Genomic DNA, 144,179 nt, shown 5'->3' on the forward strand with positions numbered 1-144,179 from the left:
AAAAAAACCGAGGAAAATAAAGAATCCAAGGATGAGACTAATGAGCTATTAAAATTTATCCGACAGAGCGAGTACTCCATCGTGGATCAACTTCATAGGACGCCAGCAAAGATTACGCTGTTGTCGTTGATCCTAAGCTCCGAACCGCATCGGCAAGCTCTGTTGAAAGTTTTGAACGAGGCATATGTGTCGCATACCATCTCCCAAGACAAGTTTGAGGGGATTGTTAGTCACATCACGGCTAATGATCACCTCACTTTCACCGATGAAGAGATCCCCGCCGAGGGACCTAATCACAACAAGCCCTTGCACATCTCCGTAAAGTGCAAGGAGTATCACATCGCAAAAGTCTTGGTAGATAATGGATCTTCCTTGAATATGATGCCAAAAAGAACGCTCGATCAAGTGGCAATCAAGGGAGTCCAAATACGCCCGAGCAACATGATCGTTCGAGCTTTCGACGGTTCTAAAAGAGAAGTGGTGGGAGAGATCAATCTTCCAATCTAAATTGGACCCACCATCTTTAAATGTCGAATTCCAAGTGATGGACATTACTCCCGCATACAGCTGTCTCCTCGGCCAACCTTGGATTCATGATGCAAAAGCTGTTCCTTCTACGCTCCACCAGAAAGTCAAGTTCATAGTGGGTGACAAACTGGTGACCGTACAAGCTGAAGATGACATACTCATCAGCAAGCCATCCACCATACCTTATGTGGATGCAGCAGAGGAAGCTTTGGAAACCGCCTTCCAAGCATTGGAAATTGCCAATGTTGAGACGTTTCCCCGAGAAATGAAGAAGGTAGCCCATATGCTCACTAAGAACGGATACTTGCCAGGACAAGGATTAGGCAAGGACTCCCAAGGAATCCCGGAGCTACCCATTATCAAGGATAATCCGGGGAAACAAGGGTTAGGATACAACCCTTATAAAGATCAAAGGACGAAGAGAAACCAAGATCCTTCTCGACGTTCTTTAAGCCAGATCTTTAGGAAGGCCGGTTCACAAGCGTTAAGGCCGGTCGTCGTCGTCAAGTGTTTTTCTCCTTCCGATAGGGATGTATAGACCTGATGACTATTAGAGATTACTCCTCGGGGACAGTCCGACCCCCGAGCCTCGATAGGGCACATGTTTCCTCTATGATTATAATAAAATCATTCTTCATTATTTCTTATTGCTTCTTTTCTTGCTTGCAATAAAATTCTAAACCACATTATTTAACCCTGTTTGAATGAACATAAGTGAGGTTAAAATCGTCTTAATAATCAATAAACCCACATCATTTTTATGTGGAAGTGTGTGTGACAACTTGGAGCACCTTCCCTTGGCCTCGACAAGTGCCATCATGGATAAAAAGAAATCCATTCAGGACAAAAATCCTAAAAAACAAAAAGCTCGGCAGGAAACCCAAAAAGGGGACTGCGCAAAAATAAGAGCAAAAGACCCGCTAGGAATCCCACAAAAGGGTGACCTAGGCAAAAATTAGGGTTACAAAATAATGAACAAAAACAAAAGCCCGCTAAAACTCCACAAATGGGTGTTTTAGGCAAAAGTTAGGGCAATCGAAAAACAGAATAAATCCATGATGGTACCACCAACTGAATTCAACAAAGGGGCTCAAGAAAAGTTATCCAAGTTGTCAAATCACAAACGTTAATAACCAAGACTTGCTTAACTTCATAAGTGTTTAATCAAACAAGCCTAAACACTTAAGCCTACCATTGGCCAAGCCATTCTTACAAAATCCATTTTTCAAAAAATAAATAATCCCCTCTAAAACACAAACTTTCGAAAAAAAAATATATATATCCCTTCCTTCTTTTCTCTCTTGTCCCAAACGATTTTTGAATAATCTAGTGGAAACATGGAGATATAGTAGTCAATAGGAGGGTTGACACATCTTCTAAAGGAAAGGAAAATCATTTGGTTGATGACACCAAATCTCAATATAACATGCATCATTCCTCGGTTACAGAAATCGGCAGCACACAGCCCGTCTAGAGGAATGGCAAAAATCCAAACAGAGAAACGCATCGGTTAATTCTTTTGAAAAGTGAATCAAATAGAATTAGGTGCATCATACTGCATACATGCATACAGATGATAGGTGTAATGGAAGATCACTTATTCTCTGTTTATTGAAAAAAACAAAAAAATATAAACTTCAGAAAAAACAATGCGCCCGTATCATGTTCAGTACACCCGTACTAAAAACAGGGTTATGAACAAATTTTCAACTCAATACGGGCGTACTGAAATAGATATGGCCGTATTGGCCACAAAGAAATATTCAAAGACCTCATCATGAGGCAATTGCATAAAATAGAAAAAATAGAAAATTGCTTGTGTATGACAGCAGTCAACAAAAGCCGAAAACGAAAAAAGGCAAGGATACAAACGATACTCCTCAGTTTGTACAAAATAACTGAGCCTGGAGAGGCTTGTTGAAACAATACTCATACAGAATAACTGAGCCTGGAGAGGCTTGCCGAAATAATACTCCCACAGAATAATTGAGCCTGGAGAGGCTTGCCGAAATAATACTCCCACAGAATAATTGAGCCTGGAGAGGCTTGCCGAAATAATACTCTCTCAGAATAATTGAGCCTGGAGAGGCTTGCCGAAATAATACTCTCTCAGAATAATTGAGCCTGGAGAGGCTTGTCGAAATAATACTCTCTCAGAATAATTGAGCCTGGAGAGGCTCGCCGAAATAATACTCTCTCAGAATAACTGAGCCTGGAGAGGCTCGCCGAAATAATACTCTCTCAGAATAATTGAGCCTGGAGAGGCTCGCCGAAATAATACTCTCTCAGAATAACTGAGCCTGAAGAGGCTTGCCAAAATAATACTTCTCAGAGACATTTCTGTACAGAAAAAGCCAAAACCAACAAAAAAAGGCAAAAATACAGAAAAAGCCAAAATCAACAAAAAATACAGAAAAAGCCGAAATCAACAAAAAAGGCAAAAACACAGAAAAAGCCAAAATCAACAAAAAAGGCAAAAACACAGAAAAAGCCAAAATCAACAAAAAGGCAAAATACAGAAAATCCAACAAATTATACAGAATAACTGAGCCTGGAGAGGCTTGCCAAAATAATACTCTCCAAAAGACATCTCAGCTTGCATTCTTGGGCTGAACAAAAAACCAATTCATCATACAGAATAATTGAGCCTGGAGAGGCTTGCCGAAACAATACTCTCTCAGAATAATTGAGCCTGGAGAGGCTCGCCGAAATAATACTCTCTCAGAATAATTGAGCCTGGAGAGGCTTGCCGAAATAATACTCTCGCAGAATAACTGAGCCTGGAGAGGCTTGCCGAAATAATACTCTCATCGGAATAATTGAGCCTGGAGAGGCTCGCAGAAATAATACTCCCCAGAGAAACCCCAACTCAAGCTCACGGAACAAATCCCCAGCGAGAGCTATCAAAGCAAGATCGCCAAAATTCCCAATGGAAGCACGATCACCCAAGCAGTATATCTAGTCAAAGGACTTAAAACTTCCTCAGTGGAAGATAGCTCTCTAACTCAGGCGTTGAGTGAGTCTAAGCCTGTAGAGGCTTCCTAAATAATACTCTGAGATACATAAGATCCCCAAATCCCCAGTCGCCTACTCAAGAGGCATTCCTACAAAAAGGAAAAAAATCAAAAGATCAATAATCATTCCCCAAATGGAATCCGGCTCTTGGCCAAACATCAAGCGTCAAGATGATCTGCCTAACAGAAGAGGCTAATCACAATCAATGACAAAATCCCCCAGCGGATAACAGCCTACACAGAGGCGACAAAACCAGAAAAACAAAAAGAGTCACCCGAATAAGGATAATCGGGATACTCCACCATCGTCGAAAGGACGTCAGCCAATCATAAGGCACCGCTCATCTCAGAAAGAGCATCTTCGTGTCTACACCCCAGGGAAACAGAAATTCCTCAATGGGCACCAACTATGCAAAGGAAAGTTGGGACACAAGAACCTATGAGTAACTGCACATCCCCTAGACGGATCCCTGCGTTATCCAGCCCTCAGTGGCACAAAAATCAAAAAACAATCGTCAAAGCAGCATCGTGGACTGTGGAGACAAAATCAAAATCAACATCCAGAACCCCCAGTGGATAATAGCCTACACAGAGGCTACAAAATCAGAAAATCAAAGAGAGACACCCGAATAAGGATAACCGGGATACTCCACTTACGTCAAAAGGACGTCAGCCAAACATAAGGCATCGCTCAATTCAAGAAGAGCATCTGTGTCTACACCCCAAGGAGTCAGAAATTCCCCATGGGTACCAACTATGCAAATGCAAGTTGGGGCACAAGAACCTATGAATGACTGCACATCCCCTAGACGGATCCCTGCGTTATCCAGCCCTCAGTGGCACAAAATCAGAAAAACGTCGAAGCAGCATAGTGGACTGTGGAGACAAAAAATCATCTCAGATCCCTGGAGAGGGTAAACTCGCATTGCCGAAGTGATCAGAAGACACGGACGCAGACCCTGGACAGGGCAAACTCAGTTGCCTAGGTCGTCAGAGACAAAGCAAAGTCTGGAGAGACGGTACTCAAAGAAAGTCTGGAGAGACGGTACTCAAACAAAGTCTGGAGAGACGGTACTCAAAGTCTGGAGAGACGGTACTCAAACAAAGTCTGGAGAGACGGTACTCAAAGAAAGTCTGGAGAGACGGTACTCAAACAAAGTCTGGAGAGACGGTACTCAAACAAAGTCTGGAGAGACGGTACTCAAAGAAAGTCTGGAGAGACGGTACTCAAAGAAAGTCTGGAGAGACGGTACTCAAACAAAGTCTGGAGAGACGGTACTTAAAGAAAGTCTGGAGAGACGGTACTCAAAAAAAGTCTGGAGAGACGGTACTCAAAGAAAGTCTGGAGAGACGGTACTCAAAGAAAGTCTGGAGAGACGGTACTCAAAGAAAGTCTGGAGAGACGGTACTCAAAGTCTGGAGAGACGGTACTCAAAGTCTGGAGAGACGGTACTCAAAGTCTGGAGAGACGGTACTCAAAGTCTGGAGAGACGGTACTCAAAGTCTGGAGAGACGGTACTCAAAGTCTGGAGAGACGGTACTCAAAGTCTGGAGAGACGGTACTCAAAGTCTGGAGAGACGGTACTCAAAGTCTGGAGAGACGATACTCAAAATCTGGAGAGACGATACTCAAAGTCTGGAGAGACGATACTCAAAGTCTGGAGAGACGGTACTCAAAGTCCGGAGTGACGGTACTCAAAGTCTGGAGAGACGGTACTCAAGGTCTGGAGAGACGGTACTCAAGGTCTGGAGAGACAGTACTCAACCATCAGCGTCGTCAGAGGCACGTTGGTGTTCAACTTCCGGCTCCTGAGAAGGCTCGTTTTACCACGTATGGTCCTCCGTGATTTGGGGCACACTTTCCGATTTTGTCCTTTCGAGTTGGTAGCAATTTCTTCATTACCAACTCTCCCTCATGGTAGACTCGAGGGTGGACTTTCTTGTCAAAAGCCTTTTTGATCTTCCTCTGATAGGCTTGACCATGGCATATGGCGTTCAGCCGTTTCTCTTCAATAAGATTCAACTGGTCGTATCGGCTTTGAACCCACTCTGCCTCGGAAAGTTTTTCTTCCATGATTACCCTTAGAGAAGGTATTTCGACTTCGACGGGTAGAACTGCCTTTATCCCATAGACGAGGGAGAATGGAGTAGCTCCTGTAGACGTGCGTACTGAAGTCCTGTAACCATGAAGAGCGAAGGGTAGCATCTCGTGCCAGTCTTTGAATGAGACAACCATCTTTTGCACAATTTTCTTGATATTTTTGTTGGCTGCCTCGACTGCCCCATTCATCTTTGGCCGATATGGGGAAGAGCTGTGGTGTTGGATCTTGAATTTTTGGCACAGTTCTTCCACCATTTTATTATTCAGATTAGATCCATTTTCAGTGATGATTTATTTCTCCATGCTTCCACTAGATTATTCTAAAATCGTTTGGGACAAGAGAGTGTAGACCCCTAAAATTGTCCGGGTCGGAAATAAAGCTTGAAGACTCTCGAAGACCAAAGGAAAGTCAGCCGGAAGGACTCCTGGAAGACCCTGGAAGACCCTAGGATGACAATCTGTAGGTTTAGAGGTCTTAGAGTAGCAAAAAATAAGAAAGTGGAGGGAATGAAGCCCAATACGGCCTCCCAAGAGTTCAGTACGGCCGTATTGAACATTTTAAACTACAATACGGCCGCACTGAACTCAATACGGCCGTATTGAAGTTCAATACGGCTGCACTGAACTCAATACGGCTGCACTGAACTTCAATACGGCTGCACTGAACTCAATACGGCCGTATTCAGGTTTTTTGAACTTCAATACGGCCGTACTGAATTCAATACGGCCGTACTGAATTCAATACGGCCGTATTGTAGTTCAAAACTTCAATACGGACCGTATTGACCCCCAGAGGCCGTATTGCGCCTCATCCCTATAAATATGACGTCAATTGGACGTCATTTGACACTTTCACACTGAGTTTTAACCCTCTTCTTGAGTATTCTGGGTTTTTTTGAGCAGTGCTCTGCCTAGAAATCACTCGGAGAGTTGATCCGACGAAGTTCTTGAGTCACAAGCCATTTGCTTGAGTCTCGAACCTAGTCGAAGGGAAATCCTTCGGATTTCCATAGTTAAAATTTTATAGGAGGGAGCGAGCGGTCTTGTAGAGGGAGGGAACGCCAAAACGCTTCCCAATTTCTGTCAAGATATATAAGAAAGCACGCTTCAAAGGTTTATATCTTTAAAGTCCCTTCTTTTACCGCTTTCTGTGTGTACATATTTAAACTGTCATCATGTAGATAGTTAATTTATAATTGCTTAGAATAAATAGGGGTAATTTAGTAATTTCGCACTATTATTTTTAAATAATCTGTCATAGGGAACCCGAAAGGGGCGCTGTGGGGTGCTAACACCTTCCCCACGCGTAACCGACTCCCTTACCCGACTCTGGTTGTCATGGCCGAAGTCGATTTTTGAATCGATTGCCTTAAACTTCTTTTTCCAATGTTTTGAGTAAAACATTGGTGGCGACTCCAAGAACCCTTCCTTTTTATGAAAACCGCTAATCCATGGAGGGTCCCGCTTGGGATTAACATGGATTGGTGAGCCTTTTAATAAAATTGCTCGTTTGACAAGGTCTCAGTTTGAGAATAAGTCATTCTAGCAATCCATATTTTTAACAAATAAAAGAGTCCAACCATCCATCGCGAATGCCGAAAGCCCGTTTCGGGCCGGTGGCGACAGAGAGAAAAGAAAGGAAAGATGTTTTTGTTCTGAAGTTTGTGTTTTAGAGGGGATTTATTTTTCAAAAATGGTTTTTGTAAGAATGGTTGGCCAAGGTAGGCTTATGTGTTTAGGCTTGTTTGATTAAACACTTATGAAGTTAATAAAATCTTGTTTATTGACGTTGTGATTTTGACAACTTGGATAGCTTCTCTTGAACCTTTCTTTTTGAATTCGGTTTATGGTACCATCATGGATTTCTTTTGTTTTTTGATTGTCCTTATTTTTGCCTAAAACACCCTTCTGTGGCGTTTTAGAGGACTTTTGTTTTTATTTTTGCAACCCTAATTTTTGCCTAGGTCACCCTTTCGTGGGATTCCTAGCGGGTCTTTTGCTCTTATTTTTGCGCAGCCCCATTTTTGGGTTTCCTGCCGAGCTTCTTTTATTTTAAGGGATTTCTTTTTATCCATGATGGTACTTGTCGAGGCCAAGGGAAGGTGCTCCAAGTTGTCACACACACTTCCACATAAAAATGATGCGGGTTTATTGTTATTAAGATGATTTTAACCTCATTCATGTTTATTCAAACGGGGTTAAAAATAATGCGGTTTAGAATTTTATTGCAAGAAAAGAAGCAATGAGAAAGAATAAAGAATGATTTTATTATAATCATAGCGGAAACATGTGTCCTTATTTCATCACTGATATGGGTCCCAATGTTGACCTCTTTTATCTCTCGGCCCTGCCCCAAATTCACAGTCTCCAATTTCTCTTCATACGGTTGGAGTATACGAGCGTTTTGATCTAGCAGTCTTTGCAGATCCGGAGAGATGGCCTCCTCATCACTGTCCAGCTTAACCCATTCATCCTCAACTTCCGGATCCCGGTCAGAGCGAACAATTACAGACATAATTATTTCATTGGTTCTGTTTAGGTTTAGAATTATTAATGTTAATGAGGAAAGAGAGAAAAGAACAAAAGAGAGAATGATATGTGAAAAATGCCTCTTTATTGATATGTATTAAAACTGTACAAAAAAAAACCTTTATTTACATGAAAAGGTTCTCATGATCTCGGGTACTGATCATGAGTCCCTAAAAGAAGAATATGGAGGGGCCCTATCGTGGCTTGCCATTCTCTACTCCTGCTTTGGTAGAGGATTCTTGCTCACGTCGGGTGCTGTCGAATCAAAGGTGACCCACCCGGCATCGATGAGGTCTTGGACCTTGTATTTGAGAGCTTTACAGTTCTCCGTTGAATGCCCTGGTGCCCCCGAGTGGTATAGACATTTATCTTGTGGTTTGTACCACTCGGGGTAAGGTGGATCCATCTTCCTTGGCGGAACATAAGCTAGAAGATGGGCTTCTACTAGCTTCGGCAAGAGGTCGCTATATGTGGTCGGAAGTTTGTCAAGCTTCCTCACAGGGTTATATTGCGACTTTCCTGACTTCGAAGTGGAAGAAGATGAAGAAATGGTTATGGCGTTGACTCCTCCTTCTTTCTTCTTCCCTAAGGTCTTCTTAGCTTCAAATGGTTGGGAAGGCTTAGCTAGCTTCCCACTTTTCAGCCCTTGTTCCACCCTTTCTCCAATGGTGATGATGTCCGAGAAGAGCGTTGTCGTATTCCCTATCATTTTGTCATAATAGGGACCGGTCAACGAATTTATGAATAAGGACACCGTCTCCTTATCCGACAGCGGGGGCTCTATTTGTGCCGCCAACTCCCTCCACCGTTGGGCGTACGCCTTGAAAGATTCATCATTTGTTTTACTCAAGGCTTGAAGATCAGACCTATCAGGTGTTAGGTCGATGTTATATTTATAACGCTTTAGAAAGGCGTCGGCCAATTGCCTCCATGTGCACACTTGATTTCCATCCAGCTGCATATACCAATTGAGTGCGGTTTCAGCCAAGCTCTCTTGAAAGCAATGAATTAAGAGCTTTTCATTGGTAGCATATGCAGCCATTTTTCGGCAATACATGGTGAGATGACTTTTGGGGCAAGTCGATCCCACATACTTTGGGAAATCTGGAACTTTAAATTTGGGAGGGAATTGGATGTCCCTCACCAAGCACATATCGGCGGCATCTTTGATGTCAAAATCATGCCCCTCCATAGCCCTTAGCCGATCCTCAAGAGCATGGAATTGTTCCTTTGAAACCTCGGGCTCTTTAATCATGATCCCCGCCCCAAGGGGTACAGCTCGTGGAGGTTCTTCTTCGTGCTCCTCCTCCTCATGATGATGGGACTCATGGTCACTGTGGTGAGACCCATGTACATTATGGTGACGCATGAGTTCCATCATTTGCGCCATTTGTTCTTTGAGCTGTGAGAGCTCGGCTGTAAGCTTCTTATTTTGGTCCTCCAGCGCTTCCATCTTCTTGATTTTCTGCGCGCGTGTGAGGACAGAGAGATGACCAGCCACTTTCTAAAATGAATGCTTAATTAGTTTATTTTATGGAATGAATACGCTCTTGACATGAGCTTGATAACCCTCCATTTTTAAGGCGCTGCCTTTTTAAAACAGAGTGTTACCACCCTCCTTGACTTATGATCCCTCCCCAACGGAGAATCTCGATAATTATGGGTCTCTTTTACTCATGTCAAGAGGTATTGGTGAACCTAAAATGCATGGTTTATGAGGATGCATGATGTCTTATTGGTAATGATGTACATGCTCCTCACTTTTATTATATTTCCACACATGGTCTTTCCTCTCATGTCATGGTATTTTCATGCATGAGGAGTATTCTTTAGACCTTATCACGAGGTTTTATTAATGCACAAACAATATCACATAAACCTATACACAAACAATTCACTCATCCACGAACAGTCACGAGCGAATCACGAGGTAGAGGTATCCTGCAGAAAAGTGCATATTCAAGGTGGTTCTAACTGTTCTCACCGGTCTGAGGCCCCCAAGGTGCCCCCATTATAGGGACCCAATCCCTCTTGTCGTAAGTCGATGGAAAATTCCAACGCACTGTCGGACTCGAGTTCATGGTTATCACCTTGAGTGATGTTTTCCAACAACGGTCTACGGGCACCTATAGACCCATTCGACAACCGGCCGTACTAACATCCACTCCCTATGGCTTTCCACTCATGCCCCCGGGTATAGAGGGAACTGTTGTGTGCAAAGGTTTGTGTGCAGTTTTTATTTCAAACAATTGCAAAAATTTAAACATTCAACAGTTATTAAAAGCCACATAGATAAAACATATTATCACACAAGCGAGGGGTAATGAAGTAATTTTAAACTATTATTTTAGAAATAATCCATCACTAAATGGGAGTGACTCTCGAGGCTTCCCCAGTGGAGTCGCCATCTGTCGCCACCCGCCGAAACAGACCTTGGCAATCGCGACGATGGTCGGACTCCTTTTAATGTTTTGAAAAGTGGTGGATTGCTAGAACGACTTATTCTCAAACTGAGACCTTATCGAGCTAACAATTTTATTAAATGATTCACCAATCCATGTTAATCCCAAGCGGGACCCTCCATGGATTAGTGGTTTTCGTAAAAAGAAGGGTTCTTGGAGTCGCCACCAATGTTTTACTCAAAACATTGGAAAAAGGGATAAGGCAATTGATTTTATAAATCAACTTTGGCCATTACAACCAGAGTTGGGTAAGGGAGTCGGTTACGTGCGGGGAAGGTGTTAGCACCCCCACAACGCCCCATTAGGGTTCCCTATGACGGATTATTTATTAAATAATAGCGTAAAATTACTAAATTACCCCTATTTATTGTAAACGATTACAAACGAGATATCTACATTATGAAAACTTTAAACATGTAATGCAGCAATCAGAAAGCAATAAAGGAAAGCGATAAAAGAAAGGATTTGGAAAGGAAACCTTTGAAGCGTGCTTTTATATATATCAATGAAATCTAGGAGGCTTTTTGGCGCTCCCTCTCTCTACAAGCCCGCTCGTTCCTTCCTCCAAAATAATTTTTTACTATCGACTAGTTCGAATCTCCAAGCTAAATGCTCGGAATTCCAGAACTTCGTCGGATTGACTCCCAGAGAGATTTCTAGGGCAGAACACTGCTCAAAAACCCCAGAATACTCAAGGAGGGAGTCAAAACTGTGTGTGAAAGTGTCAAATGACGTCCAAATGACGTCCTATTTATAGGGATGAGGCGCAGTACGGCCCCTGGGATCAATACGGCCCGTATTGAGTTTTTGTACTTCAATACGGCCGTATTGAATTCAGTACGGCCGTATTGAAATACAGAAACTTCAATATGGCCGTATTGGTTTCAGTACGGCCGTATTGTAGTACAAAATGTGCAGTACGGCCGTACTGAACTCCAAGGAGGCCGTATTGAGCTCCAAACCTCCCACTTTCTTATTTTTGGCTACTCTAAGACCTCTAAACCTACAGATAGTCATCCTATGGTCTTCTGGGAGTCCTTCTGGCTGACTTTCCTTTGATCTTTGAGAGTCTTCGAGTCTTATTTCCGACCCGGACAATTTTAGGGGTCTACAGTAATCATTTTAATTTCGGAACAATTTTATTGCTTTCTATTGTTGAACAATTTGATTTCAGGTGAAATTTCAAGTTTAAATTCTGATATATTGTGGTTGAATGATTTTGGTCTAGTACATTGGTGGTATGATGTTCTGTTTTGAGCATCGATATATGGTTCTTTCAAATTTGGTTGGCATTTTTTATCATGATTTTGGACTCTGAATTGTGATAATATATGGTATCATGTGATTTTGGCTGACCAATTCATGTTTTAGTTGTTGATCTGATGATTATGACTTGGATATTATAATTCAAGTTCCCAAATTTTTTTTTGGCTGATCAATACCTATGATATGATAAATCAGTTTTTGGTATTATTCTGAGCATGTAAGGAAGTGTGCATAAGGCTTATACTTCTGGACATAACAATGTTGGTTTGTTTTTGATGATGTCCAAAGGGGGAGAAAGGTTTTGTGCTTGGTTTGTTTTGCAGGTCTTGAATGTGGAGAAAAAAGGGCAAAGAAAAATGGACAAAATGGCTTGACTTTGGCTTGACTTAACTGGGTTTGTCATCATTGTCGCCACCGGCCCAAACGGGCCTCGGCGGTCGCGAAGACGGTCGAGCTCGCTTTTATTTTAGTTTTGAAAATGTATTGGATTATTAGAACGACTTGTTCTCAAACTGAGACCTTGTCGATCTTATCCAATTTATTTATTAAATGTCTCACCAATCCATGTTAATCCCAAGCGGGACCCTCCATGGATTAGTGGTTTTCGTAGTAAAAGGGTTCGTGGAGTCGCCACCAATGTTTTACTCAAAACATTGGAAAAAGGGATAAGGCAATTGATTTTATAAATCAACTTTGGCCATTACAACCAGAGTTGGGTAAGGGAGTCGGTTACGCGTGGGGAAGGTGTTAGCACCCCACAGCGCCCCTTTCGGGTTCCCTATGACAGATTATTTTATAAATAACAATGTAAAATTACTAAATTACCCCTATTTATTCTAAACGATTATGAACAAGATATCTACATGGCGAATAAATTAGATATGCAATGCAACAATCAGAAAGCAGTAAAAGGAAGGATTTTAAAGAAGAAACCTTTGAAGCGTGCTTTCTATATATTTCGTAAAACTGGGAAGCTTTTTGGCGTTCCCTCGCTCTACAAGCCCGTTCGCTCCCTCCTATAAAATTTTGACTACGGAAATCCGGAGGATTTCCCTTCGACTAGGTTCGATCCTCAAGCAAAATGGCTCGGGGCTCAAGAACTTCGTCGGATCAACTCTCCGAGTGATTTCTAGGGCAGAACACTGCTCAAAAACCCCAGAATACTCAAGGAGAGGGTTGAAACTATGTGTGAAAGTGTGGAATGACGTCCAATTGACGTCATATTTATAGGGAACAGGCCCAATACGGGCTACAGAATCAATACGGCCGTATTGAAATTTTTGAACTTCAATACGGCCGTATTGAGTTCAATACGGCCGTATTGAAGCTCAGAAATTTCAATATTGCCGTATTTAGTTCACTGCGGCTGTATTGAAGCTTCAATACGGCCGTATTGATTTCAGTACGGCCGTATTGAAGTTTCAGAAACTTCAATACGCCGTATTGAGTTCACTACGGCCATATTGAAGCTTCAATACGGCCGTATTAAGTTTAGTACGGCCGTATTGGGCTTCATTCCCTCCACTTCCTTATTTTAAGCTACTCTAAGACCTCTAAATCTACAGATAGCCATCCTATGGTCTTCTAGGAGTCCTTCTGGCTGACTTTCCTTCGATCTTTGAGGGTCTTCGAGTTTTATTTCCGACCCGGACAATTTTAGGGGTCTACAGCTGCCCCCCCTTTACTTAGTCAGACGGCCTTTTGGTGTACCGGCTGACAAGTAAAGGAGTTGACCCAATTGTCCGGGTGATGTGCCGACCTTCTGACTTGTAATGTCTTCCGGTGGAAAATTGTTGAGTAGCCTCTCCAGGTGGGTGCATACCTCGGCGCTTCTGACATCCTCGGTAGCTGAGTTTAACACCAACGTGCCTCTGACGACGCTGATGGCTGAGTATTGTCTCTCCAGACCTTGAGTATTGTCTCTCCAGACCTTGAGTACTGTCTCTCCAGACTTTGTTTGAGTATTGTCTCTCCAGACTTTGTCTGAGTACCGTCTCTCCAGACTTTGTTTGAGTATCGTCTCTCCAGACTTTGTTTGAGTATCGTCTCTCCAGACTTTGTTTGAGTATCGTCTCTCCAGACTTTGTTTGAGTATCGTCTCTCCAGACCTTGTTTGAGTACCGTCTCTCCAGACCTTGTTTGAGTATCGTCTCTCCAGACCTTGTTTGAGTACCGTCTCTCCAGACCTTGTTTGAGTACCGTCTCTCCAGACTTGTGCATACCTCGGTGCTCTCGACAACTGGGTAGCTGAGTATTGCCTTTTAGGCTTTGAGATGATTTTGTCTCCACAGTCCACGATGCTGCTTCGACGGTTTTTTCTGATTTTGTGCCACTGAGGGCTGGATAACGCAGGGATCCGTCTAGGGGATGTGCAGTCATTCACAGGTTCCTGTGCCCCAACTTGCATTGCATTGTTGGTACCCATGGGGAATTTCTGACTCCTTGGGGTGTAGACACAGATGCTCTTTCTCTCTGAGTTGAGCGATGCCTTATGTTTGGCTGACGTCCTTTGACGTTGGTGGAGTATCCCGGTTCATCCTTATTCGGGTATCTCTTTTTGATTTTCTGATTTTTGCTGCCTCTGTGTAGGCTGTTATCCGCTGGGGATTCTGGATGTTGATTTTGTCTCCACAGTCCACGATGCTGTTTCGACGATTGTTTTTGATTTTTGTGCCACTGAGGGCTGGATAACGCAGGGATCCGTCTAGGGGATGTGCAGTTACTCATAGGTTCTTGTGTCCCAACTTTCCATTGAGTAGTTGGCGCCCATTGAGGAATTTCTGTTTCCTTGGGGTGTAGACACGAAGATGCTCTTTCTGAGATGAGCAGTGCCTTATGATTGGCTGACGTCCTTTGGACGTTGGTGGAGTATCCCGGTTATCCTTATTCGGGTAACTCTTTTTAATTTTTGGATTTTGTTGCCTCTGTGTAGGCTGTTATCCGCCAGGGGATTTTGTCATTGGTTGTGATTGGCCTCTTCTGTTAGGCAGATCATCTTGATGTTCAATGATAGGCTGAGAGCCGGATTCCGCTTGGGGAATGATTATTGATCTTTCCGATTTTTTTCTCTTTTTTGAAAGAGTGCCTCTGAATAGGCGAATTATCTTGATGTTTGATGATTGGCTGAATGCCGAATTCCTCTTGGGGAACGGTTATTGATCTTTTTGATTTTTTCTCTTTTTGAAGGGGTGCCTCTTGAGTAGGCGACTGGGGATTTGAAGTTCAGTGTTCGGCTGAGTGCCGGATTCCGCTTGGGGAATATTTATTGATTTTTTTTTATTTTTCTCCTTTTGCAGGGATGCCTCTGAGTAGGCGATTGGGGAATGAGGGATCTTATGTATCCCAGAGTATTATTTAGGAAGCCTCTGCAGGCTTAGCCTCACTCAGCGCTTTGAGTCGGAGAGCTATCTTCCACTGAGGAAGTGTTAAGTCCTTTGACTTGTATATACTGTTTGGATGATCGCACTTCCATTGGGGATTGCGTCGATTTTGCTTTGATAGCTCTCGCTGGGGATTCGTTCCGTGAGCTTGAGTTGAGGTTTCTCTGGGGAGTATTATTTCTGCGAGCCTCTCCAGGCTCAATTATTCTTTGATGTGGAGTATTATTTTGGCGAGCCTCTCCAGGCTCGGTTATTCTGAATGAGTATTGTTTCGGCAAGCCTCTCCAGGCTCAGTTATTTCTGAGAGAGTATTATTTCAGTAAGCCTCTCCAGGCTCAGTTATTCTGATGAGAGTATTATTTCAGCAAGCCTCTCCAGGCTCAATTATTCTGTACAGTTGGGGGAGTATTATTTCTGCAAGCCTCTCCAGGCTTTAGTTATTCTGAGGAAGTATTATTTCTGCAAGCCTCTCCAGGCTCAATTATTCTGAAAGAGTATTATTTCAGCAAGCCTCTCCAGGCTCAGTTATTCTGTATGATTTGTTGGATTTTCTGTATTTTGCCTTTTTTTCGATTTTGGCTTTTTCTGTGTTTTTGCCTTTTTTGTTGATTTTGGCTTTTTCTGTGTTTTTGCCTTTTTTGTTGAGTTCGGCTTTTTCTGTATTTTTGTTGATTTCTGTATTTTTGCCTTTTTTGTTGGTTTTGGCTTTTTCTGTATAGAAATGTCTCAGTTATTCTGAGAGAGTATTATTTCGGCGAGCCTCTCCAGGCTCAATTATTCTGAGAGAGTATTATTTCGGCGAGCCTCTCCAGGCTCAGTTATTTTGAGAGTATTCTTTCGGCAAGCCTCTCCAGGCTCAGTTATTCTGAGAGTATTCTTTCGGCAAGCCTCTCCAGGCTCAGTTATTCTGAGAGTATTCTTTCGGCAAGCCTCTCCAGGCTCAGTTATTCTGTATGACGCTGTTGATTTTCTGAATCTTTGCATTTTGTTTGCTGCTGTCATACACAAGCAATTTTTTCTATTTTTTCTATTTTATGCAATTGCCTCATGATAAGGTCTTTGAATGTGCAGCTAATGTGTGTGTGATGCACAAATGCAATACAATTTTTTTTTATTTTTGTTCATTTATTTAGAAAAGTGAGTGGCTCTCCCTATCCTCTTCTTCTTGGAGGACTTTCTGTCATTGACGCGAGGGAGTATTTTTGTGAGCCTTTATGCAGGAGATTATGGATTTTATAGGAACCCCTCCAATTTTCTTTATTTGACCGATTATTAAAAGAGTTTCGTACAATTTTTGAAACATCAATTTAGAGGCATAATCACATGGTCAAGAGAGAAAAGAAACAAATGGATATTTTATTTGATATTCACAAGTGTTTTTTTTTTTTTTTTTTTTACAGAAAGATATACAGAAGGAAATTTCTGAAGAATGGCTGGCCAGGGTAGGCTATATACATTGGGCTTAACAATTATATCTGTAATTGTTGCTCTTTACGTTCCCCTAATTGCTTCGGCCTGAGCCAGGAGTGTAGATGCTGCAAGACGCTTGCTTCTAGAAGATAATCACTTGAACCGCCTTTCGGTTTTCGATTTAAGCGATCGTTGCTTGCTTTGCTTTTACATCTTATTCTTTTGCCCCTAACTTTTGCCTAGGACGTATCCTAGCGGGGATAATTTTGCCTTTGTTTTGCCTAGTACCCTTGTACTGGCGGGCTTTTATTTCTCCCTAATTTTTGCCTAGGACGCCCTTTTCGGGTTTTCATCCTAGCGGGCTTATGCAAGCAACGTCTTCAAGCATAATACTTCTTTACCACGTCAGTGTTGACTGGGTATCGAAGTTATTCTCCATTCGTGTCTGTGAGGATTAATGCTCCTGCTGAGAAGACTCGTTTTATCACTTATGGTCCTCCGTGATTGTCGCCACCGGCCCAAAACGGGCTTTCGGCATTCGCGAAGGATGGTTGGACTCATTTATTTGTTTGAAAAATGTGGATTGCTAGAATGACTTATTCTCAAACTGAGACCTCGTCAAACGAGCAATTTTATTAAAAGGCTCACTAATCCATATTAATCCCAAGCGGGACCCTCCATGGATTAGAGGTTTTCATAAAAGGAGGGTTCGTGGAGTCGCCACCAATGTTTTACTCAAAACATTGGAAAAAGGGATAAGGCAATTGATTTAAAAATCAACTTTGGCCACTACAACCAGAGTTGGATAAGGGAGTCGGTTACGCGTGGGGAAGGTGTTAGCACCCCACAGCGCCCCTTTCGGGTTCCCTATGACAGATTATTTTCTAAAATAACAGCGTAAAATTACTAAATTACCCCTATTTATTCTAAACAATTATGAATTGACTATCTACATGATGACAGTTTAAATATGCACACAGAAAGCAGTAAAAGGAAGGATTGAAGGGAAACCTCTTGAAGCGTGCTTTTTATAAAAAATGAACTGGGAAGCGTTTTGGCGTTCCCACGCTCTACAAGCCCGCTCCTCGCTCTCCTAGAACAAAATTTTAACTAAGGGAATCAAAAAGATTTCCCCTCGACTAGGTTCGATCCTCAAGCAAAATGGCTCGGGGCTCAAGAACTTCGTCGGATCAACTCTCCGAGTGATTTCTAGGGCAGAACACTGCTCAAAAACCCCAGAATACTCAAGGAGAGGGTTCAAACTATGTTGAAAAGTGTGGAATGACGTCCAATTGACGTCATATTTATAGGGAATAGGCGCAATACGGCCTACAGGAGCAATACGGCCGTATTGAAATTTTTGAACTTCAATACGGTCGTATTGAGTTCAATACGGCCGTATTGAAATTCAGAAATTTCAATACGCCCGTATTGGTTTCAGTACGGCCGTATTGAAGTTTCAGAAACTTCAATACGCCGTATTGAGTTCACTGCGGCCGTATTGAAGCTTCAATACGGCCGTATTAAGTTCAGTACGGCCGTATTGGGCTTCATTCCCTCCACTTCCTTATTTTGAGCTATTCTAAGACCTCTAGACCTACAGAGAACCCTCCTAGGGCCTTCCGGGAGTCCTTCTGGCTGATCTTCCTTCAGTCTTCGAGAGTCTTCAAGCTTTATTTCCGACCCGGACAATTTCAGGGGTCTACAGCTGCCCCCCCTTTACTTAGTCGGACGGCCTTTTGGTATACCTGCCGACAAGTAAAGGAGTTGACCCAATTGTCCGGGTGATGCGCCGACCTTCTGACTTGTAGCGTCTTCCGGTGGAAAATTGTCGAGTAGCCTCTCCAGGTTTTGCTATGCTTGCTGCCCAAGCTGGAAGCTGTGAGTACCGCTTCTCCAGGCTTAGCTTCACTCTTTGTTCGAGCCGGAAGCTATGTACCCTTGTGACGACGGTAGCAGTGTGAGTTTCGCCTCTCCAGGCTTAGTCTCGCTCTTCGTTCGAGCCGGAAACTAAGCACCTTTGTGACGACGGTGAGCAGTGTGAGTTTTGCCTCTCCAGGCCTTGCTTTGCTTGTTGCCCAAGCTGGAAGCTGTAAGTACCGCCTCTCCAGGCTTAGCTTCACTCTTTGTTCGAGCCGGAAGCTAAGTACCTTTGTGACAACGGTGAACGGTGAGTACCCCCTTTCCAGAGATAGCTTCGCTCATTGCCCGAGCCGGAAGCTGCATACCTCCGTGTTTGTGACGACGGGGTAGCGTGAATATCTCCTTTCCAGGGATTTGTGATGATTTTGTCTCCACAGTCCACGATGCTGCTTCGACGGTTGTTTCTGATTTTGTGCCACTAGGGGCTGGATAACGCAGGGATCCGTCTAGGGGATGTGCAGTTACTCATAGGTTCTTGTGTCCCAACTTTCCATTGCGTAGTTGGTGCCCACTGGGGAATTTCTGATTCCTTTGGGGTGCAGACACAAAGATGCTCTTTCTGATGTGAGCGGTGCCTTATGATTGGCTGACGTCCTTTCGACGTTGGTGGAGTATCCCGGTTATCCTTGTTCGGGTGTCTCTTTTGGTTTTCTGATTTTGCTGCCTCTGTGTAGGCTGTTATCCACTGGGGGATTTTGTCGTTGATTTTGATTAGCCTCTTCTGTTAGGCATATCAGCTTGACGTTCAATGATTGGCTGAGAGCCAGATTCCACTTGGGGAATGATTATTGATTTTTTTTATTTTTCTCCTTTTGCAGGGATGCCTCTTGAGTAGGCGACTGGGGATTTGGGGATCTTATGTATCCCAGAGTATTATTTAGGAAGCCTCTACAGGCTTAGCCTCACTCGACACTTGAGTTGGAGAGCTATCTTCACTGAGGAAGTTTAAGTCCTTTGACTTGGATATTCTGCTTGGGAGATCGTACTTCCATTGGGGATTTTGACGATCTTGCTTTGATAGCTCTTGCTGGGGATTTTGAGTCCAAGAGCGTGAGTTGAGGTTTCTCTGGGGAGTATTATTTCTGCGAGCCTCTCCAGGCTCAGTTATTTTTGAGAGAGTATTATTTCGGCGAGCCTCTCCAGGCTCAGTTATTTTGTATGATGCTGCTGATTTTCTGAATCTTTGTATTTTGCTTGCTGCTGTCATACACAAGCAATTTTCTATTTTTCTATTTTATGCAGTTGCCTCATGATAAGGTCTTTGAATGTGCAACTCATGTGTGTGATGCACAAATGTAATACAATTTTTATTTTTGTTCATTTATTTAGAAAAGTGAGTGGCTCTCCCTATCCTCTTCTTCTTGGAGGACTTTCTGTCATTGACGCGAGGGAGTATTTTTGTGAGCCTTTATGCAGGAGATTATGGATTTTACAGGAACCCCTCCAATTTTCTTTTATTGACCGATGTACAATTTTTAGAAACATCAATTTAAAGGCATAATCACAAGGTCAAGAAAGAAAAGAAACAAATGGATATTTTATTGATATTCACAAATGTTTATACAGAAAGATTTACAAAGGGAATTTCTGAAGAATGGCTGGCCAAGGTTGGCTATACATTTTTGGCTTAAACAATTATATCTGTAATTGTCGCTTTTCTCGTTCCCCTAATCGTTTTGGGTGAGATGCCTGAGCCAGGAGTGTAGATACTGCAAGACGCTTGCTTCTAGAAGATTATCACTTGAACCGCCTTTCGGTTTTCGGTTCAAGTGATCGTTGCTTGCTTTGTTTTTATATCTTATTCTTTTGCCCCTAATTTTTGCCTAGGACATGTCCTAGCGGGGATAATTTTGCCTTTGTTTTGCCTAGTACCCTTGTACTGGCGGGCTTTTTGTCTTGCCCTAACTTTTGCCTAGGATGCCCTTTTTGGGTTTTCATCCTAGCGGGCTGATGCAAGCAACGTCTTCAAGCATAATACTTCTTTACCACGTCAGCGTTGACTGGGTATCGAAGTTCTTCTCCGTCCATGTCTGTGAGAATCAATGCTCCTCCGGAGAAAGCTCGCTTCACCACATATGGTCCTTCGTAATTTGGGGCCCACTTTCCGATTTTGTCCTTTTGAGCTGGTAGCAATTTCTTCATCACCAGCTCTCCCTCATGGTAGATCCGAGGATGGACTTTTTTGTCGAAAGCCTTTTTGATCTTCCTTTGGTAGGCTTGACCATGGCATATGGCGTTCAGTCGTTTTTCTTCGATAAGGTTCAATTGGTTGTATCGACTTTGAACCCATTCTGCCTCGGAAAGTTTTGCTTCCATGATTACTCTCAGAGACGGTATCTCGACTTCAATCGGCAGAACTGCCTCCATTCCATAAACCAGGGAGAATGGAGTAGCTCCTGTGGATGTACGTACTGAAGTCCTATAACCATGGAGAGCGAAGGGTAGCATCTCATGCCAGTCTCTGAATGAGACAACCATCTTTTGTACTATCTTCTTGATATTCTTATTGGCTGCCTCAACTGCCCCATTCATCTTAGGTCGATATGGGGAAGAGTTATGGTGCTGAATTTTGAACTCTTTGCACAATTCTTCCACCATCTTATTGTTCAAATTGGATCCATTATCAGTGATGATCTTATCGGGAATACCGTATCTGCATATGATGTTCTTCCTTATGAAGGATGTTACCACCTTTCGGGTCACATGAGCATACGATGCCGCTTCTACCCATTTAGTGAAATAGTCAATGGCCACAAGGATGAACCTATGTCCATTGGATGCCTTTGGCTCGATGGGTCCAATAACATCCATGCCCCACATTGCGAATGGCCATGGTGAAGCCAAAACATTGAGTGGCGTTGGTGGGACATGAATGTTGTCGGCATATGCTTGACACTTGTGGCATTTCCGGACGTATTGGTAACAATCCCTTTCAATGGTCGACCAATAATATCCTGCTCTAAGGATTTTCTTAGCCATTGCAGGCCCGGGAATATGGGTACCAAAAACCCCCTCATGTATTTCTTTGATCACGTTTTGAGCTTCGACTTGGTCTATACACCTCAACAAGACCGAGTCATAATTCTTTTTGTAGAGGGTTTCTCCTATTAGCAGAAATCCCATGGCCCTTTTTCGGATATGCTTTTTATCATTATTGTTGGCCATATCAGGATATTCCCCTTTTGACAGATATTGTTTGATGTCATGGAACCATGGATGATCGTCGACAGCTTCATCTATCAGTAGGCAGAACGCTTGCTTATCGTGCCGCCGGATATTGATGATGGGCATTTCATGCTCCTTATCCAAGGCGAACATCGATGATAGTGTAGCAAGGGCGTCAGCGAACTGATTCTCCTCCCTTGGAATGTATTCAAAGATGACACTTTGGAAGAATTGTGTCAAATCTTTGATATGCTCAACATATGGTATTAGTTTAGGATTTCGGACCTCCCAGTCACCTCGTAGCTGATGGATGACTAAAGCCGAATCTCCAAATACTTTGAGTTTGAGGATACCATTGTTGATAGCTGCTTGGATTCCTAACGCGCAAGCCTCGTATTCGGCCATATTATTTGTACAGTCGAAATTGAGTCTTGCTGTTAGAGGGATATGCTTTCCTTGTGGGGAGATTAACACTGTCCCAATCCCCTGTCCAAGCATGTTGGAGGCTCCATCAAAATACATGGTCCACGCATCGTCCTTAGGATCTTCATGTTGTATACTCATTATATGTTCATCGGGGAAATCATCCTGAAGGGATTGATAATCATTGGTCGGCCCATGTGCTAGGTAATCAGCTAGGGTACTGCCTTTGATGGCCTTTTGTGTGACATGTATGATGTCGAATTCTGATAATTGTACTTGCCATCGGGCGATCTTCCCAGTGATTATTGGCTTATCGAACACGTACTTAATTGGGTCCATTTTGGAGACCAACCAAGTAGTATGCCTTATCATGTACTGCCTGAGCCTTTGTGTTGCCCACGCTAACGCACAGCAAGTCTTTTCTAATGGCGTGTAGCGGGTTTCATAATCAAGGAACTTTTTGCTCAGGTAGTAGATGGCTTGTTCTTTCTTTCCAGTTTCGTCCTGTTGCCCTAGCACGGCTCCCATGGACTCATCAAGTACTGTCAGATAGAGGATTAATGGCCTTCCCTCGACAGGTGGCACCAGTACTGGTGGATTGGCCAAGCACTGTTTGACCTTGTCAAAAGCTCGTTGACAATTCTCATCCCAAGTTTCGGAATGATTCTTGCGCAACAGCTTGAATATTGGTTTGCACGTGTCAGTCAACTGTGCGATGAACCTTGCGACGTAGTTCACCCTGCCGAGGAATCCTCTAATTTCTTTCTCAGTTTTAGGAGGAGGCATTTCCATTATTGCCTTTACTTTATCGGGGTCCACCTCTATGCCTTTTTCACTGACGATGAACCCGAGAAGCTTACCCGACCGAACTCCGAAAGTACACTTAGCCGGGTTTAGCTTAAGCTGATATTTACGAAGCCGATTGAATAATTTTCTCAAATATTGGATGTGGTCCATCTCGTCTTTTGACTTTGCGATCATGTCATCCACGTATATTTCAATTTCTTTGTGGATCATATCGTGGAATAATGTCACCATCGCTCGTTGGTAGGTGGCACCCGCATTCTTGAGTCCAAAAGGCATTACCCTGTAGCAAAACGTGCCCCAAGGTGTAATGAAGGAAGTCTTCTCGCGGTCTTCCATGTTCATCTTGATTTGGTTATACCCCGAGTATCCATCCATAAAGGAATAGAGTGTGTTTGTGGCTGTGTGGTCCACGAGTGTATCAATATGTGGCAAGGGAAAATCGTCCTTTGGACTGGCACGATTCAAATCCCTATAATCAACACACACTCTAACCTTCCCATTCTTTTTGACGACTGGCACAATGTTAGTCAGCCATTCGGGATACTGGGATACAACCAAGAATCCCGCGTCCAATTGTTTTTCTACCTCCTCCTTAATTTTTAAGGACCATTCGGGCTTGATTCGTCGAAGCTTTTGCTTAATAGGTCGAAACCCCTCTTTTAAGGGCAACTTGTGTTCGACAATGTTGGAGTCCAACCCGGGCATATCATGGTACGACCATGCAAATACGTCCTTGTATTCCCTCAATAATTGAATTAATTGCGTTTTTATTCCATTACTGATACGGGTCCCAATGTTGACCTCTTTCAATTCTTGACCTTGCCCCAAATTCACGGTCTCCAATTCTTCTTGATTCGGTTGGAGTAGACGAGCTTCTTGATCTAGCAGTCTTTGCAGATCCGGAGAGATGGTCTCCTCATCACTGTCCAACTCAACCCATTCACCCTCGGCTTTCGGATCCCGATCAGAGCGAGCAATCACAGACATAATTATTTATTGGTTCTGTTTAGGTTTAGAGCCTATTAATATTAATGAGAGAGAGAGAATAGAACAAAATGAGAGAATAATTGTGTGAAAAATGCCTTTTTATTGATATATGAATGTAAAACTGTACAAAACCCTTTATTTACATGAAAAAGGTCCTCATGATCTCGGGTACTGATCATGAGTCCCTAAAAGAAAAATGTGGAGGGGCCCTATCATGGCTTGCCCTTCTCTCTACTCCTGCTGCGGTAGAGGATTCTTGCTCACGTCGGGCGCCGTCGAATCGAAAGTGACCCACCCAGCGTCGATAAGGTCTTGGACCTTGTACTTGAGAGCTCGGCAGTTCTCCGTTGAGTGCCCCTGTGCCCCCGAATGGTATAGACATTTGTCTTGTGGATTGTACCAATCGGGGTAGGGTGGATTCACCTTCTTTGGTGGAATGTAAGCTATAAGGCGCGCCTCCACTAGCTTCGGCAGGAGATCGCTGTAAGTGGTCGGAAGTCTATCAAACTTCTTCACAGAGTTGTTTTGCGATTTGCCTGACTTCGAAGCGGAAGAAGACGGAGCAATGGTTACAGCGTTGACTCCTCCTTCTTTCTTCTTCCCAAAGGCCTTCTTAGCTTCATATGATTGGGAAGGCTTAGCCAGCTTCCCACTTTTAAGTCCTTGTTCCACCCTTTCTCCAATGGTGATGATGTCCGAGAAGAGTGTCGTTGTGTTCCCTATCATTTTATCGTAATAGGGACCAGTCAACGAGTTGATGAATAAGGACACCGTCTCCTTATCCGACAGCGGGGGCTCTATCTGTGCCGCCAACTCCCTCCAACGTTGGGCGTACGCCTTGAAAGATTCATCGTTCTTTTTACTCAAGGCTTGAAGATCAGACCTATCGGGTGTTAGGTCAATGTTGTATTTGTAGCGCTTGAGGAAGGCGTCGGCCAACTGCCTCCATGTGTGTACTAGATTTCCATCTAGCTGCATATACCAGTTGAGTGCAGTTTCAGCTAAGCTCTCTTGAAAGCAGTGGATCAAGAGCTTTTCATTTGTGGCATATGCAGCCATCTTGCGACAGTACATGGTGAGATGACTTTTAGGGCAAGTCGATCCCACGTACTTTGGGAAATCTGGCACTTTAAATTTAGGAGGGAATTGAATGTCCCTCACCAAACACATGTCGGCGGCATCCTTAATGTCAAAGTCATGCCCCTCCATAGCCCTTAGCCGATCCTCGAGGGCATGGAATTGTTCCTTTGAGACCTCGGGCTCTTTTATTATAATTCCTGCCCCAAGGGGTACGGCGTTTGGAGGATCTTTTTCATGCTCTTCCTCCTCTCCCTCATGATGGGACCCATGATCACTATGATGAGAATCATGGATGTTGTGATGACGCATGAGTTCCATCATTTGCGCCATCTGCTCTTTAAGCTGTGAAAGCTCGGTTGTGAGCTTCTTGTTTTGCTCCTCCAATGCTTCCATTTTCTTGATTTTCCGTGCGCGCGTAAGGATAGAGAGATGACCAGCCACTTTCTAAAATGAATGTTTAGTTAGTTTATTTTATGGAATGAATACACTCTTTAACACGAGCTTGATAAACCTCCATCTTTAAGGCGCTGCCTTTTTAAGACGGAAGTTTACCACCCTTCTTTATCTATGATTTCTCCCCAACGGAGAATCTCTATAGTCATGGGTCTCTTTCGCTCATGTCAAGAGGTATTGGTGATCCTAAAATGTATGTTTTCATGAGGATGCATGATGTCTTATTGGTAATGATGTACATGCTCCTCACTTTTATTATATTTTCACACATGGTCTTTCCTCTCATGTCATGGTTTTTTATGCATGGGGATTATTTTTTAGACCTTATCACGAGGTTATTTATTAATGCACAAACAATGTCACATAACGAATGCACAAACAATTCACTCATCCACGAACAGTCACGAGCGAATTACGAGGTAGGGGTCTCCTGCAGAAAAGTGCATATTCAAGGAGGATCTAACTGTTCTCACTTGGTCAAAGGCCCCCAAGGTGCCCCCATTATAGGGACCCAATTCCTCTTGTCGTAGGTCGATGGAAAGCTCCAACGCACCGTCGGACTCAAGTTCATGGTTATCACCTTGAGTGATGCTTTTCGACAACGGTCTCATAGGCTCCTATAAACCCATCAACCGGCCGTACTAACATCCACTCCCTATGGATTACCACTCATGCCCCCGGGTATAGAGGGAACTGTTGTGTGCAAAGGTTTGTGTGCAATTTATTCCAAACAATTTGCGGAATTTTAAACAAACAACAGTTATTTAAAGCCAAATAGATAAACATATTATAATACAAGCAAGGGGTAATGAAGTAATTTTAACTATTATTTGTTAAAAATAATCTGTCACTAAATGGGACTGACTCTCGAAGCTTCCCCAGTGGAGTCGCCATCTGTCGCCACCGGCCCAAAACGGGCTTTCGGCATTCGCGAAGGATGGTTGGACTCATTTATTTGTTTGAAAAATGTGGATTGCTAGAATGACTTATTCTCAAACTGAGACCTCGTCAAACGAGCAATTTTATTAAAAGGCTCACTAATCCATATTAATCCCAAGCGGGACCCTCCATGGATTAGAGGTTTTCATAAAAGGAGGGTTCGTGGAGTCGCCACCAATGTTTTACTCAAAACATTGGAAAAAGGGATAAGGCAATTGATTTAAAAATCAACTTTGGCCACTACAACCAGAGTTGGATAAGGGAGTCGGTTACGCGTGGGGAAGGTGTTAGCACCCCACAGCGCCCCTTTCGGGTTCCCTATGACAGATTATTTTCTAAAATAACAGCGTAAAATTACTAAATTACCCCTATTTATTCTAAACAATTATGAATTGACTATCTACATGATGACAGTTTAAATATGCACACAGAAAGCAGTAAAAGGAAGGATTGAAGGGAAACCTCTTGAAGCGTGCTTTTTATAAAAAATGAACTGGGAAGCGTTTTGGCGTTCCCACGCTCTACAAGCCCGCTCCTCGCTCTCCTAGAACAAAATTTTAACTAAGGGAATCAAAAAGATTTCCCCTCGACTAGGTTCGATCCTCAAGCAAAATGGCTCGGGGCTCAAGAACTTCGTCGGATCAACTCTCCGAGTGATTTCTAGGGCAGAACACTGCTCAAAAACCCCAGAATACTCAAGGAGAGGGTTCAAACTATGTTGAAAAGTGTGGAATGACGTCCAATTGACGTCATATTTATAGGGAATAGGCGCAATACGGCCTACAGGAGCAATACGGCCGTATTGAAATTTTTGAACTTCAATACGGTCGTATTGAGTTCAATACGGCCGTATTGAAATTCAGAAATTTCAATACGCCCGTATTGGTTTCAGTACGGCCGTATTGAAGTTTCAGAAACTTCAATACGCCGTATTGAGTTCACTGCGGCCGTATTGAAGCTTCAATACGGCCGTATTAAGTTCAGTACGGCCGTATTGGGCTTCATTCCCTCCACTTCCTTATTTTGAGCTATTCTAAGACCTCTAGACCTACAGAGAACCCTCCTAGGGCCTTCCGGGAGTCCTTCTGGCTGATCTTCCTTCAGTCTTCGAGAGTCTTCAAGCTTTATTTCCGACCCGGACAATTTCAGGGGTCTACAGTGATTTGGGGCACACTTTCCGATTTTGTCCTTTTGAGTTGGTAGTAATTTCTTCATTACCAACTCTCCCTCATGGTAGACTCGAGGGTGGACTTTCTTGTCAAGAGCCTTTTTGATCTTCCTTTGATAGGCTTGACCATGGCATATGGCGTTCAGCCGTTTCTCTTGGATAAGGTTCAACCGGTCGTATCGGCTTTGAACCCTTTCTGCCTCGGAAAGTTTTGCTTCCATGATCACCCTTATATAAGGTTTTTCGACTTCGACGGGTAGAACTGCCTCCTGAAGTCCTATAACCATGAAGAGCAAAGGGTAATATCTCGTGTCAGTCTTTAAATGAGACAACCATCTTTTGCACTATTTTCTTGATGTTCTTTTTGGTTGCCTCGACTGCCCCATTCATCTTTGGCCGATATGGGGAAGAGTTGCGGTGTTGGATCTTGAACTCTTGGCACAGTTCTTCCACCATTTTGTTGTTCAGATTAGATCCATTATCAGTGATGATTTATTTCTCCATGCTTCCACTAGATTATTCTAAAATCTTTTGGGACAAGAGAGAAAAGAAGGGAAAAATATTTTTTATTCTGAAGTTTGTGTTTTAGAGGGGATTTATTTTTCAAAATAGTTTTTGTAAGAATGGATGGCCAAGGTAGGCTTATGTGTTTAGGCTTGTTTGATTAAACACTTATGAAGTTAAAAAGTCGTGTTGTGATTCGACAACTTGGATAGCTTCCCTTGAACCTTTCTTGAATTCGGCTCGTGGTACCATCATGGATTTCTTTTGTTTTTTGATTGTCCTTATTTTTGCCTAAAACACCCTTTTGTGGTGTTTTAGCGGACCTTTGTTTTTGTTTATTTTTGTAACCCTAACTTTTGCCTAGGTCACCCTTTCGTGGGATTCCTAGCGGGTCTTTTGCTCTTATTTTTGCGCAGTCCCCTTTTTGGGTTTCCTGCCGAGCTTCTTTTATTTTGAAAGATTTCTTTTTACCCATGATGGCACTTGTCGAGGCCAAGGGAAGGTGCTCCAAGTTGTCACACACACCTCCACATAAAAATGATGTGGGTTTATTATTATTAAGATGATTTTAACCTCATTCATGTTTATTCAAACAGGGCTAAAAATAATGTGGTTTAGAATTTTATTATAAGCAAGAAAAGAAGCAATGAAGAATGATTTTATTATAATCATAGTGGAAACATGTGTCCTTATTTCATCACCGATATGGGTCCCAATATTGACCTCTTCTATCTCTCGGCCTTGCCCCAAATTCACGGTCTCTAATTTCTCTTGACACGGTTGGAGTAGACGAGTTTCTTGATCTAGCAGTCTTTGCAGATCCGGAGAGATGGTCTCCTCATCACTGTCCAACTCAACCCGTTTATCCTCAACTTTCGGATCCCGGTCAGAGCGAACAATTACAGACATAATTATTTTATTGGTTCTGTTTAGGTTTAGAATTTATTAATGTTAATGAGAGAGAGAGAAAAGAACAAAATAAGAGAATAATGTGTGAAATATGCCTCTTTATTGATATATGTATGTAGAACTGTACAAAACCCTTATTTACATGAAAAAGGTTCTCATGATCTTGGGTACAGATCATGAGTCCCTAAAAGAGAAAATGGAGGGGCCCTATCGTGGCTTGTTCTTCTCTCTACTCCTGCTTTGGCAGAGGATTCTTGCTCACGTCGGGCGCTGTCGAGTCGAAGGTGACCCACCCGGCATCAATAAGGTTTTGGACCTTGTATTTGAGAGCTAGGCATCTCTCTGTTGAATGCCCTGGTGCCCCCGAATGGTATAAACATTTGTCTTGTGGCTTGTACCAATCGGGGTAAGGTGGGTCGATCTTCCTTGGTGGAACATGAGCTAGAAGTTTGGCTTCTACTAGCTTCGGCAGGAGATCGCTATAAGTGGTCGGAAGTTTATCAAACTTCTTCACAGGGATGAATTGCGATCTTCCTGACTTCGAAGTGGAAGAAGATGAAGAAATGGTTATGGCGTTGACTCCTTCCTCCTTCTTCTTCCCAAAGGTCTTCTTAGCTTCGAATGATTGGGAGGGCTTTGCTAGCTTCCCACTTTTAAGTCCTTGTTCCACTCTCTCCCCAATGGTGATGATGTCCGAGAAGAGTGTCGTTGTGTTCCCTATCATTTTATCGTAATAGGGACCAGTCAACGAGTTGATGAATAAGGACACCGTCTCCTTATCCGACAGCGGGGGCTCTATCTGTGCCGCCAACTCCCTCCATCGTTGGGCGTACGCCTTGAAAGATTCATCATTCTTTTTACTCAAGGCTTGAAGATCTGACCTATCGGGTGTTAGGTCGATGTTGTATTTGTAGCGCTTGAGAAAGGCGTCGGCCAACTGCCTCCATGTACATACTTGATTTCCATCTAGCTGCATATACCAGTTGAGCGCGGTATCAGCCAAGCTCTCTTGGAAGCAGTGGATCAAGAGCTTTTCGTTTGTGGCATATGCAGCCATCTTTCGGCAGTACATGGTGAGATGACTCTTGGGGCAAGTCGATCCCACGTATCTCGGGAAATCTGGCACTTTAAATTTGGGAGGGAATTGAATATCCCTCACTAAGCACATGTCGGCGGCATCTTTGATGTCAAAATCATGCCCCTCCATAGCCCTTAGCCGATCCTCTAGGGCGTGGAATTGTTCTTTTGAAACTTCGGGCTCTTTAATCATGATTCCAGCCCCAATAGGTATGGCATGTGGAGGATCTTCTTCATGCTCTTCCTCCTCTCCCTCATGATGGGACCCATGGTCACTGTGATGAGATCCATGAATGTTATGGTGACGCATGAGTTCCAACATTTGCGCCATCTGCTTTTTGAGCTGTGAAAGCTCGGTCGTGAGCTTCTTGTTTTGTTCCTCTAGCGCTTCCATTTTCTTGATTTTCTTTGCGCGTGTGAGGACAGAGAGATGACCAACCACTTTCTAAAATGAATGTTTATTCTAATTAGCTTATTTATGATATGAATACACTCTTGATGTGAGCTTGATAATCTTTCATCTTTGAGGCGCTGCCTTTTTAAGATGAAAGTTTATCACCCTCCCTAGGCTATTATCTCTCCACAACGGAGAATCTCAATAGTCACGGGTCTCTTTCACTCACATCGAGAGGGTATTAGTGAACCTATAAATGATGATGAGGATGCATGAGGTATTATTGATAATGATGCCTATGCTCCTTTTATTATATTTTCACACATTGGTTTTTCCTCTCATGTCATGACATTTTCATGCATGGGGATTATTCTTTAGACCTTATCACGAGGTTATTTATTAATGCACAAACAATTGCACATAAGCATTTACACAAACAATTCACTCATCCACGAACAGTCACGAGCGAATCACGAGGTAGGGGTATCCTGCAGAAAAGTGCATATTCAAGGTGGATCTAACTGTTCTCACCGGTCTGAGGCCCCCAAGGTGCCCCCATTATAGGGACCCAATTCCTCTCATCGTAGGTCGATGGAAAGCTCCAACGCACCGTCGGACTCAAGTTCATGGTTATCACCTTGAGTGATGTTTTCCGACAACGGTCTACGGGCACCTATAGACCCATTCGACAACCGGCCGTACTAACATCCACTCCCTATGGTTAATCACTCATGCCCCCGGGTATAGAGGGAACTGTTGTGTGCAAAGGTTTGTGTACAGTTTGTATTTCAAACAATTGCGTAAATTTAAAAATACAACAGTTATTAAAGCCAAATAGATAAACATGTTATCATACAAGTGAGGGGTAATGAAGTAATTTTAACTATTATTTGTTTAAAATAATCTGTCACTAAATGGGACTGACTCTCGAGGCTTCCCCAGTGGAGTCGCCATCTGTCGCCACCGGCCCAAACGGGCCTCGGCGGTCGCGAAGACGGTCGAGCTCGCTTTTATTTTAGTTTTGAAAATGTATTGGATTATTAGAACGACTTGTTCTCAAACTGAGACCTTGTCGATCTTATCCAATTTATTTATTAAATGTCTCACCAATCCATGTTAATCCCAAGCGGGACCCTCCATGGATTAGTGGTTTTCATAGTAAAAGGGTTCGTGGAGTCGCCACCAATGTTTTACTCAAAACATTGGAAAAAGGGATAAGGCAATTGATTTTATAAATCAACTTTGGCCATTACAACCAGAGTTGGGTAAGGGAGTCGGTTACGCGTGGGGAAGGTGTTAGCACCCCACAGCGCCCCTTTCGGGTTCCCTATGACAGATTATTTTATAAATAACAATGTAAAATTACTAAATTACCCCTATTTATTCTAAACGATTATGAACAAGATATCTACATGGCGAATAAATTAGATATGCAATGCAACAATCAGAAAGCAGTAAAAGGAAGGATTTTAAAGAAGAAACCTTTGAAGCGTGCTTTCTATATATTTCGTAAAACTGGGAAGCTTTTTGGCGTTCCCTCGCTCTACAAGCCCGCTCGCTCCCTCCTATAAAATTTTGACTACGGAAATCCGGAGGATTTCCCTTCGACTAGGTTCGATCCTCAAGCAAAATGGCTCGGGGCTCAAGAACTTCGTCGGATCAACTCTTCGAGTGATTTCTAGGGCAGAACACTGCTCAAAAACCCCAGAATACTCAAGGAGAGGGTTGAAACTATGTGTGAAAGTGTGGAATGACGTCCAATTGACGTCATATTTATAGGGAACAGGCCCAATACGGGCTACAGAATCAATACGGCCGTATTGAAATTTTTGAACTTCAATACGGCCGTATTGAGTTCAATACGGCCGTATTGAAGCTCAGAAATTTCAATATTGCCGTATTGAGTTCACTGCGGCTGTATTGAAGCTTCAATACGGCCGTATTGATTTCAGTACGGCCGTATTGAAGTTTCAGAAACTTCAATACGCCGTATTGAGTTCACTGCGGCCATATTGAAGCTTCAATACGGCCGTATTAAGTTTAGTACGGCCGTATTGGGCTTCATTCCCTCCACTTCCTTATTTTAAGCTACTCTAAGACCTCTAAATCTACAGATAGCCATCCTATGGTCTTCTAGGAGTCCTTCTGGCTGACTTTCCTTCGATCTTTGAGGGTCTTCGAGTTTTATTTCCGACCCGGACAATTTTAGGGGTCTACAATCATCAAAAAGGGGGAGATTGTTGAGATTGGAGGAGATTGAGATTGTTGAGATCACCTCTAAAGATTAAAGGTTTTGATGATAAAAAAGTGTGGAACAAAGCTGACCAAGGACATCAACAACTTAGAAGTCAAAAACAAAGTCAAAGAAAAATGTTATGTAATAAGAGCAGTTTATAGATTGCTTTGTTTGAGCTTATTTGTTTTGTGTGTGTGCTTTGTGCTTTGGCTAATCTGTATCTAATCTGATTAGGAGTGTATGATGATGAGTTTAAAAGGTTAAGAAGTTATTTTGATAATTAAAATAAAGTTTTGAAAACTAACTCGAAATAATCGATTATCATTAAATATAATCGATTATTCCAGCAACAGGAAAAAAGGATGCCTTGCTGCAATAATCGATTATTAGTGAAATAATCGATTAACCCAGAAATGAATCTCTGGAATAATCGATTATCCAACAAAATAATCGATTAAATTGTTCTTGGTTGATTTCCAAAAATCATGAAGAACAAAATAATCGATTATTCTTTAAAATAATCGATTATCTGGTTCTGAAAAACTTATAAATAGTTTGACCATTTTGAAACTTCATAACAGAGTTAGAATTGAGAATCAAAATTAGAAAAATGTGTTTGTGAAGTATTTGTGACAATCTTGGAGAGTTTTCTTTGTGAATCCAAGAAGAAAAACGTTTTTGAAAAGATTTGAGAAAAGATCATCATCATCACATTCTTGAAAGGAAGGAGATTAAGATTTGCTTCTGAATTCCAGGTGAATTCGTTCCTTAATTCTTTGTGAATACTTGTAAATCTTGAGTAGGTTTTTCAAGTGGTAAGGAATTCTTGTAGTGGGATTCTACAAGGGGTGCTTTCTTGAGGTCAAGAAAGTGGTTATCTTGAATGTAAGAGTGTATACATGTGTGGTATGCTTGTAAACCTTCTTCATTAAGATAGTGGAACAAATCTTGATCTGGTTATGATTGAGGACTAGATGTAGGTCACATGGGGAGTGGTTAAACCAGGATAAAAGACTTGTGCAATCTTCTTTTACCCTTATCTTTTACTTTGTGTAATATCTTGATTGTATATTGAAAAGATTGTTCTTGATTAACATGTTTGCATGAGCAGCATTGGTTTGAACTGAGCATTACATATTGTTCTATTGGTTAATCAAGAAAGCATATAGGATTCATTCTTCATTAACAAGTCTTTAAGAAACTTCATTGAAAATTCATTTTTAGAAAAGTTTAAATTGAAATAAAGATCCTAAAAACTCTAAAAAAATTTAAAGTGTCATAGAATCCAATTCACCCCCCCCCCTCTTGGATTGAGCCATTCTTTTCTAATAGTACTCAGCCTCGCCTGCCAGCATGTAAACTGCATAGGCCAACTTCCTCTCCTCAGAAGATCACAAAACACTGAAGATCTCCTGAACTCTACTAAATCTCTCCCATCTTGAGAGACCACCGGTCTAGCTGCCTCATCCGCAGCTCTACCCGCCTCCATCTGAGCAAAGTGAGCACTCTGCTGCTGCATCGCCATGGCCATCATCTCCATGGCCTTAGCGATATAATCATACTGAGGCTTCACCATACTAAAAGAATTCAAACATTCTTTTACTAACACTTCACCACTACAACTCACCAAAATTAACACATAACAGAGATATGACACAACAGAAACCTAGAAGGATCACTCCCCACAGAGTATCCCAAAAGACTCGACCAGCTCAGATACCATAAAAGTGTAACGACCCGCCATGATCTCTACACTTAGTAAAATCGCACTACTGCTAGTGAAACTAAGAGAAATATTAAGCTGAATAACTCATACATACATGTACAAATAAAATGAAAATAACTAAGTTTCTGTTTATAAAATAAAACTCCATATATGTACAGTCATCCCAAAAATAATATTCTCTAGTGCCAGTCAAGCACAGACAAAACCGTTACCCAAAATGGTAACTCTAACACGAGGATCAAAACTCCCCGTCTCGCAGCGGACACCTCAACTCCAAGCTAGTCATGACCTGCTCCCACACCAAGTATGATCATCGCAGTTCCACCACATGGAAACAGAAGGGTAAGCTAAAGTTCAAAAATTAATCATACAAGTACAGACAATAGTCTATACCACATAATCATCATATTAACAATCATGCAATAAATGTATCTCCTGACAGATATTAATGCATATCAGACATCAGCACAAACGACCATACAGTTCAACATAAAAACCCAACTCATTCATACAACTTAGAAGCAACTTTAATACAACAACAACAACAATATACAACTTAATATTTAATGCGTCGTCACGCATGTACAACTAGGAGATCTCCAACAATTGAGGTTGAGCAGTCTAGGTGGCATAAACCCTACCGAATCCAGCATTTGACCTATCTCAACCAGGTCAGGTATAGAATAGCGTTAGGAACTCCGAAGAGAACCAGGTATAGACAACAATAGGCGATTGCTCAAGTGTGCCGCTTAGACTTAGAGTCCAGTACTACTGTCAGGACAGAAGGGTTTGGGTATGAGCCTACCATGGCCTTGGCTAGCATCACCAATCCATATGTGAAGTTAGCCCACCCACTGTCCTCCAAGTACCACGCACCCTCCAGTACCTAGTCAAAGACTACATCTCTAACTAGATACCTTACTCAAATTGGTCATTCAACCATGACATGGATCGACTATTTCCATGTCGCCCACACAGTACTAAGGGATTCAACTTTAAAAAAACTTTCAACTTATCACCTTAGTACTATGTATCTCAACATAGGACACATATCTTCACCATATGTCCCCAACTTTTCAACTTTATAACAATAAACATCTGGCCGCTTATAATCGGTATAGCTCGGTCTGGCCCCTATACCGTGGTCGCTTTGTACACGTGTGCCTCAACCTTGCCCACACACGGGATCAACTACGTCCTAGAGGAGAACAACACAACATCCACTCCAAGGGACAACTTCCCAAGGAGGGTTTTTCAACAAATTGGGCTCTCAGAGCACCACAACTATCTCAATCCACACAATGGGATGAGTAACTTCGAAAACATCTCCCCTAGTCCTAGTGATCAACAACTCATCATCAAAGCTTAATTAGTTTAACAACTTAAACAACATACAACTTTTCAGCAATAGACATCTTAACAACTTTATAGCAATAGAAATCTTAACAACAATAGACAACTTACAACAATACAACAATAGCCATTATATACCAGCTTGACAACTTCTTATTCAATCATACAACTATGCAACTTTAATAATTTTAACAACATGCAAACAACTTAATTAAACAACTATAGTCATTACAATATCAACTTAATGCAACTTAACAACTTTATAAACAACTTCAGCAATATACAACATATTTAAAATTCATCTATCATGTCAACTTACACATAAACAACATAAATCAACTTAAGCACTCAACAACTCAACTATTTCAACAAAAGAACACCATGCATAAAGCTTCCCTAACTCTCCTAAAATTAAACAACTTACATTCTAGCTTCCCTCACCTGAAGATTGGCTCAAAATAGCCGATAACTGAGAAGAAGTAGAATTCCCTTCCGAAGCTCAACCCGGAACTTCAATCCTCCCAAAGCAAGCTTCCTAATCTGAATTTCAAGAAAAGATAGAAGGCATTAGTGATCTAGAGGAGAAAAGGAATCATACAGAGAAATTTGGGAGAGAAAGGAGCTCTCAGACCCAGAGTCCTTCTCTCTAAAACTTCTCTCTAAAATCTTCACTTTCTCCTCAACCACTAACCCCTATTTATAGAAGTTCCGGAGTGGCCAGAACAGCCTGTTCCGAAACCAGAACGGCCCGTTCTGCACCCCTTCATCACATACAAAAATCACATGCAGAACGGCCCGTTCTGGGATTCATGCAAAATGGCCCGTTCTCCAACCAGAACGGCCCGTACTCCCTTCGGAACGGCCTGTTTTGGGGTTTGGAACGGCTTGTTCTCCCTCCAGAACGACCTGTTCTCAACTACAATTTATAGGCCAATTCAGTAATTTGGAGCGGCATGTTCCAGTTTGGGAACGGCCCGTTCTGGGCTACTGAATCACCTTACCTTCTACGTTACACAATCAATCTATAACCTAGCTTCCCTCACCTGGAGATTGGCTCAAAATGGCCAAGAATAGGAAGAAGAAGAAGATTTTCCTCCAAGCTCAACTCACGGACTTCAATCTTCTAGAACAAGCTTCTTCACCTAAATTTCAAGAAAAAGGTAGAAGGAATTAGTGATCTAGAGAAGAAGAAGAATCCAACAGAGATGTTTGGGAGAGAAAGGAGCTCACAGACTAGAGTCCTTCTCTCTAAAACCTCTCTCTAGATTTCTTTGAGAATGAGCTTATGAGGCTCTATTCTTAGAGAAAGCCTTAAATACTCTTTCCTCTAGCATCCACTAACCTTAGACCAACTACGTCACAAATTAAATCAAGACAAAGTTTATTAGGATACTTTAAATTGATAAGATATAAAATAAATTATTTAATCAAAATATATTAAATTTATGGAAAAGGTATGAAAATTAAATTTTGAAAAATTAATTTTAAATTAAATTTAAATAATCTTAAAACTCAAGTTATCTATGATAAAAAGATATTAATATCTTTTAATGACAGTAAATTAATATTATAATAAATATTTAAAATAATAAAAATATCTTTAAAATGATAATAAATGTTGATTAATGTTTTAAATAATAATAATGATATATTATAATTTTAAACTTAATTTAAAGTTAAAAAAAAAATAGTGTGACACCCTCTACCCCAACATAATATACAATAGTTGTAAGTTAAAATAAGAATGAATTAATAAAAACTTTCCCAATTAGATAAGTCTCAATTAACAAAGAGGTAAAGGACTCACATTCGCATATATAATCATAATTCACTTACGGAAATTACAAAAGAAATAAAGTTAAAGGTTTTCCAAAATCAAAGAAAGAAATTAAAGTCCTAAACTAGTTCTAACTATGCTTCGATGTCACATATCCTATCAAAGCACGCCCAACTGAAGCTTAAGCCTCATCACCAACATCCTCATGCTGATGATCACCTGCAACATAATTTAAACACGTACCAAGAGCAACAAGGGAGTGAGAAACATCTCACTCGGGTTCAGGTGTAAAAATAACAGTCACGCAACACACACAAATCATAACAAGCACAACCATAGCTACACATTAATTAGGTGCAAATTCAAATTATACATACAATAGTAACACATACACAGTCATTCATCATGCAACGATGTCATGGACTCAACTCATAAATGCATGCATGTGGCACTAGTCACATCTCACATATCACTGGTGTGCTGCCTAAACATCACACCTAAGGTAGTCTAGGAGTACATGTAGGGAGCTACTTATGCACTCTCAACTAGAAGGATGTACTGTCAGGGTCTGGTCGGGATAGTGAAGCTGCGCAAGTTACGTCTTGTGCTCACAAACGGGTGAAATCGAGACATCCATACCATACTATCCCCTAGGACTCCCCCAAGCTGTTACATAAGACCTTCCCAAACGGTGCACTCCACATCGATCGTATCTGTCACATAGATGTACATGATGCATGTCACACATTCACACTTCATTGACTCATCATTTCACTTGTCATAGTTTCTCATATATGATGTCTCATTGTCACATATCATCATGTCTCATTGTCGCATATCATCATGTCTCGTGTCTCATATTCACTTTTCACTGTCGCCACCGGCCCGAAACGGGCTTTCGGCATTCGCGAAGGATGGTTGGACTCGTTTATTTGTTTAAAAATAGTGGATTGCTAGAATGACTTATTCTCAAACTGAGACCTCGTCAAACGAGCAATTTTATTAAAAGGCTCACTAATCCATATTAATCCCAAGCGGGACCCTCCATGGATTAGAGGTTTTCATAAAAGGAGGGTTCGTGGAGTCGCCACCAATGTTTTACTCAAAACATTGGAAAAAGGGATAAGGCAATTGATTTAAAAATCAACTTTGGCCACTACAACCAGAGTTGGGTAAGGGAGTCGGTTACGCGTGGGGAAGGTGTTAGCACCCCACAGCGCCCCTTTCGGGTTCCCTATGACAGATTATTTTCTAAAATAACAGCGTAAAATTACTAAATTACCCCTATTTATTCTAAACAATTATGAATTGACTATCTACATGATGACAGTTTAAATATGCACACAGAAAGCAGTAAAAGGAAGGATTGAAGGGAAACCTCTTGAAGCGTGCTTTTTATAAAAAATGAACTGGGAAGCGTTTTGGCGTTCCCTCGCTCTACAAGCCCGCTCCTCGCTCTCCTAGAACAAAATTTTAACTAAGGGAATCAAAGAGATTTCCCCTCGACTAGGTTCGATCCTCAAGCAAAATGGCTCGGGGCTCAAGAACTTCGTCGGATCAACTCTCCGAGTGATTTCTAGGGCAGAACACTGCTCAAAAACCCCAGAATACTCAAGGAGAGGGTTCAAACTATGTTGAAAAGTGTGGAATGACGTCCAATTGACGTCATATTTATAGGGAATAGGCGCAGTACGGCCTACAGGGCCAATACGGCCGTATTGAAATTTTTGAACTTCAATACGGTCGTATTGGGGTTCAATACGGTCGTATTGAAAGTCAGAAATTTCAATACGCCCGTATTGAGTTCGCAGCGGTCGTATTGAAGTGTCAATACGGTCGTACTGACTTCAGTATGGCCGTATTGAAGCTTCAATACGGCCGTATTGAGTTCAGTACGGCCGTATTGGGCTTTTTCCCTCCACTTCTTTATTTTAAGCTATTCTAAGACCTCTGGACCTACAGAGAACCCTCCTAGGGCCTTCGAGGAGTCCTTCTGGCTGATTATCCTTCAGTCTTCGAGAGTCTTCAAGCTTTATTTCTGACCCGGACAATTTTAGGGGTCTACAGCTGCCCCCCCTTTACTTAGTCGGACGGCCTCTTGGTGTATCGGCTGACAAGTAAAGGAGTTGACCCAATTGTCCGGGTATTGTGCCGACCTTCTGACTTGTAGCGTCTTCCGGTGGGAAAATGTTGAGTAGCCTCTCCAGGTGGGTGCATACCTCGGCGCTTCTGACATCCTCGGTAGCTGAGTTTACCTTCTCCAAGGCCAACTTCACTCGACGCCCGAGCCGGAAGTTGGACATCAACGCGCCTCTGATGACGCTGATGGTTGAGTACCGCCTTTCTAGGCTTAGCTTCACTCTTTGTTCGAGCCGGAAACCAAGCACCTTTGCGACGACGGTGAGCAGTGTGAGTTTTGCCTCTCCAGGCCTTGCTTTGCTTGTTGCCCAAGCTGGAAGCTGTGAGTACCGTCTCTCCAGGCTTAACTTCACTCTTTGTTCGAGCCGGAAGCTAAGTACCCTTGTGACAACGGTAAGCAGTGTGAGTTTTGCCTCTCCAGGCCTCGAGTACTGTCTCTCTAGACTTTGTTTGAGTATTGTCTCTCCAGACTTTATTTGAGTATCGTCTCTCCAGACTCTGAGTACTGTCTCTCCAGACTTCGAGTACTGTCTCTCCAGACTTCGAGTACTGTCTCTCCAGACTTTGTTTGAGTACTGTCTCTCCAGACCTTGTTTGAGTATTGTCTCTCCAGACCTTGTTTGAGTATTGTCTCTCCAGACCTTGTTTGAGTATTGTCTCTCCAGACTTTGTTTGAGTATTGTCTCTCCAGACCTTGTTTGAGTATTGTCTCTCCAGACCTTGTTTGAGTATTGTCTCTCCAGACTTTGTTTGAGTATTGTCTCTCCAGACCTTGTTTGAGTATTGTCTCTCCAGACCTTGTTTGAGTATTGTCTCTCCAGACCTTGTTTGAGTACCGTCTCTCCAGACTTCGTTTGAGTATCGTCTCTCCAGACTTTGCCTCTCAAAGATGAGGTAGTTGAGTATAGTTTGTCTCCACAGTCCATAATGCTGCTTCGACGGTTTGTTTTTCTGATTTTGTGCCGCTGAGGGCTGGATAACGCAGGGATCCGTCTAGGGGATGTGCAGTCATTCATATGTTCTTGTGTCCCAACTTGCATTGCTTAGTTGGTACCCATGGGAATTTTTGACTCCTTGGGGTGTAGACACAGATGCTCTCTGAGTTGAGCGATGCCTTATGTTTGGCTAACGTCCTTTTGACGTGAGTGGAGTATCCCGGTTATCCTTATTCGGGTGTCTCTCTTTGATTTTCTGATTGTGTTGCCTCTGTGTAGGCTGTTATCCACTGGGGGATTTTGTCGTTGATTTTGATTAGCCTCTTCTGTTAGGCGTATCGGCTTGACGTTCGATGTTTGGCTAAGAGCCGGATTCCACTTGGGGAATACTTATTGATATTTTTGATTTTCTTCTCCTTTTTGCAGGGATGCCTCTTGAGTAGGCGATTGGGGATTTGGGGATCTTATTGTATCCCAGAGTATTATTTAGGAAGCCTCTACAGGCTTAGCCTCGCTCAGTGCTTTGAGTCGGAGAGCTATCTTCCACTGAGGAAGTGTTAAGTCCTTTGACTTGTATATACTGTTTGGATGATCGCACTTCCATTGGGGATTGCGTCGATTTTGCTTTGATAGCTCTCGCTGGGGATTTTTCCGTGAGCTTGAGCTGAGGTTCCCTCTGGGGAGTATTATTTCTGCGAGCCTCTCCAGGCTCAGTTATTCTGCATACTGTGGAGGATGTGGAGTATTATTTTGGTAAGCCTCTCCAGGCTTAGTTATTTGGTACAAATTGTTTGTTGGATTTTCTATATCCTTGCCTTTTTTATTTTCGGCTTTTTCTGTATTTTGCCTTTTCTTCTGATTTGGCTTTTTCTGTATTTTGCCTTTTTTTATGTTTTTGGCTTTTGCTGTACAGAAATTAAAAGTGCTAAAGAAATTAAATTTATGAGAGAGTATTATTTCGGCAAGCCTCTCCAGGCTCAGTTATTTTGTAGGAGTATTATTTCGGCAAGCCTCTCCAGGCTCAATTATTCTGTGGGAGTATTGTTTCGGCAAGCCTCTCCAGGCTCAATTATTCTGTATGAGTATTATTTCGGCAAGCCTCTCCAGGCTCAATTATTCTGAGAGTATTATTTCGGTGAGCCTCTCCAGGCTCAGTTATTCTGTATGACGTTGTTGATTTTCTGAATCTTTGCATTTTGTTTGCTGTTGTCATACACAAGCAATTTTTCTATTTTTTCTATTTTATGCAGTTGCCTCATGATAAGGTCTTTGAATGTGCAACTAATGTGTGTGTGATGCACAAATGCAATACAATTTTTTACTTTTGTTCATTTATTTAGAAAAGTGAGTGGCTCTCCCTATCCTCTTCTTCTTGGAGGACTTTCTGTCATTGACGCGAGGGAGTATTTTTTGTGAGCCTTTATGCAGGAGATTATGGATTTTATAGGGACCCCTCCAATTTTCTTTTATTGACCGATTATTAATGGAATTTCGTACAATTTTATGAAAAACCAATTCAGAGGCATAATCACATGGTCAAGAAAGAAAAGAAACAAATGGATATTTTTATTGATATTCACAAGTGTTTTTACAGAAAGATATACAGAAGGAAATTTCTGAAGAATGGCTGGCCAGGGTAGGCTATATACATTGGGCTTAACAATTATATCTGTAATTGTTGCTCTTTACGTTCCCCTAATTGCTTCGGCCTGAGCCAGGAGTGTAGATGCTGCAAGATGCTTGCTTCTAGAAGATAATCACTTGAACCGCCTTTCGGTTTTCGATTTAAGCGATCGTTGCTTGCTTTGCTTTTACATCTTATTCTTTTGCCCCTAACTTTTGCTTAGGACGTATCCTAACGGGGTAAATTTGCCTTTGTTTTGCCTAGTACCCTTGTACTGGCAGGCTTTTTATTTTGCCCTAACTTTTGCCTAGGACGCCCTTTTTGGGTTTTCATCCTAGCGGGCCTATGCAAGCAACGTCTTCAAGCATAGTACTTCTTTACCACGTCAGTGTTGACTAAGTATCGAAGTTCTTCTCCATCCATGTTTGTGAGGATCAATGCTCCTCCTGAGAAGGCTCGTTTTCCCACGTATGGTCCTCCGTGATTTGGGGCATACTTTCCGATTTTGTCCTTTTGAGTTGGTAGTAATTTCTTCATTACCAACTCTCCCTCATGGTAGACTCGAGGGTGGACTTTCTTGTTAAAAGCCTTTTTGATCTTCCTCTGATAGGCTTGACCATGGCATATGGCGTTCAGCCGTTTCTTTTTGATAGGGTTCAACTGGTCATATTGGCTTTGAACCCATTCTGCCTCGGAAAGTTTTGTTTCCATGATTACCCTTAGATAGAATATCTCGACTTCGATGGGTAGAACTGCCTCCACCCCATAAACGAGTGAGAATGGAGTAGCTCCTGTAAATGGACGTACTGAAGTCCTATAGCCATGAGGAGCGAAGGGTAACATCTCGTGTCAGTCTTTAAATGAGACAACCGTCTTTTGCACTATTTTTGATGTTCTTATTGGTTTCCTCGACTGCCCCATTCATCTTTGGCCGATATGGGGAAGAGTTGTGGTGTTGGATCTTGAATTCTTGGCACAGTTCTTCCACCATTTTGTTGTTCAGATTAGATCCATTATCAGTGATGATTTATTTCTCCATGCTTCCACTAGATTATTCTAAAATCTTTTGGGACAGGAGAGAAAAGAAGGGAAAGATATTTTTGTTTTGAAGTTTGTATTTTAGAGGGGATTATTTTTCAAAAATGGTTTTTGTAAGAATGGATGGCCAAGGTAGGCTTATGTGTTTAGGCTTGCTTGATTAAACACTTTATGAAGTTAAGCACATCTTTGTTATTAATGATTGTGCTTTGACAACTTAGATAGCTTTTCTTGAGCCCCTTGTTGAATTCAATTGATGGTACCATCATGGATTTATTTTGTTTTTCTTTTTTTGATGGCCCTAACTTTTGCCTAAAACACCCATTTGTGATGTCTTAGCGGGCTTTTGTTTTTGTTCATTATTTTGTAACCCTAACTTTTGCCTAGGTCACCCTTTTGTGGGATTCCTAGCGGGTCTTTTTATCTTTAGGATTTCCTTATCCATGATGGCACTTATTGAGGCCAAGAAAAGGTGCTCCAAGTTGACACACACACTTCCACATAAAAATGATGTGGGTTTATTATTATTAAGATGATTTTAACCTCATTCATGTTTATTCAAACAGGGTTAAAAAAAATGTGGTTTAGAATTTTATTATAAGCAAGAAAAGAAGCAATGAGAAAGAATGATTTTATTATAATCATAGTGGAAGCATGTGTCCTTATTTCATCACTGATATGGGTCCCAATGTTGACCTCTTTTATCTCTCGGCCATGCCCCAAATTTATAGTCTCCAATTTCTCTTGACGAGCTTCTTGATCTAGCAATCTTTGCAGATCCGGAGAAATGGTCTCCTCATCACTGTCCAACTCAACCCTTTCACCTTCGGATCCCGGTTAGAGCGAACAATTACAGACACAATTATTTTATTGGTTCTGTTTAGGTTTAGAATTTATTAATATTGATGAGGAAAGAGAGAAAAGAACAAAAGAGAGTGATGTGTGAAATGCCTCTTTATTGATATATGTAAAATGTACAAAAACCCTTATTTACATGAAAAGGTTCTCATGATCTCGGGTACTGATCATGAGTCCCTAAAAGAGAAGAAAAATATGAAGGGGCCCTATCGTGGCTTGTTCTTCTCTCTATTCCTGCTTTGGCCGAAGATTCTTGCTCACGTCGGGCGCTGTTGAATCAAAAGTGATCCACCCGGCATCAATAAGGTTTTGGACCTTGTATTTGAGAGCTAGGCATCTCTCTGTTGAATGCCCCGGTGCCCCCGAATGGTATAAACATTTGTCTTGTGGCTTGTACCAATCGGGGTAAGGTGGGTCGATCTTCCTTGGTGGAACATGAGCTAGAAGTTTGGCTTCTACTAGCTTCGGCAGGAGATCGCTATAAGTGGTCGGAAGTTTATCAAACTTCTTCACAGGGATGAATTGCGATCTTCCTGACTTCGAAGTGGAAGAAGATGAAGAAATGGTTATGGCGTTGACTCCTTCCTCCTTCTTCTTCCCAAAGGTCTTCTTAGCTTCGAATGATTGGGAGGGCTTTGCTAGCTTCCCACTTTTAAGTCCTTGTTCCACTCTCTCCCCAATGGTGATGATGTCCGAGAAGAGTGTCGTTGTGTTCCCTATCATTTTATCGTAATAGGGACCAGTCAACGAGTTGATGAATAAGGACACCGTCTCCTTATCCGACAGCGGGGGCTCTATCTGTGCCGCCAACTCCCTCCATCGTTGGGCGTACGCCTTGAAAGATTCATCATTTTTCTTACTCAAGGCTTGAAGATCTGACCTATCGGGTGTTAGGTCGATGTTGTATTTGTAGCGCTTGAGAAAGGCGTCGGCCAACTGCCTCCATGTACATACTTGATTTCCATCTAGCTGCATATACCAGTTGAGTGCGGTATCAGCCAAGCTCTCTTGGAAGCAGTGGATCAAGAGCTTTTCATTTGTGGCATATGCAGCCATCTTGCGACAGTACATGGTGAGATGACTTTTAGGGCAAGTCGATCCCACGTACTTTGGGAAATCCGGCACTTTAAATTTAAGAGGGAATTGAATGTCCCTCACTAAACACATGTCGGCGGCATCCTTAATGTCAAAGTCATGCCCCTCCATAGCCCTTAGCCGATCCTCGAGGGCATGGAATTGTTCCTTTGATACCTCGGGCTCTTTTATTATAATTCCTGCCCCAAGGGGTACGGCGTTTGGAGGATCTTTTTCATGCTCTTCCTCCTCTTCCTCATGATGGGACCCATGCTCACTGTGATGAGATCCATGGACGTTGTGGTGACGCATGAGTTCCATCATTTGCGCCACTTGCTCTTTAAGTTGTGAAAGCTCGGTTGTGAGCTTTTTGTTTTGCTCTTCCAATGCTTCCATTTTCTTGATTTTCTGTGCGCGCGTAAGGACAGAGAGATGACCAGCCACTTTCTAAAATGAATATTTAGTTAGTTTATTTTACGGAATGAATACACTCTTTAACATGAGCTTGATAAACCTCCATCTTTAAGGCGCTGCCTTTTTAAGACGGAAGTTTACCACCCTTCTTTGTCTATGATTTCTCCCCAACGGAGAATCTCTATAGTCATGGGTCTCTTTCACTCATGTCAAGAGGTATTAGTGATCCTAAAATGTATGTTTTTATGAGGATGCATGATGTCTTATTGGTAATGATGTACATGCTTCTCACTTTTATTATATTTTCACACATGGTCTTTCCTCTCATGTCATGGTTTTTTATGCATGGGGATTATTTTTAGACCTTATCACGAGGTTATTTATTAATGCACAAACAATTGCACATAAGCATTTACACAAACAATTCACTCATCCACGAACAGTCATGAGCGAATCACGAGGTAGGGGTCTCCTGCAGAAAAGTGCATATTCAAGGAGGATCTAACTGTTCTCACTTGGTCAAAGGCCCCCAAGGTGCCCCCATTATAGGGACCCAATTCCTCTTGTCGTAGGTCGATGGAAAGCTCCAACGCACCGTCGGACTCAAGTTCATGGTTATCACCTTGAGTGATGCTTTTCGACAACGGTCTCATAGGCTCCTATAAACCCATCAACCGGCCGTACTAACATCCACTCCCTATGGATTACCACTCATGCCCCCGGGTATAGAGGGAACTGTTGTGTGCAAAGGTTTGTGTGCAATTTTATTTCAAACATTTGCGGAAAATAAACAAACAACAGTTATTAAAGCCATATAATAAATCATGTTATCATACAAATAAGGGGTAGTGAAGTAATTTTAGACTATTATTTTGAAAATAATCCATCACTAAATGGGATTGACTCTCAAGGCTTCCCCAGTGGAGTCGCCATCTGTCGCCACCGGCCCGAAACGGGCTTTCGGCATTCGCGAAGGATGGTTGGACTCGTTTATTTGTTTAAAAATAGTGGATTGCTAGAATGACTTATTCTCAAACTGAGACCTCGTCAAACGAGCAATTTTATTAAAAGGCTCACTAATCCATATTAATCCCAAGCGGGACCCTCCATGGATTAGAGGTTTTCATAAAAGGAGGGTTCGTGGAGTCGCCACCAATGTTTTACTCAAAACATTGGAAAAAGGGATAAGGCAATTGATTTAAAAATCAACTTTGGCCACTACAACCAGAGTTGGGTAAGGGAGTCGGTTACGCGTGGGGAAGGTGTTAGCACCCCACAGCGCCCCTTTCGGGTTCCCTATGACAGATTATTTTCTAAAATAACAGCGTAAAATTACTAAATTACCCCTATTTATTCTAAACAATTATGAATTGACTATCTACATGATGACAGTTTAAATATGCACACAGAAAGCAGTAAAAGGAAGGATTGAAGGGAAACCTCTTGAAGCGTGCTTTTTATAAAAAATGAACTGGGAAGCGTTTTGGCGTTCCCTCGCTCTACAAGCCCGCTCCTCGCTCTCCTAGAACAAAATTTTAACTAAGGGAATCAAAGAGATTTCCCCTCGACTAGGTTCGATCCTCAAGCAAAATGGCTCGGGGCTCAAGAACTTCGTCGGATCAACTCTCCGAGTGATTTCTAGGGCAGAACACTGCTCAAAAACCCCAGAATACTCAAGGAGAGGGTTCAAACTATGTTGAAAAGTGTGGAATGACGTCCAATTGACGTCATATTTATAGGGAATAGGCGCAGTACGGCCTACAGGGCCAATACGGCCGTATTGAAATTTTTGAACTTCAATACGGTCGTATTGGGGTTCAATACGGTCGTATTGAAAGTCAGAAATTTCAATACGCCCGTATTGAGTTCGCAGCGGTCGTATTGAAGTGTCAATACGGTCGTACTGACTTCAGTATGGCCGTATTGAAGCTTCAATACGGCCGTATTGAGTTCAGTACGGCCGTATTGGGCTTTTTCCCTCCACTTCTTTATTTTAAGCTATTCTAAGACCTCTGGACCTACAGAGAACCCTCCTAGGGCCTTCGAGGAGTCCTTCTGGCTGATTATCCTTCAGTCTTCGAGAGTCTTCAAGCTTTATTTCTGACCCGGACAATTTTAGGGGTCTACATTCACATTGTCTCATCATATTTACAGTCTTATACAAGAAACTTCTCATAGGCATATACATCAGAATAGCACATAAACCATACCAAGAAATTATTCAACATCATACACATTCAATTCGCAATTCATAACATAGGAAACATAAAGGTCATAAACCCAACTTCATGAGTTCACGCATTTTTTTACAACTAGCCAATTAATATAACATTTCAATCGGTCAAAACACTCTAAATATTATCTAAAACACGAATCCATAATCAATTTTACATATAATGCCTCAAAACTCATCCGAAGATCATATCCCTAATTTCACTTCATAGGGTTTCCCACAGAAACCCACAGAGCACTCTAATTTATATCAAAACTTATCTATTTTCAAAATCAAACACATATTCACACTCAGCAAACATTAAGGAACACAACAGAAAAATTAGAAGCCAAAACAAAAAATATTTAGAATTTGCCTACTTCTCATAGAGTTATACAAATATTAATTAAAAATCATTTTTATAATAAAATATAGTTCACATAAAATAGATAAATAATATAAAATATATTTCTCCCTTTTAGTAAAAATAGAATATGTTTTATATAAAAATAAATTTCATATCAAATAACTAAATAATATTAAAAAATGCTTCTAATAAACACATTAAAAAATTAAAATAAATACTATGTGTTCTTACCAGAATTTGGTCGTAGGGGTGGACCGTCCAGTAAGATCGATGAGCCTCCTTTGCTGATGCGTTGGTGCTCCAAGATGGGGGAGGTACCTGCAAAAGATACTCTGATGCCAAAGTTAGTGTTTGTGGGAGTATGAGTCTCGTATAAATAATGCACATACCTTTGTGTGAATTAGGGTTGTCTTGGGCCTTGGGCTTGAGATAAGATATGATATGATAAGATATCATATGATATGATATGATAAGATATCATATGATATGGTATGATATGATATGATGAGATATGATATGATATAATTGGAGGGCGGTTCTGATCTGGGACGAGATCCCCGGGTTCGGGAATGATCTACCCAAATACCGGGTTGACGTCACTCAGCGTGTGCCCGGGGTTGCTTTGTATCGCTAATCCGGGCTCGGAGCCCGGGTGCGAAGTACAGTCAGTACACTAGACCCCCGAGCTCTGAAGGCCGTAGGTCGAGGAGTTAAGACCGGGCTCGTCAAGGAGGACGACGTGGAGGATAGCTCCAACAAGAATGCCTCTACGTAGGCTAATTTTGTTATGACCTAGTTTAGTTTTCCCTTTTCTTTGATTTTCTGTTTTGAATTCAAGCGTTGAACTCTGGGAACTTTGTTTGTATATGCATATTTTTCTTCTGCCTTTATGTGTTTGCGCACATTTTGAGACACACGTTCGATGTCTGTTATACACTCTCATTTTTGGTGAAAGCTCACGCTGAGATCCGAATTCGGCCTTAATTTTAAGTATTTTCTCGTGAAGGTTCGAACTTGATCTTAGGTAGTAGTGTCGAGGTTCAGATTTGACCTCGATCATTCCGAGGTTCGGGCTCGACCTCAAGTTCGCGTGTTTAAGGTTCGTATTCAACCTTAAACAAATACGTTAAGGTTCGTATTCAACCTCGAATAAACGTGTTAAGGTTCGTATTCGACCTCAAATGAATGTGTTAAGGTTCGTATTCGACCTTAAATGGGCGTGTTAGGGTTCGTACTCGACCTCAAATTTTGAGTAAAATGATTTAATTAAGGTTCGAACTCGACCTTAGGCGAGGGCATCGAGGTTCGTATTCGACCTCAGATGATGAGGTTTAGACTTGACCTTAACAAGAGTGTCGGGGTTCGTATTCGACCTCGAATTTGGTTCGTACTCGACCTCAGATTTGGTTGAAACGATTTTATTAAGGTTCAGACTCAACCTTAAATAAGGATGTTGAGGTCCGTATTTGACCTCGACCTTTAACGAGGTTCGGGTTTGAATTCTGCTGAACGAACTTAAGGTTCGTACTCGACTTTAAATAAGGGTGCTGAGGTCCGTGTTTGACCTCAAACTTGGACGAGGTTCGGGCTCGTATTCGACCTTGAGGTAGGGTTAGGTAATCCTTCACAAGGTTCATTCTCGACCTCGGATGAGAATGTTTAGGGTTCGTATTCGAACCTCAAATAAACGCGTTTAGGGTTTGAACTCGATCCTCAAGTGAGCCTGTCAAGGTTCGTACTCGACCTCGGAATTTTAACGAGGTTCGTACTCGACCTCAAATTTTGAGTAAAATGATTTAATATTAGGGTTTTTACTGTCTACCGGCACATTGGCATTGTTAGGGTTTTACCTTGTGATTGCAGCGCGGTGACAAAATTGTATTTTTATCCGTTTGATGACGTGGCATCTTTGGGCCGATGTGGTATTTCGATATCCATGTTTCATGGTCGAGCTGAGGAACTCGACAATAATGAGTTTGCTGCTTGGTCAGGCTAGTAAACCTTTGACCGGGTCAATAGATTGGTGAGGGACAAGTTGGAAACTCTGCTGGCCAGTACACTTGCCCCCCAGCACCGAGTGATGTAAGAGCAAAGGGGCTTCTGAAGAGCTCCCGAATTTGATGTTTGAATGTTCTAATTCGATCTTGTTAAGTAGATGTGATTTTTTAAGGGTCGAGCTCGACCTTGGCATGTCAAGTTCGAACTCGACCTTGGTTACTAAAATGTGATCTCAAGGTTCGGACTCGACCTTGGCATATCAAGGTTCGAACTCGACCTTGGTTGATAAAATGTGATCTCGAGGTTCGGACTCGACCTCGGCATAACAAGGTTCGAACTCGACCTTGGTTAAGAGAATGTGATCTCGAGGTTTGGATTCGACCTCGGATGAGAGTATTGTGGTTCATATTCGACCTCAAACCAAAGTTGGATGAATTTTTAACGAGGTTCGGATTCGACCTCGGATGAGAGTATTGAGGTGGAGCCCCAAGTTGCTGAGCAGGTCGCTCCAGCTACTGATGTGAGTGGTGTGGCCTGTGGCTTTTTCTATTTGATGTCTGTTTTCTCTGTTTGATCTTTGTCTGAATTTTAACAAGGTTCGGATTCGACCTCGGATGAGAGTATTGAGGTTCATATTCGCCCTCAAACTAAAGATGGCTAAACTTTAAGCGAGGTTCGGATTCGACCTCGGATGAGAGTATTGAGGTTCGTATCCGACCTCAACTTCGAGTGAAACGATTGAACTAAGGTTCGAATTCGACCTTAGGTGAGAGTATCGAGGTTCGTATCCGACCTCAAATTCGAATGAAACGTTTGAACTAAGGTTCGAACTTGAACCTTGGTTAAGAAAATATAGTCTCAAGGTTCGGACTCGACCTTGGCATAATAAGGTTCGAACTCGACCTTGGAATTTTAACGAGGTTCGTTCTCGACCTCGGGTAAGAATATTTAAGGTTCGTGCTCGACCTTATAATTTTAACGAGGTTCGGACTTGACCTCGGATTATGGGTTAGACGGTTTGGCGAAGTGATGAGCAAAGCGATTTGATTAAGGTTCGAAGTCGATCTTGTGAGGGCATCGAAGTTCGCATTCGACCTCGAATTTGTGATAAACTGGCTAATGAAGGTTCGAATTCGACCTTTAAGTGAGAATGTTGAGGTTCGTACCCGACCTCAAATTGAGATGAACGAAGGTTCAGACTTGACCTTAGGTGAGAACATTGAGGTTCGTACTCAACCTCAGATTTATGTGTTTGAGGTTCGTACTCGACCTCAAATTGGGATAAACGATGGAGGTTCGGATTCGACCTTTAAGTGAAAATATTGAGGTTATGAAGGTTCGAATTCGACCTTTGAGTAAGAGTACCGGGGTTCGTGCTCGACCTCGGATTTACGTGAATGATTTGATTAAGGTTCGTATTCGACCTTTAAGGACAGTACCGGGGTTCGTGCTCAACCTCGGGTTTACATGAATGATTTGATTAAGGTTCGTATTTGACCTTTAACGACAGTACCGGGGTTCGTGCTCGGCCTCGGGTTTACGTGAATGATTTGATTAAGGTTCGTATTTGACCTTTAACAACAGTACCGGGGTTTGTGCTCGACCTCGGATATTAATATTAAGGTTCGTATGCGACTTAAATAGAGCTTGGTGGACTTTCATAAGGTTTAAATTCTTCTGAATAAGCGTATTAAGGTTCGTATTCGACGTTAGAATAGAGTTAGGTAAGCCTTCACGAGGTTCGTTTTCGACCTCGGGTAAGAATGTTTAAGGTCGACCTCAAAATTTTAACGAGGTTCGTTCCTCGGGTAAGAATGTTTAAGGTTCGTACTCGACCTCAGACTTTTAACGAGGTTCGTTCTCGACCTCGGGTAAGAATGTTTAAGGTTCGTACTCGACCTCAGAATTTTAACGAGGTTCGTTCTCGACCTTGGGTAAGAATGTTTAAGGTTCGTACTCGACCTCAGAATTTTAAGGAGGTTCGTTCTCGACCTCGGATGGGAATGTTTAAGGTTCGTACTCGACCTCATAATTTTAAGGAGGTTCGTTCTCGACCTCGGGTAAGAATGTTTAAGGTTCGTACTCGACCTCAGAATTTTAACGAGGTTCGTTCTCGACCTTGGGTAAGAATGTTTAAGGTTCGTACTCGACCTCAGAATTTTAAGGAGGTTCGTTCTCGACCTCGGATGGGAATGTTTAAGGTTCGTACTCTACCTCATAATTTTAAGGAGGTTCGTTCTCGACCTCGAGTAAGAATGTTTAAGGTTCGTACTCGACCTCAGAATTTTAACGAGGTTCGTTCTCGACCTCGGGTAGGAATGTTTAAGGTTCGTACTCGACCTCAGAATTTTAAATGTTTAAATGTTTGTGGCCTGACCTTGGTCTTGCTTTCCTTGTGGTTTTCTGCGAACCTGGTCACGGAAGGCGGAGTGTTCTCCCCTCTGGATGTATCCAGCAGCACGGGCACGTAGCTCGTCCATGTCGCGAGGAGCTTCGCGACATAGGCTGTCGACAAACGGTCCGGGCTTGAGTGCCATGAGCATGGCGTGTAGGGCGACCTCAGGATTCAAATTTCGAAATTTCACCGAGATGCTGACAAAATGTTGCATGAACGTCCGTAGTGGTTCATCATCGCTCTGTCCACTACAAAAAAATCAAGTTTTAGCGACCACCAAAATCGGTCGCTATTTAGGTAAATTCAGTCGCTGTTACATTCAGTGACCGAAAAAATCCGTCGCTAAAACCCTGGTCGCTATTTTAAATAGCGACCGAAATTTTTTCCGTCGCAATTTAGCGACCGAAAAATCAGTCGCTAGACATTAAAAATTCGTCACTAATATTTTGGTCTCCTAACTTCTGGAGACCAATTTTGCGACCGATTTTTTTGGTAGCAATTTCCGTCGCTAAATTTTTTAATTTATTTAATAAAAATAGTTTAAAAATCAGTCTCTAAATCGGTCGCTAAAAACCTGAAATAGCTACGAATAAATTCGGTCGCTATTTCGGTCGCTAAAAATTTGAAATAGCTACAAATTATTTTGGTCACTATTTCGGTCGCTAATAACTTGAAATAGCTACAAATTATTTCGGTCGTTATTTCGATCGCTAAAAACTTGAATTATTCGGTCGCTATTTCGGTCGCTAAAAACTTGAATTAGCTACAAATTCTTTTGGTCGCTATTTAGGTCGCTAATGTTAACCAGTATTTTTAAATACTTTTTAAATTATAAATTTATACCTGTGAACGAATATGAAATTAACAATATATTTATTACACAATTTAATAATAAATTAGAACATACTAAAAGACATAATCTCATCGATGTAAATTTACATTATAGTGAAAACTAAATAAAATATAAGCATGTCAATGTAGCTAAAAACACAATAATAACATAAAACGTTTAAACTTCAACAAAGTAATAGTGAAATATAATAAAATATCCTGAAACAAGTAAAATAAAGAAGCTTAATTAAGGGTCTTCTGCTATGTCATCAAGAGCATCATCAACAGCATGGTCTATACAAGTATATAACAAACCATAATGATACACAGATTAATAACTATATTTTGAACACCCTGCTCTATCCATCCGTGTCTGCTGCAGCTTAACCTTGCTTCAGTTACTAAGTGAACTGGGCATCATTGACGATGGAGTATCCAATCTGTATATATATCACTTCTAAACAAGACGAGAATAAGCTCTTGTATAAAAATTTGCTGGATTACTTGGCACTTAGTAGTCAATGTTAAGCCATCAAATATTGACTTAACAAAAGACTACCCAAAATAAATTTAGTTTCTCAATAGTAATTACTACACCACATATATTGCTGAGAAACAAAAATAATGAAAATTAAAAGGCAGTACATAATTTTATATTCTCAACTGATTAGAAAAAACTTACCTTGTGATACATACCATCTTGACATAGTGTGTACTTCTCTATACAAGTACACCAATCCCCATGTCCTGGTTCAAACCACCATTCACTAGACACCTGAAACAGGTAAACAGAAAGAAATCTGATCAGGTCACTTAAAATTTAAAATACAAAGCCAAGAAAAAGATGACACAGCAGCAAGGGCTGTCACTCTAAGAGGGCAATATAGCATGTAGCTAGTTGGTACACATAACTACCACATACAGTGATTCATCCAGAGGCATTGTCTTTTCATCAAGTATAATAAGTTAATCCGTGCCCTTTCCACAAATTGTTCATCACGAGCCATTTATACTCGAGCCATATATCAATATATGTTAATTTAAGAAGCAAACCTTTTTATATAGTTGTGCATAAGCTTCCTACCGCTTAATCTGGAAAGAAGATCTTCTGTCAGCAACTGCTTCAAAAGCTGCTAGCCCAAAGCTCACAGCAACTAGCAATTCTCTTTCATCATTTTCTACACTGAAATGATAATAAAGATGAGAAACAATCAGTTAGCATAGTTTTGAACATAAGATCCATAGAAATGAAAGTGTTACATACCTAATGATAACGGCAGCAAGTAAGTGACTTCCTTCTGCTCCACGTATGGATGCCTCGAGTTTACCAATAGACGGAGGCTGTTTGTAGTCATATGCATCTGTTTAGCTATAAAAACAAGAAAATAAAAATTAAGTTGTCATGTTACAACCAAATTGCTACAGAGATAAGAAAATTCATAAGTTTTGTTTACCAATTTCAAGAAGAGATTTATTTGGTAATATATATCCAGTACTCTCATCCTCTATACGGGCAATAAAGTCACGCCATTCAAACAGACCCTGGAAGCCAGGTAAATAGAATTAAATATATGAATAGTAACATATAACAAATTCAGAACTGAGAGCAAGGAATCCAAATTGAATGCAATATAAACATGCAACAAAGTTTATATCAAAGGATTTCTAATTCAAAAGTTTTTTAATCACTACAAAATAGCGGTGGACAGAAAATAAAGCAACCCTTTGTTCCTAATCATATAATGCAATGTTAGTGCTACAAATTCGAAATTAAAGAGAAACTTACCAAAACAACAGCAAGTTGTTGAGCATTGAAACCAGCCCCCTGCAACCTGTACCAAAAGCATGGAACACTTGTCACTTATAATCTTTCATAAGTGTTGGATATAAGTTTCAAAAAAATATATAAATTTCCCTCGATTTTTTATCCTAAACAAGCATAGCACTACAAATAACCTTAAAAAAAGTAGAACTAGAAAATAACTTTGTTGAGGTGAAACTAGAAAATAGCTAATTTGCAACTAAATCAATTTTATTATAAACTTAATAACATTGAGGTGAAAATAAATACCTCCATCAGTGGCGTATCAATACTTTCAGACTCCTTAGGCCTAGAAAATAACTCAATCCTCATTAAATCATATATGTATAGCAGATAATGTGTATCTTCTCTAGCATATCTGTAATCAAAAGAACAGTTTAACAAACTGGAGTAATTAGTTTGTCCATGACATTGTATTAGTAATTATCAAGCTAAAACCAAACTCAGAACAAATTGAAAAAAATCATGGAAAGCTTCACAAAGGATCAAAATAGTGAAGTTTCAAAATAGATATATACCTTAACATCTCGTAAGGAAGGGGCCGTAGTCTCCAACTCAGTGAAGAGATTCTAATGAAGATTATCGTCTCATTCACCAAATGCTTCGCCATTCAGTGAATAAAAGAAAGCTACACGCAACATTAGAATTCAAAGAAAAATAACAAGTAAACGCCGATAAAAAAGAAATTCAAAATTAACCTTGCCGCCGTATTAGATAAAACAAACAGTTTGATAGCTGAAAAACGTTTTGATTCGAGGATCGACACTGAGGGGAATCTGGTGAGATTGGTTATGAATTTGGAGACCGTCAGAGTCGAAGCGAGCAATTCCCGGCGAAGCGGAAGAAGGAGGTGAAGAGAGGTCGGAAACTGAGGCCAAAGCGAACTCTCGGTGCTTCCACTTTTGCCCTAACGAATCCTCCATTATCTTATGCTTCTCTCTTTCGTTCTCCACCAAACCACAACTCTCTTTGTGCAACTATGTGAGTGAGAGTAATTAGTTATATAGCTAGGGTTTGGGGGTTCCAAAAATTGAGAGCCGCCAGAGGAGCGGAGAAGAGAGCTTTGTTCTATGCTTTGGTGAGTTATTGTGTCAGCTATATGGGGTTTTTATTCTGCCCAGGAGAAGGGTTTATTTTTTTTATTACATTAATTAATTAATTAGTTATTCTGAATTATTTTATTTTATTAATTATTCTGAGTCATGAATGCATTTTTAAACTCTATCGTAACTTACTAAAATGAATGATAAATAAGATTAAATTGAAAGTTTTCTAACGTAAGTTACTAAAATAATGCACGCTTTCTCTTCATTTTTTAAAATAATATTCTATTTTATTCAACACGTCCAATTAAATATCCAATTGAAAGAGTCAGACAACAAAAGGTCAAAAGATAATAAAATATTCTAATTAAGTAAATTAAATAAATTAAATTAAATTAATTAAATTAAATAAATTAAATCTTATAATAGTTATTTTTTTAATGATACTAAATTAAATATTCTAATTATTTTACAATAAATTAAAATAAAAAATAATAAAATATTTTAATTGATATTTCAAATAAAACACATTAAAATATTATAATCAAAACAAATTCAGTATTAAATTAAAAGATTATAAAAATCATAACTAAAATTATAATAAATATTCTGATATTAAATATTTGTATAAAAAAATTGCTACAGATTTTAGAATTTATTTATTATATTTTATAATCAAAACATATATAATATTAAATCAAAAGATTATAAAAATTATAATTCAAATCATAATAAATAATTTGATATTAAATTTATTATATATTAAAATTAATTAAATATTTTTATCAAAGATACTGATACAGATTTTAGATTTTATTTACTATGTTTTATAATCAAAAGAAATCCAATATTAAATCAAAAGATAATAAAAATTATAACTAAAATCTTAATAAATTTTCTAATATTAAATTTAGTATATATTAAAATTAATTAAATATTTGTATTTAAGAAATTATTAAATATATATTTTAAAGTTTCTATTTTATTAAATAAATTGCAATCTAAATTATATTTTATCACTTTTTAATAAAGTAAGTGAATGATAATGAATTAATTAAAATTTTAAAATATATTTTAATTAAAATATTTTTTTATTAATACAGTAACTAAAAGTATTATAATAAATAATGAAATTAAATAAATTAAATCTTATAATGGTTATTTTTTTAATGATACTAAATTAAATATTCTAATTATTTTACAATAAATTAAAATGAAAAGATAAAAAAATATTTTAACTGATATTTCAAATAAAACACATTAAAATATTATAATCAAAACAAATCCAATATTAAATCAAAAGATTATAATTAAATATTTTTTCAAAATTTAATTAAATATTTTAATCAAAGAAACTGATACAGATTTTAGATTTTATTTACTATATTTTATAATTAAAAGAAATCTGGCTATGTAATTTTAATGAAAAGTTTAATTTAAATTTAATAAAAAATTTTAGCGACCGATTCTAATTCGGTCGCTAAGTTTGTTTGTATTGTTTAGCTACCGAAATTTAATCGGTCGCTAAAAATTTCAAAAGTTTAGTATTAGCGACCGAATTAAATTCGGTCCCAATTTTTTGATAATTTTTTCAAAATTGGTCGCTAATTCCGTCGCAAATTATGTGTTCATCAAACAAAATTAAACAGCGACTGATTTAGCGACCGATTTTCTTGCTACCACTGTAATCCGTCGCTAATTCGGTCGCAAAACAGCGACTGATAAAATTCGGTCGCTAAATCGGTCGCTAAATTAATCGGTCGCTAATTCGGTTGCAAAATAGCAACCGAAAAATTTCGGTCGCTAATTTCGGTCGCTATTTTGTATTTTTCTTGTAGTGGTCTGAGGCTGGCCAGAGCAGCTGACGTTATGTGATGAGGCCGACTTGTCGCATACTGCGTTGTGAACCGTCTGACCAGGGTGCCGAAGCTGTCAATTGACTCGGCGGGTAGCTGGGTATACCAGTTGAGTGCAGCCCCCTTGAGCGAGGTTGGAAAAACCCTGCACAGTATAGCATCCTCATTAGTATAGAGGTTTACCTAGGTGGTGTATAGATTGATATACTCGTCCGAGTCGGTTGTGCCGTCGTAGCGGTCGAGGTGGAAAGGCTTCCGCCCAAAGGGGAGAGGTGTCTCTATGATACCGTCCATGAAAGGATGGCGGCGGAAGGTCGTCTAATTCCCTGTGCCGTGGGCAGGGGCGTTGCTGACGTCGTGCGTCGACCTGTTCGTCGGTGCGTGAGACCGATGTGTGGGAGGCTTGGGAGTCGGTGGTTGGCGATTGTGAAAACGAGTGCCCTTCATCCTTATTCAGGTTACTTTGCGGAGGAGGTTGATCTGAGGGACGCCGAGGGAGTTGGGTGTGAATGCGCTCGTTCTCGGCGCGTAGTGCCGCTAGGTCGGCTTCATTAGCGGTACGCGTTGCTGCTAGATCAGTTTCGTGCTTGGCACGCATGCTTTGTAGGTTGGCGGCATGTTGTTTCCGCATCTGCTCGACCTGGTCGATCAGCCTCCTCAATGTTGCTGTATCACTATCCATGGTAGTTGAGCGATCTAGGTCGTCTGTTGCGCGTCTGTTATGGCTTCTAGTGAAAACCATAAGAATGGCCGATAAGAGCTGGTCTTGATCGGTCCCATGGTGGGCGCCAAATGTTCTTACCAGAATTTGGTCGTAGGGGTGGACCGTCTAGTAAGATCGATGAGCCTCCTTTGCTGATGCGTTGGTGCTCCAAGATGGGGGAGGTACCTGCAAAAGAGACTCCGATGCCAAAGTTAGTGTTTGTGGGAGTATGAGTCTCGTATAAATAATGCACATACCTTTGTGTGAATTAGGGTTGTCTTGGGCCTTGGGCCTGACATAAGATATGATATGATAATATATCATATGATATGGTATGATATGATATGATGAGATATGATATGATATAATTGGAGGGCGGTTCTGATCTGGGACGAGATCCCCAAGTTCAGGAATGATCTACCCAAATACCGGGCCCTAAATACCGGGTTGACGTCACTCAGCGTGTGCCCGGGGTTGCTTTGTATCGCTAAGTACAGTCAGTACACTATGTATTATTAATATAATTTTATAAAAATCAGGGTGTTACAAATAACATCTACTCTTATATATTAAACAAGAATTTTTATCTTACTCAAGAATGTTTTTGAGATCTTTTCTTCAATGAAAGAATTTCTAAATATTTTTTTTTTAACTAATTTAATTTTTATTTACATAATTATTTATGAAATAAATTTTAATATTTTAAAATAAATTATCAATAAAAAAAATAATGTTACAATATAAATTATTTATTATAAATTTAAAATAAAATTTAAATGTTTAAAAGTATCTATTTATATATTTAAACATAATAATATTTATTTATATACATAACTCATTGTGAATTTTAGTCACATAATAATTATTTGGCCCATGCGTTGCAGCTAAAATACTAGTTAATATCAAATATAAATATCATAAGTAAAAAAATAAATAAAATAATAATAGAATGATACTGTAATTTTAAGAAATAAAAAATATTATTATAATGATAATATATTAATAATCTAAAATAACGTAATATAATATAAAAAATAAATATAATGAAAAATGTATATATATTTAAAAATTATTATAATAATGAATATATGTGTGTTTGCTATAATTTCAGTGAGAAATTTTTTGTTTTCAAACTATTATAAATAGAGACCATCTTAAATTTTCTACTCATTTACCTTGTTTTGCTTGCACGAGAATCTTAGGTTATTAGATGATTTTTATGTTTTTTGTTACTAAGTTATTGTCCTATAACAAGTTTATAGATCTACCGGATCATTATATAAGAAAGGAGAACAATGTAATATATTTGTATATCATAAGAGGGAGAAAAATGTAACATCTCTCAAATTTGACATTTTAGTAGTTTCACTTCATAACATTTCATCCGGTCATTTAATTCCAAAACGTTTTTTTAAATTTTCGACCATCTTTAATATAAACAGCTAACCAAAACAAATCCAAAACTTTTTAGCGTGCTTTATGTTATTCACACTTTTTAAAATAAAATTACTGAAAATTATTCATCTATAAATTGTTCTAAGTTACCCTTAATTGTATAATTTTTATGTATTGGTTTAGGATTACGTAGGATTTTAAAAGACTTTTTTGGAGTAAAAAAATTCATTGGTATTCAATCAGGATTCTATGTCACTTAAAAATAATCTAGTGGTATTCAATCTGGATTTTCAAGATTTTTTAAAGAGTCCATTAAAATCCATTGGTATTCATTTGAGATTTTTTACAACTTAAAAACAATTCATTGGTATTCAAAAATATAAGGATTTTAAAAGATTGTTGTGTGAGAGAGATTTTGAAGGACTTTCTAGTGTTATCTATAAATACCAAATTCATAAAATAATTTCATCCAAACCCATCGGATTTTAAAGGATTGTTTGAAGTGACTTTTCAAGAATTTCAAGTGAGTTTTTCATCTTTTTATTTTCTATGTTCCTATCTTCTTCATTTTTTCTCTGCTAATAATATTGCACTATTTTTCATTGTTCATATATAATATTATAGTATTGTTCTCATCCCATTCCCCTATTTTGTGAAGCTCCGATATGTAAATGATAGTTTCATTAATTTGCTCTATTTTTCTGTTCGTTCTCTTTAATTGACTTGCTTTATTTTATTCTATGTAGTTGAATTTGTTCCTTTATATAACACAAAAAAATGCTTTAAATTTCAACTTTTAGGTGGTAATTTTTTTTATAACACACGTCAAGAAAAGAAAAAGGTGAAAGATGAAATTGATATCATAATCTCTACAATATATATATATATAAAAGATGAATTTGTTAGGGTTTCTATGAGTAGAATGAGATGAAAATGGATCCTAGTTGGGGGAAGAACCATCAGCATAAAAACTGCGATTTCTCTCCTTCTTTTAAATTTGTTACTCTTATCCCCCTCCTTTTACGACCCAACAATTATTTTATTTTTTTTACTATAAATTTTTCTTTTTATTTTTATATTATGAAATTAGGACTTTTTTATATTTGAAAAAAAGAAAATTAACATAAGACATTGCAGTATCTAATTTTTTAGGGTTTAAGATTTATGTCTTCATTAGCTTATTTTTTAAAAGAGGAAATATTGCTAAAATATTTGTTATAATAATTTACATTTATAAATATCATTAAAAATTATCATATAATATATAACTAAAATAATATATATATATATACATACATATATATATATTCTATATATCTAAATATCTAAATGCTTATTCTTTGAATAATAATAATAATTATAATGATTATTATTATTATACTAATATTATATATATTGCATATGTAATTAGGTAAACATTTTTTTGGTGGATTGTGGATTTCCTAATCGACGCCAATTTTTAGCTCCATTTCGAGGTGTAAGATATCATCTACAAGATTTTGCAGGTCAGGGTAATGACCCTGAAAATGAGAAAGAATTGTTCAATCTTCGTCATGCGCCTTTAAGAAATGTGATCGAGAAAATATTTGGTATTTTTTAATCAAGGTTCACAATTTTTAAGTCAGCACCTCCATTTTTATTTAAGACACAAGTAGAACTTGTGTTAGTATGTGCAACACTACATAACTTTCTATGTAAAGAATGTCGTTCTAATGAATTTCCAATTGAAGCGGTGAATGAATCTTCGTCTTCAACGTTATCGATTAATGAAGATCATACTTTTAAACCTATTATTCAAACCCAGGAGCAAGAGCGAAAAGACGCTAATGTTTGGAGGACTAGTATAACTATGAATATGTGGGTGAATGTTATTTAAAAGGATAAGATATTATGGAGAATTATTATTATTATTATTTATCTAGACATTGTTATTTTTTATTATTTTTGTCTTTTACTCTTTTTAAATTTGAATGTATGAAATTTTGTTTTTGAAATCTTATCAAGTGTCAAAAATCCACGAAAATTTTACAAAATCCCACAGAATCCATTAAAATCCTGACTTAAAAGTCTTGCAGAATCTATTAAAATCCTGATTTTAAGTTTTGTAGAATCCTGCAAAATCTTAAAAGTCATGAAAATCCTGCAAAGTCTTTTAAAATCCGCAGAATTTTTTTTTAACTAAAAAAATCCTTTAAAATCCTAATCCAATACACCCCCTAAGTAATGAATTACTAAAAAATAGATATATATCAACCAATATAATGATATGTGACATAATTTACTCAATTAATTAATCAATAATTTATTCATAGACGTTTTATATTAAAAAAGGTAAATGCGCGCTGTTAGGTATTTTTTAACAAGATATTTGCATTTTCTATGATTTTTTTTTATGGAAAAAAAATTTATTTTCATAACATTAAAAGCATATCTTGGATTACAAAATAAAATAAATAAATAACAGATTATTTTAATGATTATGATATGTTTCATATATTTACATTTTTATTCCGATTCGTTAATTACTCATTTCCAATTACTGTAAAGCAGTCTTAATGTATTTAAACCCCACACACCAATCTTCCTTCATAGATTAGCAAATGAAAATTCTTCTTTAATTTGCGAGTTCTCTATTGTTAAAAATGAAATGGCTAATAATCTCTTATATTTTGATTCATTTTTTGGTTTCACCTACTTTGTGTATAATGACATATGTTAATGTGATGGATCAAGGAGCTCGTGGCAACGGCATAACCGATGATTCAAAGGTATATGTTGCTTTCTCTGTGTTACCATTTTTCTTAAAAAATAATTTATACATCTGATAAATTAAATTCCACTCTTTTATGTAATGGGAAGTCTATCTCCAAGTATACTTTACTAAAAAAAAAATTCATATTAGGCAAAAATGAAGATCCAAAATATATTAATATTATATATTCTAAGTGATTGCAGGTATTTTAAGTGCATGGCAACATGTGTGTGGAATGACAGGGCCAGCAACTCTACTCATACCTTCAGGAAAAGTATTCTTCGTGAGGAGATTAGAACTGAGTGGTCCTTGTAAGGCCAAAAATGTTTTCATTAAGGTATAGTTCCTTAATCAACTTTCGATCAAATTACCATAATTTATTATTTGATGGAGGATATATATATATATATATATATATATATATATATATATATATATATATATATATATATATATATATATATATATATTGCATAAATTACTCAACATATACATAATTTGCGGGGTCTTTCACCATACAGTGTACAATATTCATATTAATAGTGTAAATTATGGTAACAAAAGTATGTATGCACGCCTAATGTTTAAATATTTTTATCATTGAAAATATGCCCCTTTTATGTATTAAATAAAATCTAGCTAGCATTAAATTAATACTTTTATAGAAATTTGTAATAGCTAGATGAAAAAGATAAAAATCAAATCAAATAAGAAAATATTTAACTATTATTTTTTTTATCAAATATGAAAAGGTGGAAATATTTAATAGAGGAAGAAAATATGGAAATATATTTATTGATTGATTGATTGATTTTTATTTTGTTTCCGTTTGTTGCAGCTTGCAGGGAAAATAATTCCTCCTACGATGAATGCATGGGTTGGTGATAAGGGAAGTTGGTTGAGGATCTCATATGTAAACGGTCTAACAATTGATGCGCAAGGAGGATCTATCGATGGCCAAGGTTCTTCTTGGTGGGAGAAATGCGAAAACTGTCAACGCCCAATAGTATGAAATATAAAATTCTAAACTTTGTGCTCTCACTATACATATATTTTGACACCCCATAAAATTTAAATCATTATTATTTTCATATTTACTAATTAATTATTTTGAAATTTCTACGACCACTATTCACCTATAGGCAGTGGCAATAATTTTTGTAATTATTTATATTTTTTTCTTTAAAGATAAAATTTCATGTTAAAAAAAATTTAAGTCTCATCAACTAAATATAAAATAAGAAAAAAGAATATAAGTTGAAGTCAACCTGACCTCTCCTTATAAGTAAGTTGTATAATGTTAGTTTAGACTTAAATTTACATTCTAAAATAATATTAGAGTTATTATTGATCAATTAGATGGATCACCTTTTAATATTTATGAATGCATCAACCTCAAATTATATTAGACATAAGAAGTGTATTGAGGACAACTTAAGTATTATAATTGTTATTAGGCATAAAATCATGTAGGATTAGCTTTATTTATTATGATTTACTAATATATATATAGTTTTCTAATTTGTTAGGATAATATGTTATTTTTAATAATTTACAAAAAAAAAAATCTTATTAAATGACTTTATAAAGGAGAAATAAAGCTAACATTTCCAATATCAAGAAACAAAATTTTATCCTATCACTCAGAAACTAAATAATATCATAATTAGGAACAAATAAAGGTAATTATATTTTGATTATGTCTTATAATATCATCGACTAATAATAAAATAAATAAAAATTATATAAATAAAATAATTTTTACTTTATAAATTGATTTTGTAAAATTGAATTAAACATAAACTTATTTTTTGAGATTCCAATTTATTTATTTTTTAAAAATTTTATTTGATTTTACACTATTATTCTAAAGTTTTACCTTAAACTAATTCATGAATTGGGGATTAATAAAATCTTATCAAAAATTGTTTCCATTTTATTATAAATATTTACTCACATTATCTATGTATATTTTTCTTTTCCTTTCTTATCTCATCACTAGTAAATTACATTCATTACTTTTGTTTCTCTATTTTTTTGATCATTATTTTTCTCTATCCTTTAGCAATCAGCCAAAAAATGAGGCAGTGTTATTTTTCTTGGCACAATATTTTGATATCTTTCAAGATGAATCAAATTATAAATTTTTATTCTTAATACCTTGTAACTAGAATTTTCATGTTTTTATATGTAATACAGGCCTTGAGTTTCCATTCTTGTAATGGTCTTATTGTGAATTCTCTGACAATCACTAACAGTCCTGGAGCTCACATAGCTATAGATGGTTGCAACGGTGCAAGATTCACTCATATGCATGTTATTGCTCCTGAGCACAGTCCTAACACTGATGGCTTTGATATTGCTAGTTCCAAATATATATCGATAGAAGATTCTACTATAGCGACCGGTAATTTAAACTAAAAAATACACAATTTTCAATATAAATTGTACAAATTAATTACATGTGAAACTTTAATTTACCTTATTACCTTTTGAAACAGGTGATGATTGTATTGCGATCAATGGTGGTTGCTCCAACATCAATGCCACTAGGCTTTTCTGTGGACCAGGCCATGGGATAAGGTTTATATAATTTAAATATATCTTAGTTTATCTAATATTATATTTTAGTTTATTTATACAAGTATGACATCTTCGTTAATTTTATTTTAGTTTATTTTCAGCTTAATTTTGTTGTTCTTATTCGTATGAATCAATCAGCATTGGTAGTCTGGGTAGAAATGGAGGTCATGAGATCGTTGAAGAGGTTTATGTATATAACTGCAGCTTCACTGGAACTACAAATGGAGCAAGAATTAAAACAGTGCCGGTAAGTAATAATGAATAAACTATATATAAGGTTGGATTAGTAAATACAATTTTCTTTAAATATTTTCATCTTTTGAATAAATAAAAATTAAATATATTTAATTAATGTTAAATACATATGATTTTTTTGACATATTCATTATTCATGGATGTAATTTAGAATAAATAATATATATTGATATATAGTGTAAACATTTTTTATATTGTGGTAAAATCATATATCATTATGTATAAAAAAATTTATTAACTTTTATAAGGACTATTTTATAAGTTATATCCCGTAAATTCAAGTGTAAAATAACTCATAAAATTTATCTCATTTACTTTTTTCAACAACTAATTTTAACTTATTGAAATTTGATTTATTTTTATTTTATTTTTTGTAACTGTTTTATTGAGAATTTTATTCAAATACGTTACACAGATAATTTTTTGGTTAATTGAATGCATAAAATAAATCTTCTGGTTATATATATTACATGTCCATTAAACTCTAAACTTTATTTGAATCCTAGTAATTAATAAATTAATCTACACAAACAAACTGAAAATCGATACAATAAATTACAAGTCAATAAAAAACTACAAACTAGCAGTCTTGCTTGAATTTTAATTTTTATAATTAAAAAATGTGGTTCAGTTCGATCTATAAATTGAAATATGAAACCAACACAAGCTAAATGGAACCGCATTATCTCTAATAAGTAAAACCTTGCTAAGTAAGAAATAAAATTACATTATTTAGCCGTTTGTATATCAATATCTCAATCAATAATTAAGAGTTTGTTTTAATTGCATTTTATTTCTTGATTAACAATGTTTCATTTATTATCTAAGAATCAAAATAAAAAATTGTTAACTGAGGTGGTCCAATACTTTTCTTAAGCACATAGGGTTCAATTGTAAGCTTAAGCGTGCTAGATGTACTTTATTCTAATTGGAGCCAACATGAAAAGGAGTTATAATCTCATTAATAAAAAAAAAATCATTATTTAAGAATGTTGCTACGTTTTCTCTCCATGTGTGTAGAACAAAAAGAATTTTTTTTTTTGTTCACTATTTAATTGTTTGTCTAATACTGTTCAATTTTACACAGGGTGGATCAGGTTTTGCAAGAAAAATCACATTCGACCATATCATACTAAACAATGCTCAAAATCCAATAATTATAGATCAAAACTATGGGGTTAAAAGATCAAATCCAGTGGTAAAAACTTAAATGTACATGTGTATATTCATATTATTTATTGTGATTTTACCTTGTTTGATATTTATTACTGACTGCAATTATGTTTTGAATTTGGCAAAATATAGGGTACAGCAGTGATGGTGAGTGAAGTGACTTATCGTGGATTTCGTGGAACCTCTGCTAGTGACAAGGCTATAGACATAACATGTAGCACATTGGGTTGTTTTGGTATTACATTCGATGATGTTTACATTGCCTCTTCGATACCAAGAAAACCAGTCTATGCTTCTTCCAACAATGCTCATGGAACAGTTACTAATACTGTTCCAAAAGTTTCCTTCCAGAAATGAATTCAGAAACTTTTCGGACTAAAAGAGTACTTGAAATGACATGAAATATATATATATATATATATATATATATATATACTAGTTAATCAACTAATTATGTACTTTTTCTTTCTTTTTCCTAAATTATAATGAAGCCACCTAGATTGCCCTGGTCTAATGATACTACCAAATTATATATGCTTTTTGTAGTAGCATTTGCATCGTAAGAAGGAAGAAGGAATTGTTTTGAATCAAAATTTAATTTAGATTTTGTCTACGTTTAATCAAAAATCGTTTGGTTTTAATCTCTCGTTAGTCATTGGGAACTACATATTTATAACTTTATGGTTTCGATTATTACCAACTTAATTATTTAATATAACCACTGTCCTTTAACACACTAAATGATTTCAAATAATTAAAATAGTAAATATTAGATCGATTTTATAACTTACATATTTTTTAAATTATTAAAATATATTGAATTTAATTAATTTTTTAAAATATTGAAATATATAATTATTTAATTTGTATAATATATATACTTAAATACTAATTAATATAATGACTAATATATATATATATATATATATATATATATATATATATATATATGTATGTATATTCTTAATCATGATGTTATAAAGTTAATTTTGATATAATTATTTAATGGATACAATTCAGGGTATTATAGTAATACTAATATTTACTATATGCTATAAATTCCTTATCGTTTATAGATATTTTCATAGTAAATCTATTATGATAATGTTGATCACGGATTCACTCATGTATATTAAGAACTCTTTTCACCAAAGTTCTCGCTATCACCACTGTTAATTGAATAATAATAAAATTAAAAAAAAAAAAAAAAAAGACAGTTACAAAACTCATAAGAGGATAGTGAGATCCTCTCTTTTCTAATTTTGACACCGAAACTCAATATCCATTCATTAGATATATTAATTAATATTAAATTAATTAGTACCTCATAAAACATAATACACTTATTTATTGGGCTTAACCCAATAATTAAATATATATTTCTAATTAACATTAAATTAGATTAATTAATTGTAGTGATGTTCATGTGACTTCAATACTTGAACTTTGTTTATTCTACTACTTGCGATAATTGATATGTTTGTCAAAAGTCTAATACGCAATTTTCCAATTCACCTTGTGCAGAACAATCTATGGACATGAGTGTCACTCATAACATAGATGCCAAACTATTTGAATAGTGTAGAAGATAAACGCAAGTCTAACAATGTAACATGCCAAGGTTGAGAGAAAATGGTGGTGCCACCCACAAGCCTTGCAACAGCCAAGTCACTAACAATCCGACAAAGAAACAATAAGACAAAAAAGAAAGTTTAATATACCTATGAGATCATATATATATATAGCTTGTTATTCATTGGGGTTCTATAACACATATCTCCACATTCGTAAGATATTGTTTACTTTAAACCTAAGCCTTCATAGTTTTGCTTTAGGTTATCTTCCAAAAGGCCTCTTACCAATGGAGACTTTGTGTATGTTTATAAACTCATTTCCATCCTTCTGTTCTAATGATGTGGTGTAACGACCCGCCATGGTCTCTACACTTAGTGGAATCGCACTACTACTAGTGAACTAAGAGAAACATTGGACAATTCATACATATAGACATATATATATAAGAATAAAATAATTAAGTTCTATGTACCAAAAATATAACATCATATATGTACAGTCATCCAAAATAACATCACCCTAGTGCCAATCAAGCACAACCAACAGCTACCTAAGAAGGTAGCTCTAACACTAGGACAAAACTCCTCAACACGCAGCGGTCAGCTCAACTCGAAGCTAGCCCTGACCTGCTCCCATACCAAGTATGAACATCGTAGTTCCACCACATGGAAACAAAAGGGTAAGCTAGAGTTCAAAAATCAATCATACAAGTACAAAACAATAATTTATACTACACAATCATCCAACTATCAATCATGTTCATAGAGTCACACCATACACTCTATCCAATACTACTCATGCATAAAATACAATCTACCAATCATGAAGCCAAACACCACACACTTCATCATATTAACAATCATGCAATAAATGCATCTCATGACAGATATCAATGCATATCAATAATCTAATGCGTCGTCACGCATACACCTAGGAGATCTCCCTAACAACAAAGCAGTATAAGTGACATTCCATGCTACCGAAACCACCCCAACCGTTTTCACGCCCAATATGCCCGCTCGGTCACATCTAAATAGGATATAAGCCTCACTCGGGTTTACTCGGATGATGTCACTTACACAATTAGAAGTCTAGATCCATCGTCAGGTCACTACTACAAAAACACTGTTTATCATCGTCAGATTTACATCGGTTCTAGTAGAACTGATGTAAATCATAAACGCAGTGGCAAACTTGTAAATAAATAGAAAATACAAACATATTTACATCGGTTGGGAGGAGAAACGATGTAAATATGAGAAATTCTACATCAGGTTTATGATTGACCGATGTAGAAATGAAATCCGGGAGTTGTTCTACATCGGTTTTGCTTAGGACCGATGTAGAAATGAGACCCTAATATTCACCCTGCGCGAAGGCACACTACCCTTTCAATGTCGTCCGCCTCCAACCACACCCAAACCCTTCCCACGCCGTCAGCCTCCAACCACACCCAAACCCTTCCGCTGGCAACCATGTTATTCGCTCACTGCCTCTGCTCTTCCGGTATTCATCTTCGCCTCCAATAGATCCGCCTCGAAGACGACAAAAACATCACCATAGCCGTGGCCCAGGGCATCGTTCCCGTGCTCGTCGCCTACTCGATTCCCCTCCGAAATGAAGGAAAAAACCATTGCCGCCATTTCTAGAGTTTCCACCGTCAAAACTGCCAAAAACATTCTCCTCGCGGAAGGCCTCCTCCTCCTCAACCACCTCCTCCAGTAGTTGAGGGTTTCAGTAGTGAAGGAAGGTGGTGTGAAGTGCTTGAAGAATTACTGGGACTCCGGTGTTCCTATTGCGAGTCTAGAAGTTGCGATGGAGATGGTGCGACATTTGGCGGAAGGGTTTGTGCAGAGGGTGGTGGGGGTGTTGAGTTGCGAGGTGCTGGCAGTTAGGGTTTCGGCGGCGAGGGCGGTTCACGCGTTGGGGATGAACAGTAACAAAGTGCGGAAGAAGATGAGGGAATTGGGATGCGTTTCGGGTTTGAACAAGATGTTGGATGGGAAGGGCATGAAGGAGAAAGAAGGTTCCACGATGGCATTGTCGGTGCTATTGATGCACCCAACGAAACAGAGGGTGTTTCGGAAGGACAAAAGAGGGGTTGTGAGCGCAGTTCATCTCTTGAAAGAGGGCTTCTGATTGTGCCTGTTCAAATGGTTCTTATTCTACTTTGTATGTAGGCCAAATTGGGTGAGAAAAACAAGTTCTATTATGATGAGAAGCTGAAGACATGGGTGGAAGAAGGTGCTGAACTTCCAGTTGAAGAAGCTGCTTTGACTATTGATTTTGGAAACAGATAGTAAGTTCAACAACAACAGCAAACCATCCTACACCATCAACGAACAAGAAGACACAGATGCATCTCAAGAAAACAATATTGCAGACTCCCCTCCTTCTTCCATTGTGCTCAACATCGATGGCTTAGTCACCTCCCCCACTTCTTCATCTAAGAGAAGGTTCGTACCTAAAATAACTATACCTTTCGTTTAAAATTGAAACTTTACTAGGAATCAATTAACAATGATATTTCTATGTATGTAACATCACCCTGAATTTACATCACTTTTTATCTCTTAGAACATATTTGAATTAAAGTTTATAAATTTAATTTACGATGAGACTCAGCTAAGAATTAGACAAAAGAGTTTGAATTTGAATGGAAAAGCAAAGACATCCTTAGTATAGGTATGGTTGTTGAAAGAGCAATTGATTAATTATGTGATTGGGAGAAAATGGGAATTGGTTATGTTGAATTGCGCAGGAGGCCAATACAGAAAAGGGTAGTGCAAATCCCAATCAAGGAGACAGAAAGGTGTAGGCTAAAAGGAGAAAGCAACACCCCACCCTCGGATTCATGGGCATGGAGAAAGTATGGGCAGAAACCCATCAAAGGTTCCCCTTATCCCAGGTTAATTGAATTCCATTCCAACAACATGCTATTCATGTTTGGGCTTTTTAAGGTTTGTTGCAATTGTAAGACCTTGTTTTGTGAAGATAATAATTGAGGAGAAGAAAGATAAGTAGTGTAAGTGTATGTTGGAATTGGATAGTGAAATGGGTGTTGTTATTATGACTTGAATAATTCCCTTATTAATGTTGTTGTGGGTTTCAGGTGTGACTTTGGAGGATCCCCACACTGAAGATCTTAGCCAAGAAGTCAGAGGATTCATATTCTCTAAAATTCTGGTTTGTACAGCCTCACCTATTATTTGTTTTAGGCATGTTGAAGTATGCATGGGGTTTGTTTATTCCTGTTAATTTGGTTTGCAAAATTGAAGAATTCATCGACTATTTATTCCCAGAGGAAACCCAGACAACAAATCTCAAGATCTTGGAAGCTTCTTACAAATGGAAAAGGAAAAAAATTGTCTTCTGATGATGATTAACAATATCTTGTAGCTGCTATACCTTTAGCATGTGTATATATCGGCAAGGTTTTATTGTTGTATAACCGGAAAAAATAGTAGCTTCTACAACCATGTCAATCACGGGCTTTTATAGTTTATGACAGACACATTTGAGGAACATTTGTCATGCAACCGAGATGGCCAAAATTTTTATTGGGAGAATGTTGGAAAACATATTTAAAACAAAAATGATAATTGAAACTCTTAAATTAACTATTTTTTTTTTGTTAGTAACAAAAAAAAAATAATGAAGTTATTTGTTTTAAAATGTACAGTAAGCCATAGTGCTTATCTAATTTGTTAGGGTAGTGATTCTTCTGTCATGCTGTCGAGTGAGATGGATCAAGCATGGAATGGTATCCCATACTTTTAGCATGCTGTCAGGGTAGTGATTCTTTTGAGCTTGCAATTTCCCAACCAGCATTGGACATGCCTGAACTGTTGTGGAAGGTACACACATTTATTTCTTGTGCAAGAAACATGCCTGGACAAACTTAAACTGCTTGATTCATTCTTGATGCAGCACAGGAATTTACTTAATTTGTGGGTTTTAATGGAAAGGGAAATTATGGAAATAGGTTGGGTAGATTTTTTCTTAAATATAAAGATCAATTTATGGAGCCTTATCCTAAAACCAATGGAAAAATAGGTGATGAAGGAAAAAAAATTGATTTTACAAAACTACAAGTGATTAAGGCATTTGATGAATATAATCTTGTGTTTTGACGTTTACATTCTTGTTGTTTTTGGGCTCAGAATTTGTGCTCAAAACACATTGACTAAGTATATGCACATTATTTTCTATTTTTATAATGTATTAACACAAAAGAAGTTGAATAAAAATGGGGAGAATTGTCGCCACCCGGCCCTAAACGGGCTTTCGGCATTCGCGAAGGATGGTTGGACTCGTTTATTTGTTTAAAAATGTGGATTGCTAGAATGACTTATTCTCAAACTGAGACCTCGTCAAACGAGCAATTTTATTAAAAGGCTCACCAATCCATGTTAATCCCAAGCGGGACCCTCCATGGATTAGCGATTTTCGTAAAAGGAGGGTTCTTTGGAGTCGCCACCAATGTTTTACTCAAAACATTGGAAAAAGGGATAAGGCAATCGATTCAAAAATCGACTTCGGCCATTACAACCAGAGTCGGGTAAGGGAGTCGGTTACGCGTGAGGAAGGTGTTAGCACCCCACAGCGCCCCTTTCGGGTTCCCTATGACAGATTATTCTAAAATAACAATATAAAATTACTAAATTACCCCTATTTATTATAAGCGATTATACTTTAGATATCTACATGATGACAATTTTTAATATGCACACAGAAAGCAGTAAAAGGAAGGATTTAAGAAGAAACCTTTGAAGCGTGCTTTTATATATTTCGAGTAAAACTGGGAAGCTTTTTGGCGTTCCCTCGCTCTACAAGCCCGCTCGCTCCCTCCTATAAAATTTTAACTATGGAAATCCGGAGGATTTCCCTTCGACTAGGTTCGAACCTCAAGCAAAATGGCTCGTGGCTCAAGAACTTCGTCGGATCAACTCTCCGAGTGATTTCTAGGGCAGAACACTGCTCAAAAACCCCAGAATACTCAAGGAGAGGGTTGAAACTATGTTCCAAAGTGTGTAATGACTTCCAATTGACGTCATATTTATAGGGAATAGGCGCAATACGGGCTACAGAATCAATACGGCCGTATTGAAATTTTTGAACTTCAATACGGCCGTATTGAGTTCAATACGGCCGTATTGAAATTCAGAAATTTCAATACGCCCGTATTGAGTTCACTGCGGCTGTATTGAAGCTTCAATACGGCCGTATTGATTTCAGTACGGCCGTATTGAAGTTTCAGAAACTTCAATACGCCGTATTGAGTTCACTGCGGCCGTTTTGAAGCTTCAATACGGCCGTATTAAGTTTAGTACGGCCGTATTGGGCTTCATTCCCTCCACTTCCTTATTTTAAGCTACTCTAAGACCTCTAAACCTACAGATAGCCATCCTATGGTCTTCTAGGAGTCCTTCTGGCTGACTTTCCTTCGATCTTTGAGGGTCTTCGAGTTTTATTTCCGACCCGGACAATTTTAGGGGTCTACAGCTGCCCCCCCTTTACTTAGTCAAACGGCCTTTTGGTGTACCGGCTGACAAGTAAAGGAGTTGACCCAATTGTCCGGGTGATGTGCCAACCTTCTGACTTGTAGCGTCTTCCGGCGGAAAATTGTTGAGTAGCCTCTCCAGGTTGAGTTTGCCCTCTCCAGGGTGAGTATTAGTCGTCGCCTCTCCAGGCTCATGCATACCTCGGTGCTCTCGACAACTGGGTAGCAGAGTATTGCCTCTCAGGCTTGTGTATACCTCGGTGCTCTCGACAACTGGGTATCTGAGTATTGCCTCTCAGGCTTGTGCATACCTCGGTGCTCTCGACAACTGGGTAGCTGGGTATTGCCTCTCAGGCTTGTGCATACCTCGGTGCTCTCGACAACTGGGCAGCTGAGTATTGCCTCTCAGGCTTGTGCATACCTCGGTGCTCTCGACAATTGGGTAGCTGAGTATTGCCTCTCCAGGCTTGTGCATACCTCGGTGCTCTCGACAACTGGGTAGCTGAGTATTGCCTCTCCAGGCTTGTGCATACCTCGGTGCTCTCGACAACTGGGTAGCTGGGTATTGCCTCTCAGGCTTGTGCATACCTCGGTGCTCTCGACAACTGGGTAGCTGAGTATTGCCTTTTAGGCTTTGAGATGATTTTGTCTCCACAGTCCACGATGCTGCTTCGACGGTTTTTCTGATTTTGTGCCGCTGAGGGCTGGATAACGCAGGGATCCGTCTAGGGGATGTGCAGTCATTCATAGGTTCCTGTGCCCCAACTTGCATTGCGTTGTTGGTACCCATTGAGGAATTTCTGTTTCCTTGGGGTGTAGACACAGATGCTCTTCTTGAATTGAGCGATGCCTTATGTTTGGCTGACGTCCTTTGACGTTGGTGGAGTATCCCGGTTATCTTTATTCGGGTATCTCTTTTGGGTTTTCTGATTTTTGTCGCCTCTGTGTAGGCTGTTATCCGCTGGGGATTCTGTCGTTGATTTTGATTAGCCTCTTCTGTTAGGCGTATCAGCTTGACGTTCAATGATTGGCTAAAAAGCCAGATTCCGCTTGGGGAATGATTATTGATCTTTTCGATTTTTTCTCTTTTTTGAAAGAGTGCCTCTGAATAGGCGAATTATCTTGATGTTTGATGATTGGCTGAATGCCGAATTCCTCTTGGGGAATGGTTATTGATCTTTTTGATTTTTTCTCTTTTTGAAGGGGTGCCTCTTGAGTAGGCGACTGGGGATTTGAAGTTCAGTGTTCGGCTGAGTGCCAAATTCCGCTTGGGGAATGGTTATTGATGTTTTTTTTGATTTTTCTCCTTTTGCAGGGATGCCTCTGAGTAGGCGACTGGGGAATGTGGGATCTTATGTATCCCAGAGTATTATTTAGGAAGCCTCTGCAGGCTTAGCCTCACTCAGCGCTTGAGTCAGAGAGCTATCTTCCACTGAGGAAGTTTTAAGTCCTTTGACTAGATATACTGCTTGGGTGATCGTGCTTCCATTGGGAATGTCGTCGATCTTGCTTTGATAGCTCTCGCTGGGGATTCGTTCCGTGAGCTTGAGTTGAGGTTTCTCTGGGGAGTATTATTTCTGCGAGCCTCTCCAGGCTCAATTATTCTGTACAGTTGGGGAGTATTATTTCTGCAAGCCTCTCCAGGCTTTAGTTATTCTGAGGAAGTATTATTTCTGCAAGCCTCTCCAGGCTCAGTTATTCTGAGAGAGTATTATTTCGGCGAGCCTCTCCAGGCTCAGTTATTCTGAAGGAGTATTATTTCGGCGAGCCTCTCCAGGCTCAATTATTTTGTATGAGGCGATTGATTTTCTAAATTTTTTTGCCTTTTTTGTCGTTTTTGGCTTTTTCTGTATTTTTTTTTTTTGCCTTTTTTTGTCATTTTTTGGCTTTTTCTGTATTTTTGCCTTTTCTGTTGTTTTTCGGCTTTTTCTGTACAGAAATGTCTCAGTTATTCTGAGAGAGTATTATTTCGGCGAGCCTCTCCAGGCTCAATTATTCTGAGAGAGTATTATTTCGGCGAGCCTCTCCAGGCTCAGTTATTTTGAGAGAGTATTATTTCGGCAAGCCTCTCCAGGCTCAGTTATTTTGAGAGAGTATTGTTTTGGCAAGCCTCTCCAGGCTCAGTTATTCTGAGAGTATTCTTTCGGCAAGCCTCTCCAGGCTCAGTTATTCTGAGAGTATTCTTTCGGCAAGCCTCTCCAGGCTCAGTTATTCTGTATGACGCTGTTGATTTTCTAAATCTTTGCATTTTGCTTGCTGCTGTCATACACAAGCAATTTTTCTATTTTTTCTATTTTATGTGGTTGCCTCATGACGAGGTCTTTGAAAATTTCTTTATGGCCAATACGGCCGCATCCATTTCAGTACGCCCGTATTGAGTTGAAAATTTGTTCATAACCCTAATTTTGGTACGGGCGTACTGAACATGATACGGGCGTATTGTTTTTCTGAAGTTTATATTTTTTGTTTTTTCAATAAACAGAGAATAAGTGATCTTCCAGTACACCTATCATCTGTATGCATGTATGCAGTATGATGCACCTAATTCTATTTGATTCATTTTTCAAAAGAATTAACCGATGCATTTTTCTATTTGGATTTTTGCCATTCCTCCAGACGGACTGTGCGCTGCCGACTTCTGTAACCGAGGAATGATGTGTATTATATTTGAGATTTGGTGTCATCAACCAAATGATCCTTCCCTTTCTTTAGAAGATGTGTCAACCCTCCTATTGACCACTATATCTCCATGTTTCCACTAGATTATTCAAAAATCGTTGGGACAAGAGAGAAAAGAAGGAAAGGGTATATTTTTCAAAAGTTTGTGTTTTAGAGGGGATTATTTTATTTTTTGAAAAATGGATTTTGTAAGAATGGCTGGCCAATGGTAGGCTTAAATGTTTAGGTTTGTTCGATTAAACACTTATGAGGTTAAGCACATCTTTGTTATTAATGATTGTGCTTTGACAACTTGGATAGCTTTTCTTGAGCCCCTTGTTGAATTCAATTGATGGTACCATCATGGATTTATTTTGTTTTTCTTTTTTGACGGCCCTAACTTTTGCCTAAAACACCCATTTGTGATGTCTTAGCGGGCTTTTGTCTTTGTTCATTTTTTCAACCCTAACTTTTGCCTAGGTCCCCTTTTCGTGGGATTCCTAGCGGGTTTTTGTCTTCATTTTGTAACCCTAACTTTTGCCTAGGTCACCCTTTTGTGGGATTCCTAGCGGGTCTTTTGCTCTTATTTTTGCGCAGTCCCCTTTTTGGGTTTCCTGTCGAGCTTATTATCTTTAGGATTTCTTTATCCATGATGGCACTTATTGAGGCCAAGAAAAAGGTGCTCCAAGCTGTCACACACACTTCCACATAAAAATGATGTGGGTTTATTATTATTAAGATGATTTTAACCTCATTCATGTTTATTCAAACAGGGTTAAAATAATGTGGTCTAGAATTTTATTGCAAGCGAGAAAAGAAGCAATAAAGAATTAATGAAGAATGATTTTATTATAATCATAATGGAAACATGTGCCCTATCGAGGCTCGGGGGTCGGGCTGTCCCCGAGGAGTGATCTCTAATAGTCACTGAGTCTATACATCCCTATCGGAAGGAGAAAAACATTTTGACGACGACGACCGGCCTTGACGCTTGTGAACCGGCCTTCCTAAAGATCTGGCTTAAAGAACGTCGAGAAGGATCTTGATTCCTCTTCGTTCTTTGATCTTTAACAGGGTTGTATCCTAACCCTTGTTTTCCCGGATTGTCCTTGATAATGGGTAGCTCCGGGATTCCTTGGGAGTCCTTGCCTAATCCTTGTTCTGGCAAGTATCCGTTCTTTGTGAGCATATGAGCTACCTTCTTCATTTCTCGGGGAAACGCTTCAACATTGGCAATTTCCAATGCTTGGAAGGCGGTTTCCAAAGCTTCCTCTGCTGCATCCACATAAGGTATGGTGGATGGCTTGCTGATGAGTATGTCATCTTCAGCTTGCACGGTCACCAGCTTGTCACCCATTATGAACTTGACTTTCTGGTGGAGCGTAGAAGGAACAGCTTTCGCATCATGAATCCAAGGTCGGCCGAGGAGACAGCTGTATGCGGGAGTGATGTCCATCACTTGAAATTCGACGTTGAAGATAGTGGGTCCAATTTGGATTGGAAGATTGATCTCTCCCACCACTTCTCTTTTAGATCCATCGAAGGCTCGAACGATCATGTTGCTCGGGCGCATTTGGATTCCCTTGATTGCCACTTGCTCGAGCGCTCTTTTTGGCATTACGTTCAAGGAAGATCCATTATCTACCAAGACTTTAGCGATGTGATACTCCTTGCACTTTATAGAGATGTGCAAGGGCTTGTTGTGGTTTGATCCCTCGGCGGGGATTTCTTCATCGATGAAGGTGAGGTGATCATTAGCCTTGATGTGACTAACAATCCCCTCAAACTCGTCTTGGGAGATAGTGTGCGACATGTATGCCTCGTTCAAGACTTTCAACAGAGCTTGCCGATACGGTTCGGAGCATAGGATCAACGACAACAGCGTAATCTTTGCTGGCGTCCTATGAAGTTGATCCACGATGGAGTACTCGCTCTGTCGGATAAATTTTAACAGCTTGTCAGTCTCCTCCTCGGATTCTTTTTCCTCGGTTTTCTTTTCTTCTTTTTCTTTATTCTTGGGGGCTTTGTTATGAAGATCATCGGGAGTGTAGATCCTACCACTCCTAGTCATGCCCCCAAGTCCAGCGATGTTGGAGATATCGCTGTCGGCAGAAGAGTGGATGTCGTATATCCACGGCACAGCCTTATTCAATTCGTAGGGGAAAGGTCTTGGAGCAGTGATCCTTAATGGTGTTGGACCTTCCCCTTTATTCGTCTTGATTACCAACAACGGAGTTGATGTGCGCTCGCTTGGCGCGGTTGTTGGCTTACAGTTAATAACAAATGGCGTGCGATCCATCTTGAACATACGCATCGATTATTTCTTTCTTTTTTATTAACGTTTATTAATGAATTACTAGGAGGGATGTATGAAATGCAAACCTAGATCCCTCCATGATCTTTGATAAGAATGCATGATATGAGATGATGGCGATGAATATGCATGCATTGTGTTTATTCAACTAAGCATTATCATGTTTGATGTTCCTAAGATGATGCATGATATTGCTTGGTTTGGATAAATAACCCTTTTTTTCTTTTTTTGGGTATTTTTTTATTTTATATATTTTTTGTATTTTTTGGGTGAAAAGGGAAACTACCTACATGAATGTGATGAAGGTAGATGTTAACACCATGCAATGGAAGATTCTTATTCCTATTTATTTTTATTTTAAAAGAATAGGAATGTTGTATGTTTAAAGAAATGCAATGTATGCTCAAACAATTTCACATAAACAATGCACAAACAATTCACTCATCCATGAACAGTCACGAGCGAATCACGAGGTAGGGGTCTCCTGCAGAAAAGTGCATATTCAAGGTGGTTCTAACTGTTCTCACCGGTCTGAGGCCCCCAAGGTGCCCCCATTATAGGGACCCAATTCCTCTCGTCGTAAGTCGATGGAAAGCTCCAATGCACTGTCGGACTCGAGTTCATGGTTATCACCTTGAGTGATGTTTTCCGACAACGGTCTACGGGCACCTATAGACCCATTCGACAACCGGCCGTACTAACATCCACTCCCTATGGTTAATCACTCATGCCCCCGGGTATAGAGGGAACTGTTGTGTGCAAAGGTTTGTGTACAGTTTGTATTTCAAACAATTGCAAAAATTTAAACATACAACAGTTATTTAAAGCCAAATAGATAAAACATGTTATCATACAAACAAGGGGTAATGAAGTAATTTTAACTATTATTTGTTAAAAACAATCTGTCACTAAATGGGACTGACTCTCGAGGCTTCCCCAGTGGAGTCGCCATCTGTCGCCACCGGCCCTAAACGGGCTTTCGGCATTCGCGAAGGATGGTTGGACTCGTTTATTTGTTTAAAAATGTGGATTGCTAGAATGACTTATTCTCAAACTGAGACCTCGTCAAACGAGCAATTTTATTAAAAGGCTCACCAATCCATGTTAATCCCAAGCGGGACCCTCCATGGATTAGCGGTTTTCGTAAAAGGAGGGTTCTTTGGAGTCGCCACCAATGTTTTACTCAAAACATTGGAAAAAGGGATAAGGCAATCGATTCAAAAATCGACTTCGGCCATTAGAACCAGAGTCGGGTAAGGGAGTCGGTTACGCGTGAGGAAGGTGTTAGCACCCCACAGCGCCCCTTTCGGGTTCCCTATGACAGATTATTTCTAAAATAACAATATAAAATTACTAAATTACCCCTATTTATTATAAGCGATTATACTTTAGATATCTACATGATGACAATTTTTAATATGCACACAGAAAGCAGTAAAAGGAAGGATTTAAGAAGAAACCTTTGAAGCGTGCTTTTATATATTTCGAGTAAAACTGGGAAGCTTTTTGGCGTTCCCTCGCTCTACAAGCCCGCTCGCTCCCTCCTATAAAATTTTAACTATGGAAATCCGGAGGATTTCCCTTCGACTAGGTTCGAACCTCAAGCAAAATGGCTCGTGGCTCAAGAACTTCGTCGGATCAACTCTCCGAGTGATTTCTAGGGCAGAACACTGCTCAAAAACCCCAGAATACTCAAGGAGAGGGTTGAAACTATGTTCCAAAGTGTGTAATGACGTCCAATTGACGTCATATTTATAGGGAATAGGCGCAATACGGGCTACAGAATCAATACGGCCGTATTGAAATTTTTGAACTTCAATACGGCCGTATTGAGTTCAATACGGCCGTATTGAAATTCAGAAATTTCAATACGCCCGTATTGTGTTCACTGCGGCTGTATTGAAGCTTCAATACAGCCGTATTGATTTCAGTACGGCCGTATTGAAGTTTCAGAAACTTCAATACGCCGTATTGAGTTCACTGCGGCCGTTTTGAAGCTTCAATACGGCCGTATTAAGTTTAGTACGGCCGTATTGGGCTTCATTCCCTCCACTTCCTTATTTTAAGCTACTCTAAGACCTCTAAACCTACAGATAGCCATCCTATGGTCTTCTAGGAGTCCTTCTGGCTGACTTTCCTTCGATCTTTGAGGGTCTTCGAGTTTTATTTCCGACCCGGACAATTTTAGGGGTATACAAGAATTACTGTCAAAGTATTGTTAATAGATATTTCTAGTAGATGATCAGGTGGAAGTTTCTATATTTTCTCTTTTGTATTGCATGTGTTTGGAACTACGTTGTTACTTTGTTAGCAACGAAATCTTTGATATTATTAATCAACACTTAAAAAATTAACTGAGTGGATGTATATTAGCAACTCCCACATATATCGTGACTTAGTTTAAGGGGCCAATTGCCACATAAAAATCTAAATATGGTGTGTGATAGTCTCCATTTTTCATCATTCTGATTTATCATTCCTTCTGTGACTTTTATTGTTGTTTTGTACTACATACCTTGATAACTAAAAATATTGGTCATAATATATCTAACTTTGTGAATACAAAACAGGCATAATTGACTTTGAGACTGCTGAGGGAGAATTTGAGAGAGCAAGAGCACTTTATGAAAGGCTTATTGATCGAACAAAGCACTTGAAGGTATGGATAAGCTATGCAGAATTTAAGGCAACGACTATGGATATGGACAGTGCAAACTTAGACGAAGATGAACAAAAGAAGCAATGTATTCAGCATGCTAGAAGTTTGGGATCCCAGTGCAACACACAAGCTGTTAATTTTAATTGTTTGTTTTCAGTTTGAACATTAGTCAGCCATTTTTTTCTGTTGCTTTTGAAATATTTCTTCTGGATTCAATCTTCTGGGTTCTAAAATAAGCATGATTTTTTTAAAAAAAAATGCAATCTACATCGGTTCTCAAGAAAACCGATGTAGATTTAAGCATAAATCTACATTGGTTGTCCAGAGAACCAATGTAGATTTATGCTTAAATCTACATCAGTTTTAGAATCGATGTAAAAATGTATACATTTTCTATGTCGCTTTATTCTACATCAGTTTTAGAACCGATGTAGATGACTTTAGAGAACTGATGTAGAATATGCATCTTGTAGTAGTGGGTATAGCACAGCTGGGTACAGACTTACCACGACCTTGGCATGCATTACCAAGTCAATTGTGGAGTTCACCCACCAACTATCCGCAAGGATCCACGCACCTTCCCGAGTACTTGGTTAAAGGAATAACCCTCGACCTCATACCCCGCTCCAACACTAGTTAAGGACTTAGAGGAGACTCACCTAAAATAGTGGCCTACCTGACCACCACTCTCACCCAAAACTAGTGGCTTATCTGAGCACCACTCTCATAATCAATGGCCTATCCAAGCACCACTCTCAAGAGACTCTATGTGAGCTCTTCCAGTTCAAAAATATTTCCCCCTCCTCAAGTCCTAGGCTAGAAACATGCCATAAGGCATCACATGCAATAATGCATCATACATCATACATGGTCTACCCACCATCATGATCAACAATCACACTCATGCCATAAAGCATCACATGCAATAATGCATCATACATCATACATGGTCTACCCACCATTATGATCAATAATCATACTCATATGAACATATACTCATGCCATATCATATTTAAACATTCATATATATCATTACCGAGCATACATATGAATCACACCTCACCATACATCATATATCATACATACATGATCTAAAACTTCAACTTTAAACCTGCATAATCATCAATTTCAATCCAAAAACATCAAACCCACTCATGCCCGGTGCAACCAAATCATGCCCGACCTAACATCCAACCCGAGAGCCCTAAGCTCTTCCACGCCCAGTGTGCTTAACCTGGGCCTGGCCTAATCTCAGTCAGAGAGTTCAAAAACTCTCATCCAAACCAACAAATCCAGCCACATGCAAACACAAAAACACAATGCATAGGCTCCATACAACACAAAAACAAACTCAAAATCAACATGCACCCATCCGATGCATCAAATTCACCAAAAACCCCATTTTTCCCAAAACCCCAAAAAAATGAGCGAATTCTCCGATCCAGCCATGGATCCTCGACTTTCATGCATCAATTGAGTCACTAAACTCACATGAAACTAAACGACAAACATTCTAGCTTCCCTCACCTGAAGATTGGCTCAGAATAGCCAATAACTAAGAAGAAGTAGAATTCCCTTCCGAAGCTCAACCCGGAACTTCAATCCTCCCAAAGCAAGCTTTCTAGCCTAAATTTCAAGATGAGACAGAAGACATTAGTGATCTAGAGGAGAAAAAGAATCATACAGAGAAATTTTTGAGAGAAAGAAGCTCACAGACCTAGAGTCCTTCTCTCTAAAACTTCTCTCTAAAAACTTCACTTTCTCCTCAACCAAACAACCCCTATTTATAGAAGTTTAGGAGTGGCCATAACGACCCGTTTCGAATCCGGAACGGCCCATTCTGCATCCCTTCATCATGTGCAAAAATCACATGCAGAACGACCCATTCTAAAACTAGAATAGCCCGTTCTGGGATTCATCCAGAACGACCCGTTCTCCATCTAAAACGACCCTTTCTCAACTATGATTTACAGGTCAATTTAGTAGTTTGGAACGGCTCGTTCTAGTTTGGGAACGACCCGTTATGGGCTACTAAATCACCCATATTGGGCTTTTGGACCTTCTGAAATAACTTACTACGTTACATGTGGGACTTTGATTGTATCCCAACAATCTTTTTCCTTAAACAAAGGATCATAATTTAACCTTCTTGGCAGTAAAAGCTAGTTTATGAGTACATTCAATGGTAGACCATAGAGATCATTCGTGCTCTAGGTATTTGTCACTCTATCATTAACCAACAATGACGACACACCTAGTCCAAACCCTCCATGTTACTAAGAAGACTCACCTCTATTCATAGGCTCACCGTTAGAAATACCTTCGATACAAGGGATTTTATGCTTGTATCGACATGCTAACCCCATCATACTCGTCTAAGACATCAATCACCTGATTGACCATCAACTTTGATATCACTTATCGCAAATGAACCCTTCATGTTACTAGGAAGACTCTCCTCTATACATGAACTCATTGTTAGGAAGTCTTTTGATATAAGGAATCTTATGCCTAAATCCACTTGCCAACTCCATCATACTCATCTAAGATTCTAAGTTGGTTACCTAGTCGACCATTGACTTTGATACCAATTATTGTGCATCGGGGGATTAACACATACACATACACACACATCTACACATAGGTAACATATTGTTCACTTTAGGCCTAAACTCTTATGATTTTGTGTTTGATTATCTCCCAAAAGGTGTATACCTAGAAGGAGACTTTGTTTGTGATTATAAACCCATGTTTGTCCTTTATTCTAATGATATGAGACTTTGATTGCATCCCAACATGGCTCTTAGTGAGAGATGTAAGAGAGAAAATTATCACCTTATGTGACACATTATATGTCACATATGAGTAGTTATGCTTATGTGTGACAAAGTCGGTACAGATGTTATAAAGTCGGCATAAACATGATTAAGTAAACATGAATGTGACTTGGTGTTGGTTTTTTGCATGCTTAGGTTAGTATATGATTATTAAAGTCGGTTTGAGATTTTATGATCTCGATTAAGGACTTCCCATAATAGTAGCCTCCAAGTTAGTATTATGTGTAAACATAATATAGCCTTTTGTATAAGCCAAAAGTTTTATTTAAGATTTATTTTTTTTAATATCTGAAAGGACCATAATGAACTTGTCTTTGCATTGTACTTTAATGATTATGGTGGTAATATCACTATCATTTTTCAATAATATCAAAAAATGGTATTTTAAGAACATTTCGACCAAATGCTGAAAAATAATATTTTAGTATATTACTTCTACTAAGTGCAAAAATACTATCTTTTGATCAATCTCAATATGTTAAGGCTATGATAAAAATTCTAAGACATGAATAATCAAGACTATAGATATCATCAACGATGGAAATGAAGATGAAAGCCATCAATGGTGAAGATTAATGTAAGGGTAGTTAGGATTTGTACTCTATAAATAATAGTTTGCACCATGTCATAAGGGCTGTTGGAACTTGTAAATAACCCACATATTTTAAGTCCCAATAATCCTCATTGTAGACACCAGTTTTTGTTTGGGGAAAAGAATTAAAGACCAGGAGCTCCTGAGTCATAGAGGAGTAACCCTTGAAGACCCTAGGACGGCCCAAGAAGGAGCAACATGTGTAACGACCCACCATAGTCCATATACTTAGAGGTATCGTGCTAACTACACTAGTCATCTAATATAAAATATTAATCTGGATAACAGAACATACACGTAAAGGAAGTGATAAAAAAATCAAATATTTATATACAAACTATAGTACTATGTATATACAGTCATCTAAAATAATGTTTACTCCAACAGTAACTCTGACACTGGGACAAAACATCCAACACCTCAGCAGCAGTCACATCGACTACAAATTAACCCTGACCTACTCTCATTACCTACAGAATTTTTTTCGTAGATAATGTTTAGTTATCTACGGAATATTACCTACAAAATTTTTTCTTTAGATAATTTTTAGTTATCTATGGAATATTACATGCAAAATTTTTTTCTATAGATAATGTTTAGTTATCTAGGGATAAAATTCATAGATAACAACTTTCATGAGTTATTTATGGAAAACTTTCCGTAGATAACAACTTTCATGGGTTATTTACGAAAAACTATCCATAGATAATAGATAACGTTATCTACGGATAAAATCCGTAGATAAAAACTCGTGGGTTATCTACGAAAAACTTTCCGTACTCTACGAAAAACTTTCTGTAGATAACGTTATATAGGATAAAATTTTGTAGATAACAACTTTCGTGGGTTATCTACGGGAAACTTTCCGTAGATAACATTATCTAGGATAAACTTTTCGTAGATAACGATATCTACAGATTTTCCGTAGATAACCTTGGCGGGATGTAGGGCAAAATTTTTTTTGCTCTAAGACATGTAAAGAATATTTGGTAAAAAATAAATATTATTAAAAATTGTCATTTTAGATTTTTTGTTTTTATAAATTAATGATGATAAAAAATAACATACTAATATATGGTTTTAAAGTTGATATGAAAATATTATGATATAATTAGATAAGATTTTAAATTAGTATTTTATAAATGGTTGATAATTAGAAAATAAAACAAGAATAAATACATATTTTGAATTTTATATCTTAGATTTAAGATGAATAAATATATTAAGTTAATTAATAATTTATTTAAAATGTTAAAATTTAATTTATAAAAATAATATTTTAAAAGAGAAGGGTTATAATAACACCGGTGTAACTTTTACTAAATATTACACCGCTCAATAACATAATATTAAATGTGAATTTTATAAATTCAACTATTAGATTGAAAGTTTTTTACTCTTAGATTATATATAAAAAATTTTACATTAATTTAAGATGATTTAATACTTCATTCTTGTAAAACAAAATTGACGTAATATATACAATTTAAAATATACTAAAATATGAACACTTTTATTACCTTCAAGTTGTTGTTCAATTTTAACAAAATTTGATATAAATATATAAAGTGATATGAACTTTCAATCTAATGGTTGGATTTACAAAATTCACATTTAATATAAAATTATTGAGCGGTGTAATACTTAGTAAAAGTTACACTAATATTTTTATAACCCTTATATTTTAAAATATATAAATTATTATTTAAACTTTTAAATTTATAATAAATAATTTAAATTGTATCATAATATTAATTTTAAATAGAAATAAGTAGATTGTTAATTATACAAGTAAGTATATATATAAATAAAGATTAATTAAATATAATATGTCGCAACCCGAAAATTTCTGATCTTGTGACCTATGGTTTAGACATCCTTTTGAAAAATGTCATTAATTAAGGAATGCCCGGACACCAGACTAATCCTTAATTAATGGTTTTGAAAAATAGGTTCTTAGGAGTCGCCACCAATGTTTTACTCAAAACATTAAAAAAAGAAAAGGTTTTTGAAAGTCCAATAATGGCCTTGATAACCAAAATTGGGTTCAGGCCGGGGTCGGTTACGTGTAGGGAAGGTATTAAGCACCCCTACAACGCCCTCAATCGGTACCCTTATGATGAAGTTAACATAAGAAGAATTAATAAGTTACATATTTAATCTCCTTTATTAATGACTATTTACATGCTTGAAATTTAAATTACACAATTGACTCTAAAATGTCTACATGATTGCTTTTATAATAACAACATTTATCAAAGATAAGAAATAAAAAGGTAGAGAAGAAGATTGACTGAAATACCTCTTGAACGAACTCTATTGAATCTTCAAATATGGAGATTTTTAGGTGCTTTGTGGCAATCTTTCACACTACAATATGCCTCATAAAAGTATCAAGAAATACAAAAGAGAGAGAAAGAGAGAATTTTCGAGCTATAAGGAGCTCTGGATTAATTTTATGGCCCTGAGAACTGTGCCCGAGTCAGCTAATTATAGACATCAGAAATTGTCAGAACGGCGCATTCGAGATTCGGAATGGCCCGTTCTGGATCCGTATCTAATGTGTCAAACCAGAACGGTCCGTTCTAGAGTTGAGTTTTACACGTAACTGCTTATTCTGGAACGGCCCGTTCTAAACTAGGGTTTCAAGCTTTTTTTAGTAACTTGGAAATGCCCTTTCCAGCTTAGGAACGACCCGTTCCGATTTAGGAACAACCTATTCTAGTTTAGGAACAACCTGTTCCGGTTTTGGAACAACCCGTTCTGGACTACTAAAAATAACGTTTTTGAGCTTCAAGCTTCCTTGTTGTCATATGGTGTTGCCTCCATACTTTGGGAGCTCCTTGTCTTCATAGTAGACGTCCATTTCCTTGCTTTTATTGGTCTGGACGAAATTGGGTGTCTACAGCTGCCCCTCTTTACTTTCCCTTTAGAATAGCTATGTGTTGCTTTTCCAAAGGCAAGTAAAGACATAGACATTTTGTCCAGGTCTTCTCTTTGCCTCTTTGGTGTTGGTGCTTCTACGTTGTTTCTCTTGGATAGGTGTATTTGCTTGTATCCTCGCCCTATAGAGCAGTTGAGTTTTGGTTGCGTACTCTATTGGGTAACAAGGCTGACAAACTGTAAACCTGATCTTCAATCTTCGAGTAGAAGCTCCATTGTTTCTCTTGTGATAATGCATTCTTTTATTTGTAGCTTGTTGAAGAGGGAGTATTTTCGTAGCTCAACCTCTCTAGGCTAGACTGACATTTAGGGCTTCAGCTGGCCTAATGCAAGTTTTAGGGTCTAGCAACCCTTTGTAGTATTTTTGTAGCTTAGCCTCTCCAGGCTGGACTAACATTTTAAAGCTTCAGCCGACCCAATTCTAGTTTTAGGTTCTAGCAACCCTTTGTAGAATTTTCATAGCTCAGCCTCTCCAAGCTGGGCTGACATTTTAAGGCTTCAACCGACCTAATGCTAGATTTAGGGTCTAGCAACCCTTTGTAGTATTTTCGTAGCTTAGCCTCTCCAGGCTAGACTGAAATTTTAAGGCTTCAGCCGGCCCATGGTGGGAGCTCAACGACAGTCCTAGTTTTGACTTTGAGGAACTCGGCGGTACCCTCATTGTCATTCACTGATTTGAGAGGCTCGATGGTGGCTCTCAATCAAGATGGACTGATTTTAAGGCTTCAGCTGGCCTATGGTGGGAGCTTGACGACAGTCCTAGTTTTGACTTCGAGGAACTCGGCAGCACCCTCGTTGTCATTCACTGATTTGAGAGGCTCGATGGCGGCTCTCAATCAAGCTAGACTGTTTTTAAGGCTTCAGCCAGCCTATGGTGGGAGCTCGACGGTAGTCCCAATTTTGACTTCGAGGAACTCGGTAGTACCTTCGTTGTCATTCACTGATTTGATAGGCTCGATGGCGGCTCTCAATCAAGATGGTTGTTGATGTCCTTTGAGGGAGAACCTTTGAAATCTAGGGTGGATACTCGACAGTGATCCTTCTTTGATTTAAGGTACTTGACGGTGCCCTCGTTGTTGACTTGTGATGGAAACTGCCCTAAGGAGGATGGGCAGGATATACTTGATGTGCCCTTGTGTTGGTGGGTAGAGAAAATAGATGGATGACAGGGATTCTAGTGTTGCCCTTGCCATGTGAGTATTATGATGCCTCTCTAGGCGTCTGCTTGTGGTAGAGTCTTTTCTAAATTTCATTTTTGTTTAACTTCAGCTCTTTTATGTTTGAAGCTTTCCTTTTTTCTGCTATTTTTCATTGTCATCATTGGTGGAGGGATCCCATCCCATAATGATGTTATTTGCTCAATCTTTATGGATGAGTATTATTTTGGAAGCCATTCCTAGCTTTGTCTAGGTATTGCAGCCTTTTCTATCTATGGCTAGCCATTGTAAGGGATTTACTTGCACTACAACAAAACTCTGGCTCCTAAAAGTGTGTACTCTTCCATTTTGACTTGCTGAGAATACCTGTGGACCCTGCTTTCATGAGAGCTTTGATACACTTTTGGGAGCCAGAGTTCCGTTGCTTCCGATTCCCACACTTCGACATAGTACCCACTACAGAGGAGTATGACCTAATGACTAAGTGGCCCAAGTTGGGAGGAGTTTTCTTCGTTCAAGAAGGACGTATATCCTCATACAAGGTGGCCGAATTGATTGGCTTACCCTCTCACTTGTCCATTCTAGAAGGCAATGGAATAGTCAAAGGATGGAAGATGATGGAAAACTTGTAGAGAAACCGGATTGATGTTGATTCCTCTTCAACTTCCTCCCTAAGGGTGGAGAATGAAGTAGGCTAGCCGAATTAACCTAGTGACTAAGGAGAGGATTTGAGGCAAAAATGCTCACTCAAATTCATATATTCCAAAGTATTTACAAGGTGTGGTGCATTGGGTATTTATAGGAGGGGAGGCATCTAGGGTTGCATTTGGAGGATGCATGGCCGAAATTCACAAGGCAAATGCACTCCAAATGAGATGCAAATTAACCCTAGATGCAACTTGGTGGCCAAGGATTGAATCTTTGGTTTAGATTGGCTACATTTAGGTGCATGATAAGACCATGCAACCTTTGCCCTTCACTTGAGCCTAAGCCTTTCTAACACCAAAAATAGGTCCAAGAACACCAAAAAAATGTGTCACCTCCTATTTTAAAACCCTAGCCCAAAATTAAAACCCTAATCATCTAGAGTACCCCATAATACAAGGGTAAAATGGGAAATACAAAAGAAAATAATTCCTATGACTAAGATATCCCAAAATACAAGGGTAAAATTGGAATAAAGCAATAAAATTCTATACTACTCAAATTGGGCCTAGGAGATGGATCCATACATGGTATCTCTCCATTCTCCTAGCCATGAACCATGTGATGGGTTTCACATGAAGTACCAAGGATGGTCCTCCATCATCCCCTCCATCTTGAGAAGGATTTGACTTCAAATCTTTAAGCTCTTCCATTCCATTGATCCTTCAAAAAGATATGAAACCACAATTAGGGAAGTAAAATACTAAAACTTAGCTATGCAATCCTTAAGTACACAATTTGTTGAATGAAAGTGTTAGGGTCATTGAGGAAGCCAAAAGGCATAACCATATAAGAAAATTTTCAAAAGTTGTGGTGACCCCATGTAATTCATTCATCAAATCGTCTATCTTAGGGATTGGGTGCCTAGATTTTATTGATGGCTTTCTAAATTGGTGCACATCCTCTATTGCCATCTTTCTTTGGCACCAAATGAATGAGGATGACACAAGGGTTAAGGTTCTTGTGAACCTAGCCCTTTTTCTTCAAAGGAAAAATTCTTTTTTTCTTTTCTTTTCTTTTTGTTTTTGTTTTTGCTTTTCTCCTCCTCATCTTTCTTAGCCTTTAATTTGAGTTGGTCCTCATGCACTTGAAAAGGTGATAGAGGACACCACACAAATTTCTTTCCCAAGTGTTGGAAACTTATTTTATTGGTGAGGCCATCATGGATTGTTTGCTTGTCAAATTTCCATGGCCTCCCAAGTAATACATGACTAACCTCCAATGGCACTATGTCACACAAAACTTCTTCTTTATAATTGCCAATGGAGATTGGTATGCTTGCTTGTTGGTTAACTACAATACCTCTCTCCTCATTTATCCATTGCATTCTATAAGTTTCTATCTAGTCTACACCCAGCATAGTCTGAATCTGAGTAGCCTATCAGACTTAGTGAGACTCCCTTTGGATACCACAAACCTACATTGGTTGTACCTTTCAAATATTTAAGAATTCTCTTTACACTCTTCATGTGAGATTCTTTAAGATTAGCCTGAAATCTTGCACAAAGGCACACAACAAACATTATATCAGGCCTACTAGTTGTCAAATATAAGAGTGATCCAATGATACCTCTATACTTTGAGTTATCAACAGCTATTCCTTTCTCATCTATGTCAATATTGCAATTGTTTGATATTGGTGTAGCAACCTCCTTACACCCTTCCATACCAAACTTTTTCAGAAGTTCATTGTAATACTTGCTTTGACTTATGAAAATTCCATCATTCATTTGTTTGACTTGCAACCCCAAAAAGAATGTAAGCTCCCCCATCATTGACATTTCAAATTCTCCTTGCATGGTTTTAGCAAATTCTTTGCATAGAGAGGTATTTGTAGATCCAAATACAATATCATCCACATAGATTTGTACATACATTGTATCATTTTTAAACTTCTTGACAAACAATGTATTATCCACCTTCCCTCTTTCATAGTCATTCTCAATCAAAAATTTGCTCAACCTGTCACACAATGATCTTGGAGCTTGCTTCAATCCATAGAGTGCCTTTTTGAGCTTGTACACATGATTAGGATTCTTAAAGTCCACAAAGCCTGGTGGTTGTTCAACATACACTTCCTCTTGTATCAAGCCATTGAGGAATGCACTTTTCACATCCATTAGATAAAGCTTGAAATTCATTATGGAGGAATAAGAAAGAAGTAATCTAATGGCCTCTATCCTTGCTACAGGGGATCCAAAATATTAGGAGGAGTGATGAATGTTCTTCTCCTTAGCTCTCCTTATGCACGGATCTTCTTCAAGGAGATGGAAACCACAAAGATGAACACTAGATGGAGGAAGAATCTCAGATATAGAAGAGGCTTAAGCCTTGGATGGAAGCATCCAAGCTTAAGGTGCAAGGGAAAGCTCACTTCAAAGAGGAGGAAAACCTAGTAGGGTTCCTAAGGTGAAGCTTTCTCTCATGGTGACTCTTGAACGAAATTTGGCTGAATAAGCTCTCAAATTTCATTATTCTCAAAAGTGAATACAAAAATGTGAAGGGAGGACTTAAGTATGCACGGAAATGAAGCACATAGGCACCTAAACCAAAGCTACACAAATTGGCGCCTAAAGTTTGAATTCAAATTTGAAATTTGAATTCAAACTTTGGTGCACATGTGTAAGTCCGAAAATTTAGGTACCAAGGTGCATTTAGGTCTGATTTGAGAGTCATTTAGGGTTAATTTGAGTGTCACATGTTCAGCCACCAATGGTGCAAAACATGTGACTCAAATGTAACTTAAATGGCTTCCAAATTAAACCTAGTTTAACCTAATTAGCATACTTTAGTATTCCTTGTATTTTCCTATTCTAATGACCTAATTACATTGGTCAAACAATTACAATGGAAAGGAAAAATTACAAGAATGAAAATGAGCCCAATATTGGGTACCAAAAGCCCAAAGGCCCATGAAGCCCAAAACTAGGCCCAACAAGCCTAAAACCTAAAATGCTACTCTATGTGGTCCAAAATACAAGACCAAAATATATGATACCTATACTAACATGATGTATACAAAACATATGAAAATAGCTATAACAAAATATGGCCCATGAAAAGTTCAACTTGGGCCTTCCCAGGCCCATTGGGCCCTGACTGGCCCAAACCTTCATGTCTAGCCAACTCCTCTTGGCTCCTTCAATATGTCACCTCTTGCCTTCCTAGGCATGATTCCATCATCCCATCCCTCTTGAAAAGGATTTGTCCTCAAATCACGAGGATGCATGGAATAAGAAACATCACCTACATACACAACAAACCATGTATAAGAGGTGACATGTTTATGATGAGAAAATGGATTATGGATCCTAAGAGGAGTCCTTATATCTAGCCTAAGAAAAAATAAACTATCAAAATTAGACTCCCTAAAAGTAGAAATAGGCTCCTCTCCTAAGCATAACCTAGAAGTAAAACCTAAGAATGTAATAACACTATGACTAAGACAATGAAAAGAATGATTTTTAAACACTACAATATCTTGCCTAAAATACCCTAAATGGTAGCCTAGGCTTTTCCTAAAATATAAAGAAAAGAATACTAGAAAACGTCCTAAACAATTTTGAATCATATTGTTTGGTAGATAAAATGTCTTGGAAAATCTTGAAAACTCATATAAACTATTTTTGTCTTGTAGGGAAGGGTGCAAATTAAGTTCAAATAAAGATGAACTTCCCATAAGATCAAAAATAGAATATGAAATATGACAAGATGTATCTATCAAACAATATATTCCAAAATTTGGGTGCTTTATTAGAACAACTATGGTAGAAGGATTCCTAAAGAGAGGAAGGCTATCTTCCTTGGGCACCTCCAAGGAAGTAGCACAAGAAGTGGAACTAAATGTAGTCCACTCCTTCTTCACTACATCTTGAAGTTGAGATTCATTTTTCTTTAGAATGATTTGTTCTTGAATCTCTACTTCATGACTAGTGGTATGATTAGGGTAAGAGTTAAGGTCTTTATTTATGAAGAGAGTATTTTGTAAATGATTTTTAGTGGTAGAACAACTCTCTTCACTCACAAGTCCTTTAGAGGAATTATTTTCCTCCTTACTCTTCCCTAAGAGCAATGCCTTTTTTCTTTCTTTTTCTCTTGTTTTTCTCAATTTTTCTTTTGCTAAAAGTTTTTCTCTCTTTTGTTTAATAATGTGAATTTCTTCCTCTAAAATTGCAATTTGTGCTTTTTTTTCAAGATTTTCTTTTTCTTTTTGTAAAGCTTCTTGCTTTGTCCAAGGTGTTAGTGATTTAAGCCTTTGAGTAGAATGTGAAAAACCTTTTGGAGAGCTTAATTCACTACCACTTGAGAAATATTTTCTCATGATTAAACAAAAGAATTTTTTTTTGTATATGCTATGCAAAAAGTTATAAAATGTTTTTGGTATTTTCTAGGAATGAAAATAACACTTGGAAGTCTAAGTGTACAAGTTGCACTATCAAGGGAGGTGAGCTACAAAGAGCCACTTAATAACCAAGCCTTTTCAAGTGGAAATCACTAAACTCCTTTGTGATACTTCCAATTCCCCAAAACTTTTCACAAAAATTTTGAATGCTTTTTCACAATTTGTTTGTTTTTGAGACTAAACTAAACGTGAGCAAGTAAATCTACACAAGTCTAGACGTTTCAAGGCAGCAAAATAAAGCAATTAAAAGACAAAGAACTTAAAGGAAACAATGTAAGCAACTAGTCGGATATCCTAAGTGGAAGCTTGAAACATATGAAATTTCCAAGCCACTTCCACTAGCACTACACGTGAGGATGCTAACAAGGAGTTAGATATACCTGACCAGCTTCTTAATACTCCCTCCAAGCTTTACAAATTGATTTTAAAATACAAGAGAGATTGCAAAATTTAAACTAGCCTAGAAAGCAATAAATGGCGGTTTTGGTGACCAATTTAGTGACGGATTGTTGTGCAAATTTTCCAACACTTAATCAAGTGTTTAATCCGCCACTAATCCTTCAATATGATGCTACTGGACCTGAAAAAGAAACACAACAAAGAGGTTAATGGTGGCTGCCTCACAAGGTGAAAGGAATGGTCACTCAAGTGAAGGAAGTTTAGGAGAAGTTTTGGTCACTAAATTAGGTCAAATTTTTAGGTCTTAGTGTCCAAACTTTTCCTACTCTTTGTTGAGCAATGCTTGATCCTTGAGCAAGGATTTGAGGCCACTTCCAGCACAGGGAAATTATTGAAAGAAAACTAGACAAGCAATAAAGCACAATTTGGAAAGCTTATACCAAAAGTTAAGAGTAATATGTATATATGACAAGACTCAAAGAGGTTCAACAATTAAAACTGGAAAATAAGACTCCAAATAAAGCTAGCACTCAGTTAGGAATGTTCCTAGATAGGTACTAGAGTAGATGAACAAAACAAAAAAAATTTGAAAGCAATTGGATAAGTATAGCACAAGTAGTAGTCAAAACAATAACAAGGAATCAAGTGATTTTTCACCAATGTACACCTCTCGGCTTTTTCACTTTAAAATGCTTTCTCTAATTTTTTTTTAATTCTTTCTTTTTCTATATTCAAGTTAAGAGTCCAGAGAGTATATTTGCCTTTTGTTTCAAATTTTTCTAAGATTCCAAGCTATAGAAACCGTGACTACAAGTTAGACAAAAATTCAAGTGAAAACAAGGAAACTAGTGCACTAGTTTTTAGGTTTTGTCTTGGATTCTTTTGTACACTTTTCTTCTTTGAATCTTTGTACTTTTCTTTTGATTTAGGCTCTGTTTTTGTCTCTGTTTTCAGCCTATTTACTTTTTAAAATTTGAATCCAAAAGATAGTGCACTAGAAGTAAGATTAAGCACTTGAAATTTTGAGTCACAAAATTTTTTTTATAAGATTTTTCAATGGAAATGTGATTTGAAAACTTAAGACACAATGGAAACCTAACTCTAAAGAAACTTACTAGAACTAATAGCAAGTTATGAACACAATAAGGTAAAAGAAAAAGCACATATAGGAGGCAAGAACAATAAGCAACCCGAGAGCAACAAATTGATGAACTAGACACAAAGAAAATTTAGGTCAACATGCTATTCAAGGAATTTTAAGACATATAAAGACTACACAAACATACTAAGACAAAACATGGATTAAAAACCAAAATCTAAATGCAATGTATGCAGTCCAATCACGGACACATATTAGGAATGGAGAGACTCAAAATTAAAATCAAAAATAAGCACAAGCTAATAGGTCCTAAACAAGTTGATTGAGGAAGAAAATTCAAGAACAATCAACCAATGGATCTATGGAACAAAATATGATATAAAGCATGTAGATCCGAAAAGAAACTCAAACAAGACACTTAGAACACAAAGAACACAAAAATAATCGGACCAAAAACTCAAGAACTTATCTCCTTGAAGACCTTGCTCTGATACCAAAAATGATGGAAATACTAGGAGAAGTGAAGGATGTTCTTCTCCTTGAATTTGCCTAGGCTTGGATCTCTTCAAAGGAGACTTGAATCCGCAGCTATGAACACTTGAAGAAGGATGATTCTCGGTTGGAATAGGCTTAAGCCTTGGATGGAAGCATCCAAGCTTAAGGAGCAAAGGATTCCTCACTTCAAAGAGAAGGAAAAGATGAACTCTCCTATGGCTTTTGATGTGAGAAATTTCGGTGACTCTCAAGAGAAAATTGGGCTGAATAAGCTCTCCAATTTTATTAATCTCAAAAGTGAATACAAAGAGTGGAAGAATCACTTAAGTAGGGTTCCAAGTGTGCAACTTTGGGCGCCTAACTCCAAGGCTACATGTGGCGCCCAAAATTTGAATTCAAACTTGAAATTTGAATTCAAATTTTGGCTCCCATGTGCTAGTCCGAAAATTTAGGTGCCTAGATGCATTTAGGTTTGATTTGAGAGTTATTTAGGGTTAATTTGAGTGGCACATGTTCAGCCACCCATGGTGCTAAACATGTGACTCAAATGTAACTTAAATGACTTCCAAATTAAACCTAGTTTAACCTATTTTACCTATTTAAGTAATTCTTGTATATTCCTAATCTAATGACCTAAATACAATGGTCAAACAAATACAATGGAAAGGAAAAATTACAAGAATGAAAATGAGCCCAATATTGGGTACCAAAAGCCCAAAGGCCCATGAAGCCCAAAACTAGGCCCAACAAGCCTAAAACCTAAAATGCTACTCTATGTGGTCCAAAATACAAGACCAAAATATATGATACCTATACTAACATGATGTATACAAAACATATGAAAATAGCTATAACAAAATATGGCCCATGAAAAGTTCAACTTGGGCCTTCCCAGGCCCATCAGGCCCATTGGGCCCTGACTGGCCCAAACCTTCATGTCTAGCCAACTCCTCTTGGCTCCTTCAATATGTCACCTCTTGCCTTCCTTGGCATGATTCCATCATCCCCTCCCTCTTGAAAAGGAATTTTAAGACATATAAAGACTACACAAACATACTAAGACAAAACATGGATTAAAAACCAAAATCTAAATGCAATGTATGCAGTCCAATCACGGACACATATTAGGAATGGAGAGACTCAAAATTAAAATAAAAAACAAGCACAAGCTAATAGTTCCTAAACAAGTTGATTGAGGAAGAAAAATCAAGAACAATCAACCAATGGATCTATGAACACAAGAACATCAACAATATAGATCCGAAAATTGAAACTCAAATTAAGACAAGACAAACACAAGAACACAAGAACACGGACACAAAAATGAAGAACACTTATCTCCTTGAAGACCTTGCTCTTGATACCAAAAATGATGGAAATACTAGGAGAAGTGAAGGATGTTCTTCTCCTTGAATTTGCCTAGGCTTGGATCTCTTCAAAGGAGACTTGAATCCGCAGCTATGAACACTTGAAGAAGGATGATTCTCGGTTGGAATAGGCTTAAGCCTTGGATGGAAGCATCCAAGCTTAAGGAGCAAAGGATTCCTCACTTCAAAGAGAAGGAAAAGATGAACTCTCCTATGGCTTTTGATGTGAGAAATTTCGGTGACTCTCAAGAGAAAATTGGGCTGAATAAGCTCTCCAATTTTATTAATCTCAAAAGTGAATACAAAGAGTGGAAGAATCACTTAAGTAGGGTTCCAAGTGTGCAACTTTGGGCGCCTAAATCCAAGGCTACATGTGGCGCCCAAAATTTGAATTCAAACTTGAAATTTGAATTCAAATTTTGGCGCCCATGTGCTAGTCCGAAAATTTAGGTGCCTAGATGCATTTAGGTTTGATTTGAGAGTTATTTAGGGTTAATTTGAGTGGCACATGTTCAGCCACCCATGGTGCTAAACATGTGACTCAAATGTAACTTAAATGACTTCCAAATTAAACCTAGTTTAACCTATTTTACCTATTTAAGTAATTCTTGTATATTCCTAATCTAATGACCTAAATACAATGGTCAAACAAATACAATGGAAAGGAAAAATTACAAGAATGAAAATGAGCCCAATATTGGGTACCAAAAGCCCAAAGGCCCATGAAGCCCAAAACTAGGCCCAACAAGCCTAAAACCTAAAATGCTACTCTATGTGGTCCAAAATACAAGACCAAAATATATGATACCTATACTAACATGATGTATACAAAACATATGAAAATAGCTATAACAAAATATGGCCCATGAAAAGTTCAACTTGGGCCTTCCCAGGCCCATCAGGCCCATTGGGCCCTGACTGGCCCAAACCTTCATGTCTAGCCAACTCCTCTTGGCTCCTTCAATATGTCACCTCTTGCCTTCCTTGGCATGATTCCATCATCCCCTCCCTCTTGAAAAGGATTTGTCCTCAAATCACGAGGATGCATGGAATAAGAAACATCACCTACATACACAACAAACCATGTATAAGAGGTGACATGTTTATGACGAGAAAATGGATTATGGATCCTAAGAGGAGTCCTTATATCTAGCCTAAGAAAAAATAAACTATCAAAATTAGACTCCCTAAAAGTAGAAATAGGCTCCTCTCCTAAGCATAACCTAGAAGTAAAACCTAAGAATGTAATAACACTATGACTAAGACAATGAAAAGAATGATTTTTAAACACTACAATATCTTGCCTAAAATACCCTAAATGGTAGCCTAGGCTTTTCCTAAAATATAAAGAAAAGAATACTAGAAAACGTCCTAAACAATTTTGAATCATATTGTTTGGTAGATAAAATGTCTTTGAAAATCTTGAAAACTCATATAAACTATTTTTGTTTTGTAGGGAAGGGTGCAAATTAAGTTCAAATAAAGATGAACTTCCCATAAGATCAAAAATAGAATATGAAATATGACAAGATGTATCTATCAAACAATATATTCCAAAATTTGGGTGCTTTATTATAACAACTATGGTAGAAGGATTCCTAAAGAGAGGAAGGCTATCTTCCTTGGGCACCTCCAAGGAAGTAGCACAAGAAGTGGAACTAAATGTAGTCCACTCCTTCTTCACTATATCTTGAAGTTGAGATTCATTTTTCTTTAGAATGATTTGTTCTTGAATCTCTACTTCATGACTAGTGGTAAGATTAGGGTAAGAGTTAAGGTCTTTATTTATGAAGAGAGTATTTTGTAAATGATTTTTAGTGGTAGAACAACTCTCTTCACTCACAAGTCCTTTAGAGGAATTATTTTCCTCCTTACTCTTCCCTAAGAGCAATGCCTTTTTTCTTTCTTTTTCTCTTGTTTTTCTCAATTTTTCTTTTGCTAAAAGTTTTTCTCTCTTTTGTTTAATAATGTGAATTTCTTCCTCTAAAATTGCAATTTGTGCTTTTTTTTCAAGTTTTTCTTTTTCTTTTTTTAAAGCTTCTTGCTTTGTCCAAGGTGTTAGTGATTTAAGCCTTTGAGTAGAATGTGAAAAACCTTTTGGAGAGCTTAATTCACTACCACTTGAGAAATATTTTCTCATGATTAAACAAAAGAATTTTTTTTTTTTGTATATGGTATGCAAAAAGTTATAAAATGTTTTTGGTATTTTCTAGGAATGAAAATAGCACTTGGAAGTCTAAGTGTACAAGTTGCACTATCAAGGGAGGTGAGCTACAAAGAGCCACTTAATAACCAAGCCTTTTCAAGTGGAAATCACTAAACTCCTTTGTGATACTTCCAATTCCCCAAAACTTTTCACAAAAATTTTGAATGCTTTTTCACAATTTGTTTGTTTTTGAGACTAAACTAAACGTGAGCAAGTAAATCTACACAAGTCTAGACGTTTCAAGGCAGCAAAATAAAGCAATTAAAAGACAAAGAACTTAAAGGAAACAATGTAAGCAACTAGTCGGATATCCTAAGTGGAAGCTTGAAACATATGAAATTTCCAAGCCACTTCCACTAGCACTACACGTGAGGATGCTAACAAGGAGTTAGATATACCTGACCAGCTTCTTAATACTCCCTCCAAGCTTTACAAATTGATTTTAAAATACAAGAGAGATTGCAAAATTTAAACTAGCCTAGAAAGCAATAAATGGCGGTTTTGGTGACCAATTTAGTGACGGATTGTTGTGCAAATTTTCCAACACTTAAACAAGTGTTTAATCCGCCACTAATCCTTCAATATGATGCTACTGGACCTGCAAAAGAAACACAACAAAGAGGTTAATGGTGGCTGCCTCACAAGGTGAAAGGAATGGTCACTCAAGTGAAGGAAGTTTAGGAGAAGTTTTGGTCACTAAATTAGGTCAAATTTTTAGGTCTTAGTGTCCAAACTTTTCCTACTCTTTGTTGAGCAATGCTTGATCCTTGAGCAAGGATTTGAGGCCACTTCCAGCACAGGGAAATTATTGAAAGAAAACTAGACAAGCAATAAAGCACAATTTGGAAAGCTTATACCAAAAGTTAAGAGTAATATGTATATATGACAAGACTCAAAGAGGTTCAACAAGTAAAACTGGAAAATAAGACTCCAAATAAAGATAGCACTCAGTTAGGAATGTTCCTAGATAGGTACTAGAGTAGATGAACAAAAAAAAAAAAATTTGAAAGCAATTGGATAAGTATAGCACAAGTAGTAGTCAAAACAATAACAAGGAATCAAGTGATTTTTCACCAATGTACACCTCTCGGCTTTTTCACTTTAAAATGCTTTCTCTAATTTTTTTTTAATTCTTTATTTTTCTATATTCAAGTTAAGAGTCCAGAGAGTATATTTGCCTTTTGTTTCAAATTTTTCTAAGATTCCAAGCTATAGAAACCGTGACTACAAGTTAGACAAAAATTCAAGTGAAAACAAGGAAACTAGTGCACTAGTTTTTAGGTTTTGTCTTGGATTCTTTTGTACACTTTTCTTCTTTGAATCTTTGTACTTCTCTTTTGATTTAGGCTCTGTTTTTGTCTCTGTTTTCAGCCTATTTACTTTTTAAAATTTGAATCCAAAAGATAGTGCACTAGAAGTAAGATTAAGCACTTGAAATTTTGAGTCACAAAATTTTTTATAAGATTTTTCAATGGAAATGTGATTTGAAAACTTAAGACACAATGGAAACCTAACTCTAAAGAAACTTACTAGAACTAATAGCAAGTTATGAACACAATAAGGTAAAAGAAAAAGCACATATAGGAGGCAAGAACAATAAGCAATCCGAGAGCAACAAATTGATGAACTAGACACAAAGAAAATTTAGGTCAACATGCTATTCAAGGAATTTTAAGACATATAAAGACTACACAAACATACTAAGACAAAACATGGATTAAAAACCAAAATCTAAATGCAATGTATGTAGTCCAATCACGGACACATATTAGGAATGGAGAGACTCAAAATTAAAATCAAAAACAAGCACAAGCTAATAGGTCCTAAACAAGTTGATTGAGGAAGAAATTCAAGAACAATCAACCAATGGATCTATGGAACAAAATATGATAAAAAGCATGTAGATCCGAAAAGAAACTCAAACAAGACACTTAGAACACAAAGAACACAAAAATAATCGGACCAAAAACTCAAGAACTTATCTCCTTGAAGACCTTGCTCTTGATACCAAAAATGATGGAATCATGCCTAGGAAGGCAAGAGGTGACATATTGAAGGAGCCAAGAGGAGTTGGCTAGACATGAAGGTTTGGGCCAGTCAGGGCCCAATGGGCCTGGGAAGGCCCAAGTTGAACTTTTCATGGGCCATATTTTGTTATAGCTATTTTCATATGTTTTGTATACATCATGTTAGTATAGGTATCATATATTTTGGTCTTGTATTTTGGACCACATAGAGTAGCATTTTAGGTTTTAGGCTTGTTGGGCCTAGTTTTGGGCTTCATGGGCCTTTGGGCTTTTGGTACCCAATATTGGGCTCATTTTCATTCTTGTAATTTTTCCTTTCCATTGTAATTGTTTGACCAATGTAATTAGGTCATTAGAATAGGAAAATACAAGGAATACTAAAGTATGCTAATTAGGTTAAACTAGGTTTAATTTGGAAGCCATTTAAGTTACATTTGAGTCACATGTTTTGCACCATTGGTGGCTGAACATGTGACACTCAAATTAACCCTAAATGACTCTCAAATCAGACCTAAATGCACCTTGGTACCTAAATTTTCGGACTTACTTTAGTATTCCTTGTATTTTCCTATTCTAATGACCTAATTACATTGGTCAAACAATTACAATGGAAAGGAAAAATTACAAGAATGAAAATGAGCCCAATATTGGGTACCAAAAGCCCAAAGGCCCATGAAGCCCAAAACTAGGCCCAACAAGCCTAAAACCTAAAATGCTACTCTATGTGGTCCAAAATACAAGACCAAAATATATGATACCTATACTAACATGATGTATACAAAACATATGAAAATAGCTATAACAAAATATGGCCCATGAAAAGTTCAACTTGGGCCTTCCCAGGCCCATTGGGCCCTGACTGGCCCAAACCTTCATGTCTAGCCAACTCCTCTTGGCTCCTTCAATATGTCACCTCTTACCTTCCTAGGCATGATTCCATCATCCCATCCCTCTTGAAAAGGATTTGTCCTCAAATCACGAGGATGCATGGAATAAGAAACATCACCTACATACACAACAAACCATGTATAAGAGGTGACATGTTTATGATGAGAAAATGGATTATGGATCCTAAGAGGAGTCCTTATATCTAGCCTAAATGTGACACCCTCTACCCCGCATATCATAACTCAATAAATTTAAATATAACATTTAATAATCAAACATGTTTAAAGAGTATCACATTTTTAACAAACACAATCAGCAGAAATTACAAAGAAATAAATCTCAAGTTTCCAAAATAATAACATTAACATCCTAATCTAATCTTATCTATGCCCCGATGTCACATGTCCTATCAGAGCATAGCCCATAAAGAAGCCTAAGCTTCACGACCAACATTCTCAGCCTCATACTGATAATCACCTGTATAACAGTCAGAGAAAAACAACACAAAGAAAAAGGGAGTGAGAAAACATCTCACTCGGCTCACAGTGTAGAAATATATACCAGATAGCCAAGCACAAACAAAATATGTATAACATAGATTAATAACAATATCACATCTTACTCATTCAAGGCATATTCATTTGTCATATAACATCAAAAGACACATGTATGGACACGGACTACATTTTATCATGCATGTGGCGCCAGTCACTTATCACGTAGTATATTGCCGCTAGCAATACACAAAGAGTAGTCTAGGAGTACATGCCGGGACACAACCTCTGCGCACTCTCACTAGAAGGACATACTACCAGAGTCTCGTCGGGATAGCTAAGCCGTGCAAGATACATCCCATGCACACAATGGGCGAGACTGGGACTTCCAAACCGAGCCATCCCCAAGGACTGATCCCCACAGCTTTTACACTAGGGGGCCTTCTCTGGCGGCGTATTCCATATCGTACCCTTATCACTTTATGCAAATGATGCATGTCAAACAAGACTCTATGCATTCTCATATCACTTTATCACTTTCCATGGTCATTTCTCTTTATCACATTTCATATCTCATTGTCACATTATCACATTATCTATCTCATGGTCAATCATATCTCATGGTCATTTCACATCATATTTCATCATCACATCATATCATTAGAAACATCACATTCACATTATCATATCATATTCATAACTTTCACAATCATAATCTCAACAGAATTTCTATTCATACACACATATTAACCAAGCAATTAGAACATACAAACAATATAACATACAACAAACACAGGATTGGGGGCCAATCCCACTACCCAGCATACAATCCCACACCCAGAGCGAGATTTCTCACTCCCCCCCTTACCTGGATGACAAGCGCTGAAACTAAAGAAGAGCTTCCTCCTCTAGGCTCCTTCTACTAGGATAGAACCACCTCCTATGGATTCCTCTAGGTCTTCAAAGAGAAGAAGAGGAGAAGAAGAGAGTATAAGAGAAGAGAGAATGAGAATTGAGGGATGGTTTGCAATGGAGAAGTGAAGGGCTATTTATAGCCTTCAAGACACATTAAAAAAAATGGAAAATAATGAAAAAATCTTAGACAAAACTAAGTGGAATGAATTAGTGAGATGAATTATTAAAGTTGGTGGGATGAATTAATGGAGTTGGTGCCATGTTCTTTTCCTCATCGACTTTAGCTACTGATTTGGACCTTATAGACAGCCGAATCTGAAAATATTTCCTTCATGAAAGTTGTAGGATTTTCTCTTATCTTTCCATAGCCACCAAGTTTGTATCATTTGAACAACCACCGACCAAGTTATACCCCACAAACCGAGGCTTGCCAATCAGTCCAGCGAGAACCAATTGTATCAATCAAATTCCAATTTTGACCTCCTAAACGACCGATTTTGCAAATGGCTATTTCTGTAAAAGTTGTGCGTTTTTCGCTTAGATTTCCATTGACACCAATTTTGCATCATTTGGACCATCACAGCCCAAGTTATGCCCTAAACACCGAGGTTTGCCAGTCAGCCCAGCGAAAACGATTTTATTGAAAAGAAAGTTTACAACTATCTAATTAAGCCCAACAATATACATATATTTCTAAAGCCTACAATTAAGCATAAATGAAATGTGAATTAGCTACAATTGAAGTAAAATATAATCACAAAATTATGACCAAATACCATATAATAATAATAAAAACTGGGATGTTACAATTCTCCCCTCCTTTAAGAAATTTCGTCCTCGAAATTTACCTGAAAACAGGAATGGATGAGCTTCCCGCATTTTGCTTTCTAGTTCCCATGTAGCGTCTTCTTCAAAGTTTCCTCCCCAAACAACTTTGACTAAAGGAATTTCCTTACCTCTTAGTTGCCTTACCCTCTTGTCCTCAATTCTCAAAGGTATGGTTTCATAAGTGAGGTTATCCTTTAACTGAATGTTGTCGGGTTCCACAATATGAGATGGGTCATGAATGTATTTTCTAAGTTGAGAAACATGGAAGACATCATGAAGATTTGATAGGGATGGAGGTAACGCAATTTGGTAGGCTACATCACCAACTCTTTTAAGGATCTGGTAGGGACCAATGAATCTTGGAGTAAGTTTGCGAGATTTAAGTGCTCTACCAATTCCAGTCCAAGGAGTTACTTTAAGGAATACATGATCTCCCTCTTTAAACTCAAGGTCTTTCCTTCTTTTATCATAGTAGCTCTTTTGTCTACTTTGGGACGCTCTCATTTTATCCTGGATCATCTTAACCTTTTCGGTGGTTTGTTGAACTATCTCAGGTCCCAAAATGGCACTCTCTCCAGGTTCTACCCAACACAAAGGTGTTCTACATCTCCTACCATACAAAGCCTCATAGGGTGCCATCCCAATACTGGAATGGTAGCTATTATTGTAGGTAAACTCTATCAAAGGTAGGAAACTATCCCAAGTACCTCCATGTTCTAAGATACAAGCTCTCAACAAGTCTTCTAAGGATTGTATGGTCCTCTCAGTCTGGCCATCTGTTTGGGGGTGATATGCTGAACTCAACCTAAGCTTAGTGCCTAACGCCTTATGCAAGCTCTCCCAAAATCTAGAGGTGAACCTAGGATCTCTATCAGAAACTATACTAGTAGGAACCCCATGCAACCTTACAATCTCACCTATGTACAACTTGGTTAATCTCTCCAAAGGGTATCTAATGTTAATGGGAATAAAATGGGCAGACTTAGTTAATCTATCCACAATGACCCATATAGCATCCAAGTTCTTCCTTGTCCTAGGTAATCCTACTACAAAATCCATCGAGATGCTATCCCATTTCCACACAGGCACATCTAAAGGTTGTAGCAGACCTGAAGGTTTCTGGTGTTCTACTTTAGCTTTCTGACATACTAAGCAAGCATACACAAATTCCTCTACCTCCCTCTTCATCTTAGGCCACCAGAACATTTTCCTAAGGTCTTGGTACATCTTAGTGGCTCCTGGATGGATACTAAGACTGCTCCTATGACCTTCTTCTAGGATTGCTTTCTTAAGCTCAGGCACACTAGGAATGCATAACCTGTCCTTAAATCTTAACACCCCATCTACTCCAACTTTAAACTCACTTTCCACACCTTGATTCAACTTCTCTACTTGACTCAATAAGAAAGGATCTGCTTTCTGACCTTTTCTAATCTCATCTATCAAGTTATTAGTCACTCTCAAGGCTCCCAACTTAATACTCCTAGAGGTCAGTTCACACACTAAGCTCATATCTCTAAACTCTTCAATCATGTGCAACTCCTTAATCATCAAAGAAGAGATTCTCAAGGATTTTCTACTCAGAGCATCAGCTACAACATTAGCCTTGCCAGGGTGGTAATTTAATTGAAAATCATAATCCTTAAGGAACTCTAACCATCTCCTCTGCCTCATATTTAGTTCTTTTTGGTCAAATAAGTACTTAAGGCTCTTATGATCACTAAAAACTTCAAATCTAGACCCAAACAAGTAATGCCTCCACAACTTAAGAACAAATACTACTGCAGCTAATTCAAGGTCATGGGTAGGGTAGTTTTGTTCATGGATTTTCAATTGCCTAGAAGCATAGGCTATTACCTTTCCCTTCTGCATAAGTACCCCTCCTAAACCCATCTTAGAGGCATCACAATACACTACAAAGGTTTCATTAGGGTCAGGTAATGCTAAAATAGGGGCACTAGTTAACCTCCTCTTAAGTTCCTGAAAGTTCTCTTCACACTTAGAGTCCCACACAAAAGGTTGATTCTTCCTAGTCAATTTGGTCAAAGGTAATGCTAATTTAGAAAAACCCTCTATAAACCTCCTATAATACCCAGCTAACCCCAGAAAACTCCTGATCTCAAAAACTGACTTAGGTGTTTTCCACTCAAGTACAGCTTCTACCTTAGAAGGGTCTACAGCTATCCCTCCTTCAGAAATCACATGTCCCAAAAAGGTTACACTATTGAGCCAGAATTCACACTTAGACAATTTAGCATATAACTGCTTCTCCTTAAGGGTTTGAAGGACAATCCTAAGGTGTTCAGCATGTTCTTCCTTAGTCTTAGAATATACAAGGATGTCATCTATGAAGACTACTACAAATCTATCCAAATAGGGGTGAAAGATCCTATTCATATAATCCATGAATACTCCAGGTGCATTAGTTACACCGAAAGGCATAACTAAATACTCATAGTGCCCATAGCGGGTTCTAAAAGCAGTCTTTGGGATATCCTCGGATTTCACTCGGATTTGGTGATAACCTGATCTCAAATCTATCTTACTAAACACACAAGCCCTAACTAGCTGGTCCATAAGGTCATCTATTCTAGGCAATGGATACTTATTCTTGATGGTTACTTTATTTAGTTGCCTATAGTCTACGCACAACCTCATGCTCCCATCTTTCTTCTTGACCAACAAAACAGGCGCTCCCCAAGGTGAGACACTAGGTCTAATGAATTGTTTCTCTTGAAGTTCTTCTATCTGTTTCTTGAGTTCAGCTAACTCCTTAGGGGACATTCTATAAGGTGCTATGGATATGGGTGCAGTACCAGGTACTAAGTCTATGGAAAACTCAATCTCCCTCTCAGGTGGTAAGCTAGATATGTCCTTAGGGAAAACTTCAGGAAACTCTCTTACTATGGGAATCTTACTAGGCTCATGGTCTTTCTCAAGAGTTAAACAGGCGAGAATCATGTAAACCTTTTCATTTTCCTTTAAACAAGTTTTTATTTTGTTAGCACTTAAAAACTCTGCGCCCTTATTCTCACCAAAAGATATGGATTTTTCAAAACAATTTAGTAGGACATGATTGGAAGATAACCAGTCCATTCCAAGAATGATATCGAGTTGACTAAGAGGCAAACAGATAAGGTCAACCAGAAACTGTCTTTCAGAAATAGCAATTGGGCATTTGAGGCAAATACTAGAAGTAGATATGGGACCTTCTGTGGGAGTTTCTACCACTAGATCATAGCTCAAATAAGACACTGGCAATTTCAATTTTTGGACACAGGCAAAAGAAATGAAAGAATGAGTTGCACCAGAGTCAAACAGTACAACCAAAGGATTCTCAGCTATGAAACAAATACCTTGTATTAAATTATCGGACTGAGTAGCTTCAGCACTACTAAGAGCAAATACTCTTCCAGTAGTTGTTGGACGTTTAGGTTGAGAATTAGCTCCTGTTCCCATCATACGTTGCTTTGGCGATTGTGGACACTGAGTACTAATATGACCTTTGCCATTGCAATTGAAACATGTTATTTCTTTGTCGGGACAGTTATAGTGTTCATGCCCACGCAGCCCACATTTCTTGCATCGATTAGTAGGGGTAGAAACAGAGCCTCCTACACTAGCAGCACCACTTACGAAAGAATTTCTAGCAACGGATCTACTCTTAGCATGATTTCCTTGAATTTTGGTAGGAACAGAGTAAGGCTTACTCTTACCCAGAGCACTAGAACCTGCAGCACGTATAGGACCTCCAGCCCCTTTGTAGAAACTAGCACGTGCACGATTATCACGATCATAGATTCTACTCTTGTTGACAAGCGTTGGATAGTGATAGATCTCTTGATAATTAATTGCTATTTTTATCTCCGGACGAAGGCCATTCACGAACTTAATACACTTAGCCCTTTCACCACCCTCACCATGGTAATGAGTACAATAGCGAACCAAGGCATCAAATTTTGCAGCATACTCTGCCACTGTATCATTTCCTTGTTTCAGCTCGAGAAATTCAACTTCTTTCTGGCTTCTTACATCATCCGGGAAATACTTTTCGAGGAAGACTCTCTTGAAGTTGTCCCAATTCAATTGCACTCCTCCATCAATCATCCTTTGAAGAGCTCCTTCCCACCAAAAATGGGCATCAGCAGTCAACATGAAGGTAGCCAGCCTCACCTTCTGAGCGAAAGGACACTCCATGGCATTAAAAATCTTTTCGATTTCCATTAGCCAATTCATCGCAACATCTGGGTCATATCCTCCTTGGAAAGTAGGTGGATTATTTTGTTGAAATCGCTCTAACCAGTTAGGAGTGATTTCAGCCCTATTATTGTTACTCACGGCTTGTGCTAACGCTTGAAGAGCATCAGCAATTGCACGATCATTTCTACCAGCCATAATCTAAGAAAATAGTACACATGACAACAAACATAATCAACCATCATGCTAGTATAAATTTCTCAACTATCACACAAGCACAGTAGACTCATAACTCACGGTCGATTTGATCGACCTGCTCTGATACCACTAAATGTGATACCCTCTACCCCGCATATCATAACTCAATAAATTTAAATATAACATTTAATAATCAAACATGTTTAAAGAGTATCACATTTTTAACAAACACAATCAGCAGAAATTACAAAGAAATAAATCTCAAGTTTCCAAAATAATAACATTAACATCCTAATCTAATCTTATCTATGCCCCGATGTCACATGTCCTATCAGAGCATAGCCCATAAAGAAGCCTAAGCTTCACGACCAACATTCTCAGCCTCATACTGATAATCACCTGTATAACAGTCAGAGAAAAACAACACAAAGAAAAAGGGAGTGAGAAAACATCTCACTCGGCTCACAGTGTAGAAATATATACCAGATAGCCAAGCACAAACAAAATATGTATAACATAGATTAATAACAATATCACATCTTACTCATTCAAGGCATATTCATTTGTCATATAACATCAAAAGACACATGTATGGACACGGACTACATTTTATCATGCATGTGGCGCCAGTCACTTATCACGTAGTATATTGCCGCTAGCAATACACAAAGAGTAGTCTAGGAGTACATGCCGGGACACAACCTCTGCGCACTCTCACTAGAAGGACATACTACCAGAGTCTCGTCGGGATAGCTAAGCCGCGCAAGATACATCCCATGCACACAATGGGCGAGACTGGGACTTCCAAACCGAGCCATCCCCAAGGACTGATCCCCACAGCTTTTACACTAGGGGGCCTTCTCTGGCGGCGTATTCCATATCGTACCCTTATCACTTTATGCAAATGATGCATGTCAAACAAGACTCTATGCATTCTCATATCACTTTATCACTTTCCATGGTCATTTCTCTTTATCACATTTCATATCTCATTGTCACATTATCACATTATCTATCTCATGGTCAATCATATCTCATGGTCATTTCACATCATATTTCATCATCACATCATATCATTAGAAACATCACATTCACATTATCATATCATATTCATAACTTTCACAATCATAATCTCAACAGAATTTCTATTCATACACACATATTAACCAAGCAATTAGAACATACAAACAATATAACATACAACAAACACAGGATTGGGGGCCAATCCCACTACCCAGCATACAATCCCACACCCAGAGCGAGATTTCTCACTCCCCCCCTTACCTGGATGACAAGCGCTGAAACTAAAGAAGAGCTTCCTCCTCTAGGCTCCTTCTACTAGGATAGAACCACCTCCTATGGATTCCTCTAGGTCTTCAAAGAGAAGAAGAGGAGAAGAAGAGAGTATAAGAGAAGAGAGAATGAGAATTGAGGGATGGTTTGCAATGGAGAAGTGAAGGGCTATTTATAGCCTTCAAGACACATTAAAAAAAATGGAAAATAATGAAAAAATCTTAGACAAAACTAAGTGGAATGAATTAGTGAGATGAATTATTAAAGTTGGTGGGATGAATTAATGGAGTTGGTGCCATGTTCTTTTCCTCATCGACTTTAGCTACTGATTTGGACCTTATAGACAGCCGAATCTGAAAATATTTCCTTCATGAAAGTTGTAGGATTTTCTCTTATCTTTCCATAGCCACCAAGTTTGTATCATTTGAACAACCACCGACCAAGTTATACCCCACAAACCGAGGCTTGCCAATCAGTCCAGCGAGAACCAATTGTATCAATCAAATTCCAATTTTGACCTCCTAAACGACCGATTTTGCAAATGGCTATTTCTGTAAAAGTTGTGCGTTTTTCTCTTAGATTTCCATTGACACCAATTGTGCATCATTTGGACCATCACAGCCCAAGTTATGCCCTAAACACCGAGGTTTGCCAGTCAGCCCAGCGAAAACGATTTTATTGAAAAGAAAGTTTACAACTATCTAATTAAGCCCAACAATATACATATATTTCTAAAGCCTACAATTAAGCATAAATGAAATGTGAATTAGCTACAATTGAAGTAAAATATAATCACAAAATTATGACCAAATACCATATAATAATAATAAAAACTGGGATGTTACACTAAGAAAAAATAAACTATCAAAATTAGACTCCCTAAAAGTAGAAATAGGCTCCTCTCCTAAGCATAACCTAGAAGTAAAACCTAAGAATGTAATAACACTATGACTAAGACAATGAAAAGAATGATTTTTAAACACTACAATATCTTGCCTAAAATACCCTAAATGGTAGCCTAGGCTTTTCCTAAAATATAAAGAAAAGAATACTAGAAAACGTCCTAAACAATTTTGAATCATATTGTTTGGTAGATAAAATGTCTTGGAAAATCTTGAAAACTCATATAAACTATTTTTGTCTTGTAGGGAAGGGTGCAAATTAAGTTCAAATAAAGATGAACTTCCCATAAGATCAAAAATAGAATATGAAATATGACAAGATGTATCTATCAAACAATATATTCCAAAATTTGGGTGCTTTATTAGAACAACTATGGTAGAAGGATTCCTAAAGAGAGGAAGGCTATCTTCCTTGGGCACCTCCAAGGAAGTAGCACAAGAAGTGGAACTAAATGTAGTCCACTCCTTCTTCACTACATCTTGAAGTTGAGATTCATTTTTCTTTAGAATGATTTGTTCTTGAATCTCTACTTCATGACTAGTGGTATGATTAGGGTAAGAGTTAAGGTCTTTATTTATGAAGAGAGTATTTTGTAAATGATTTTTAGTGGTAGAACAACTCTCTTCACTCACAAGTCCTTTAGAGGAATTATTTTCCTCCTTACTCTTCCCTAAGAGCAATGCCTTTTTTCTTTCTTTTTCTCTTGTTTTTCTCAATTTTTCTTTTGCTAAAAGTTTTTCTCTCTTTTGTTTAATAATGTGAATTTCTTCCTCTAAAATTGCAATTTGTGCTTTTTTTTTAAGATTTTCTTTTTCTTTTTGTAAAGCTTCTTGCTTTGTCCAAGGTGTTAGTGATTTAAGCCTTTGAGTAGAATGTGAAAAACCTTTTGGAGAGCTTAATTCACTACCACTTGAGAAATATTTTCTCATGATTAAACAAAAGAATTTTTTTTTGTATATGCTATGCAAAAAGTTATAAAATGTTTTTGGTATTTTCTAGGAATGAAAATAACACTTGGAAGTCTAAACTTTTCACAAAAATTTTGAATGCTTTTTCACAATTTGTTTGTTTTTGAGACTAAACTAAACGTGAGCAAGTAAATCTACACAAGTCTAGACGTTTCAAGGCAGCAAAATAAAGCAATTAAAAGACAAAGAACTTAAAGGAAACAATGTAAGCAACTAGTCGGATATCCTAAGTGGAAGCTTGAAACATATGAAATTTCCAAGCCACTTCCACTAGCACTTGTAGACCCCTAAAATTGTCCGGGTCAGAAATAAAGCTTGAAGACTCTCGAAGACTGAAGGATAATCAGCCAGAAGGACTCCTCGAAGGCCCTAGGAGGGTTCTCTGTAGGTCTAGAGGTCTTAGAATAGCTCAAAATAAGGAAGTGGAGGGAATGAAGCCCAATACGGCCGTACTGAACCTAATACGGCCGTATTGAAGCTTCAATACGGCCGCAGTGAACTCAATACGGCGTATTGAAGTTTCTGAAACTTCAATACGGCCGTACTGAAGTCAATACGCCCGTATTGACACTTCAATACACCCGCAGTGAACTCAATACGGGCGCATTGAAATTTCTGAATTTCAATACGGCCGTATTGAACTCAATACGACCGTATTGAAGTTCAAAAATTTCAATACGGCCGTACTGCTCCTGTAGGCCGTATTGCGCCTATTCCCTATAAATATGACGTCAATTGGACGTCATTACACACTTTTTCACTCAGTTTTGACTCCCTCCTTGAGTATTCTGGGGTTTTTGAGCAGTGTTCTGCCCTAGAAATCTCTCTGGGAGTCGATCCGACGAAGTTCTGGAATTCCGAGCACTTAGCTTGGAGATTCGAACCTAGTCGAAGGGAAATCCTCCGGATTTCCATAGTCAAAAGTTTTTAGGAAGGAGCGAGCGAGCTTGTAGAGCGAGGGAACGCCAAAAAGCTTCCCAGTTTTACTCAATATATAAAAGCACGCTTCAAGAGGTTTCTTCTTAAATCCTTCCTTTTACTGCTTTCTGTGTGCATATTTAAACTGTCATCATGTAGATAGTTAATTTATAATCGCTTATAATAAATAGGGGTAATTTAGTAATTTTACGCTATTATTTTACAAATAATCTGTCATAGGGAACCCGAAAGGGGCGCTGTGGGGTGCTAACACCTTCCCCACGCGTAACCGACTCCCTTACCTGACTCTGGTTGTAATGGCCAAAGTTGATTTATAAAATCAATTGCCTTATCCCTTTTTCCAATGTTTTGAGTAAAACATTGGTGGCGACTCCACGAACCCTCCTTTTGCGAAAACCACTAATCCATGGAGGGTCCCGCTTGGGATTAATATGGATTGGTGAATCATTTAATAAAATTGCTCGTTTGACAAGGTCTCAGTTTGAAAATACGTCATTCAAGCAATCCATATTTTTAAACAAATAAACGAGTCCAAACCATCCTTCGCGAATGCCGAAAGCCCGTTTCGGGCCGGTGGCGATAGATGGCGACTCCACTGGGGATTTGAAGTTCAGTCCCATTTAGTGATGGATTATTTTCAAAATAATAGTCTAAAATTACTTCACTACCCCTTATTTGTATGATAACATGATTTATTATATGGCTTTAATAACTGTTGTTTGTTTAATTTCCGCAATTGTTTGAAATACAAACTGTACACAAACCTTTGCACACAACAGTTCCCTCTATACCCGGGGGCATGAGTGGTAATCCATAGGGAGTGGATGTTAGTACGGCCGGTTGATGGGTTTATAGGAGCCTATGAGACCGTTGTCGGAAAGCATCACTCAAGGTGATAACCATGAACTCGAGTCCGACAGTGCGTTGGAGCTTTCCATCGGCTTACGACAAGAGGAATTGGGTCCCTATAATGGGGGCACCTTGGGGGCCTCAGACCGGTGAGAACAGTTAGAACCACCTTGAATATGCACTTTTCTGCAGGATACCCCTACCTCGTGATTCGCTCGTGACTGTTCGTGGATGAGTGAATTGTTTGTGCATTCGTTATGTGACATTGTATGAGCATACATTTGCATTCTTTAAACAAACAACATTCCTATTCTATTAAAATAAGAATAAATAGAAATAAGGATCTTCTAGTACATGGTGTTAACATCTACCTTCATTGCATTCATATAGGTAGTTTCCCTTTTCACCCAAAAAAATACAAAAAAAAGATACAAAATATTCAAAAGAAAAATATGTATTTACCCAAACCAAGCAATATCATGCATCATCTTAGGAAAATCCTAAAAACATGATAATGCTTAGTTCAATAAACACAATGCATGCATATTCAACATCATCATCTCATGCATATAGATCATGGAGGGATCTAAGAATCATTCATTTCATACATCCCTCCTAGTAATTCAGTAATAAACATAAATAAAAAGAAAGGATTAAATCGATGCGTATGTTCAAAAATGGATCGCACGCCGTTCGTCATCAAGTGTAAGCCAACAATCGCGCCAAGCGAGCGCACATCAACTCCGTTGTTGGTAATCAAGACGAATAAAGGGGAAGGTCCGACACCATTAAGGATCACCGCTCCAAGACCTTTCCCCTACGAATCAAATAAGGCTGTGCCGTGGATATACGACATCCACTCTTCTGCCGACAGCGATATCTCCAACATCGCTGGACTTGGGGGCATGACTAGGAGTGGCAGGATCTACACTCCCGAAGATCTTCATGATAAAGCCCCCAAGAATAAAGAAAAAGAAGAAAAGAAAACCGAGGAAAAAGAATCCGAGGAGGAGACAGACGAGCTGTTAAAGTTTATCCGACAGAGCGAGTACTCCATCGTGGATCAACTTCATAGGACGCCAGCAAAGATTACGTTGTTGTCGTTGATCCTAAGTTCCGAACCGCATCGGCAAGCTCTGTCGAAAGTCTTGAACGAGGCATACGTGTCGCACACTATCTCCCAAGACGAGTTTGAGGGGATTGTTAGTCACATCAAGGCTAATGATCACCTCACCTTCATCGATGAAGAAATCCCCGCCGAGGGATCAAACCACAACAAGCCCTTGCACATCTCTATAAAGTGCAAGGAGTAGCACATCGTTAAAGTCTTGGTAGGTAATGGATCTTCCTTGAACGTGATGCCAAAAAGAACGCTCAAGCAATTGGCAATCAAGGGAGTCCAAACGCGCCCGAGCAACATGATCGTTCGAGCTTTCGACGGTTCTAAAAGAGAAGTAGTGGGAGAAATCAATCTTCCAATCCAAATTGGACCCACTATCTTCAACGTCGAATTTCAAGTGATGGATATCACTCCCGCATACAGCTGTCTCCTCGGCCGACCTTGGATTCATGATGCGAAAGCTATTCCTTCTACGCTCCACCAGAAAGTCAAGTTCATAGTGGGTGACAAACTGGTGACTGTACAAGCTGAAGATGACATACTCATCAGCAAACCATCCACCATACCTTACGTGGATGCAGTGGAGGAAGCTTTAGAAACCGTCTTCCAAGCATTGGAGATCGCCAATGTTGAAACATTTCCCCGAGAAATGAAGAAGGTAGCCCATATGCTCACAAAGAACGGATACTTGCCAGGACAAGGATTGGGCAAGTACTCCCAAGGAATCCCGGAGCTACCCATTATCAAGGATAATCCGGGGAAACAAGGGTTAGGATACAACCCTTATAAAGATCAAAGGACGAAGAGAAACCAAGATCCTTCTCGACGTTCTTTAAGCCAGATCTTTAGGAAGGCCGGTTCACAAGCGTCAAGGCCAGCTGTCGTCATCAAATGTCCTTTTCCTTCTAATAGGGATGTGTAAATTCAGTGACTATTAGAGATCACTCCTCGGGGACAGCCCGACCCCCGAGCCTCGATAGGGCACATGTTTCCGCTGCGATTATAATAAAATCATTCTTCATTATTTCTTTATTGCTTCTTTTCTTGCTCGCAATAAAAATCTAAACCACGTTATTTAACCCTGTTTGAATAAACATGAATGAGGTTAAAATCATCTTGATAATAATAAACCCGCATCATTTTTATGTGGAAATGTGCATAACGACTTGGAGCACCTTTTCTTGGCCTCAATAAGTGCCGTCATGGATAAAAGAAATCCATTCAGGACAAAAATCCTAAAAAACAAAAAGCTCGACAGGAAACCCAAAAAGGGGGCTGCACAAAAATAAGAGCAAAAGACCCGCTAGGAATCCCACAAAAGGGTGACCTAGGCAAAAATTAGGGTTACAAAATAATGAATAAAAACAAAAGCCCGCTAAGACACCACAAATGGGTGTTTTAGGCAAAAGTAAGAGCCGTCAAAAAAAGAAAAAAAACAAAATAAATCCATGATGGTACCATCAATTGAATTCAACAAGGGGCTCAAGAAAAGCTATCCAAGTTGTCAAAGCACAATCATTAATAACAAAGATGTGCTTAACCTCATAAGTGTTTAATCGAACAAGCCTAAACACATAAGCCTACCATGGCCAGCCATTCTTACAAAAACAATTTTTCAAAAATAAAATAATCCCCTCTAAAACACAAACTTTTGAAAATATATCCTTTCCTTCTTTTCTCTCTTGTCCCAACGATTTTTGAATAATCTAGTGGAAACATGGAGATATAGTGGTCAATAGGAGGGTTGACACATCTTCTAAAGAAAGGGAAGGATCATTTGGTTGATGACACCAAATCTCAAATATAATACGCATCATTCCTCGGTAACAGAAATCGGCAGAGCACAGTCCATCTGGAGGAATGGCAGAATCCAAACAAAAACGCATCGGTTAATTCTTTTGAAAAAAGAATCAAATAGAATAAGGTGCATCATACTGCATACATGCATACAGATGATAGGTGTACTGGAAGATCACTTATTCTCTGTTTATTGAAAAAAAAAAAAAAAAAAAAAAAAAACAAAAACAAAAACAAAAACAAAAACAAAAACAAAAATATAAACTTCAGAAAAAACAATGCGCCCATACCATGTTCAGTACACCCGTACTAAAAATAGGGTTATGAACAAATTTTCAACTCAATACGGGCGTACTGAAATGGATATGGCCGTATTGGCCATAAAGAAATTTTCAAAGACCTCGTCATGAGGCAACCACATAAAATAAAAAATAGGAAAAATTGCTTGTGTATGACAGCAGCAAACAAAATGCAAAGATTCAGAAAATCAACAGCGTCATACAAAATAACTGAGCCTGGAGAGGCTTGCCGAAAGAATACTCTCAAAATAACTGAGCCTGGAGAGGCTTGCCGAAAGAATACTCTCAAAATAACTGAGCCTGGAGAGGCTTGCCGAAAGAATACTCTCAGAATAACTGAGCCTGGAGAGGCTTGCCGAAATAATACTCTCTCAAAATAACTGAGCCTGGAGAGGCTCGCCGAAATAATACTCTCTCAAAATAACTGAGCCTGGAGAGGCTCGCCGAAATAATACTCTCTCAGAATAATTGAGCCTGGAGAGGCTCGCCGAAATAATACTCTCTCAGAATAACTGAGACATTTCTATACAGAAAAAGCCAAAACCAACAAAAAAGGCAAAAATACAGAAATCAACAAAAATACAGAAAAAGCCGAACTCAACAAAAAAGGCAAAAACACAGAAAAAGCCAAAATCAACAAAAAAGGCAAAAACACAGAAAAAGCCAAAATCGAAAAAAGGGCAAAATACAGAAAATCCAACAAATCATACAGAATAATTGAGCCTGGAGAGGCTCGCCGAAATAATACTCTCTCAGAATAACTGAGCCTGGAGAGGCTTGCCTAAATAATACTCCCGCAGAATAATTGAGCCTGGAGAGGCTTGCCGAAATAATACTCCTTCAGAATAATTGAGCCTGGAGAGGCTCGCCGAAATAATACTCTCTCAGAATAACTGAGCCTGGAGAGGCTTGCCTAAATAATACTCCCGCAGAATAATTGAGCCTGGAGAGGCTTGCCGAAATAATACTCCTTCAGAATAATTGAGCCTGGAGAGGCTCGCCGAAATAATACTCTTTCATCATAACTAAAGCCTGGAGAGGCTTGCCTAAATAATACTCCCGCAGAATAATTGAGCCTGGAGAGGCTTGCCGAAATAATACTCCTTCAGAATAATTGAGCCTGGAGAGGCTCACCGAAATAATACTCTTTCATCATAACTAAAGCCTGGAGAGGCTTGCAGAAATAATACTCTCAGAATATTTGAGCCTGGAGAGGCTTGCTGAAATAATACTCTTTCAGAATAATTGAGCCTGGAGAGGCTTGCAGAAATAATACTTCCTCAGAATAACTAAAGCCTGGAGAGGCTTGCAGAAATAATACTCCCCCAACTGTACAGAATAAATGAGCCTGGAGAGGCTCGCAGAAATAATACTCCCCAGAGGGAACCTCAGCTCAAGCTCACGGAAAAATCCCCAGCGAGAGCTATCAAAGCAAAATCGACGCAATCCCCAATGGAAGTGCGATCATCCAAACAGTATATACAAGTCAAAGGACTTAACACTTCCTCAGTGAAGATAGCTCTCCAACTCAAGTGTTGAGTGAGGCTAAGCCTGCAGAGGCTTCCTAAATAATACTCTGGGATACATAAGATCCCTCATCCCCCAATCGCCTACTCAGAGGCATCCCTGCAAAAGGAGAAAAATCAAAAAAACATCAATAACTATTCCCCAAGCGGAATTTGGCACTCAGCCGAACACTGAACTCCAATTCAGTCGCCTACATAAGAGGCACTCCTTCAAAAGGAAAAATCATAAAAAGATCAATAATCATTCCCCAAGTGGAATCTGGATCTCAGCCAATCATTGAACATCAAGGTAATCTACCTAACAGAAGAGGCCAATCAAAATCAACGACAAAATCCCCCAGTGGATAACAGCCTACACAGAGGCAACAAAATCCAAAAATTAAAAAGAGTTACCCGAATAAGGATAAACCGGGATACTCCACCAACGTCAAAGGACGTCAGCCAAACATAAGGCATCGCTCAACTCAGAGAGAAAGAGCATCTGTGTCTACACCCCAAGGAGTCAAAAATTCCCATGGGTACCAACTAAGCAATGCAAGTTGGGACACAAGAACCTATGAATGACTGCACATCCCCTAGACGGATCCCTGCATTATCCAGCCCTCAGCGGCACAAAATCAGAAAAACAAACCGTCGAAGCAGCATTGTGGACTGTGGAGACAAACTATACTCAACTACCTCATTTTGAGAGGCAAAGTCTGGAGAGACGATACTCAAACGAAGTCTGGAGAGACGGTACTCAAACGAGGTCTGGAGAGACAATACTCAAACAAAGTCTGGAGAGACAGTACTCAAACAAGGTCTGGAGAGACAGTACTCAAACAAGGTCTGGAGAGACGGTACTCAAACAAGGTCTGGAGAGACGGTACTCAAACAAGGTCTGGAGAGACAATACTCAAACAAGGTCTGGAGAGACAGTACTCAAACAAGGTCTGGAGAGACAGTACTCAAACAAAGTCTGGAGAGACGATACTCAAACAAGGTCTGGAGAGACGGTACTCAAACAAGGTCTGGAGAGACGGTACTCAAACAAGGTCTGGAGAGACAATACTCAAACAAAGTCTGGAGAGACAGTACTCAAGGTCTGGAGAGACAATACTCAAGGTCTGGAGAAACAATACTCAGCCATCAGCGTCGTCAGAAGCACGTTGGTGTTAAACTCAGCTACCGAGGATGTCAGAAGCGCCGAGGTATGCACCCACCTGGAGAGGCTACTCAACAATTTTCCACCGGAAGACGCTACAAGTCAGAAGGTCGGCGCAACACCCGGACAATTGGGTCAACTCCTTTACTTGTCAGCCGATACACCAAAAGGCCGTCCGACTAAGTAAAGGGGGGGCAGCTGTAGACCCCTAAAATTGTCCGGGTCAGAAATAAAGCTTGAAGACTCTCGAAGACTGAAGGATAATCAGCCAGAAGGACTCCTCGAAGGCCCTAGGAGGGTTCTCTGTAGGTCTAGAGGTCTTAGAATAGCTCAAAATAAGGAAGTGGAGGGAATGAAGCCCAATACGGCCGTACTGAACCTAATACGGCCGTATTGAAGCTTCAATACGGCCGCAGTGAACTCAATACGGCGTATTGAAGTTTCTGAAACTTCAATACGGCCGTACTGAAGTCAATACGCCCGTATTGACACTTCAATACACCCGCAGTGAACTCAATACGGGCGCATTGAAATTTCTGAATTTCAATACGGCCGTATTGAACTCAATACGACCGTATTGAAGTTCAAAAATTTCAATACGGCCGTACTGCTCCTGTAGGCCGTATTGCGCCTATTCCCTATAAATATGACGTCAATTGGACGTCATTACACACTTTTTCACTCAGTTTTGACTCCCTCCTTGAGTATTCTGGGGTTTTTGAGCAGTGTTCTGCCCTAGAAATCTCTCTGGGAGTCGATCCGACGAAGTTCTGGAATTCCGAGCACTTAGCTTGGAGATTCGAACCTAGTCGAAGGGAAATCCTCCGGATTTCCATAGTCAAAAGTTTTTAGGAAGGAGCGAGCGAGCTTGTAGAGCGAGGGAACGCCAAAAAGCTTCCCAGTTTTACTCAATATATAAAAGCACGCTTCAAGAGGTTTCTTCTTAAATCCTTCCTTTTACTGCTTTCTGTGTGCATATTTAAACTGTCATCATGTAGATAGTTAATTTATAATCGCTTATAATAAATAGGGGTAATTTAGTAATTTTACGCTATTATTTTACAAATAATCTGTCATAGGGAACCCGAAAGGGGCGCTGTGGGGTGCTAACACCTTCCCCACGCGTAACCGACTCCCTTACCCGACTCTGGTTGTAATGGCCAAAGTTGATTTATAAAATCAATTGCCTTATCCCTTTTTCCAATGTTTTGAGTAAAACATTGGTGGCGACTCCACGAACCCTCCTTTTGCGAAAACCACTAATCCATGGAGGGTCCCGCTTGGGATTAATATGGATTGGTGAATCATTTAATAAAATTGCTCGTTTGACAAGGTCTCAGTTTGAGAATACGTCATTCAAGCAATCCATATTTTTAAACAAATAAACGAGTCCAAACCATCCTTCGCGAATGCCGAAAGCCCGTTTCGGGCCGGTGGCGACAGCACTACACGTGAGGATGCTAACAAGGAGTTAGATATACCTGACCAGCTTCTTAATACTCCCTCCAAGCTTTACAAATTGATTTTAAAATACAAGAGAGATTGCAAAATTTAAACTAGCCTAGAAAGCAATAAATGGCGGTTTTGGTGACCAATTTAGTGACGGTTTTTGTTGTGCAAATTTTCCAACACTTAATCAAGTGTTTAATCCGCCACTAATCCTTCAATATGATGCTACTGGACCTGAAAAAGAAACACAACAAAGAGGTTAATGGTGGCTGCCTCACAAGGTGAAAGGAATGGTCACTCAAGTGAAGGAAGTTTAGGAGAAGTTTTGGTCACTAAATTAGGTCAAATTTTTAGGTCTTAGTGTCCAAACTTTTCCTACTCTTTGTTGAGCAATGCTTGATCCTTGAGCAAGGATTTGAGGCCACTTCCAGCACAGGGAAATTATTGAAAGAAAACTAGACAAGCAATAAAGCACAATTTGGAAAGCTTATACCAAAAGTTAAGAGTAATATGTATATATGACAAGACTCAAAGAGGTTCAACAATTAAAACTGGAAAATAAGACTCCAAATAAAGCTAGCACTCAGTTAGGAATGTTCCTAGATAGGTACTAGAGTAGATGAACAAAACAAAAAAAATTTGAAAGCAATTGGATAAGTATAGCACAAGTAGTAGTCAAAACAATAACAAGGAATCAAGTGATTTTTCACCAATGTACACCTCTCGGCTTTTTCACTTTAAAATGCTTTCTCTAATTTTTTTTTAATTCTTTCTTTTTCTATATTCAAGTTAAGAGTCCAGAGAGTATATTTGCCTTTTGTTTCAAATTTTTCTAAGATTCCAAGCTATAGAAACCGTGACTACAAGTTAGACAAAAATTCAAGTGAAAACAAGGAAACTAGTGCACTAGTTTTTAGGTTTTGTCTTGGATTCTTTTGTACACTTTTCTTCTTTGAATCTTTGTACTTTTCTTTTGATTTAGGCTCTGTTTTTGTCTCTGTTTTCAGCCTATTTACTTTTTAAAATTTGAATCCAAAAGATAGTGCACTAGAAGTAAGATTAAGCACTTGAAATTTTGAGTCACAAAATTTTTTTTATAAGATTTTTCAATGGAAATGTGATTTGAAAACTTAAGACACAATGGAAACCTAACTCTAAAGAAACTTACTAGAACTAATAGCAAGTTATGAACACAATAAGGTAAAAGAAAAAGCACATATAGGAGGCAAGAACAATAAGCAACCCGAGAGCAACAAATTGATGAACTAGACACAAAGAAAATTTAGGTCAACATGCTATTCAAGGAATTTTAAGACATATAAAGACTACACAAACATACTAAGACAAAACATGGATTAAAAACCAAAATCTAAATGCAATGTATGCAGTCCAATCACGGACACATATTAGGAATGGAGAGACTCAAAATTAAAATCAAAAATAAGCACAAGCTAATAGGTCCTAAACAAGTTGATTGAGGAAGAAAATTCAAGAACAATCAACCAATGGATCTATGGAACAAAATATGATATAAAGCATGTAGATCCGAAAAGAAACTCAAACAAGACACTTAGAACACAAATAACACAAAAATAATCGGACCAAAAACTCAAGAACTTATCTCCTTGAAGACCTTGCTCTTGATACCAAAAATGATGGAGATGGTAAGGAGGAGTGATGAATGTTCTTCTCCTTAGCTCTCCTTATGCACGGATCTTCTTCAAGGAGATGGAAACCACAAAGATGAACACTAGATGGAGGAAGAATCTCAGATATAGAAGAGGCTTAAGCCTTGGATGGAAGCATCCAAGCTTAAGGTGCAAGGGAAAGCTCACTTCAAAGAGGAGGAAAACCTAGTAGGGTTCCTAAGGTGAAGCTTTCTCTCATGGTGACTCTTGAACGAAATTTGGCTGAATAAGCTCTCAAATTTCATTATTCTCAAAAGTGAATACAAAAATGTGAAGGGAGGACTTAAGTATGCACGGAAATGAAGCACATAGGCACCTAAACCAAAGCTACACAAATTGGCGCCTAAAGTTTGAATTCAAATTTGAAATTTGAATTCAAACTTTGGTGCACATGTGTAAGTCCGAAAATTTAGGTACCAAGGTGCATTTAGGTCTGATTTGAGAGTCATTTAGGGTTAATTTGAGTGTCACATGTTCAGCCACCAATGGTGCAAAACATGTGACTCAAATGTAACTTAAATGGCTTCCAAATTAAACCTAGTTTAACCTAATTAGCATACTTTAGTATTCCTTGTATTTTCCTATTCTAATGACCTAATTACATTGGTCAAACAATTACAATGGAAAGGAAAAATTACAAGAATGAAAATGAGCCCAATATTGGGTACCAAAAGCCCAAAGGCCCATGAAGCCCAAAACTAGGCCCAACAAGCCTAAAACCTAAAATGCTACTCTATGTGGTCCAAAATACAAGACCAAAATATATGATACCTATACTAACATGATGTATACAAAACATATGAAAATAGCTATAACAAAATATGGCCCATGAAAAGTTCAACTTGGGCCTTCCCAGGCCCATTGGGCCCTGACTGGCCCAAACCTTCATGTCTAGCCAACTCCTCTTGGCTCCTTCAATATGTCACCTCTTGCCTTCCTAGGCATGATTCCATCATCCCCTCCCTCTTGAAAAGGATTTGTCCTCAAATCACGTGGATGCATGGAATAAGAAACATCACCTACATACACAACAAACCATGTATAAGAGGTGACATGTTTATGATGAGAAAATGGATTATGGATCCTAAGAGGAGTCCTTATATCTAGCCTAAGAAAAAATAAACTATCAAAATTAGACTCCCTAAAAGTAGAAATAGGCTCCTCTCCTAAGCATAACCTAGAAGTAAAACCTAAGAATGTAATAACACTATGACTAAGACATTGAAAAGAATGATTTTTAAACACTACAATATCTTGCCTAAAATACCCTAAATGGTAGCCTAGGCTTTTCCTAAAATATAAAGAAAAGAATACTAGAAAATGTCCTAAACAATTTTGAATCATATTGTTTGGTAGATAAAATGTCTTGGAAAATCTTGAAAACTCATATAAACTATTTTTGTTTTGTAGGGAAGGGTGCAAATTAAGTTCAAATAAAGATGAACTTCCCATAAGATCAAAAATAGAATATGAAATATGACAAGATGTATCTATCAAACAATATATTCCAAAATTTGGGTGCTTTATTAGAAAAACTATGGTAGAAAGATTCCTAAAGAGAGGAAGGCTATCTTCCTTGGGCACCTCCAAGGAAGTAGCACAAGAAGTGGAACTAAATGTAGTCCACTCCTTCTTCACTACATCTTGAAGTTGAGATTCATTTTTCTTTAGAATGATTTGTTCTTGAATCTCTACTTCATGACTAGTGGTAAGTTTAGGGTAAGAGTTAAGGTCTTTATTTATGAAGAGAGTATTTTGTAAATGATTTTTAGTGGTAGAACAACTCTCTTCACTCACAAGTCCTTTAGAGGAATTATTTTCCTCCTTACTCTTCCCTAAGAGCAATGCCTTTTTTCTTTCTTTTTCTCTTGTTTTTCTCAATTTTTCTTTTGCTAAAAGTTTTTCTCTCTTTTGTTTAATAATGTGAATTTCTTCCTCTAAAATTGCAATTTGTGCTTTTTTTTCAAGTTTTTCTTTTTCTTTTTTTAAAGCTTCTTGCTTTGTCCAAAGTGTTAGTGATTTAAGCCTTTGAGTAGAATGTGAAAAACCTTTTGGAGAGCTTAATTCACTACCACTTGAGAAATATTTTCTCATGATTAAACAAAAGAATTTTGTTTTTATATGCTATGCAAAAAAGAAAATAAAATGTTTTTGGTATTTTCTAGGAATGAAAATAGCACTTGGAAGTCTAAGTGTACAAGTTGCACTATCAAGGGAGGTGAGCTACAAAGAGCCACTTAATAACCAAGCCTTTTCAAGTGGAAATCACTAAACTCCTTTGTAGTACTTCCAATTCCCCAAAAATTTTCACAAAAATTTTGAATGCTTTTTCACAATTTGTTTGTTTTTGAGACTAAACTAAACGTGAGCAAGTAAATCTACACAAGTCTAGACGTTTCAAGGCAGCAAAATAAAGCAATTAAAAGACAAAGAACTTAAAGGAAGCAAGATAAGTAACTAGTCGGGTTCCCTAAGTGGAAGCTTGAAACATATGAAATTTCCAAGCCACTTCCACTAGCACTACACGTGAGGATGCTAACAATGATTTAGATATACCTGACCAGCTTCTTAATACTCCCTCCAAGCTTTACAAATTGGTTTAAAATACAAAAGATTTGGCAAAAATGTAAACTAGTCTAGGAAAGCAATAAAGTGGCGGCTTTAGCAACCAACTAGTGACTGATTGTTGTGCAAATTTTCCAACACTTAATCAAGTGTTTAATCCGCCACTAGTCCTTCAATATGATGCTACTGGACCTGCAAAAGAAACACAACAAAGAGGTTAATGGTGGCTGCCTCACAAGGTGAAAGGAAAGGTCACTCAAGTGAAGGAAGTTTAGGAGAAGTTTTGGTCACTAATTAGGTCAAATTTTTAGGTCTTAGTGTCCAAACTTTTCCTACTCTTTGTTGAGCAATGCTTGATCCTTGAGCAAGGATTTGAGGCAACTTCCAGCACAGGGAAATTATTGAAAGAAAACTAGACAAGCAACAAAGCACAATTTGGAAAGCTTATACCAAAATTAAGAGTAATATGTGTATATGACAAGACTCAAAGAGGTTCAACAAGTAAAACTGAAAATTAAGACTCCAAATAAAAGCTAGCACTCAGAGAGAAGAGTTCCTAGATAGGTACTAGAATAGATGAACAAAACAAAAAAAATTTGAAGACAATTGGACAAGTATAGCAAAAGTAGTAGCCAAAACAATAACAAGGAATCAAGTAGGTTTTTCAACTTGTATACCTCTCGGCTTTTTCCTTTTAATTTTCTTTCTCTATTTTTTTTTTAATTCTTTCTTTTTCCAGTATCAAATTAAGAGTCCAGAGAGTATATTTGCCTTTTGTTTCAAAATTTTCAATGATTCCAAGCTATAGAAACCGTGACTACAAGTTAGACAAAAATTCAAATGAAAACAAGGAAACTAGTGCACTAGTTTTTAGGTTTTGTCTTGGATTCTTTTGTACACTTTTCTTCTTTGAATCTTTGTACTTTTCTTTTGATTTAGGCTCTGTTTTTGTCTCTGTTTTCAGCCTATTTACTTTTTTAAAATTTGAATCCAAAAGATAGTGCACTAGAAGCAAGATTAAGCACTTGAAATTTTGAGTCACAAAAATTTTTATAAGATTTTTCAATGGAAATGTGATTTGAAAACTTAAGACACAATGGAAACCTAACTCTAAAGAAACTTACTAGAACTAATAGCAAGTTATGAACACAATAAGGTAAAAGAAAAAGCACATATAGGAGGCAAGAACAATAAGCAAACCGAGAGCAACAAATTAATGAACAAGACACAAAGAAATTTAGGTCAACATGCTATTCAAGGAATTTTAAGACATATAAAGACTACACAAACATACTAAGACAAAACATGGATTAAAAACCAAAATCTAAATGCAATGTATGCAGTCCAATCACGGACACATATTAGGAATGGAGAGACTCAAAATTAAAATAAAAAACAAGCACAAGCTAATAGTTCCTAAACAAGTTGATTGAGGAAGAAAAATCAAGAACAATCAACCAATGGATCTATGAACACAAGAACATCAACAATATAGATCCGAAAATTGAAACTCAAATTAAGACAAGACAAACACAAGAACACAAGAACACGGACACAAAAATGAAGAACACTTATCTCCTTGAAGACCTTGCTCTTGATACCAAAAATGATGGAAATACTAGGAGAAGTGAAGGATGTTCTTCTCCTTGAATTTGCCTAGGCTTGGATCTCTTCAAAGGAGACTTGAATCCGCATCTATGAACACTTGAAGAAGGATGATTCTCGGTTGGAATAGGCTTAAGCCTTGGATGGAAGCATCCAAGCTTAAGGAGAAAAGGATTCCTCACTTCAAAGAGAAGGAAAAGATGAACTCTCCTATGGCTTTTGATGTGAGAAATTTCGGTGACTCTCAAGAGAAAATTGGGCTGAATAAGCTCTCCAATTTTATTAATCTCAAAAGTGAATACAAAAATGTGAAGGGAGGACTTAAGTATGCACGGAAATGAAGCACATAGGCACCTAAACCAAAGCTACACAAATTGGCGCCTAAAGTTTGAATTCAAATTTGAAATTTGAATTCAAACTTTGGTGCACATGTGTAAGTCCGAAAATTTAGGTACCAAGGTGCATTTAGGTCTGATTTGAGAGTCATTTAGGGTTAATTTGAGTGTCACATGTTCAGCCACCAATGGTGCAAAACATGTGACTCAAATGTAACTTAAATGGCTTCCAAATTAAACCTAGTTTAACCTAATTAGCATACTTTAGTATTCCTTGTATTTTCCTATTCTAATGACCTAATTACATTGGTCAAACAATTACAATGGAAAGGAAAAATTACAAGAATGAAAATGAGCCCAATATTGGGTACCAAAAGCCCAAAGGCCCATGAAGCCCAAAACTAGGCCCAACAAGCCTAAAACCTAAAATGCTACTCTATGTGGTCCAAAATACAAGACCAAAATATATGATACCTATACTAACATGATGTATACAAAACATATGAAAATAGCTATAACAAAATATGGCCCATGAAAAGTTCAACTTGGGCCTTCCCAGGCCCATTGGGCCCTGACTGGCCCAAACCTTCATGTCTAGCCAACTCCTCTTGGCTCCTTCAATATGTCACCTCTTGCCTTCCTAGGCATGATTCCATCATCCCATCCCTCTTGAAAAGGATTTGTCCTCAAATCACGAGGATGCATAGAATAAGAAACATCACCTACATACACAACAAACCATGTATAAGAGGTGACATGTTTATGATGAGAAAATGGATTATGGATCCTAAGAGGAGTCCTTATATCTAGCCTAAGAAAAAATAAACTATCAAAATTAGACTCCCTAAAAGTAGAAATAGGCTCCTCTCCTAAGCATAACCTAGAAGTAAAACCTAAGAATGTAATAACACTATGACTAAGACAATGAAAAGAATGATTTTTAAACACTACAATATCTTGCCTAAAATACCCTAAATGGTAGCCTAGGCTTTTCCTAAAATATAAAGAAAAGAATACTAGAAAACGTCCTAAACAATTTTGAATCATATTGTTTGGTAGATAAAATGTCTTGGAAAATCTTGAAAACTCATATAAACTATTTTTGTCTTGTAGGGAAGGGTGCAAATTAAGTTCAAATAAAGATGAACTTCCCATAAGATCAAAAATAGAATATGAAATATGACAAGATGTATCTATCAAACAATATATTCCAAAATTTGGGTGCTTTATTAGAACAACTATGGTAGAAGGATTCCTAAAGAGAGGAAGGCTATCTTCCTTGGGCACCTCCAAGGAAGTAGCACAAGAAGTGGAACTAAATGTAGTCCACTCCTTCTTCACTACATCTTGAAGTTGAGATTCATTTTTCTTTAGAATGATTTGTTCTTGAATCTCTACTTCATGACTAGTGGTATGATTAGGGTAAGAGTTAAGGTCTTTATTTATGAAGAGAGTATTTTGTAAATGATTTTTAGTGGTAGAACAACTCTCTTCACTCACAAGTCCTTTAGAGGAATTATTTTCCTCCTTACTCTTCCCTAAGAGCAATGCCTTTTTTCTTTCTTTTTCTCTTGTTTTTCTCAATTTTTCTTTTGCTAAAAGTTTTTCTCTCTTTTGTTTAATAATGTGAATTTCTTCCTCTAAAATTGCAATTTGTGCTTTTTTTTCAAGATTTTCTTTTTCTTTTTGTAAAGCTTCTTGCTTTGTCCAAGGTGTTAGTGATTTAAGCCTTTGAGTAGAATGTGAAAAACCTTTTGGAGAGCTTAATTCACTACCACTTGAGAAATATTTTCTCATGATTAAACAAAAGAATTTTTTTTTGTATATGCTATGCAAAAAGTTATAAAATGTTTTTGGTATTTTCTAGGAATGAAAATAACACTTGGAAGTCTAAGTGTACAAGTTGCACTATCAAGGGAGGTGAGCTACAAAGAGCCACTTAATAACCAAGCCTTTTCAAGTGGAAATCACTAAACTCCTTTGTGATACTTCCAATTCCCCAAAACTTTTCACAAAAATTTTGAATGCTTTTTCACAATTTGTTTGTTTTTGAGACTAAACTAAACGTGAGCAAGTAAATCTACACAAGTCTAGACGTTTCAAGGCAGCAAAATAAAGCAATTAAAAGACAAAGAACTTAAAGGAAACAATGTAAGCAACTAGTCGGATATCCTAAGTGGAAGCTTGAAACATATGAAATTTCCAAGCCACTTCCACTAGCACTACACGTGAGGATGCTAACAAGGAGTTAGATATACCTGACCAGCTTCTTAATACTCCCTCCAAGCTTTACAAATTGATTTTAAAATACAAGAGAGATTGCAAAATTTAAACTAGCCTAGAAAGCAATAAATGGCGGTTTTGGTGACCAATTTAGTGACGGTTTTTGTTGTGCAAATTTTCCAACACTTAATCAAGTGTTTAATCCGCCACTAATCCTTCAATATGATGCTACTGGACCTGAAAAAGAAACACAACAAAGAGGTTAATGGTGGCTGCCTCACAAGGTGAAAGGAATGGTCACTCAAGTGAAGGAAGTTTAGGAGAAGTTTTGGTCACTAAATTAGGTCAAATTTTTAGGTCTTAGTGTCCAAACTTTTCCTACTCTTTGTTGAGCAATGCTTGATCCTTGAGCAAGGATTTGAGGCCACTTCCAGCACAGGGAAATTATTGAAAGAAAACTAGACAAGCAATAAAGCACAATTTGGAAAGCTTATACCAAAAGTTAAGAGTAATATGTATATATGACAAGACTCAAAGAGGTTCAACAATTAAAACTGGAAAATAAGACTCCAAATAAAGCTAGCACTCAGTTAGGAATGTTCCTAGATAGGTACTAGAGTAGATGAACAAAACAAAAAAAATTTGAAAGCAATTGGATAAGTATAGCACAAGTAGTAGTCAAAACAATAACAAGGAATCAAGTGATTTTTCACCAATGTACACCTCTCGGCTAGACATGAAGGTTTGGGCCAGTCAGGGCCCAATGGGCCTGATGGGCCTGGGAAGGCCCAAGTTGAACTTTTCATGGGCCATATTTTGTTATAGCTATTTTCATATGTTTTGTATACATCATGTTAGTATAGGTATCATATATTTTGGTCTTGTTATTTGGACCACATAGAGTAGCATTTTAGGTTTTAGGCTTGTTGGGCCTAGTTTTGGGCTTCATGGGCCTTTGGGCTTTTGGTACCCAATATTGGGCTCATTTTCATTCTTGTAATTTTTCCTTTCCATTGTATTTGTTTGACCATTGTATTTAGGTCATTAGATTAGGAATATACAAGAATTACTTAAATAGGTAAAATAGGTTAAACTAGGTTTAATTTGGAAGTCATTTAAGTTACATTTGAGTCACATGTTTAGCACCATGGGTGGCTGAACATGTGCCACTCAAATTAACCCTAAATAACTCTCAAATCAAACCTAAATGCATCTAGGCACCTAAATTTTCGGACTAGCACATGGGAGCCAAAATTTGAATTCAAATTTCAAGTTTGAATTCAAATTTTGGGCGCCACATGTAGCCTTGGAGTTAGGCGCCCAAAGTTGCACACTTGGAACCCTACTTAAGTGATTCTTCCACTCTTTGTATTCACTTTTGAGATTAATAAAATTGGAGAGCTTATTCAGCCCAATTTTCTCTTGAGAGTCACCGAAATTTCTCACATCAAAAGCCATAGGAGAGTTCATCTTTTCCTTCTCTTTGAAGTGAGGAATCCTTTGCTCCTTAAGCTTGGATGCTTCCATCCAAGGCTTAAGCCTATTCCAACCGAGAATCATCCTTCTTCAAGTGTTCATAGCTGCGGATTCAAGTCTCCTTTGAAGAGATCCAAGCCTAGGCAAATTCAAGGAGAAGAACATCCTTCACTTCTCCTAGTATTTCCATCATTTTTGGTATCAAGAGCAAGGTCTTCAAGGAGATAAGTTCTTGAGTTTTTGGTCCGATTATTTTTGTGTTCTTTGTGTTCTAAGTGTCTTGTTTGAGTTTCTTTTCGGATCTACATGCTTTTTATCATATTTTGTTCCATAGATCCATTGGTTGATTGTTCTTGAATTTCTTCCTCAATCAACTTGTTTAGGACCTATTAGCTTGTGCTTGTTTTTGATTTTAATTTTGAGTCTCTCCATTCCTAATATGTGTCCGTGATTGGACTACATACATTGCATTTAGATTTTGGTTTTTAATCCATGTTTTGTCTTAGTATGTTTGTGTAGTCTTTATATGTCTTAAAATTCCTTGAATAGCATGTTGACCTAAATTTTCTTTGTGTCTAGTTCATCAATTTGTTGCTCTCGGGTTGCTTATTGTTCTTGCCTCCTATATGTGCTTTTTCTTTTACCTTATTGTGTTCATAACTTGCTATTAGTTCTAGTAAGTTTCTTTAGAGTTAGGTTTCCATTGTGTCTTAAGTTTTCAAATCACATTTCCATTGAAAAATCTTATAAAAAATTTTGTGACTCAAAATTTCAAGTGCTTAATCTTACTTCTAGTGCACTATCTTTTGGATTCAAATTTTAAAAAGTAAATAGGCTGAAAACAGAGACAAAAACAGAGCCTAAATCAAAAGAGAAGTACAAAGATTCAAAGAAGAAAAGTGTACAAAAGAATCCAAGACAAAACCTAAAAACTAGTGCACTAGTTTCCTTGTTTTCACTTGAATTTTTGTCTAACTTGTAGTCACGGTTTCTATAGCTTGGAATCTTAGAAAAATTTGAAACAAAAGGCAAATATACTCTCTGGACTCTTAACTTGAATATAGAAAAATAAAGAATTAAAAAAAAATTAGAGAAAGCATTTTAAAGTGAAAAAGCCGAGAGGTGTACATTGGTGAAAAATCACTTGATTCCTTGTTATTGTTTTGACTACTACTTGTGCTATACTTATCCAATTGCTTTCAAATTTTTTTTGTTTTGTTCATCTACTCTAGTACCTATCTAGGAACATTCCTAACTGAGTGCTAGCTTTATTTGGAGTCTTATTTTCCAGTTTTACTTGTTGAACCTCTTTGAGTCTTGTCATATATACATATTACTCTTAACTTTTGGTATAAGCTTTCCAAATTGTGCTTTATTGCTTGTCTAGTTTTCTTTCAATAATTTCCCTGTGCTGGAAGTGGCCTCAAATCCTTGCTCAAGGATCAAGCATTGCTCAACAAAGAGTAGGAAAAGTTTGGACACTAAGACCTAAAAATTTGACCTAATTTAGTGACCAAAACTTCTCCTAAACTTCCTTCACTTGAGTGACCATTCCTTTCACCTTGTGAGGCAGCCACCATTAACCTCTTTGTTGTGTTTCTTTTGCAGGTCCAGTAGCATCATATTGAAGGATTAGTGGCGGATTAAACACTTGATTAAGTGTTGGAAAATTTGCACAACAATCAATAGGAAACCTAAATGCATCTAGGCACCTAAATTTTCGGACTAGCACATGGGAGCCAAAATTTGAATTCAAATTTCAAGTTTGAATTCAAATTTTGGGCGCCACATGTAGCCTTGGAGTTAGGCGCCCAAAGTTGCACACTTGGAACCCTTCTTAAGTGATTCTTCCACTCTTTGTATTCACTTTTGAGATTAATAAAATTGGAGAGCTTATTCAGCCCAATTTTCTCTTGAGAGTCACCGAAATTTCTCACATCAAAAGCCATAGGAGAGTTCATCTTTTCCTTCTCTTTGAAGTGAGGAATCCTTTGCTCCTTAAGCTTGGATGCTTCCATCCAAGGCTTAAGCCTATTCCAACCGAGAATCATCCTTCTTCAAGTGTTCATAGCTGCGGATTCAAGTCTCCTTTGAAGAGATCCAAGCCTAGGCAAATTCAAGGAGAAGAACATCCTTCACTTCTCCTAGTATTTCCATCATTTTTGGTATCAAGAGCAAGGTTCTTCTTGGAGATAAGTTCTCTTGTGTTTTGTCCGATTATTTTGCTGTTTGTGTACTCTTGTATGTCTTCTTTGAGTTTCTATTCGGATCTAATTGTTTTGAATCAAATTTGTTCCATAGATCCATTGTTTGATTGTTCTTGATTTCTTCCACAATCAACTTGTTTAGGACCTATTAGCTTGTGCTTGTTTTGATTTAATTTGAGTCTCTCCATTCTTGTATGTGTCCGTGATTGGACTTCATGCATTTGCATTAGATTTTGGTTTTTAATCCATGTTTTTGTCTTAGAGTTTGTGTGTAGTCTTTCTATGTCACAAAATTCCTTGAATAGCATGTTGACCTAATTTTTTTTTCTTTGAGTATATTGTTCATATTTTGCTTTCGGTTTGTGTTCATTTGTGCCTACCTATATGTGCTTTTTCTTTTACCTTATTGTGTTCATGATTTGCTATTAGTCCTAGCAAGTTTCCTTAGAGTTAGGTTTCCATTGTGTTCTTTAAGTTTTCAAATCACATTCCCTTGAAAATCTTCTAAACATTTTGTGACTCAAAATTTCAAGTGTAATCCTACTTCTAGTGCACTCTTCTTGTGGATTCAATTTAAAAAAAAAAATGATGATTAAGAGGCTGGAAAACAGAGTTTAAAACAGAGCCTAAAAGACCTAAAAATTTGAAAAGAAAATAGTTAAAAAAGAATCCAAACCAAAACCTAAAACTAGTGCACTAGTTTCACATTTTCACTTGAAATTTGACCTAATTTTTGGCTGTTTTGTTGGTTCGGTTTCTATAGCTTGAAATCATAGAAAAATTTGAAACAAAAGGCAATTATACTCTCTGGACTCTTAATTTGATATTGGAAAAAGAAAGAATTAAAAAAAAATTAGAGAAAGAAAATTAAAAGGAAAAAGCCGAGAGGTATACAAGTTGAAAAACCTACTTGATTCCTTGTTATTGTTTTGACTACTACTTTTGCTATACTTGTCCAATTATCTTCAAATTTTTTTTGTTTTGTTCATCTATTCTAGTACCTATCTAGGAACTCTTCTCTCTGAGTGCTAGCTTTTATTTGGAGTCTTAATTTTCCAGTTTTACTTGTTGAACTTCTTTGAGTCTTGTCATATACACATATTACTCTTAATTTTGGTATAAGCTTTTCAAATTGTGCTTTGTTGCTTGTCTAGTTTTCTTTCAATAATTTCCTGTGCTGGAAGTGGCCTTAAATCCTTGCTCAAGGATCAAGCATTGCTCAACAAAGAGTAGGAAAAATTTTGGACACTATAATCACCAAATTTGACCTAATTTTAGTGACCAAAATCATCCAAAATCTCCTTCACTTGAGTGACCAATTCCTTCACCTTGTGAGGCAGCCACCTTAACCTCTTTGTTGTGTTTCTTTTGCAGGTCCAGGAGCAGCATATTGAAGGATTAGTGGTGGATTAAACACTTGGTTAAGTGTTAGAAAAGTTGAACACAAAACCGCCACTAATTGGTCTTCAAAGCCGCCACTTTATTGCTTTTTAGGCTAGTTTAATTTTTGTCAATTCTCTTGTATTTTTAAACCAATTTGTAAAGCTTGGAGGGAGTATTAAGAAGCTGGTCAGGTATATCTACATCCTTGATAGACTCTCACGTGTAGTACTAGTGGAAGTGGCTTGGAAATTTCATATGTTTCAAGCTTCCACTTAGGATATCCGACTAGTTGCTTAACTTGCTTCTTTTAAGTTTTCTTGTACTTAATTGCTTTACTTTGTTGCCTATAAACGTCTAGACTTGTGTAGTTTTATTTGCTCACGTTTAGTTAAGTGTCAAAAACAAACAAATTGTGAAAAAGCATACAAAAATTTTTGTGAAAAGTTTTGAGGAATTGGAAATACCACAAAGGAGTTTAGTGATTTCCACTTGAAAAGGCTTGGTTATTAAGTGGCTCTTTGTAGCTCACCTCCCTTGATAGTGCAACTTGTACACTTAGACTTCCAAGTGTTATTTTCATTCCTAGAAAATACCAAAAACATTTTATAACTTTTTGCATAGCATATACAAAAAAAAATTCTTTTGTTTAATCATGAGAAAATATTTCTCAAGTGGTAGTGAATTAAGCTCTCCAAAAGGTTTTTCACATTCTACTCAAAGGCTTAAATCACTAACACCTTGGACAAAGCAAGAAGCTTTACAAAAAGAAAAAGAAAATCTTGAAAAAAAAGCACAAATTGCAATTTTAGAGGAAGAAATTCACATTATTAAACAAAAGAGAGAAAAACTTTTAGCAAAAGAAAAATTGAGAAAAACAAGAGAAAAAGAAAGAAAAAAGGCATTGCTCTTAGGGAAGAGTAAGGAGGAAAATAATTCCTCTAAAGGACTTGTGAGTGAAGAGAGTTGTTCTACCACTAAAAATCATTTACAAAATACTCTCTTCATAAATAAAGACCTTAACTCTTACCCTAATCATACCACTAGTCATGAAGTAGAGATTCAAGAACAAATCATTCTAAAGAAAAATGAATCTCAACTTCAAGATGTAGTGAAGAAGGAGTGGACTACATTTAGTTCCACTTCTTGTGCTACTTCCTTGGAGGTGCCCAAGGAAGATAGCCTTCCTCTCTTTAGGAATCCTTCTACCATAGTTGTTCTAATAAAGCACCCAAATTTTGGAATATATTGTTTGATAGATACATCTTGTCATATTTCATATTCTATTTTTGATCTTATGGGAAGTTCATCTTTATTTGAACTTAATTTGCACCCTTCCCTACAAGACAAAAATAGTTTATATGAGTTTTCAAGATTTTCCAAGACATTTTATCTACCAAACAATATGATTCAAAATTGTTTAGGACGTTTTCTAGTATTCTTTTCTTTATATTTTAGGAAAAGCCTAGGCTACCATTTAGGGTATTTTAGGCAAGATATTGTAGTGTTTAAAAATCATTCTTTTCATTGTCTTAGTCATAGTGTTATTACATTCTTAGGTTTTACTTCTAGGTTATGCTTAGGAGAGGAGCCTATTTCTACTTTTAGGGAGTCTAATTTTGATAGTTTATTTTTTCTTAGGCTAGATATAAGGACTCCTCTTAGGATCCATAATCCATTTTCTCATCATAAACATGTCACCTCTTATACATGGTTTGTTGTGTATGTAGGTGATGTTTCTTATTCCATGCATCCTCGTGATTTGAGGACAAATCCTTTTCAAGAGGGATGGGATGATGGAATCATGCCTAGGAAGGCAAGAGGTGACATATTGAAGGAGCCAAGAGGAGTTGGCTAGACATGAAGGTTTGGGCCAGTCAGGGCCCAATGGGCCTGGGAAGGCCCAAGTTGAACTTTTCATGGGCCATATTTTGTTATAGCTATTTTCATATGTTTTGTATACATCATGTTAGTATAGGTATCATATATTTTGGTCTTGTATTTTGGACCACATAGAGTAGCATTTTAGGTTTTAGGCTTGTTGGGCCTAGTTTTGGGCTTCATGGGCCTTTGGGCTTTTGGTACCCAATATTGGGCTCATTTTCATTCTTGTAATTTTTCCTTTCCATTGTAATTGTTTGACCAATGTAATTAGGTCATTAGAATAGGAAAATACAAGGAATACTAAAGTATGCTAATTAGGTTAAACTAGGTTTAATTTGGAAGCCATTTAAGTTACATTTGAGTCACATGTTTTGCACCATTGGTGGCTGAACATGTGACACTCAAATTAACCCTAAATGACTCTCAAATCAGACCTAAATGCACCTTGGTACCTAAATTTTCGGACTTACACATGTGCACCAAAGTTTGAATTCAAATTTCAAATTTGAATTCAAACTTTAGGCGCCAATTTGTGTAGCTTTGGTTTAGGTGCCTATGTGCTTCATTTCCGTGCATACTTAAGTCCTCCCTTCACATTTTTGTATTCACTTTTGAGAATAATGAAATTTGAGAGCTTATTCAGCCAAATTTCGTTCAAGAGTCACCATGAGAGAAAGCTTCACCTTAGGAACCCTACTAGGTTTTCCTCCTCTTTGAAGTGAGCTTTCCCTTGCACCTTAAGCTTCGATGCTTCCATCCAAGGCTTAAGCCTCTTCTATATCTGAGATTCTTCCTCCATCTAGTGTTCATCTTTGTGGTTTCCATCTCCTTGAAGAAGATCCGTGCATAAGGAGAGCTAAGGAGAAGAACATTCATCACTCCTCCTTACCATCTCCATCAGAAAGTCTCATCATAATCAATTCCCTCTTCTTGATTATACCCCTTAGCCACTAGTCTTGCCTTATTTCTTAGAATTATCCCAGATTCATCAAGCTTATTTCTAAAAACCCACTTGGTTCCTATAATTGGATAATCTTTTGGTAATGACACTAAATCCCACACTTCATTTCTTTCAAACTGATTTAGTTCCTCTTGCATGGCCATTAACCAATGTTCATCTTTTAGTGCTTCATCAATGCACTTAGGTTCAACTTGTGACACAAATGCCATAGTGTTGCAGATATTCTTGATGGCACTTCTAGTTGAGACTCCCTTACCAATATTTCCAATTATGTTATCCAGTGATAAGTCCCTAAAAGTTTTCCATTCCTTGGGCAATTGTTCACTAGTTTCCTTTGTATTTTCATGTGATACACTCTCCTTAGGCTTATCATTTGGTTCAGTCTCCAATAGAGGTTGATCAAGCAATTCAGTTAAATCTTCAATTTCAGTTTGCCTTGTCTCTTGTTTGTTAGATTCATCAAATACCACATGGACAGACTCTTCTACAACCAGGGTTCTCTTATTATAAATTCTATAGGCTTTACTATTTGTAGAATATCCTAGAAAGATTGCCTCATCAGCCTTTGCATCAAATTTTCCAAGTCGCTCTTTCCCATTGTTCAGCACATAGCACTTACACCCAAACACTTTAAAATATGAAATGTTAGGCTTCCTTCCATTGTAAATTTCATAGGGTGTTTTCTTTAATATAGGCGGGATCAGAACTTTGTTTAACACATGACAAGCTATGTTAATAGCATCAGCCCAAAAATATTTTGGCAATTTTGTTTCATTTAACATTGTCCTAGCAAGTTCTTCTAAGGACCTATTTTTCCTCTCAATAACCCCATTTTGTTGAGGTGTCCTAGGTGCTGAGAAATTATGGTTTATACCATGTTCCTCACAGAATTTTTGAAACATTATGTTTTGAAATTCACCTCCATGGTCACTTCTTATAGAGGTAATGTTTGAACATTTCTCATTTTGAACAAGCTTGGAAAATTTTCTAAAGGCATTAAAAGCATCATTTTTGTTTGCAAGAAACATAACCCATGTGTATCTTGAGTAGTCATCAACAATCACTAAACCATAGTAGTTTCCACCTAAGTTCATGGTTCTTGAAGGACCAAACAAATCCATGTGAATTAATTGCAAAGGTCTAGTTGTGGAAATATGATTTTTGCTTTTAAAGCTAGCCTTCACTTGCTTGCCCTTTTGACAAGCATCACATAGTTTGTCCTTACTAAACTTGAGTTTAGGTAAACCAACCACTAATTCTTTCCTACTCAGTTTATTCAAATGATCCATATGAATGTGTGCAGCTCTCCTATGCCAAAGCCATATGTTTTCTTCTTGAGTTATTAAGCACTTAGTGTTTGAGATTGCTATTGAGTGTTCTAAGTCAAGCATGTATATATTGTCAATTCTTTTTCCTATGAATCTGATTTCTTTAGTCTTTTTATCACATATCAAGCAACATGTATTATCAAATTCAATTTTAAAGCCTTTGTCACTTAGTTGACTTATACTCAACAAATTATGTTTCAATCCATCAACAAGCAATACATTCTCAATCAATGTTTGAGAGGAGGAATTACCAACATTGCCATGACCAAGTATTCTCCCTTTGTTATTGTCACCATAGGTAACATACCCTTCATTCTTCAATTTCAGACTTGAGAACTTTGAAGGATCCCCAGTCATATGCCTTGAGCAGCCACTATGAAGATACCAAAGTAGATTCTTGGCCCTCAAGCATTCCTACAACAAAGATTCAGAAAAAAAATTTAGGTACCCATGTGAAGGGTCCTTGTAGGTTAGTTCTCAGCCTTTGGCTCTTTTCAACCCAAACCATCTCTCCATTTGGAACTCCATATTTCCTAGAATAGCAGTTCCTTATTGTATGACCTCTTTTACAGCAATAAAAACAAGTTGTTTGTCTAGAGAAATTGCTTTTAAATTTTCTAAAATTTTGGTTTTTCTTAAAAGCTTCTTTCTTTGACTTAAATGGCATGCTTATGCTTTGATTAAAACCAAGTCCACTCCTATCAAAAGTGTTTCTTTGTTTTCCCAAAAGAATATTTAAATTTGCATTTCCATTAGTGAACTTTGCAAGAGTGGATTTTAAATCAGCATTTTCTTTTTCAAAAGTCTTGCAATTTTCACAAACATCTTTTGAGGAGGTGGAGTTTTCACAATGAGCTTCATTAAAGTTAAACATATTTTGAAGATTTTCATGCTCATGTTTCAAGTCCTCAAGCTCTTGTTCAGCTTTAATTAGAGCATTTTTATACCATTTCAGCTTGTTTTTTAGCTTTGAATTCAAGGCATCTAATTTCACAGCCTCTTCATGAATTTGTATAAAAGCTTCTTGGAGTTGATCATAGTCTGGATTAGATTCAAGGTCAGAATCACTTACAATTGTGTCTTGGTCAGCTCCAGCCATCAAACACAAGTTGTTCTCAATGTGGGCTCTCTTCCCTTTTGCATTTCTCTTGCTTTTCTTCTCCTCTTGTTGCTACTTCAAGAGGTTTGGACACTCAACTTTCATGTGTCCCGGTTTTCCACATTCAAAGCAATTGAAGGAGGATGTACTTGCTTCCTCTTTCTTGTTTGTCTTTCTATTGAATTTGTAGGGGGAATTTTTCTTTCTCCTTATGAATTTTCTGAACTTCTTCACTAGTAAATTGAAGTTCTCAGTTTTGGAATCATCGGAGCTTGATTCTTCACACACCTCTTTTCCTTTGGCAGATTTCAAGGCTTTCAATGACACTCCTTTGCCTTTCTAATCTTGCTGCTCATGTTCATCAAATATGTGCAGCTTTTGCTCATGCTCCCTCAACTTCCCAAAGAGAGTAGCTAATGTCAAGGAGGTCAAATCCTTTGATTCTTCAATGGCTGTCACCTTTGCTTGCCATGATTTGTCCAAGCATTGCAGCACTTTCAAATTCAGCTCTTCTTTCTCAAATTTCCTGCCAAGGTCAACAAGGTGATTTATCAAGTGTGTAAATCTCTTTTGAAAATTAGAAATAGATTCACCATTTTGCATTCTAAATAGCTCATATTCTCTTATGAGAGTATGCTTTCTTAATCTCTTTACATCACTTGTTCCTTCATGAGTGACTTGCAAAGTATCCCACATTTCCGTAGTAGATATGCATTGTGAAATTCTAAAAAATTCATCAATTGACAATGCAGATGTTATGATGTTTTTGGCTCTCTTGTCATGTTGGGCTCTTTTCTTTTCTTCATCACTCCACTCACTCTAATGTTTTTCTTTAAGCTCATCACCATCTTTTTTCATAGGGATATAGGGTCCATTTTCTATTGCATCCTATACAGCAATATCAATAGCTTCAATGAAAATTCTCATCCTAATTTTCCAGTAGACATAGTTTTCACCATTGAAAACAGGAGGTCTATGAATAAACACACCCTCACCATAGGGTAGGTTGTTGTTGGCCATTTTTGAAATCTTGAATAACTCTCAAGAACCTTGCTCTAGATACCAATTGTTAGAAAAGAATGGCACAATCCAAGAGGGGGGTGAATTGGATTCTATGACCCTTTAAAAAATTTCAGAGTATTTAGGATCTTTATTTCACTTAAACTTTTCTATGACTGAATTTTCAATGAAGTTTATTCAAAGACTTGCTTATAGAAAAATGAATGCTCTATGCTTTCTTGATTACAAAATAATGAGGTTCAAATGTAATGCTCTAATTCAGATTAAACCATCAATATTCACACACACATGTTAATCAAGAATCATCTTCTTTAATGTTCAACCAAGATATTACTCAAAGTAAAAGATAAAGGTAGAAGAAGATTGCACAAGTCTTTTATACTGGTTCAGCCACTCCACATGTGACCTACATCCAGTCCTCAATCAACACCTGATCAAGATTTGTTCCACTATCTCAATGAAGAAGGTTTACAAGCATATCACACATGCATATACTTCAACACTAAAGATAACCATTTTCTTGACCCCAAGAAAGCACCCCTTGTAGAAACCCACTACAAGAAACCTTACCACTTGAGAAACCCTTCTTAAGATTTTACAAGTATTCACAAAGAATAAAGGAACGAATTCACCTGGAATTCAGAAGCAAATCTTAATCTTCCCCTTTCAAGAATGTGATGATTGATCCTCTTTCAAAGTTTTTCACAAAAGTTTTTCATCTTGGATTCACAAAGAAAACTCTCCAAGATTGTCACAAAGACTCCACAAAAACGTTTTTCTAAATTTGATTATCAGTTCTAACTCTTGTCTGAAGTTTCTAAAAGTTCAAACTATTTATAAAAGTTTCAGACCCAGATAATCGATTATTTTAAAGAATAATCGATTATTTTGTTCTTCAAGTTTTCTGGAAACCAACCAAGAACAATATAATCGATTATTTTGCTGGATAATCGATTATTCCAGAGAGTCATTTCTGGGATAATCGATTATTTGGAAAATAATCGATTATTGCAGCAAGGCATCCCATTTTGCCTGTTGCTGGAATAATCGATTATATTTAATGATAATCGATTATTTTGAGTTAGTTTTCAAAACTTCGTTTTAAGTCTCAAAATAACTTTTTAGCCCTTTTAACTCATCATCATACACTCTCTAATTAGTTTAGATATAGATTTAGCTTGTGCACACAGCACACACAACACATAAAATCATTCAAAACAATTTATACACTAATTCCTATTACATAGCACTTTCTTTGACTTTGTTTTTGTCTTCTAACTCATTGGCATGGGGTTTGATAGTCTCACCCCCCACCACAAGCTTACTCAACAACTCTCTTATTGTCTCATTGTTTGTTTCATTTTCTATGTCTTTTCTTCTAATATATTCCCTAAGTTCTCTAAGCTCATTTTGTGTACTCCTATGACTTCTAGGAGAATTATGACCATGCACACTACTTTCATGAGAATGATCACACATTTTTACAAGAGCAAGGTTTTCACAAATCTTAAGAAATTTTGCAAATTGAGTGATAAAGATTTTCACAAAAGGTTTTCTCTTTTAGGTGTAAGACTAAGTACTTGGAGGTCTAACTATACAAGTTGCACTATCACGAGAGGTGAGCTACAAGGAGCCACTTAATAACCAAGCCTTTTCAAGTGGAAATTACTAAACCCCCTTATACTTTTCTCACAAAACAAATTTTTCACACAAGCAAGTCAAGTAGTTGTGTGTGTGTGCACACAACCCCTATTAGGCAAAGGAAGCCTTCTAAACGAGCTTAGAATTAAAACAAGTTAAAGGAAAGCAAGTAAATCATACACTAGTTGTATGGTCCTAAGGTGGAAGTCCAAGTGACACTTGAAGACTTTTGGGACACTTCCACAAGTCCTAAACGTATTATGAAAGCAAGTAAACTAGGCGTCTCCTAGTGGAAGCCCAAATGACACTTGAAGCCTTTGGTGACCCTTCCACAAGTACTAAACGTGTCTAGGAATCTTTATTTAGAACTATTTAGGAAGTGGTGGGACTTAATCAAAGAGTTTTCCCAAACAACCACTCCTAAATGTAGGTTTGTTTTCAACAAAAGAAAGTTAAAAGTTAACCTAAGGGTAGGGTTAAGGAATTACAATAAGAAAATGATACAAATCAAAAGAAATTGAAGAGTCTCTTCAAAGGACTTGATGACCGAATTTGGAACAGCTTTTGCAACAAGTTTAGTGACCAAATTGAAGAAAGATAGGTATCTCCACAAATCCGTCACAATCTCCCAAATCCGTCTCTAATTTCCTTCCAAAATCCGTCTCCAACTTTGACCTAAAATTAAAAACAAGTCTTGGATGCAAAAAGGAACAAACAAGTGAGCCTTTCCAAGGTGTTTCACTCAAGTAATCTGTACCTCAATCTTCTTCAAGTGTTGACCCCTTTGAGATTAATCCAATATGTCTCAATTAACTCTTCCTTCCAAGTGTAATGGCTTGAAAAAGAGTTATATCCCACCAAGGCTTAACAATCAACAAGAGAGAGTAGAGGCCAAGAAATTAAAACTGAAAATGCACAATTAGAATAGGCTACACTCTTATAGG

General features: G+C 38.1%; 1 protein-coding gene and 1 long non-coding RNA gene across 3 annotated transcripts; both read left to right on the forward strand.

Annotated features, from left to right (window-relative positions):
• Window positions 1-63,302: 63,302 nt before the first annotated feature.
• On the forward strand, window positions 63,303-67,472 carry LOC109792944 (putative polygalacturonase At3g15720). The gene is given in 6 exon segments (XM_083071837.1): window positions 63,303-63,409; window positions 63,971-64,073; window positions 65,267-65,474; window positions 65,569-65,650; window positions 65,789-65,897; window positions 66,993-67,472. Coding segments are annotated over 6 exon segments (732 nt in total). The 3' UTR covers window positions 67,116-67,472.
• A 2,474-nt stretch (window positions 67,473-69,946) lies between these two features.
• Window positions 69,947-82,003, forward strand: LOC145955747 (uncharacterized). 2 transcript variants are annotated; one of them, XR_014432434.1, is made up of 5 exons: window positions 69,947-71,109; window positions 71,415-71,561; window positions 71,766-71,839; window positions 72,365-72,510; window positions 81,699-82,003. It is a non-coding gene; the product is annotated as an uncharacterized LOC145955747 (long non-coding RNA). The 2 variants fall into 2 exon arrangements; XR_014432433.1 differs by lacking the exons at window positions 72,365-72,510; window positions 81,699-82,003 and having other exon boundaries at window positions 69,962-71,109; window positions 71,766-72,213.
• Window positions 82,004-144,179: the final 62,176 nt, after the last annotated feature.

Source organism: Cajanus cajan, chromosome 3, assembly GCF_000230855.2.
Source record: "Cajanus cajan strain Asha chromosome 3, NIPB_CcT2T_4, whole genome shotgun sequence".
Taxonomy (NCBI): Eukaryota; Viridiplantae; Streptophyta; class Magnoliopsida; order Fabales; family Fabaceae; genus Cajanus; species Cajanus cajan.